At 50.5% G+C, this 140,854-nt stretch overlaps 4 protein-coding genes across 11 annotated transcripts in view; 1 reads left to right on the forward strand and 3 right to left on the reverse strand.

Annotated features, from left to right (window-relative positions):
* Positions 1-1,384: 1,384 nt before the first annotated feature.
* DPH1 (diphthamide biosynthesis 1) lies at positions 1,385-15,016 on the reverse strand. 6 transcript variants are annotated; one of them, XM_034641824.1, is made up of 16 exons: positions 14,933-15,016; positions 13,523-13,697; positions 9,618-9,770; positions 9,432-9,495; positions 7,683-7,804; positions 7,489-7,593; positions 7,108-7,265; positions 6,860-6,981; positions 5,128-5,196; positions 4,552-4,708; positions 4,319-4,419; positions 3,275-3,353; positions 2,864-3,004; positions 2,617-2,696; positions 1,654-1,897; positions 1,385-1,526 (listed from the first exon to the last, which is right to left on the reverse strand). In XM_034641824.1, exons 4-15 carry the CDS (start codon positions 9,482-9,484, stop codon positions 1,882-1,884), a joined length of 1,203 nt encoding a protein of 400 aa, XP_034497715.1. In that variant the 5' UTR covers positions 9,485-9,495; positions 9,618-9,770; positions 13,523-13,697; positions 14,933-15,016; the 3' UTR covers positions 1,385-1,526; positions 1,654-1,881. The 6 variants fall into 6 exon arrangements, with proteins under 6 accessions (XP_034497715.1, XP_034497711.1, XP_034497712.1 ...); XM_034641820.1 differs by lacking the exons at positions 13,523-13,697; positions 14,933-15,016 and adding an exon at positions 11,507-12,161; XM_034641821.1 differs by lacking the exons at positions 13,523-13,697; positions 14,933-15,016 and adding an exon at positions 11,507-12,158 and having other exon boundaries at positions 2,595-2,696.
* Positions 1,904-2,588, reverse strand: OVCA2 (OVCA2 serine hydrolase domain containing). The gene has a single exon (XM_034641825.1). It carries the CDS (start codon positions 2,548-2,550, stop codon positions 2,080-2,082), a length of 471 nt encoding a protein of 156 aa, XP_034497716.1. The 5' UTR covers positions 2,551-2,588; the 3' UTR covers positions 1,904-2,079.
* A 37-nt stretch (positions 15,017-15,053) lies between the features above and the next one.
* RTN4RL1 (reticulon 4 receptor like 1) lies at positions 15,054-82,757 on the forward strand. Of its 2 annotated transcripts, none has more exons than XR_004619920.1 (2): positions 15,054-15,168; positions 79,665-79,796. XR_004619920.1 is itself a non-coding variant. In XM_011223410.3 (2 exons), the coding sequence occupies exons 1-2, from the start codon at positions 16,039-16,041 to the stop codon at positions 80,987-80,989; spliced, it is 1,338 nt and encodes a 445-aa protein (XP_011221712.1). In that variant the 5' UTR covers positions 15,497-16,038; the 3' UTR covers positions 80,990-82,757. The 2 variants fall into 2 exon arrangements, 1 of the variants encoding a protein (XP_011221712.1); XM_011223410.3 differs by lacking the exon at positions 15,054-15,168 and adding an exon at positions 15,497-16,051 and having other exon boundaries at positions 79,665-82,757.
* Positions 82,758-108,239: 25,482 nt separating this feature from the next.
* RPA1 (replication protein A1) overlaps positions 108,240-140,854 on the reverse strand; it is a 66,298-nt gene continuing 33,683 nt past the window's right edge. Inside the window, exons 6-17 of one of the 2 annotated variants that reach the window (XM_002918029.4) lie at positions 128,578-128,670; positions 126,052-126,184; positions 124,804-124,906; positions 122,526-122,594; positions 122,183-122,375; positions 121,887-122,026; positions 121,329-121,477; positions 118,832-118,964; positions 116,589-116,765; positions 114,225-114,332; positions 110,719-110,805; positions 108,240-109,272 (exon numbers count right to left, since the gene is read on the reverse strand). In XM_002918029.4, coding sequence (XP_002918075.2) covers positions 109,168-109,272; positions 110,719-110,805; positions 114,225-114,332; positions 116,589-116,765; positions 118,832-118,964; positions 121,329-121,477; positions 121,887-122,026; positions 122,183-122,375; positions 122,526-122,594; positions 124,804-124,906; positions 126,052-126,184; positions 128,578-128,670 — 1,490 coding nt within the window. In that variant the 3' untranslated portion in view covers positions 108,240-109,167. The remainder of the gene's footprint in view (positions 109,273-110,718; positions 110,806-114,224; positions 114,333-116,588; positions 116,766-118,831; positions 118,965-121,328; positions 121,478-121,886; positions 122,027-122,182; positions 122,376-122,525; positions 122,595-124,803; positions 124,907-126,051; positions 126,185-128,577; positions 128,671-140,854) is intronic. The other variant, XM_034640353.1, reaches the window with a different exon arrangement.

A 140,854-nucleotide genomic window follows, 5' to 3' on the forward strand; every position in this document is an offset into this window, starting at 1 on the left:
TCTGTAGGAGTAATTCAGCCCATTTCTGAGTCCCCTCCTTTTGCAAAAGAAGGGATCCCTTTAAAACACCAAGTGCACGCAGAAGCAGACTATAGCAAGGGGGAACTATCCTCCCATCCCCACTTTCTGCTGTAAAGGTCCTAAAAGGTCTGTTGGGGGGAGGGTAACTCCAGTTTTTTCTTTTTTTTTTTTCTTAGACAACTACTATCTGTAGTGAAGAATTCAGGATTTGGGGTAATTTAAGGGATATTAGTCTGATTGTCTCAGGATGGGCTGGAGTATCTGTGCTATATGCCCTAACCCAATTTCCACTCAATTCCTAAACTCCCTTGGGGCAAGCTTGCTTGAGGGCTAGATCAGGACCTCCTGTGGTTTCCAGAAAAGGACCAAGGTGGCGATCCTGCAGAGGCACGGCTGAAATCAAGAGAGCAGGATGGGCCACAGGTGGGGGCACCAGAAGTAGGGCAAATAGCTAAAGTGGGCAGTCTTTAGAGTGCCTAAGAACAAATGCACTCTAAAACTGGAGGGGCTACTTAGGCCTTGGCTGGATCACTACAGAGTAGCATTAACCCCAGAAACTCTGTAGGTGAGGGCAGGTTTGTGAAAGGGTTTCTTCTCTGTGGTCTTGGGCCTCTACCCAAGGTCTAGCACCATTCCACCCTTCAAGTTTGTAGTTCAGAGGGGCTAAAGCAGTTCTGGAGGAGAAAGCAGAGAACCCAAGAAGCCAGAGTTCGACAGAAGCCCACACACAACCCTCAGGGATCAGGATGGAGGAAGCCTAACTCAGTGGAGCCCAGGCAGCACCTTGCCAGGTGATCTCTTCCCAGAACTTCTTAGCTGTAAATCCTTCCAACTCCGCCACCAAGGCCTCCTTTCCTTCTGCTTGGGACTTGAGACTTCTATAAAACGTGTGCACACACGAGCTTGTCCTGGGAGCTCATAACTGGAAACACTTCCCTCTTTGGAGCTGCTGTGGAGGCTGTGTGGATGGCCAGGTATCCAGACTTCTGTTACAAAATGGGTTTTTCTGTGTGTATGAGGAAAAAGATGCTCAAATTCACAATCACCATTTTATTATGTGGCAGTCACAGCAGCGTCAGCCCTTGCTTTTCCCATGTCACCCTCCACTCATCCAGGGGTCCACTGGCCTCTTCATGTTTGAGTATCAGATGCCAAGGTCCATTAAGGTCTCCTGATCTCTTTTTTCTAAAGGGTAGAGCTGTCCTTATAATAATTTGAGTCTTAAGAACTGATACTTGTCTCTTAATTGGTGATGGCGAAGAATACTAGCAGTTGAGCTCCCAGGGGAGGGCGAAGAGTGGGAGGACAGATTACAGAGGCTGCCCCGAGGTCATATGGGTGTGGGGGATGCAGGGGAAGAGCCATTTGTTGATTTTTCACCCTGCAAACTGGTCCAAAAACTTGAGGTAGGCCTGGCGCTGGGCCGCAGCCGCTGGAATGAAGTGGCCACCACAGTGGGTGAGGGTGATGGCTCCAATGAATCGGCTAGCCAGTTGCATACTTTCCTGAAAGGGGATGACGCAGTCAGTGTCCCCGAAAACATGAAGTGAAGGCAGTGACAAGGGGCCCTGCAGGATGGGTTCCTTGAGTCCAAGGCCCCGGGGACAGAAACCAGATATCAGGATGATAAACCTTGGCAAGGGGAAGCGGGGATCGCCGGCTTGGCCAAGGGCACACGCAAGAGCTGCTAGCGCAGCCCCCTGGCTGAAACCAAGGAGCCCATCAAAAGGCCCCAGTTTCTTCAGTGCCTGTGCCACGGATTCCAAGGCTTCCTCTAGACCTCTGCACGCTGTGGGCTGGCTCAGGGCGTTGAAAACGTCTGCCTCCTGTTCTGAAAACCACCAGCCTCGGGGCTGCTCCTCAGGAAGGCAGGGCTCTACAGCGATATAGGGGAAAGGATCGGGTTAGGGACAGCGTATCTAGCGGATGCGAAATGAAAAAGGGAAGGACGGAGGGTTTGGAAATGACAAAGAGCAAAGAGGCCGCCGAAGGAAGAGAAGAAAATCTAGGGGAAATGAGGTGGAGAGCACAGTGTCCTGACAAGACCGGGAAGACTGATCAAGGCGGAAGCCTGGGAGGCTGGGACGGAAGCAATGAGGAGTATGGGCAGGGGGAAGGGACGAGGCGAGGATTCAGCGTGAGGGTACGCTGAAGGGTGTTACGGAAACGAGGCCAGATAAAAGACTCGGAGTGCATTTCCCAGACAGGGCCCGTCTCACCGGAGTCCGGCCCGGCGTCCTCGGGGCCCGCGGCATCCGCGACCAGGTGCGGGCCGCTAAGGCACACGAGCTCGGCGCGGCCCCGCAGCGCCTTCCTCAGCGCTCCGGTCTTCTCACGGAAACCCCGCTCGCTCTGCCGGAAGCCGGCCAGGGCTAACACCCGCAGAGGATGCTGAGCCGCCATCTTGCCGGGCAACGCGGCAGGGAACGGAAGCAGGCTTTCCCCGAGCGGAAATCGAATATACGAGGGGCGGAACCAAACGCCGGCACCACCTAGAAGGCGGGCCTCAGAGCCAGCGGATATTCCCATAACAACGGGGAGGGGTAAGGCGCGGCTGGAGCAGGGGCGGATACCTGAGACCATGGAGTGTCTCACCGAGCGGGCGGCGCTCCCTTTTGGTCTCTGCAGCTGCAACCGCCGCATGGCGCGGCCGGAGAGGGGCGCGTGGACTCCTCCTGCATCAGAGGCGGCCGACTTTTGCTCAGGGTCGTTCTAAGACGTCCTCCACCCTGCTCCCCTGCATTTTCCGTAGCGGCCGCACGGCGGCGGCCTCGGCTCGCGTCGCTAGGGCGGCCAGGGCCAGGCCGCGGCTTTCTCTTCCCGGCTTGCAGTCCCTGCCTACCTTCTCCAGCGGGGGCCAGCTCAGGGCCTGGGGGGGCCGGTTCCGTCCGTGGTTCACAGTCCACGGCCCCAAGGAGCTGCCGGCGTAGAAGTCCATAGGGTAGGGCTGCTGCCAGGAAATGTCCCTCAGGGCCACCACTGCCTAGGGAAGGACAACTGGATGACGTTTGCCAACTCTTTCTGAGCAGGATTAATTAATTCAATTTACACGATGGCCTATGGAGTCCTATTATCTCCATACCACAGAAAAGAAATGTGAGGCTCAGACAGGTTAAGGGACTTGGCCAAGGCCACACAGCTAGGAAATGAGTCAGCTGTAACTAAGTGCTGCCCACCCCTCTGCAGATCCCTCCCCTGAGAGACCAGGTGCAAAGCCCACTCTCTCTCAGGTATTTTCAAAACTTGGTGTTACCTCATAGGGTGTCAGCAGCGGCTTGGGGAAGGCTGTGCCCCAGTCAATGGAAAGGCGCGGACATGCTACCTGCACCCACCTGGGAAGGGAAGTCAGGTCAGACCCAAGGGTGGGGGGGAGGGTCCTCCCCTTCTGGGCAGCATGCTGAAAAACATGACTGTGTCCCCAACACCCCCAGTGAATGTTTACTATTAATTCTAAAGTAAAGACGGGGCGCCTGGGTGGCGCAGCGGTTAAGCGTCTGCCTTCGGCTCAGGGCGTGATCCCAGCATTCTGGGATCAAGCCCCACATCAGGTTCCTCTGCTGAGTGCCTGCTTCTTTTTCTCCCACTGCCCCTGCTTGTGTTCCCTCTCTCGCTGGCTGTCTCTCTGTCAAATAAGTAAATAAAATCTTAAAAAAAAAAAAAAAAAAAAAAAAAGACAATCACCTACTCCTGTTTAGAATAACACCATAGCACTGTTTGTTTTCTCTTGTTTCCTCCATGAGGGCTCTCTGTGAGCTCTCTGAGGGCAGGGCTTAGGCAGCTCATCTGTGATCATATCCCCAGAATCAAATTTAGTTTAGTTCTGGTATACCGCAGGTGCCAACCACCCCTTAAACTCATCTCACACAGAATGACTATGATGTTGCAGTCACCTGTGAGCCCCCAAAACGAAATGGGTGTGACCCATAGCCAAGGGTAGCCCCTGCTGAAGGAGTGCTCTGTAAACATTAAAATTTCATGGAAGTTGGGGCGCCTGGGTGGCTCAGTCGTTAAGCGTCTGCCTTCAACTCAGGGCGTGATCCCGGCATTCTGGGATCAAGCCCTGCATTGGGCTCCTCTGCTGGGAGCCTGCTTCTTCCTCTCCCACTCCCCTTGCTTGTGTTCCCTCTCTCGCTGGCTGTCTGTCAAATAAATAAAATCTTTAAAAAATAAAAAAATTTTAAAAATTTCATGGAAGCAATTCCCATTGACTCCAGCCTTCAATATGTGCTGGGCAGGACTCAGATATAAACTTCCTTAGCCAGAGTCATAGCTAGAGAGGTAAGGTGAGAAAACTTACACATCCACTTCAGGAAGTAGGCTAAGCTTGCTGGGGAAGATTTCAGATAGGAGCAGCCTCAAGAAGGGAAGTCCCAAGGCTTGGAGTCGAGATTCCAGGTGCTGTTGGAAGAGGGAGGCCAAGCTCAGGTCACCATGATCAAGCAGCCAAGTCTAAGTCCCTTGGTCTACTGATTTTCCCAGTTCGGTTTCTAGTCAGTCCCCTCCTCCAGAGGCCATCCCAAGCCCTCTGACCTCCAGAATCTTGGGGCTGCCCTGGCGGCCCAAAGTGCCCAGGATAAGGCCCCAGGATCTAGCTGAACGGGCTGTGGCTATGGCTTCTTGACGGTTGGCCTGCATGCGCTGGTGATCATAGCGCTCTCTGGACAGGACTTTGCTGTATGGGTCATATCTGGAAAAGAAGCTATCAGGGTTACGGCAACAGCCATGCACAGTACCTGTCGTACACACGGCTCCCGGACCCAGCCCCTTGGGCTCCTAAATCTTTAAGCTCCATGCAGGTAATCAGGAACAGAGGCGAGAGCTGAGATCACTGTTGGAAAGCTCAGTCCCACAGCTGGAGCAGGCAAAAGTAGGAGGGGGGTTTAAGATTTCAGTGTGAATCCCAGGGGACAGGTGGGTACTGTGCAGCAGCAGCCCTGGGTCTGACGCCCGGATTCAGGACACAAGTACCTCAGATCCTTAGAGCTGTTGGCTGTCAAGGGGCCAGGGAATGAGGAAGTTTCAGCTAACTGAGGACTTCAGTGGCAAGAAACTCCACCCCCCCACACACAAGCTGGTCAGCCCAGCTCAGCCCAGCTCGGCCCATACCGGTAAGCAGGGACACCAGGGTTGGCGATCATGACAGCCTCCAAATGGAAACGGCCATCTCCCAGATATCTGCAGTGGGCAGAGAGGGGATGGTAAGTATGGGGTGGCGTGAGGCAGCAGAAAAGGCAGGCACTGGCTTGGAGGTCCGGACTAAATTCCTGGCTGCCTGTGCTGGGGGGTGGGGTGGGTGTGGGTGTGTGTGTGTGTGTGTGTGTGTGTGTGTGTGTGGGTGTGGGTGTGTGTGTGTACTGGCCTAAGTCACCATTCTACCTCCCAAGGCCCTGGTTTCCTCACATGCAAAATAAGGGCCTAAGTCACCATTCTACCTCCCAAGGCCCTGGTTTCCTCACATGCAAAATAAGGAGTTTGAACTGGAGGCGCGTAGGGCCTCTCTAGTTATGTAATGCAGCATCTGAGAACTGCTCCTCATCCCAGCCTTCAGAGGGAAGGGTAAAAAGGACAGCCAGGGCCATGGGAAGGCCGCTCGGGGCTCTAAAGACCCTAAGTTGGAGGTGGGGGACAGGTTCTCCCTCACCTAGCTCAACACAGCATGGCAAGTAGGGTTTAAGGTGTCCTCAGAGTTGTAAATGAAGTTTCGGGGTATCACCGGCTCACTCTCCCAAACTGGCTCTCAGGTCCTGTTACTGAGTTGTAACAACTGCTGTTTACTAGGTTTGCATCTTCTGTGCACCAAGGCCTGGACTAAGCACTTGTCATGTAGGATTTCACTCAGTCCTATCACACAGCCCTCCAAGGTACCTAGAGTAACCCCATTTTACAATAGCTACAACTGCTATTCAGGGATGTTAAGAAACTTGCCCAAAGTCACACAGCTATTAAGCAGTATATCTGGGACTTGACTCTAGGCTAATCAAGCCTGTCCCTAAAAGTAGCTTCCAGGCCATGGAGAAGGCAGAGCACAGAGGACAGTCTGCCACGGCAGCTCTTTCTTTCTTGGAGACCACACTGAATTGTGATGAATGGCCAACACTCAGGGTGTCTCTCCCTCCAACACACACCTTGAAATCCCCAACAGTAGACACCTATGGGTTCAGAATTATGCGGCGGCAGGCACAGGGAGAATGCCCTTTGGGGAGCAGGGCTGCCAGGTCTGGGCTGGGGAAGGCCCTGATCTGGGCCTGTCTTGGGGCAGGGGTGTCCTGTGTGGGAGCAGCAAGCCCTGTGGGACCAGCATCTACAGCCCCAGAGGTGGGGCTGAGTCAGGGGAGTGCCCCTGCCTCTTTCCCTGCCATAGCTAGGAATGGGGCTCCACTCCCTAGTCCCAGCCGGGGGAGCTGTCGGCTCTGAGGCTGGCTGCATTCACACAACATTAAGCATTTCCATTACCTAAAATAATTAGGCGGCAGGAGACATGCTGCTCCTGCTTGTTAGCTGTCCAGATGCTAAATTAATGGGGCTGCAGCCTGGGCGTGCCCATCCATCTTCTCCAATTATATTCCCACCATTTCTAGCCCACCCTCATCTTCACCCCCCCAACCCATGAGGCCCTCTTATTCCTGCCCCACCCTGGGCATAGCCTCCTACGTGGTGGACAGAGCACCTGAGAGGGAGACAGGAAACCTGAAACCCTATTTTGTCCCCGTTTTGCAGGGTGACCTTGAGCAAACAGTTAAAGAGCTCGAGACTCAGCTTCCTTTCCTATACAAGGAAACTCCAGCTCCCTTCTAGGGTAACTTATGTCTCTACAACTGGCCCCCCATTTTTCACTTACACAACAGCCTCCACTTCTTTGGGCAGATGGGGAGCCGTACAGCCCAAAATCTCCCCAGGGGACAGGGGCTTGCACTGGGGGACACTCACACAGTACTCAGCTTTCAGCTCCTGGGCAGCTGCCTGTAGGGATGAGGGAAGGGAAGCAAGTGACTGAGGAGGGAAGAGCCAGGGCCAGAAGACCAGCCTGGAGCACCTAACAGGGGCCCCAGGAACAGCCCAGAGGCTGGCTGCTATCTGTCCACTTACCTGCAAGGTTGACACAAACTGAATGGTGCTGACCAGGGCAAGGGAAGTGGCTGGGGAAAAGGTGAGGCGGATAGAATCCAGGAGGTGGGTAGTATCTATCCGGATGTCCACAAAGACGTACAATACCCGGAAGTCTTGGGCCGAGGTGTCCATGGGAACTGGGAGGAGGCAAGAGTTCAGGAGACTATTTTGGAAGGCCAGAGGGGCAGGGGGTCTGCCTGGGCCAAGGTCTCTGAGCAGCCAGGACCAGTGGCTTCAGCCTAGGGATACAAGGAGCGGGTAGGAGGCAGGGGGCAGTCATAGGTCCCTCAGAAACTCCTTTTCCGTCACTCAGCCGGGGACCCAGCCTGTTCCACCACCAACAGCCTTTCAAACACCCACATCTGGGATAGCAGCATTGTTTCCAAGGCAACCAAATCCAAAGGAAAGATCCACCTGCGAACAGGAAGGCCAAAGCCATCCCAGAAACTGGGAGGGACCTCCTGCCTGCAAATAGGACAAGAAGGCACCGTGATAGCGGATTAGCATGCAGTCCCGCCTCTCTGCCTCCCCACCAGGATCCTGGCCCGCCATACCCAGGCAGCTGTGGCCATAGTGAACCAGGAAGTCAGCTCCCAGGGCTCTTGCAGTAAAATCATCCACACAGCAAGCCCCATACGTCACATCGCCCATCACCATCACTTCGGCCTCCGTGAACCTGTGGGGGTGGGGGGAGACAATGAGACAGTGGCACAAGGGTGAGGTGGGAGAGAGACCTACCCCTGGGGGGGTATCTCAGGGCCCAGCTCCTCTCTCCCTACCCCCCACAATCACTTGGGCTGGCAGCTGCCACTTCTTCCCACAAAGAGTAGGAGGGGCCCAGCTGCCGCATCCCCCGGCCCTGGCACAGCTCCTGGAGATGGAGCTGTAGGGGATGGTCTCTGCAGCACCCTACTTCCTCTGTCCAAGCTCAGACCGCAAGAAGGACCCCCACCCCTCAGCCTGGCATACAGAGGGTCAAATACAGACCTCTGATGCTCTGACTCCTCCCACCCAGAGCAATGAGCACATACACACATGCGGAGGCACCCACTCCCAGGCCCTGACACTGTGGTGTGCGTGGGTATGCACGTATGGATACACACGGCCTCCCAGTCACCCAGACCCCCTGCTACCTCCCCACCCTTAGTTAGGGCCCTCTGTGCCCAGGGTGGGGGGACCCATGAACAGCTCTCCCACAGCACATGGCACCACCCACACACCTCGTGCGTCAGAAAGAGTGGGCTCTGGCCAACACATTGCCATAGGATCTGCTGCCAGGCCTGAATCACTGGGGGACAGGGGTGGGTGGGGAAGACCCCGCACTTCCCAAATTCATGACAGGAATGGAGTTAGAGGACCAGCTCTTCCTTGAGAGACTCGCCCCTGGGGCATGGGGCCTGGCTTGGTGCCTGGGGTCTCCCCATTTCTCTCCCGGGGGTATGGTGAGGAAAGCTGAGCTGCTGTCAGTCAGCAACCCCCCTCCTCCCCCTTCCCCAAATCAGCCTGTGCACAGAAGCAGATTATTCAACTCCTTAAAATGCAGCCCAGGCATCTGAGTCAGCCAGAGCACTTAATTTTTTATAGATTAAAATGTATGCAAATTGGCCTGAGCCCCAGAGAGCATCCCCAAGGGGCAAGAGGGTGGGAGCTGGGAAGTGAGTCTGTGGCAGTGGATGAGAAGCAGAGTGGGGGAGGGCACCAGCAGGGAAGTGGGAGGTTCCCATCACGAGATGACCTCCCCTTTCCCCATTCCCCCTCCCTGTTCCTGTGCTGGCTCCAGATGGCTGAGCACTCCCCACCCCCATCCCCCAGGATGGCTCATTGTAAAGAAGAAACTTAGAGAGGGGAGAGGACTGAATACCATCTCCTAGACAGTTCTCCCCCACCAAGCCCCTCCTTGCCCTACTCCCCCAAATGTGTCAGAGAAAAAGGTTTCCCTTGGCTAGACCTGATGCTGACAATTCAGCTCATTCTAGGTCAGCCCTGGGGATTAAGTTCCTCCTCAGGCCCCACCACCTGCACCTGCTCTAGGCCCAGCTTTGAAGAGCCTAGAACTGACTCATTCCCTCCCCCCCCACCCCCCGTTAATATTTTAGGGAAAGAGATTTATACAGACAAGCCGAGCTGCATAGGCTGGGATCTCAGCAGGCTAGGAGTTTAGTTTTGGCTTTTTCCCTTTGTGTGCGTACGGTTGTGGGAAGGGACAGAGTAAGACCAAGGTCCAGAAGGAAAACATTCAACAGGCAGAGCTATAATGGGCATGGGGAAGGTCTTGGCTTAGCTCCTTCTCCAGTGCTCCTCACCTTTCCAAGATATCCACAATAGTGCAGGCAAAGAGGAGAAGGCCCTCAGGCATTTGCAAGGCCACTGAAAAACAGAGCAGAAGACATGAGAGCAGAGGGATGGGAAAATGCTGGAATGGGGATACTGTCCCTGACTGAGCCAGGCAACCTCTCCACCCCACCCCATCTCAAAGCTTGGGGGCTCACCCTTCTTGGCCCGGGCCTGTTGAATCCTCCAGATGGTCTTGGGAATCTCAAAGTTATAGTTGGAAGGCAGGACTTGAATGGCTGCCTGCAGCTGGGGGTTGTTCAGGATCTCAGAGGGGATCTGATTGGCCAAGCGGCCCCTAGGGGCTCGACCTAGGACGACGCAAAGCTTGAGTTGGCACCTGGCCTAAAACAGAACCAGACCCAGTTAAGCCGTTAACACCACCCAAGTTTCAGGCTCAGATCCCAGATGCCAAGGGGGTTGGCCCAGCCTTCTTCCTCACTGAGTTCATTCTGAAGCTGGAAAGACAACCCAGAGCCAGGAAGAAATCTGCATAATTAGTTTCCATATTGCGAGATTACGGGAATCAAAGACTTGAGCCCATGAGTGGGATGTAGTTCACCCTTTACCTTTGGGAGAACAGAGGTGATACTAGGAGACTGAACTGAGGGGCAAACAGAAAAAAGTCCAAACGGCTCCTTGAAAAAGAACAACTCTGAGGAAAACCCAAAACCCAGCAGTCTGGGAAGATGTCCTCCCCCACCCCCGCCCCCAGGCCTTGAGAACACCTTGAAGTTCTGAGGTCCTAGATATGAGATCTATAAGCAAACTGTTGTAAGTACTAATTTAAAAGCCTGCTCTCTTTACTCAAGTCCCACTGACTCCGTCTACATTGGTGAATCTCTACACTCTTCCCTCTCCTTATTTAAAAGGGAAATAAACACCAAACATTTAACTGACTTAAAAGGTTCCTTAGTCCCACTGTTCCACTCCAGGGAAAATGAAAGAACACACTCTAGTTAGGACTGTGGGCAAACAGGTAAGGATAGAGAAGTGACGTCTCCCTTTAGGAGCTAGTAGTCTAGCAGGGGCAAATGTAGGTATACAAATTACAACCTGATTAAAGGAGAAAACACTGTAGCCCATTAGCAAAGCTGCAGCCCTTAATTTGCATCCTATTTCCCACAATTCAGCTTAGGTCAACCCCTATTATATCTTTAGGAACCAGAGTTTGGGAATGTGATAAGGAAACAAGAAATTAATTTATTGAACAAACATTTATTGAATGTACTTTGTGCCAGAACTTCTGCTAGGGCCCTTTACTACTACGGGAGGGATCCTCCCAGACATGACCCTTCACCCTCTGCCTGTGGGTGGGCTGACGGTAGTGATGATGGTGCAGTCGAGAATTCGCATTGGCAGGCTGGGATCCTGAGACGATATTTGAATGTTACCACTGCCATCATTTTTGTTCAGTTGTTTCAGAGGCCTTGGAACTACCAGCCCATAACCCTGGGCCCCTCACAGAAGCTCCTCAGATAGGGCAAGTCCCTTGTGGTCGTTAGGGTCCCCAGGACTAGTAGGCGCCTCCTCCTTTATCACGTGTCTGTGATCTGTTTACACCAGTATTCTCAGGTAGACGGAGATCCCTGAGGACAAGACTGTCGTGTAGTCCCTGCATCCAGCAGAGGCCTGGCAGTCGGTCAGCGCTCAGTAAGTGCGCCTGGTGAATGAAACCATGTGCCTCTTTCCTGAAGGCATTCCCCGAGGGCCCACTTGTGGAACGGCCGCTACAACGCGCCCGGCTCTCTTCTTTCTCAAGGGGTCCGCCTCATCCGTGAGTCCTCCTGTGCCAGGCGGGGGGGGCAGCGTTTCCGGGTTGAGGACTGCAAGCTCCCAGGAAGGGCTGCTCCCGATCGCGCCCTAAGGCTGCAAAAGGAAGACCGGTCCATCGGGCTCAGCGAAAGCCGCCGGAGCGAGTGACGGAGAGGCCTTCCGGTTCTGGCGCAGAAAGGCCGCCGCCATTAGAGGGGGGCGGTTCTGTCCCTGGCCTTGGGAACCTAACTCGCTATGCGAGGTCCGGAGGCCTCAGCGTGATAGCACCCACCTCTACCAGTGCCGTTTCGGCTGCCGGGCTCCGCCGCCACGGACTCCGCCAGCGCCGCCATCACTGGCCTGTCCACGTGGAGACCAGAAAGGCAGCGCTAGAAGAACACGGAGAACTCAGACATTGCGATCGACCGCCAATCGCTAGCTAGGGGCGGGGATTTGCTGGGCGGAGACCAGGAAGGAGACGATAGGGGCGGGGCTGTCGCGGGTACCCCTCAGCCCCGAAGGACGGGGCCCCCCCCGCCTCTAGCAGTCCAGTACCATCGCAGTTGCTCTCCCCCGACGACCCAGTCTTCATCTCCGCACCCGGTTTGCCAGACCTGGCACTCCCGGACCAGTGCTCCTCTGTTTGCTGACTCCCTGCCCGAATTCTGTGGGCCAAGTCTTGAGAATGGGACCCGCCCAGGTATCCCTTTTGCTCCGCTCCCAGTCTCCCCTCCTGGTAAGCAGTGGAGGGCTTGTAAGTAGGGCCACATTCTGTACCTCAGAGGTCCCCACTGCGCAAACAAGACAGAACTCAGCTCCCAACAGCCCAGCTCCAAGCTGAGTCTGGGGGTTGATTTCCAGAGCACCAGAGTGCCCTTACCTTTAGAACCAACAGTGCCGATGCAGAAGGGTCCCGTGTGGAAAACTGCTACCAAGGGAAGGCCCCAAGGCTGAGGGTGCTTTCCGGGGCGGGGGGGTAGGGGAGTGGGGGACACAGTCCAGGGAATCCAATCGCCTAAACCTATCCACCGTTTTCCCTGCCTTGGCTGCCCCTCAGGCCAAGTTAGCCTTTCTCTTGATCCGGCCTGGGCTCCTGGGATCCAGAGAGAAGGCAGAGCAGCCAGTGAGACAGCCTTGACCTTTGGTAGAGCTGAGTACCTGCAGGACTGACCCTTAGCAAGGTCTGCCCCATACAGCAATAGTCCCCCAGGGCTGTTTGCCCATCCAGGCCTCTGGCACCATCTTTCTCTCTCTGAGGTGGTGATATGAGCACAGCTGGCCCTTTAAGGTAGCTCTGTGGGCTGGGGCTCCCCTGGAGGCCCTCCTTGCTTGGAAACTCCTAATTAAGGTACATGGAGAAGTGAAAAACAAGCAGCCAGGGACAGGCCTGCCTGGGCGGCTGCCCAGAGAGGAGAGATGTATGGGCTGGCTGAGAGTGAGCAGCCAAGGGGAAGACCAAAAGGGGTCAGTGCTCTGGGTCTCAGGCCACCGACCGATACTCTTAGGATGGTCATAGCTTTGGGTGGGACTGTGGCCATCATGGGTCCCTGGAACACCCTTCTTGCCTTGATAAGAGCCCAGCCTGGACTTCCCATCTCCCCCAGGTTCTTTGGACTCCCAGGGTGCAAGATCTCAATTCCAGGGATCCCCTGAGTGCAGCCCTTCGGGACACTAAGGCCCAGCTATGGACAGTTTTCACTCTGGTTGCAGCTGTGAGTTCCGGTGGCGGCGGGGGGGGAAGATTGACTCCAGAGTAGTGGCTTTTCCCTAGCAGGCACCCCATTCTTTAAGGGCCTTTCCCTAGGCAGAAGTGGGGCCTGCTGATGATTGAAGGCCCTCATCTCTTACAATATTGCCCCACAGCCTTTTGTGCTGAATGAGCTGATCTAGCACCCATTAGGAAACCAGGTGATGTCTAGGGGAACTAGACATCAAGGACAGATGTGAGCATGTCTCCTAAGATACTTCAGTGAAGGACATTGGGGGCTGTCCTTCAACTTGGGCTGAGAACACCTCCATCTGTTTGTGGGGGGTCTCCCTGCCTGAGTTACTCAGCAGGCTGAGTAATTACTGCCTGACAAGAAGGCGGGCACAGTGCACCCCCACATTATACCACAACACCTGCTTAGAGTCACCCCCACCCCCTGGCTGGACTCCAAAGCAGCACCCAGCCCTCCTGAGATCCAAAATAACTCTGCTTCTCACACTCACACCCAGCCCCAGCCAACATCATCTGAGATGCTGGAGTTTGTGGGGCAGGGGGGTCATGGGGAGGGAGCTCAGGGAGTTGGAGGGGGGATTAGCATACCCTGATTCAGGCCTTCACTTTGTCACTGATCTGTTTTGTGACATGGAGCAAGTTGTTCAGCCTCCCCGGGCCTCAGTTCACTCACGGAGAGCTTCTGCAGCGGCCAGTGCCTTCAAGACCAGCTTTAATGTGTGGCAGGGTGTGGGCCCAAGTCCAGCCCTGCAGCTGGTCAAGGCTAAGAGAAAGAATACCTCAATTTCAGTTCCAACCCAAGATGGACCAATCTTCTTAATCTTCAGAACAAGTTTACTTTTTCACCTTCAAGCATTTGCACCTTGTCTCCTGCCTGGAATGCCCTTTTTCCTGCTCAGACTGATGAACTCAGCCCTCAAGGCCCGATCTAAATGGCATCTCTTTGATGAAGCCTTCCTTGATCATCCTTCACCCCCTCACAGAGCTAGCAGAGCCCCCTCCAACACTTTGTGTCTCCTCCTGTCACATTCTAAGATGGTTTGGGGGTCTTTCTTCCCCAACTATGCCCTAAGCTTTTGTAGTTACATGGCTATGTAGTTAGCTGAAACCCAGAGCCTCAGTGCCATCGAATGCATGTGTGAGTGATTGAATGATACTGGCCTTCTTTTCAAACTTCCTATCACACCAAGTTTTTCTCCAAGGGATTGCAACTCATTGTCTCACTTCAGTTAGCTTTCTTCGATGTCACCTGCTCAAAGCAGTGCTCCCTGACCCCCTCATATCAGCCCTGTACTATACCCTGTTTGCTCTTCTTCCATGCATTGCCTCATCTGGACTTTTTTTTTTTTTTTTNAAAGATTTTATTTATTTATTTGACAGAGATAGAGACAGCCAGCGAGAGAGGGAACACAAGCAGGGGGAGTGGGAGAGGAAGAAGCAGGCTCATAGCGGAGGAGCCTGATGTGGGGCTCGATCCCATAACGCCGGGATCACACCCTGAGCCGAAGGCAGACGCTTAACCGCTGTGCCGCCCCTCATCTGGACTTCTCTTATTTGGTGCCTATTAATTGTAAACTCCACAAAGGCAGGGACCTTGTCTTTTTCGTTGGCTGAATCCCTAGGAATAGTAATGCCCCACACGATTGACCCTCAATAAATGCGTGTTGAATGAGTGACTTAGCCCACTCTTTTTCCTTTCCTAGGACCCCTCTTAACCCAGGCCAGTAGGTGGTGCCGCCTCCACCCAGGATCTCGCCTGACCTGAACCTTCTCTGCTAAGCCCAACTGGCCCCCTGCGGGACCTGCTTTCTAGGCGGCGCCTCCTCCATTTTCCAGGAAGCCCCGGGCGGGGTCTGTGCAGACTGAAGGAGATCAGGGACCCCCCCCGCTAGGCGGGGATAGCCCACCCGAGCCCCACATCGGTCCTTCCCTTTCTCTTAAGATTTGCAACTGGGCCTCCCTGAATGCTAGACAAGCCTGGGGGCGCGCCACACCTACCCCCCAAAAGAATAGTATCCTGGGACGCGGGATGTGAGGCGGCTGGGTTTCCCGGAGCTGTCCTGGGCAGGGCGGAGCCGTCGAGCCTCCGAGAAGGAAGCGGAACCTGCTAGAGAGGATATGGGTAGGGGTGCAGACTTGTGATCGGGGTTTCTGGGCGGTAGTCCTCGCGTCCCAGCCGGTGGGCAGAGCGCACTCTTCCAGCAGCCTCTCTCAGTGACCTCCAGCCGCGAAGGGTGAGCGGGCGGGGGTTGGGCTGCGGGTGCGAGCTCCGGGAAGCCCGCGGGGCCCGGGAGGGGCTTTCGAGTGGCCGGACGGCCGCCGAAGGGCTGGGGCAAGTACTTGGACCGACGCGGGCCTAGGATCGTCCCCGGGGGCGGGCGCAGCGAAAACACCTTGGGAGGCGGCGCCGCGCGGCTGAGCGCCGCTGCCCTGGGAATAGGACGGCGCTCGGCACCGCGAGCTGAGAGCACTTTCATAAATTTTGTATGGGAGGCGCTCTGTGAGCGGGGGCGGGGAGCTGAGCTAGAGGGAGGGAGCTAGCGAGCGAGGGAGGGAGGGAGGAGGAAAGGTGGGGGAAACCGGGGAGTGGGGGGAGGAAGGGAGGCGCCCCGCTCCGCCGATCGCTGGGTCCTGCAAACGCGCGCCGGGCGCTTTCCCGGGAGCTCGGCGGTGCGTGCGAGTGCCCTTTTGCAGCAGCCGCGGCGGCTGCCGCCCGAGGGGGCGGAGAGGAGGGGCCCGCGGCCCGGCGGCCGGGCGGCCGGGCGGCCGGGGGGCGGTGTCCCCACTCAAAACCGCCTGCAAAGAGCTTGGGGCTGCAGAAGCAGGCCGCCAGCTCCGCGGAGCAAGCTGCTTGTCCTGAGGCTGAGCGAACGCGCCGGGCTGTCAGGCAGCGCCGCGGTTGCTAGTGGGCGCCGGTGCCCTCGGCGCGGGACTCGGGCTCACCATGCCCCTGAGGGGCCGGGCTGCCGGGCACAAACGGATCCCCGGCTTGCCCCCACCTGGACGAGCTCGGATTAGCTGCAACCGGCTCCCAAGGATTTGAATCCGGACTCCAGGAGGAAGCGCTCCTAGGCCGACCTCGGAGTGGCGGCCCCGCGGCCAACATGATTCGTAAAGGTGGGTTGGAGCCGAAGGGGCAAGTTGGAGTTGAGTGCGCACGCGGCAGAGCCTCGAGCCCGGGCGCCACCCGAGAGCTCCCCGGCGCCCGAGCTCTTGGCCCGGGAGGCAGCCGCTGGCGGGCTAGAAGGCTGGTGGGGTTTGCGGGGACGCACCTGCGGAGGGTTTGCTGCTGGAGCGCAGCGCCTGTCGGTGGCCGGTTGCGAGACAGGGGATTTGCACCATGGATCAAGCGGCCAGGCCTAGGGATCTGGCTCGGCGAGGTCATTTCAAGACAACTGTGAGCTACCCATGATGGAAGGGGAGCCGGCCTTCTGGGACCTTTGCTTTGCCATTATAAAGTTTTGCAATTGCAGGCTCCATCCCCCGCGTGGGCACATGCTGCCAGTTCTGCCGCCTTGGCGGGGCCGGGTGCAGCCCGCGCTCCAGGGCGGCCAGCGGTCAGTCACCGCGCCGCCCGGGCGCTCACTGCGAGCCCTCGCTTCTCAGCCGGGGCCGGGACGCGGGCACCTTCCCTGCAGTCCTGCTTTGGTCCTCAGGGACGGGCTCTGGGCACCCAGCTGCCCAGGGGAGGTGGCTAACGCCTGATGTCCGGTTCTTCAAACTTTCCTTACGCCTGGAGGAGAGATATGGGAAGGCGGGGGCCGTACCGGCTGCGTGCGCTGCAGGTGCCAGGCTCAACTTGAGGAGAGCTGGCCCCGCGACCATCTAATCACAACCCCCCTCCCCCCTGCAGCGCGGCTCATTGCAGAGCGTTGCAAAGTTGGCGCGGGCACTGGGGAAGTCCCGCCGCGCCCCCACGTGGCTGCCGCGCGGGGAGCTGTCCCCGGGGCCCAGGGAGGGCAGGTGACCACGCCGAGAGCCCGCAAGCCTGGTCTCCCGCTGCCCCGGCCTCTGCGTCTGCCTCCCTCCCCTCCCAGGTCGGGGCGAGCTGCGACGCTCCGTCGGGACCCTATCGTTCTGGGCTGGGCCGGGTGGCCGGCGAGCCGCGGCGGCTGCGTTTGGCTGCCCGCGCCCTGCGGGAGCCTGCTGAGGCGGGAGCTCAGGTAGCTGAGGGGCCTGATCCCTGCGCTCTGCGCTCCTGCCTTAATCCGCCCCTGTTTCCATGGCAACAGACCGAGGTGTCGTAAGCACAGGATTCTGACCTCACAGTAGGATGGGGAAGGAGAAAACGGGCAGGGGGAGGTGGTGGAGGAATGGGAAGCAAAGCCCCAAGATGGGCGGAGAGAAGCAGATGTGGGGGTCATGGAAGAGACCCCACAAGCAGGTGGGACAGGTGGGTGAAGAAACCACACTTTCACTGGAAGCAGTAAAGGCTGGGTGGTGGTCCTGGCTTGCTCAGGCCTACCAGGGAGCCTCGGTTGCCCCATCGTGTCAATAGTCACAAACTTGTGTGTGACTTGTGTCTTCCACGTGGATTGGGGCAGTGCGGGGGAAATGCTGACTGCCTTTTACTATAGTGTGGGAAAAGTCTCTGTGGCTGGTTGGAGAAACCTCTTCACTGATACACCCTGGTTCCTTTTCCCTGCACGAAGGGACTAAAAGTCGTTTCAGCAGCTAGTGGTGCTGGTCAGAGTGTCTGCACACAGAGGGTGACTTTTACAGAACTGAGCAGAAGCCCAGATCTGAGAAGCTTGGGCCTGGAGTGTGTACACTTGCCCTGGTGGGTAAGTCTTCCTTGGCAGTTTTAGGAGGCTACCATGTCTGGGTTGCTGGGTCTGTGATGGAGATAATTGAGGGGAACCGACATCTCATTTTCCTTTTGGTCTTTTGTCTTTTGGCAGTTTATGGTTAAAAATGAGCCACAAAGCAGCCCGTGTACTTTATTTACATGGCTTAAGTGCCCAGGGAGGCTTGAGCAGCCCACAGGAGCCTTTCTCTCCCATCCTTGCTAGCAAGAGACCCAACCCGGGATGAGCCCAGTGCATTCTGGGGGCCTCTCCCCGTAGAGGAGGCTCACTTACCCTGTTCAAGAGCTGGCCACTGGAGGCTTGGAAGTCATATGTGTTCACCACTTGGGCTATTTTTCCCTTCCTGCATGGCTTGGTTGGTGAGAGAGGTTCTACCAACAAAGAGGTTTCCACCTGGATTGGCCGGAGGAAAACAGAGAGAAAAGCCCTTTGCTGGGCTAGGCTCAGCTCCACTGGCCTGCAGCCTGCTGCTGGGACATTGTGTGGGCAAAGGACTTTCATTTTGGTCCTTTGCTGGACGATCTTCTCTCTCAGCCCCTGGTCCAGATCCGTAGGACTTGTTTCTTTTACACACATATACAGAACACTTAGATACTCTGTATGGCTTCTGGGTGTGTGCTCAAAGCCAAAGGTATGCCCGAGGCTAATGCCAAGGGAGGTGGCCATAGCAAAAATGTTATAGGTCGGCTTCAGACAGGGGCGCCTGGGTGGCTCAGTTGTTTGGGTGTCTGCCTTCGGCTCAGGTCATGATCTCAGGGTCCTGGGATTGATACCGGCATCAGGCTCCTTGCTCAGCGGGGAGCCTGCTTCTCCCTCTCCCTCTGCCCCTCCCCTGCTTGTGCTCTCTCTCTCTCTCTCTCTCTCTCTGTCAAATAAATATATAAAATGTTTCAAAAAGAGGGGGGATGGGTTCAGACAGTTGTTGCAGTGTCCCTGCCTGTCAGCTGCAGAGCCCTGCATGGAGTCCTGGACCTGAGGGGGTTTCATAGTCTCGATTTGGAAAAGGATTTGAAAAAGAGAGAGCAGCCATCCCTAGATCCTGGGGTAGGGTGGAAGAGAAAAACCCTCTTACACCCCTGTACAGGGTTGGGCTCATGGTCTTGACGATGGGGTGCTCTGTGGAGTTAGGGGGCTCAGTGGTCTGAAGAAGGCAGTGTAGGCATTGGATCGTGAGGGTCATTGCTCTGATTTCTGGTTGTCCTATTACAGCAAGCTGGGTGCTGTCCCCTGGCAGGACATTTTAGGATTTGGGAGGGTGCTGCCTTGTGTCTCTTAATGAAAGGGCCCTACTGGCCACAGCCGCACCTCTGTGAACCAGAACAGCCTGAGTTGCCAGTGGATTCTGCTGCTGACGGTGCTGGTAGCTGAAGGCTTCAGCAGCTGCCTGCCCTCTTTTCCGTCTCCTGGCCTACCCTGGCAGAACCAGGGATATAAAAAGCAAGCCTCTGGTCAGAGATGAGAGGCAGGCAGGGCGAGCCAGGCCCGGAGCCACCCAGCACCATCCAGGAAGAAAGGGCAGCCTGTGGGGGGTTTTGCTTTGCCAGAAGTGGCCTGCTTAAGGTCAGGATCTATGGTTTTCATTTTTAGAGCTATAAAAACAGAATGCAAATCAACAGCCTCTGGGCTAATACTGAACCTATCCTTAAAGTTTTTGTCTTGTTAAGCAAGGAGATAGAGTGCCAAATAGGCTTTGTTAAGTGGCAGCCTAATTAATAATTTAAAATCTTGTAGCTGTCTTTCATTAGAATTTATCTGTACATCAACCACAAAATCAGTCAAACACACCCATTTATAAGTTAATGCCATCCTTGAATAATTCAGCAAGAGCTAGATTAAGGCCTGCAATCCAGTAAGAAGCATTTTGTTCTTTTGGTTTCCACAGCCAGATGGGCTGGCCTGGTGGCTGGAGTGGGTCTCCTTTGTGTGAAGAAGGGGAGGCCATGGGAGGAAGGGACCGTGGGGTCATCAGTGCTTGGTGGGTTTGGATCCAGAGGTTCCCTAGGTGACCTGAGAGTCTTGAGGTGGCCAGGTGTCAGCAGGCTTCACCTCTTGGAGCTGTCCGTATCATGGTCCTCTTTAGCTCCAGTAGAGAAGAGAAGGGAGGAGTGTTTCATGGACAGCCAAGACATTCTTCTCTCGGCTACAGAAGAAGTGTATAGAGGGGAAGTACAAGAGCCCTGCTCGGGAGGGTTGAGATGTGAGGCTTTTTTATCCCCAGATCCTGGTGCAGATGAAATTTCAGTCTTCCCTGCCTAATTGTGTCCCACCCAGGGAATGCAGCCTGGTGGGACCAGTGTCACCAAAACAGCTTCTTTAATTGGGAGCCTCTGGGCTACTTCTTTCCTCAACACTCCTGGTCCTTATGCAGAAAAGAGAAGCCAAGAGGAGGAATTTTAGGGGAGCACCAGGACACACCAATAGAAGGAGAGAAGCAGAGGGAGTTGTTCAGTGAAGCCCCTGCATGCATTTTCTTACCAGACAGAAGAAAAGCACGGTGAGCAGTGCTCATTGTTTCCCTTGTGAGCTCAGACCATGTAGCAAACGTGTTTTGGTTCGATTCCTGTCATGCCAATATGTGGCCAAGTCCTCACTGCACTGCTCAGGCCCATTTTCTACAGAGAAACCATTCACGGCCTAGCGTGGGCACTGCCTGCCGCACGGCAGGAAGGTAGCCCGGAGTTACTGGTCTCTGTCTCAGGCCACTGGTCCCAAGCCCTCTGGAGGCTTCAAGGGCACTATTTGTGAAAACCAGGTAGATAACTGGGAGATGGTGGACCTGATGCTAGGAGAAGGTTCTTGGCCAAGTTTGAAAAGGGGAAGTGTCATTAGGAAGAGGAAAAGGCAGGGGAGAGGGTGGGTGTCTGTCCCTTGACCTGTGGCTGAGTTGATAGCAGATGGGACCGAGGAGGGAGGCTTGTGGGGTGAATCCAGCTCCAAGTTTTGGAGTCATAGCCTGAAAAAGGACAGAGCAGAAGTTCACTTGCTGGAGAGGAGAAGGAGGGGGCAGGCATCATGAAGGATGTCAAGAACGGATCTGTTTGGTACCATCTGCAGCAAAGTAGTGGTTAAGGTTAAAGCAGAGAGGAGATGACAGGGAGGGAACAGATGGCCAAGGAAGCAAAATAGCTGGCGAAACGGGAACAGAGCCTCCAGGGACGGCAGAAGGCAGGACCTCCACGCAGAATGCCGGAAGCAGCCCTTTCTTGGGGTGCGCTGGCCAGGCCACCCTGACTAGAAGTGAGTCAGAAAGAGGAGTGGGGCAGGGACCTCAGGGTGAGAGCTTCCTCAAGGCCTGGGACAACACCTCAGGAGACATCAGCTCCAAGGTTAAGGGGGCCCGGAACAGGGACCTCCTTGGATGCCTTTGAACTGGGGAGAGGAGGCACTCTGACTTGGTGTCCATCACTAGGGCAAAGCCAAGCCACGTCAGGTCTTAGAGCATGCCTGGTTGAGCCCTCTGTGAGGAGGTATGGATGCTAGCTGGAGACAGGGGCAGCAAGGACCCACTTGTGCCCGTTCCTGTCCATGCACTGCCAATACCTGCTTATAGTTAATTACTGATGGGCCAAGCTAAGTGTACTCCATACCTTATGTCATGTCATCTCCACAGTCACCCTTTGAGGTCAGTCTGTACTTGTCCCTGCTCTACAGATATGGAAACTGAGACACAGACACATGAAGTCCCTTGCTCTGGGTCACTTGGCCGGCACATTGTTGAGTCAGAATGCAATCCCAGATCCATCTGCCACCATACTCTTTCCCTTGCTTGCTCTCTTAACCCCTAAGCTCCACTGTCTCGCATACCCAGCTGCCTTGAATTTACGTGACATTTGTTTTGCGGGGTGCTGACTCATTTGTATCTTGTTACAGAGCTCCCTGGTAGTTCCCATGTGCTCCCCTTCTGCTGTACCTCCAGGGGCGTCTCTGGCTGGGATCTGGGGCTCTAGGACCCCGAGCCAGGCTCTCACCTGCCCTCTTCTTCCCACCATTCTCTGTGTCTGGGCAGACACACCCTCACCTACTGCGTCCTGCTCCTGCGTCCCGCTGTGGGTTCTTCATTACGGAGAAGGGCCGGTGGGCCAGCACCATCCTGCCTGCTTTCATGCCCTTGAGAAAGGCTGGGACAGGGTTTATTTGGGGCCTGGGGCTTCCCCATGTGTTGCTTTTCCTGGCTAGCCCGGTGGACTTGTTCACACAGCTACACCCAGACTGGTGGGTGCTTGTGTGGGGAGCAGTAGCCCCAGGATCTGGCCCAGGTGGGTGGTAGCTGGCAGGCTGGATGAAATGGGTCCCCCCACCTGTACCTGCCCCCCACCTCTGGAGTTCTCCCTCACTCCTGGGGTGGTGCTCCCATGGCTCAGTCCTAGTCTGTTAGCTGGGCTGTAACCGCAGAGTTCAGCCCTGTCCTCCAGAAGGGATTTCTGCCCTCTTCCGGCCATGGTTGAACTCCAGAGGCCAGTTTTCCCTGTGGTTTGGAAAAGAAAGAAGATGAGTTAAGGTCGAGAGTCTAGGTGGTCTTGAGAGGTGGAAGAGCAGACTCCCACCTCTCACCACGGTGAGGCAGGGGGTCTGATCTCACAGATAAGCCGCTCTTCTGAGCCTGTGATCATTGTCTAGTCAGTCAGTGAAGCTGGGATCCAAAACAGCAAACGGCCTCTGCTATCTGATTCAGAAGAGTTGCTCTGGAGGCCTCCATGCTGGCATGGCAAGAGGGTTGGCACAATATGGGGGGGGTGTGTGTGCGCGCACGCACGTGCATGTGCATGCGTTTGCAGAAACACAGCTGGCGAGCATGCAGCAAGGTGCCGGGAGTGTGCGTGTCCGAAATGTGCTGTTGCGGAGTGGAGCACCCCCGTGCATGTGCCCCGCCGACTGGTCCTGGAGCCTGTGTTGGCACCTGTACCTTGGGGCTGGTAGCAGGGCGTTGGTGCCCTTAGCAGGCTGGCGAGCTCATCGGTGGGGGGCCTCCAGGAGTGAGTGGGCCAATTCTGTGCACACCACGTGTCAGGAGCCAAGCCTGGGGAGCTGGTGTGTGGCTCCCCGGCAGGGGTGGGTTCTAGGGGACAGACCACAGGAGACCCTGGAGATGGGCCTCTTGGCAGTTTCCTGGGCCGATTCCAGAGGACTGTGGCAGCGTCGTCAGGGTGGGTCTACAGGAAATTGAGCAGAAGTCTTCCCCAAGTCAGGAGAAAAGCTGGGCTCCCAACTCGCAGCCCACAGAGATGGTGTGAAAGTTTGCTTCTGTCTCTAAAATTGCCCTAGCAGAGCTTGCCATCTCTCTCTGGGCACCTGTGCCGACACAGTGAAGGAGGCCTTTACATATGGTTATATAGAGAGATTCATGAGGCCCTGGGGGGGGGGAATTGGCATTCTTCTTACAATGATTTATTTATAGGGTTATTGGATGATGGGGATATGGAGGCTAAGGTGCCTCCATTAGTGAGAAGCACACGAGGCAGAAAGCCTTGCTCTGTATTTGACATTTAGTGGGGCGACTCATACCAGGGAGCTGCTTTTTCTTTTAGAAGGTTTTGCCTTTCATGTTCTATTCATGGGCTTGCCTGAGCAGGCAGCGAGAAGGAGGGAGAACGCAGTGCGGTGGGCTAGCTGGCTGAGGCCGGGCAGCCTAGGGGGGCAGGCAGGGCCCGGTGGGTCACTGTGTGGCTGGTGGGGGGCACCCGGGCAGCCCGAGGCTGGGGGAAAGCGGCTGCGTCCCTGCGCTGCGGCCGCCTCCTTGGCATCAGCGGCACGCAGCGTGCCCTTGCTTCCTCTCCTGCCTGTCTCTGTTTTCACTGGCCGCCAGGCTCTGCCTCTATTCGCAGCTCTGTGTGACCCTGGCTTCGGCTTGGCCATGGCCCTTTTCCTCCTAGGGACCGTGGGGTTTAGGAAGAATACCGAAGTTGTCCCAGGGCTGCGTTAGGTTCCATCTCTGCGGCTGTGTCTCTAGGACCTGAGGTACATTTCCTCCTCTCTGGGCCTCAGTTTCTCCATCGATAATAGGACTAGACTGATGGCTTTTCAGATGTTTTTTTGGAAGTAGAACAGTTTTTTTCCAATGATATCTACTGTCAGAGACCAAAATATAAAACAGAGAAGCCTAAATGGGCCTGGTCAGAACTGGGGAGAGGGGCATCCAACTCTGGCCTCACGGACACCCTGACAGCCCCTCAATTTGGAGACTGGCGAGTCTCCTGTGGCCCCTTTTGGCAAGACAGTGCCCACAGGAAGGCCACTGGGTGTGCTGTGTGTGGTGTGTCAACAAAGGACACAGCCCTGTCCGCAGGGCTTGAGGTGCGAGCTCGCTGTCTTGCAGTGGGAGCACGGTGTTTCCTCCTCGCCTTTTGGACCCCTGGTGGCCACTTAGCTCTCTGAGAGGAGCTGTCTAGCTTGGAGTCTCCTTGCCTTCCCCTCCCCTCTCACTCCTCAACCTAGACGTAAGGCTGTGTCCTCTGTCACTCGACTGTCACCGCTCTGGCCTGATGCTGACCCTACCAAACGTTTTCTTCTCGTCTCACCTGACCTTCTGGTGGCATCTGAGTGTTGGCCGTGGTTTCCCTGTGGCTCTCCTGATGGCAGCTCCCCTGGTCTTTCTCCTACTTCGCTCGCCCACAGAGCCGGCTGCTCCTTCTCAGTCTTCTTTGCCAACTCCACTACTTCTCGCCATCCTCAAACATGGCACCTCCCCAAGCATCGCCCTGGCGCTGTCTCAGCCCTCGCTCTCCTCTGGGGGGCTTCAGCACGCCCCCAGCTCCCACACATCCTTCTCCGTGGAGGTGTTGCCTCTGACGTCCAGGGCCATTGGTCCCGCTGCCCCCCTCCCTGCCCCCACTGCCTCTGCTGGCGGCCCCACAGGCCCCTTCAACTCAGCATGTCTGAAACTGTGCTCCTTCTCCCTGAGCTCGCAGCAGACCCACTCCCTCACCATTTCCCCCCATCTTGGTGTCTGGCACCATCAACTTCCCAGGCCCCCTCAGCTCAAGCTCTGGATCCACGATGAGCCCCTCACCCCACCCCTCCCCATTAGTCCATCTCCAAGTGCCGTCCTTCCCCCTCAGTAGCCTTCACACCTCCTTCGCCGCTGCCTGACCCAGCCCAGGCTGCCTTCTTCTCCCTGACCTTTTGGGCAGCTAGCTCCCTGCCACCTCTCTTGCCTTCACCCAGTCCAGGTTTTACACTGTGGCTACGTTATACAATGCCACCTGCTCTCATCCCCTCCCTTGCTTAAAACACCTGCAGGGATTTCTTTTTCTTCAGGGGATGGTCCAGACTTCCCAGCTGGACGGCCCATAATATTCTGTGCTTCCTGGTCATTGTATCCAACCTATTTCATTGCAATTACCTTTTTATTATCTGCCCTCCTCACTGGAAGGTAGGTTTCATGAGGAGGCCGGTTAGTCTCCCCACTCCCCCACCCCTCCAGATCTGCTCTCTGTCCCAGGAGGTTGGCCTGTCCAACGTCAACAATGAGCTCCCACATCCTCTTGCTTTCAGTTGGCTTCAACCAATGGTGAGTCACCATGAGTTCTCCGGCCCCTCCATCATCCCCCAAAGATTCTTCCAGAAGTGCAGCCTGAGATAAGGATTCAAGTGTAAGTTGTATATTTGTGATGCATCCTAGAAAATGCCAGTAGGTGAGCCGGGAAGTGAGACAGAGAAGGGAAGAAGCCAATAAGGGGCCCATGGTTGAACAAATGAACACAGTGGGCAGCCAGAACTTAATCCCGCCAGGGAATTTAGGGATATAGTTTAGAACGTGCACCTCAAAGTTATCTCACTGAAGGGAGGGAGCAGGGGTATTTATACTCAGCTCCTATCCATCATTGGCTGAGTGTTGTTCCTGGTGTAGAGATTAATTCCCCCCTCACTTTTGGCCTGCTCTGTGGTGAGCAACTGCCAGCTCCACTGCTAGAAAAAGCCCTCAGGCAAAGAAATGCAGGTTCTGCCAGTTGGAAGTCAGGCTGGTGCGTGCTAAAATGGTGAGAGCAAGGGATAGGCAGGCCTCCACAGCGTCTGCTGCACAGCTCCTGCCAGTGAGCTCCAGGTTCAAAAGAGCTCCCTCCCCTCAGCCCCAGGGTGGGGTGGAGGTGGGGGCAAATGACATTCTCTTCCCATTTCCCTACCCAGATTCCCTGAGTACTATGTACTTATCAAATTAACTACCAGGACCCGATTAAAACAGCATCCTGCACAAAAGAAATATAGCAGAGTGATGGGGTAGTGTTGAATCATAACTAATGTCATGCCTTCATGAATTGATTAGAAATGTTGATTCAGTGATCGTACACAATCACAATCACTGGTTTTGGAACCCCAAAAACGGAGTACCAAAACCTCATTTTGAAATTGTTCTGTGGGGCTCCTGGGTGGCTTAGTCGGTTAAACATTTGACTCTTGATTTCAACTCAGGTCATGATCTCAGGGTCCTGGGATCAAGCCCCAAGTCAGGCTTCGCGCTCAGCACGGAGTCTGCTTAGGATTCTCTCCCTCTCTTGGGGCGCCTGGGTGGCACAGCAGTTAAGCGTCTGCCTTTGGCTCAGGGCGTGATCCCGGCGATCTGGGATCGAGCCCCACATCAGGCTCCTCCACTATGAGCCTGCTTCTTCCTCTCCCACTCCCCCTGCTTGTGCTCCCTCTCTCTCTCGCTGGCTGTCTCTGTCTCTTTCGAATAAATAAATAAAATTAAAAAAAAAAAAGGATTCTCTCCCTCTCCCTTGGCCCCTCTCCCTCATTTTTTAAAATTAAATTGTTTTATAAGAAAAATGAAACCATGATAACCTAGGGCTTAAAAAAATAAAAAGGAAAGGGGCGCCTGGGTGGCTCAGTCGTTAAGCGTCTGCCTTTGACTCAGGGTGTGATCCCAGGGATCCTCTGCTATGAGCCTGCCTCTTCCTCTCCCACTCCCCCTGCTTGTGTTCCCTCTCTCGCTGGCTCTCTCTCTGTCAAATAAATAAATAAAATCTTAAAAAAAAAAAAAAGGAAAAAAAGAACAGAGGCTAAGTAAAGTATAAGAGGGCTCTCTGTAGCTATCCAGCTGCTTCTACTTGGGAAGAGCTCTCCAGGCCCAGGGAACAGCAAGTGCAAAGGCCCTGAGGCAGGAGTATTCTTGGTACAATACCTGGTTACCTCTGGGGCCAGGGCTTCNTTAGGAACAAGAAACAAAAAAAAACCCTTTTTTTTTTTTTTTTTTTTTTTTTTTTTTTTTTTTTTTAGATCTTACAGCTTTCCTGTGCAGTGCTTCATTAAAAGCAGAAAAGGCAGGTCTTATTGGCTCCAAGTTACAAATGAGGATACTGAGGCTTGGAGAGGCTACATGGCTCATCCAGGGCCCAGGGCTGCCGCCTCACCCCAGCCCAGCTCTGCTCCTCTGCAGACCCAGGAAGCTAGGAGGCATAGAACAACGGGCCATCTGGACCACAGAGCCCTTCTAGTGGGACGGGAGTTGTGTTGGGAGAAGAAACAGCACTCTTACTCTGAAAAGTTTAAGGTGTACTTGGCAGATTTTTATGGAACAAAATTTGCACTATTGATTCCGTGGCAAATAGTAACCTCTTGTGGACGCTCTGGGCTTCCAAGATCTGAAATGTTTGACTGAGACTGGCCCGAACATGAGATCAGCCAAGCTCGGGTGGTGCCTGGGGTGAGGAGACTGCCTGTTTTGTCTTCTCTGTGAACATGGCTTGTTACTTTGAACTGCTTCCTCTCCTCCCGACGAGGGAGGGCTCTTGGGTTGTTGCCCAGGCCCCAAGCCTGCAGCTAAAACAAAGTCTCTGAGCAGAGGGAGAGAGGCCAGGGTGGTTCACAGGACCACACTCAGGAGAATGCACCAGCCGAGGGGGACATTGTGCCACCAAACTGTGTGATGGCAGTTGGCCCTGGGGCTGCCTGGAGGCAGACGTGGCTCTCATCTTCCTGTAATTGACCCACCACCCCTGGTGGGATGCTATTTCTGCCTTCAGTGGACAAATCTGATTGCAGGGATTCAAGGTAGCTAATTGGAAATGGGGGATTATTGCAAGGAGATGAGTGACTGGGGCTCCAGAAGCCTCCAGAAAGGAGAGTAGCTCTAGGAAGCAGCATCCTTCCTGTGATGCCTCTCCTTCCACGCAACCCAGCTGCCCCTGCTTCTGCCCCACCATCTGTACCCATGACTTGTCACCTTGTACCAGGTCCAGGATGGTCACCCAGGGCTACTTGCTCTTCAGGATGGCCTTTCACCTCCTCCACTGCTAATTGCCTCACATTCTTAGTTCCCAGAAGGAAGACCTCAGTTGAGGCAGCCATGTTTTTCTATGTTATAGATCACAGGCACCTATGAATTGTCTATCCGTGGGTAAGGTGGCTGCTTTTTCTTCTGTCAGCCAAGAGGAGTATGGGAGGTGTGTCTCCATGTGACAACATTTAACAGCTATTGAGTGCCTGCCTACTGCTGCTTGGGCCTAAGGACGAAGCAATGAGTAAAAACCAAGTCCCCTGTTCTTATGCAGCTTGCATTCTAGTGGGGGGAGATAGACCATGAACGACGCACTATATTCTGTCAGGTAGGGATAGGTGCTTAGAAGAAAAGCCTGTTAGAGGGTGAATGAAGGAATGGTGGGTGACCAGAGAGGTGTTATTTTATTTTATTTTATTTATTATTATTATTATTATTTTTAAAGATTTTATTTATTTGAGAGAGAGAGCACAAGCAGGGAGAGTGGGAGGGGGAGAAGCAGGCTTCCCACCGAGCAGGGAGCCCGATGCAGAGCTTGATCCCACCTGGCATCGTGACCTGAGCTGAAGGCAGATGCTTAACCAACTGAGGCACCCAGGCGCCCCTAGAGAGGTGTTATTTTAGAAAAACTGGGAAGACTTTCTGGTAAGGTGACATTTAAATAGAGGCCTAAGGGAGGGAGGGCTCTCTGCAGCTATCTGAGCTGCTTCTGCTTGGAAAGAGCTCTCCAGGCAGAGAGAATAGCAAGTGCAAAGGCCCTGAGGTGGGAGTGTTCTTGCTAGAGTATCTGGCTGCCAAAGGCTGTAGGCAGGGCTGGCATTCTGAGGTATAGCCCATGAATTAGTATCAGGTTCCGTTGGAGGGGACTAGAGCTTGGTGTCAGTTCCAAGTTCATCAGCCACTTGGCTAGGGGGAGGAGCCAAATTACAAACCAAAGCAACATCATGGCGGGAGGAGGAGTGGTGGGTCTAGGGATCCACCTTCCCATTGGGGTCAGATGCTTCTCTTCGGTTAATGTGGCCCAGTCTGCAGCCTGAATACAAGGTCACAGATCACTGCCCATAAGCCTTTCCCTTTAATCTGAGCGTGAAACACAGAACTTAGTTCAGTGGATGGTCTTGTCTTTTTCATTTATACATTAGCCTTTTGTCCCCAATTAGACCATCATCTCTGACCAGGCCTGAGCCCCTGTGCTCCCTTGTTGTTATTTGCTAAATAACCAAACTCTCACTCTGGACCAGGTACCATGGGGAGTGAGCGATAGGCGGAACATCCATCCCCATTCGGGACACTTACCACCTGGTGGGAGAAAGAAGCCATAAGCCCAGGGTAGGGTGGTAAGGAAGGTGTTTTCAAGCCAGTGCGGCAGGTGGCAGGAGGGGAGGTCCCTCCTCAAAGGCTTTGTGGGTGGAGGAGGGCCTGGAAGGAACGGGCAGGGTGGAAAGGTTGCAGAGCAAGGGGACGAATATACATAGGCCATGATGGCTGTATGGGGTGGTGGCGCATGGGCTGTAGGGCAGATTGAGGGGAGCCCAGTTGTTTCAGAGCCCTAAGGACCAAGGAGGAGGAGGGTTGGTTGATTCATCAGCCACTGAGTAAAATTTTTGAACTTCCCAAATAATGCGTACACATGACAGAGAACATTGGATTGGCAAAAGGAAGAAAATCACAAAACCCAAAGAGTGAAGTACGGGGAAGCTAATCCCTCCGAGGCCATTTGGCGCATTTGGTATATCCCTCTGCGCTGCCTCCTGCATTCATGCGAATGAATGGGTTGAGTAGGTTGAGTAGTTTCTAGGTGGGTAATTCTTCTTTGTTTTTTAAGTTTTATTTATTTAAGTAATCTCTACACCCAACATGGGGCTCGAACTCCTGACCCCAAGATCAAGAGTCACATGCTCTACTGACTGAACCAGCCAGGTGCCTCTCTAGGTTGGTAATTCTAAACCTACCTTAATGGCTGCGGAATGTTCCATCGCACGACTACCTGTTCCCTCAGGTTGTGCATAGAGGCTGTTTCCAGCTCTTTGCTCTTAGACGGGTTAGCCAACACCTGTGCCACACGCCCATGTGCTGTCTGGGCTTCTGAGCAGGAGAAGGAAAAAAGTGTGAGATGTCGAGGTCTTCACAGGGAGCCAGGTGTGTGGAGGCCATCGTGGGATGTCAGTGACACCCCTTAGGTGGGCGGGCTGGAAGCTACCTCAAGTAGCAGCCAGCCAGACCTGAAGCCTTCTGGGGATTTGGAGAGGAGGCAGGGCCAAGCGCGCGCATGCGTTGTGGCCGCAAACATGGTCTAAGTCTCCAGTGAAGCAGGCTGTGGGCGAACCAAAGAGAAAGATGTCCAGAGGCAGTAGTTTTCCTTGGGGTTGGGTGGCACCAAAAACTCCTGAGGATGGAGCATGAGGAAGAGCATGCCCCTTGCTTTGTAGTTTGGACCAGGGGATTTGTGTGATTTTGACAGTTTTGTGGCTCTTTTAAAAATTTTTTTATTTTTAAAGATTTTATTTATTTATTTGAGAGAGAGAGTGAGTGAGAGCACAGAGAGAGATGGAGAAGCAGAGTCCCCACTGAGCAGGGAGCCCGATGCGGGACTCAATCCCAGGACCCTGAGATCATGACCTGAGCCGAAGACAGACGCTTAACCCACTGAGCCACCCGGGCACCCCAGCTCTTTCATATTTGGTGCTCGAAGGGACCTTGTAGCTCAGCTGAGAAAACCAAAGCACAGACAACTGCTATGGCTTGCCCAACATCACAGAGCGTTAGGAGTGGTTGGCTGATGTGCCCTCTAGAACGTCCAAAGCATGCTGCATGCTGGCTGGTAACATTGGTAACTGCCCCTTATCTGTCCAGGACCCCATCCCCAGACTCTTCTTGCACCTCTAACCCAGCAGAGCACACAGTGGTAGTGGCTGTCCGTGCTCAGTGGAGGCTGCTAGGGAGGGCTCATTCCAGGGGTCAGTGGACAAGCCCTTCATCTCCAAGTGGGTTGCTTAAACACACAGGATCTGGCCAGACCCAGGTTCAACTCCTGGGAATGACCTGATTTCCCTGAACTTAAGTTTTTCCATCTGTAAAATGGGGCTACTGATGAGAATACCTGACTTGTAAGATTGTAAAGATTAAACAAGACAATCCTGATAAAGTTCTTGGTGCTTGACTGTGCCAGGAGCTCTGAGAATGCTGCCCTCAATGTTAGCAGTAACAGTGAGAACGTCCTTGCATCTTCCTTCCCACAGGCCAGGCCTGACTATCCTGGGAAGTTTTGCCTCTTTGTGACCAGGGTCTGAGTGAGTGGCCAGGCTGACACGGGCCAGCCCTAGCCAGGAGCAGGAGTCTTAGGGCTAGTAGGGATGGGTCAGGTCACCTTGGGCAGAGGGGGCCACCCTGTCTGGGGAGGACTGACCCTGTCCTGAGCTCCCTGCGCCCTCTGCCCAGGGTCAGGGAGATGTCCCCTAAGACGATGCAGGGGGAACAGTGGGGAAGCATTCTCAAGTGGTTTTCACTGGCTTAGAAAGGTGAGATGAGGTTGGAGGCTTCCCCAGAAAGCCGGTCTGTCATCAGCAGCCTCCTGCTTAGGCCCTGACCTCTACTCAGCTGCCTCGGCCCGCTCTTCAAAACAAGGTCTTGATCTCTTGATCTGTGAAAACGTCACTGGTTTTTGCCTGGTTCCTCTCAAACTTATTTCTGGTCTTCTCAGGTTTTCTCTCTGTATCTGCAGTGGAGCGGGTGAGAGTAAGGGCGGTGGAGTAGGACAGGCGGGAACCAGGGCCCCGCTCCGCCACTTACCAGCTGCTTGACCTTGGGCAAAAGCGTTTAATTCTCTGGGCCTCAGTTTCATCTTCTGAAATATGGGACTAATGCCACCTGCCTCTTGGGGTTCTGAGACTTTTTTTTAAGGGATTCTGAGAATTCTTGACCAAATGGATATAAAGTGACTTCCTGGCATGTAGCAAGGCCTCAGTGAGTCACTGCTGCTGCTCTGTCTTCATCACACAAGCCTGTTACTCAAGAGCCATGTGCCAAGGCCTACTGTGTGCAGGCTCTGTGGAGACTCTGAGAATCAAAATGAAGCCATAATCCTCTCCTCAGTGGCCTTGCCTCCCCTGCCTTTTTCCACATGGTAGATCCCTCTTGTCTTTGTTCTAGGCCCCACCTTACCCTCTTGTAGGAGAGACTGGGGGTGTTAACCTCTTATGTGTCAGGCCTCAGGGGGCCTCGGTGTCTTTGCACTAGGCTGACCACCTGCCCCCTTTTTAACAGGCTGACCCATCATAGGAGGAGAAGGGTGAGTCTGGGGAGCTGGCCCTGGGTGCAGTGCTCCGAAGCTCTGGGGCGAGCTGTGTCACCTCCCCTAGGGAGGAATCCAGAATGGATTTCTCTCTCTGGCCACTTCCTTGAAAAGTAGGAGCCCTGAGAGAACAGCGGAGGGAGAAAGAGCTGAGGATGCCTGCCTGCCGGGGGTACAGGCTGTGTAGTCCCAAATGGGACCCAGACCCCTTCCCCTCACCCCCTGGGCTCTTCCCACTACCTGCCACAGGCCGCCCTGCTCACCTGTCCAGTACCCCAGCCTTCCTCCACCTGCTGGAAACTGGCCAGGGCAGTTTTCCTAACAGGCTAGCCACAATACAATCTCAACAGAATTAACAAAAAAAAAAAAAGAGAGAGAAAGGAAAAGAAAACAGTCCTTGCGCAAAAGCCGCTGCATGTCTGCCAGGACCTAAGATCTGGTACTATCTATTTTTTAATAATTGAGGGTAATAAATATGTATTTCTTTCTCCTCACCACCCCCCATCCTCCGCAGCTTGTCAGCTCCCTGCGTCTCTCCTCTGATCAGACCAAGTCTTCCCCAAGCAAAAAAAAAAAAAAATCCTTTAAGCAAAAAGGATTAAAGCCTTGAAAGTAGGTCTGCCTGAGCTCTCCCCCCCTTCCCCTTCCCTGGGGTTGGTGGAGAAGGGCCCCTCGGGGAGCTAGAGATGGGGGAGGGGGAGCTGTGGGCGGTGGCAGTGAGTCTTGAGTCCTGATGGGGGGCTCTGGGATGGAGGGCCACACCACGCTCCCTCTCTGGGGCCCATCCAGTTCCAGTCCCAGGCTAGCCTGGGGGAAGCAGCCCAACCCAGCCCTCCCCTGGCTCCTGAGGACGGGTTTGCCTGAGGACCAGGGTCCCCCAGGCCGCCAGAGTACAGGACATAGGAAAGAGGGTTTTGGTTTCAGAAGCCCCAGCTGAGCTTTGCAAGCTGGCTTTGTGTTTCAGCGGCCTGTGTGACCTTGGAGCAGGCAGCTGAACCTCAGTGGCTCAATCTATAAAATGGAAATATAAACTATCTCACAGAGAATCAAGTAAGGCAGCCCAGTGCCTAGTGAGTGGTAAATACAAAATAAACTAAATAAATTCTTATGGTTATCTTGATCCAAGTCTTCTCAGACCCAGAGAGCAGTCTGTAAGCTCCCCCACCGCATGGTGCTCCACAGTTCCCTAGGGCCTGCCAGGCATACCTGTTTTTCATGCAGCCTTGCCAACACCATGTGGGGCGGGGGTGGAACCCAAGGCTGGGTGGTGTGGTTAGAAGCCTTGCTCAAGGCTCAGTAGGTGACAGCACTGGAACTTCAAAGTGGGACTTGTATCCCCTCTTCCGATTCCTGCCCTGATCCCTGCTCTCCTCTACCCTCTAAGGCTTCCTGACCTGGCACCCAGTATCCACAACCCAGGGAAGGCCTGGCCTGGCTGGGAAGACAGCATGCAGGGCAGGCGTGGCTGATGCTTGGCAGGCCCACCTTCCTTTCCCTGCAGCTCACAGCCTTTGCTGCCCTGCTGAGGCAGCAGGCCTGGCCCAAGTGGGCCTCCCTCCCTCTGAGCTAGGCACATGCTCACAGGGCTGGCTGCAGATGGGGGCCCCAGAGTCCCTGGCCTGCTTCGGTGGTCGGTGCCTGGCCACGTGGCCTCTGGGGCTCCCTTGCCAGACCTGGGGGACAGCCCTGCCCTGGCTGCTGTGGGCCTGAGCTGAGAGAGGAGAGGCCGGGCCTTGAGGCCGGAGGGCAAGAAAAGCTGGGAGGGAGGTGGCTATTTATAGTCGGCTTTGCTTTTGTTCCTTTTTCAGCAATGCTTCTCTTTAAATAGGAGCAGGGCTGAAGGCTGCAGCTCTTCCCCAGCCGCCTGTAGTCAGCGTGCATGCGTGTGTGCCTGTGTGTGTGTGTGTGTGTGTGTGTGTGTGTGTAGGGGTGTCACACAAGTATAGGGACGGAGTGGGGATGGACACTTTGGCGCATTTGTGTGAGTGTGTGCAGGGATGGGCTGAGGGGATAGTCAGCACTCTGTGCATGTGTATGCAAACATGTACAAAGGTGAAGATGGGTGTTCTTTGTGTGTAAATGTGTGTGTGCCAGCTTGTACACACCCATGTATAGGGATGGGACAGCTCTTAGTATGTATGTATGTGTGCATGTTTATATTAGTGGGCACACACATGATGGGGCGGTGTGCATGTATGTGGGCATATGTACAAACATGTATAGATGGGGCAGTGTGGACACGTGTGTATCTCCATGTGTAGTGTGATGTGAGAAGCTCTTTAGGGTGAGTGTACATGCATGTGATAGGACTGTTGGAGAGTGGTCATGCCTGCGTGTGTGCATGTGAGCATGTGTCATAGCGCACATGGGAGCAGAGGGACTGGAAGGGGGTGGCCACTCTCACTGTGTGTCTACCCGCCTGCTCTGGGTGGGGCAGAGGCTCTGTTCTCCACCCCCCGTGGGGCCTCTTCCATGTGTGGAATAGTAAATGCGTGACTGGAGGTGTGCGTGTGCCCATGTACAGGGACTCCGGGGTCCTAGCTAGCTGCCCCCAGCGCGCAGTTTCAGAGCACTCCCAGAACCGCCCATCCGGTCCCTGCGAGGCGAGGCGAGACCACTGGCTGTCGCTCTCTCTGCTCCCAAGCCCGCCAGGCCGGTGGGCAGAGGGCGGAGTGAGCCAGGTGAGGAAGCCACCAGGCTTTGGGGCTCCGCACCCATCCTTCTCTGCCTCGATTTCACATCTGTAAAATGGGAGCGTGGAGCCCGCGCACGGCTGCTGGTGGACCAGAAGACACGGCACCAGTGGTGCGGTTTAGCATAGACTGGGCGCTGGGTCGCGTCCGGCCGAGTCCGGGTTCCGGAGTCTGCGGGCAGGACCTTCGGGCGGGAGGCGGCGGGGTTAGAAGAGCGCGGGGCATAGTTCGCAGCCCCCCGCCCGGCCTTGGCGCCCGAGAGGTGGGAATTGTTTCCAGCGCTGGCTGCTGCTCCCCGCGCGGTAACCCAGATCTGTCAGCGCGGCGGGTCGGCTCGGCAGGGAGAGATCCTCGCCCCGGGGAGGGGTCGGGCCCGGGGGCGCGCTCGACCCGGGCCACCGCGGGGAGGCTCGGGGCCGGGGGCCTGGGCGCCGCCCTCGCCGCCTGCCGGGCCGGGACTCGCCGGCAGCTCGGGATCGATGCGACCGCCCTCCCCGCCCCTCCCTCAAAGGCCAAACAAAACATAGTAAATATTTAATCCGGGCCAGGGAGCCAAGGAGGCTTCCCCACCCCCTCCGCAGCCGTCTGGCTCCTCCGCCAGCCCCGGCAGCTCTCCTCGGTAATGAGGTCGGGGCAGGGATCGATCGCGTCCCGGGCGGGTGGGGGTGGGGGGGCCTGTGCCCTCGGGTGGCGTCCCTGTCCACCCCGGGCCGGGCCCCAGACCCGGGAGGCCGAAGCAGACCACAGTGCCCGCGCTCTTCCAAGAAGGCCTTAGGAGGGCGTAGGGATCCAGCTTCCCCACCGCCTCGCCCCTGCTCAGCCGATCTTAGAATACTTGTTTGAGCTCGCTGGTTGTCGTGGGGCCTGGGGGGACAGCCCGAGGGAAGGGAGCAGTCAAAGTGCTTTGACATCCCAGTTCCTAGGCCAAACCTGGCCTCCAAGGCCTGGAAGCCCAAAGCCTGCAGGGGCCTTGGGTAAGGCCGCAGTGGGGCAGCCAGGGAGGCCAAATAGAGAGGCTGGCGAGATACTTCTATGGTGTTGTACCTGGGCCTCCTGGGTATTGCCCTGGAGGATACCTAGAGAGGTCACCACATCTTTGCTGTTCATTCGGCAGCAGGTAATTATTGAGCACCTACTATATGCCAGTCATCAGCTTCACCCAAGGAGACGTACAAGTCTGGGTCTGCAGAGAGTTTTACATTCTGAAGGAGGAAACAGTAAGTGAACACATAAGGTGATTTCAGCTAGTGGCTGAACTTAGAGTAGACAGTCAACTGTAATGTGAGAATGCGTTTGGCTAGGGAATGGAGCTGCACTAGCCAGGGCGGTCAGGGAGCTGAACCCTGGCAATGCGCTGAGGCAAAAGCATCCCAGGGCATTCTCGGGGAGTACAAAGGCCCAGGGCAGAAAAGAGACCAGTGTTCCGGGTCTGGGCAGAAGGCTGGGGAGGCTGGAGCCTCGTGAGTGGGGGAGCAGGCAGTGGCATATCCCGGAGGATTTTGTAGGCCAGGGGAGGAGTTCGGATTTTATTCTAAGTGCAGTGAGAAGGCATTAGAGGTTTTAAGCAAAGGAATGGCATGATCTGATTTACATTTTTAAAAGCTTCCGCTGGCTGGGTGTGGAGAATAGAAGGTAGGGAGTTAAGGGTAGATAGAGGCAGACGAGCCAGGTTTGGGGTGGGGGGGGAGCAGTGGTGTATGAGAAGGGAGAGTGGTGCCCTGCCCGGCCGGCTGTGGCAGTGACTATTAAGTGGCCCTATAAGCTTCTACTGATGAGAGGGCCCCCCAGCAGCGACAGCAGCCAGCTGCTGAGATCCTGGGCTCCTGCCTTGGAAAGTCCCACGGGACCTGAGCAGAGGCCGAGACCCAGCTTGCCCCCATCCTATCTCCCCGACCCAGACTCCACAGTGGGCAGCCCAGGAAGTTTTTTTTAGGAGCATTAGAAAATGTTGACATGTTTTTTGAAACAATTTCAGATCTGATATCTCCACCAGATTGAGTTTGTAACCAGCTTTATTGTTTAAGCCTGCTGGGATTTCATCAAAGGCGGCTGCTGTTTACCCAGAACCATTTCATTGGAGAAAACAGCAAACAGACCTGCATTTCTATCTGATTTCACTTTTTCCCTTTTCTCATGAATTTAAGTGCTTGTGAAAAGCAAGGCTGATAAGGCAAAGCGGTGTGGATCAAAACCCAAGGAGGGGGGCTCAGAAGGAACTCAGCTGAGGTTTATTAATAGAGCAGAAAGTTAGGGGTGGCTGGTTGCCCCTCGGGGGGCTGAGAGGCACTCCTGGCCAGCAGCTGGCCCTCCACAGGGCGGCCCTGGGGAGTGAGGGCAGGTGGGAGGGCCACAGTCCACCCCCACCGCGGCCAAGGCTTCTAGGCCATCTCCTGGTGGCTTTTGTCTTTACCAGTTTCCAGACCATTTCAGACACTGGCAACACAGAAAGCTGAGCAGCAGCTCCCACCTGGAAAGCAGCGATGACCCAGCCTCAGAGATGGCCTCAGTGAGACAGAGCAGAGCTTTGGGGGGGGGGTGGGGAGGCCGAGGGAGGAAACAGATCAAAAGCCACGTGATGAGAGTGCCAGGAACGCTGCCTCCCTGCGCCTCCTGTGCTAGCACTTGGGACGCAGTCCCTTTCCCTGCCAGGAGGCCTGAAGCAGGGCCGGGCCAGGTCTAGGGACTCCTGTCACAGGCTGGGGGCTCCCTCCGCCTCCCCGAGGCATCCACACTAGTATTACCCCCTGCCTAATAGGATTCGATGCCTTTACGCAGGCCTGTTGGCCCAGCAAATGTTTTAGCCCGGTAGGGGAAACGCCGTTGCTGCGGCCTATCAGGAGGTGTTCTGAGAAATTTGGGTTAATGTGCCTTGTTTAGTTGCTTGAGTGACAGCTAGTTAAGTGCACGGGTTGCTCGGCGTACAGGCCATCTTTTACCAGTTGTACATTAGACCCACTTATAAGGTCAATCGATTTGAACCAATTAGCAGGAGGGTGAGGACTTGTTTATCTTTAACCGACTATAGATCTTGCAGCGATGCATCTAAGAGGGAGGATACGGGTCCAGAGGTGTGTTTTCAGTGCTGAGTACCAGGCAAAAGGAAAAACCATGCGAGGCGGGCTTCCACCCACAGCCAGAGTCAGCCCCCTCATCTCTGGGATAAGCCTACAAGGAGGTGAACTGGGGGAAGGCCAAAGGTCTTGTCCTCAAGAGCCAGTTCTAACTAGGCCCTCCTTCTTGTGGAGGCTCCCCTCCCCGGCCTCCTTTCCCAGAGCTGGGTGGGCCGCTGGGGCCTCAGTGGCTTGTTTTGTCCCTGTCAGCTCAGGACAGGGTCCCAGGCTTCCTGTGAGAGCAGAGAAGCCACACTTTCCAGGCACGGGGCCCGAGCCCCACCCCATCTGTGGAGGGCCTGCATGGCCTCACTTAATCTTTATAGGCCCTCTTCCTGACTACCACCCCACAGCCCACGTACGTATTATCCCTTTTCCTAGACAAGAAAACTGACGCTTGGAGGTGGAGGCAGCAGGGGCTGCTTGTGCCGTCTCAGCGGTTTGCATGTGGACCTGGCTGCTCTGGAGTCGGGTGTCTTTTCACTTGGCTAGACGGTCTGCAGCCTTCTTATAGGTCCTCTAGGAGCAGGGGCTTTTTCCACCTTGTGGGTTGGGGAGGAACAAGTCCACAACGAGCTGGCAATGAGAGGATGCAGGGGGCCCTTTGGCATTTTCTGGCCTGAGACCCTCTGGGGACAAGGCTGAGGAAATTCAGAATGAGGGCAATGTTTGCCCTGCTTTTGCCCCAGGAGGGGCCAAGTGGGTCTCCAGCTGGGAGAGTTGATGGGTCCATTGTAACAAAGTGGGTGTGGGCACAAGGGAGATGCTGTTCTCTGTTCCCTGAATCATCCCATCTCTGATGCAGAGTCCCTGGCTCCTTTGTCAGTATCCCCTCAAAGATGGAGGAGAGGCCACTCCATCCCCTCAAACTCTTGCCATCACTCTCCTCTCAGTGCCTTTATCCTGACACCCAGTGTCTCACGCTGCCACCTGAGCACACACTTCACAGAGGCAGTAACCTGCTTTTACCCCAGAGACAGGGGCATGTGGACCACACAGTGGGACCAGGGAGCAGTGAACTGCATTTTCCTGAAAAGAGGTTTTGATTGTAAGTGTCCCAAGGAATGGGCCCGTTCAAAGTAGTCAGAGAGTGGGGAGTGGGGGGGCTGGGAGGAGGGGAGTGCTGGGGTGGTGGCTTTGCTCTTATCCCAGGTCTGCTGCACCAGCTCAAAAGAGTAGATGAGTCTTTCCTGGGAAATTGCTTCAGATCTCACAGCATCTTCCTCTTAATAGCCTCGGAGGTGGCGAATCCTTGACCTTTGAGGGTCAGTTTGATTTTTTGGAAAAGGCCAAAAGTAATTTGAAGCTGTGTGTTGTGAATAAAGGGAATGAGCAATTTGCAGAATGTGGTTTGTTTTGTTGTTGGGATTTTTTTTTTTAAGGTTAAAACCAAGATGGGACTCAAGAATTTAGCCAGTTTTCTCACAAGGAAGTTCCAGGAGTGTTTCAAGTGATGGCAGCACCCTGAAATAGGGGGGCCTGGATCCGAAGGTGACCACTTGGCTAGAAGCTCAGGGAAAGGGAACGATGCCTTATTGAGCTTCTGCTATGTGCCAGACACTTTACATACATTATCTCAACTGCCTGAAATCATTTTTGGAATAAGGCCAGTCTATAAAAAAAATTCATAAATAATCCATTACCTTGCTTACTCTTCAGAGTAATCTATTAGAACAAGCCCTGGGCCCATTTCACAGGTAAGGAAATTAAGGCTCAAGGAAGTTAAACAGCTTCCCGAGGTCACAGAGCTCATAAGTGCCAGAGCTGGAATTTGAACCCAGATCTGACTGGCCACAAACAAGGCTGATTCTTTTTTGGGTGTGTATATTCTGGTGTATTGACCCCACTCATGCTTGCCCTCAATAACACACAAATTTAGTTTCATGATGTCACGGTGGCATCATTAAGACTGCATCCGCCACTTAAAAAAGAAAGCAGGTCATAAAGGAGCCAAGTGCCAAGGCGAAATGCTGACTGTGTGCGGCCGCAGACGTCAGCAGGCGTCAGGGGATGCGTGGGTGACAATGGCAAGGCATGAAGCATGGTGTTCATTAGGTACTGGCAAAGGCCTGGGAATTCCAGATGCCACGCAGTGATGAATGGGAACGGCCTGTCTCAGCTCCCACCCAGCCCCAGATCCTGAGCAGGTCCCAGTTTGGGGCCTTTGAATCAACTGGACTGTTGAAAGGACTGACTCTGGGAGCTTTCCTGGCCATGACCAGAGAGGGATCCCTCTGGATGACGACGACGACGATGACGATGATTGTACCAGTGAGAGCTCATGCTGATGGAGCTTTGTGTTAAATGCCTTAGCATGAAGCTTTGATCCATTGATACACTTTTAGCCCCTGACTGGAGGGGATCTGTACTCTCTTAGCTCCCACGGGATCCCCAGCCACATAGTTGGTTCTCTCTGAATCCAGAGAGGGGCTCTTTCCCTGCACGCCATGGCCACATGTCAGTGAGGGAACTGGGGGCTTGTGCGGACTAGAAGGATGGTGGTTTGAGACGCTACACGCGGTCTCCTCTCCTGGAGACATAGCTCCAACAGGACTTCTCAGCCACAGTCCCAGTCCCAGTTGTCTACACTTAGCAAGTCCAGTTCAGGAATTAATTTTACTGCTATCCTTGCACCTGCGGGCAGAAATGTACATACAGGAGCATGCGTGTTGTCTTTGCTTGTACTAGCAGAAAGTGGCAACAACCTAAATGTCCATCAGTGGAGGAGCGATTGGGATTACAACACCCCCATACGATGGGATTCTGTGCTCTGAGGAACGGATGCCTTGTATGCACTGATATGGGATGGATGCCAACTTGTATTGCTAAATGAAAAAGCAGTGGTAATATACTGCACTACCATTTGGTTTTAAAAGTAAGATATACTCGTACGTGATAGAAATTTTCTGGAAAGATACAAAAGAAACTGTTAACAGTGGGATGCCTCTGAAGAAAGATACTGGGGACTGGAGGTCTGGGAGAGGAAAGGAGACTTATTTTTCATTGTATAAACTTCTGTGTTCTTTGAAAAAAAAAATTTTTTTACTATGTGCATGCATTATCTTTTCGATTAAAAAGGTAGTAGGGGGAGGTTTAGAAAAAACAAATCCCCAGGCTTTATCGGCTTCCCTGTCTGCAGCCAGGTCCTGTCACCCTGACTTAGTGGCCATTTCTCAGCTCTTTTCCCTTGGCCCCAGACCATGCCCCCCTCTCCCCAAGGCATCCATTACTGCCTCTTATAGGTACTTAAAACCTACCCTTTTGCCTTGAAATACAAATAACTCTAATCTGGAGAGAAGGCTGAGCTCCATTGCATTTATAGAACAGACAGAAATCTGTTGGCGCTGAGATGTTCGATAAATGTTTGCCGAGTTGAATTGGATCTGTGACTCGGTTGGTTACACCGAGTAAGGTGCTAATTGGCCAAGGTCACATGTCCAAATCCCCCATAGCTTGGCTCTTTTTGAATCCTTGCTCCCTCAGGCACAGTCATGGGACAGCGGGGGCCTCCATGTGCAAGGATGGAGGGTGAGTGCTGGGAAGGGTGGGGACACCCTCTCATCTCCTGGAGACACAACTCAGAGCCACCTTAGGAGGTGGGACAAATACGGTGTGATAGGCAGGAAGGCCCGGCTCTGGAAAGATTCTGACTCAGGAGAGCATCTGTAGTGGGGTCCAAAAGCTCCATGATGACTTTTTTTTCCTTAATATTAGCCAGTTTATTTGAAGAACTTTCTCATAGAGGTATAAAAGATGGACGTCTCTCAGCATGGTAGCGAATTGTCTGTAGCTGTGTGGGCTCCACCACGGCTGGGAGACAGCCAGCTAGCAGGCATTTTGTAGAGATGAAAGCATGAGGGAGTTGGTTATTTCAATGGACTATAAGATACTTTTTTTATTATTTACTGTGTTATATATAACACAAAATTTACCATTTAAGCCATTTTTAAGCGTTCAGTTCTGTGGCATTAAGTACAGTCACATTGGTGTGCAACCCGCGATGATGGTTTATAACGGTACCACTAGAACAGTTGTTAAAAGGTGGGGAAAGCCTGAGAAACGCCTCTCCATGGCCTTTGATTTCTGCCTAAGGAGGGTACCCTTGCTCAGAGTGGGCCCGAGTTCCACTTACATCTTCCATACCCTGGCTTCTGCAGCCTCCACCTCGATGGACTCCTTCTCTGGTCTCGGAAGTCATGTCCGGCATTGGCAATCCAGTAAAACGTGGGTAATGGTCATGGAAGCCTCTAAAAGCAGAGATCCAGGTAGTACAGTGTGGTGACATTTTTCCTCCAGTTGCTTTTTTCTTGTTTCAAAAATGCACGAGCTTGGAGGAAGGAGAGTGTATCTCTTGCCCAGGAATGAAAACATTCCCAAAATGAGATTCTCCCAGCAGTTCTCCAGCCTGAGCCATTGTGTGATGCCCTGGCATTGGTCTCCAGGCTGTGATCCAGCAGCCGGCCTTGGGCCCCGGGACCCATCCAGCCCGCTCGCAGTAGAGACTTCTTGTCCCTGTAAGGGTGATTATGATGAGAAAGCGTTTGTCCACAGGCAGTGAGTCAGAAAGTTTGATGTGCCTTCCAAAAACAACAACAACAAAAACCCCCAAAAAGCATCTATAATCTTTGGCCATATTAATAGAAGTGTCCAAATCTAGGATGGCGACAGACCTGCTTCGCTCTCTGTGAGCACTCACTGAGTCATCTTCTCTCGTCATCTTCCACCGATCCAGCCCATCAGCAGCATGCTGCTTAAATTCATCCCCGTCTCTCCATCGCCCCTGCCGCTACGGCCTTAAACCAGGCTGCTCATCTCTTGCTTAGACCATCCCAGTAGCCTCCTGATGGTGCGCTAGCTTCTTGTCTTCAGGCTCCGTGCGGCAGATGGGTCATGCTAGGGAACACAATCTGATCATATCCCTCTGATTGCTTAAAATCCTTCAGGCTTCTCACAGCTCTGGGAATAGAGGCCCCTTTTTTTCTCTTTTTATCTTTTCTTTTTTTAAAGTAATCTCTCCACCAAACGTGGGGCTTGAACTCACAACCCTGAGATCAAGGGTCGCATGGTCTTCTGACTGAGCCAGCCAGGCACCCCTAGAGGCCTGATTTTTAACAGGACTTTCTTTCAAGGCTTCATGTAAGCTGGCCCCTGTCTCCCCCTTTGCCATCCCCTCACACCACTTGTTCTCATGGAGCTCACAGTCCTGCAGCAGGTTGGGGTGTGGGGAGGGGGGCTCGTGGATAAGAAGGCCATGGCAGGGCTGATGAGGACTGGGGAGGTAAGGGCACAGAAAGCGAGGGGCGGGAGTCTGGGATAAGGTGCTCAAGGAAGCCTTGTGAGATGACATGGATCAGGGACCTGGAGAGATGAAGGAAGGAGCCCGTGGATGCTGGGCCAAGAGAGGAGCCGGGCTCAGGAAATAACCAGTACAGAGCCCCTGCGAGTGAGGGGCTGTGTGCTCGGGGCATTCCAGCAGCAAGGGTGGGGGCTCCGGGCCAGGGCTGGGGGCAGCGGCAGGTGGGCAGTGTGTCAGTGTATGCTCAGTGTGACGGGGAACCATAGGAAGGGCTGGTGTACATGGTCAAGGGCTTCCTATTTTTGGTAATCCACCCTGACTGCCAAGTGGGAAGAAGACTCGGGGGAAGGAGAAGGGAAGAGACCAGAGAAGTTAGGAGACATGGCGGTTCCCCTGAGGAGAGTGGTCACTTGGACTAGCTGCCACTTGGTGGTACGGAAGGGCTGAATGGTTGTCAATCACCTAGTGCTCTACTGACTCACGCACACCCTCTGGACTGGGAGCTCTGTGAGGACGGGCGTTGTGTTGCTCGTTTGCTCCATATCCCTAGCTCTCACCTGTGCCTGGCACGTATTAAGTGCTCAGTAAATACCCGTTGAATGAAATAGTGAAGATACTAAAAACTGGGTTATGTTAGGAACTCCCGAAGGGGCCACGTGAGTGCTTGTCCTGAAGAAGAGATACGGGGGGCCTCCGTCTTCTGAGGCATAAAGGAGCTAGACTCAGGGGCACCTGGCTGGCTCAGTAGATCATGTGACTCTTAATCTCAAGGTTGTGAGTTCAAGTCCCATGTTGGGTGTAGAGCTTACTTAAAAAACAAAACAAAACAAAGCAAAAAAAACAAAGCACAAAAAACTTCAATAAACTTAAAAACAAAAAAAAAGGGAGCTAGACTCAGAGGCTCCAGGGTGTTACCTGGAAGAGTCCAGGAAGGATTTGGGGAGGCTTGGTCTGGACCCCAGTAGACCCGTGGCCTCCTAAGGGAACTACCGAGCAGTGCAGGCTTCACGAGCTCCCGTCAGAGATGGTGGGAGGATCCCGTGTGGAAAGGACCTTGTGCATGTGTGCCCGTGAGCTCACACACGTATGCGTTGCCCACCACATGCTGTGGATTTTCTGGCCCTGAAATCACACTGCTTCACAGGCAGAAAGACCCTTGGAAGTGGGCATGACTGGTAGCCTGAGGTTTGGCGGTCTCTGGTTACAAATGACAGAAACCCGAACTCTTGGGACAAAAACAGGATCTTACAAGCTCATGAACTAAGATTCATCTTCAGGTTCAGCCTGGTCACAGTGTCACGAGGACTTGGTTTCTTCTTCTCAGCTTCTTGGCATGGCTTCCCCTGTCTTGGTGTCACACACAGAAGGTTCCAGCAGCTCTAGGCTCACATCTCTCCTCCCGTCAGAAAGACAGAGCTTCTCTTCCTGAACACTTTGGACAGATTTGTGGGCCTGTTGTCATCGGCCCGGATTCCAGCTCACACCAGTCACTGAGGCCGGGGAGCAGGTGCTGACTGGGTATGTGCCCGCCCTGAAGGTGGCGGCTGGGGTCAGCTCATGGCTAGAGAGTCAAGGAGGACCAGTTTTCCCAAAGTAAAATTGGGGTGCTATGTCCGGAAGGAAGGGAACATATTGCAGGTGAACAGATACCCACAGAAATTGTAGGCTACAGGTGGTTTGCTAAGTGTTTCTTCCTTTTTGTACCTGTCTTCCTCAGAACTCCATTTGTCCTGTTGCTGTGGCAGCTCCTGAGGCACCCCGCTTATGTCATCCAGGCCCGCCATTTTGTGGATGAGTAGACTGAGGTCCCACAGCTCCATCACAGTGGCTCCCAGGCTGGCACCCAGACCTGGGGGCCTGGCAGCGTCGCTTGCTGGGCCGAGCCCGAGTCTGCCTCAGCCTGCCAGATCTGAATCTGGGCTTTGCCATTTCTTAGCTGTGGGACTGTGTTCATTTCCTACGGCTGCCATAACAAACTGCTACAAATTTAGGGGCTTACAACAGCAGAAATTTATATCCTCACAGTTCCGGAGGCCAGAAATCCGAAGTCCAGGTGCTGGCGAGCTCCCATCGAAGGCTCTGCTCCTTGCTGTTCCCAGCTTCTGGTGGTGGTTGGCACTTCCTGTGGCCACATCACTCACCTCTCTGCCTCTGTCTTCTCTTTCTCTCAAAAGGACATTTGTCATTAAAGTTAGGGCTCATCTCCGTAATCCAGGATGATCTCATCTCAAGATCCTTAGCTTAATTGCATTTGCAAAGACCCTTTTCCCAAATAAGCTAGCATTCACGGGTTCCAGTGGCCATGTTTTAGGAGGCCACCATTCAATACATTCCAGGGACCTTAGGCAGGTCACTTAGCCTCTTCAAAACTCAGTTTGTCACCTGTAATGTGGGGATGATAACAGTGCCTATTTCATAAGGTTGTCATGTGAGATAATCCTTGCCGAGCCATTCACTGAGGGCCGGGCACTAAGGAAGTGCTCAGGAAATGTTAGCTAGTGTTAGCGTTCAGACCCCACAGCCAGCCTGCTGTTCCTTCTCTGAGGTGGCTTTCATCAAAGGCAGGCTGAGCTCCCCTCAGCTAGCAGTGGTGGAGACGAAGACAGGGAGTAGACATCTTGGTGAAGACAGAGCTGTCAAGGTTAGGCCGGTGTCCTCCCAAATGCTCCTCAGCTGGGGCCTACGGTCTGGGCAGGCCCTGATGGGGCTGGGAGGCAGGGCAGCCTGAGGAAGCCTCCTGCCAATCACCCTCTCACCCTGGCTCTGGGAGGCCAGGGGTGGGGCGGGGGTGGGGGATACCCCTAGGATTTAGAGTGATGAAATGTAAATTGCAGAGATCCCATGCTTCTGTGGCTTCTGTGGGGCCGAGATCCCATCGAGATCTCATTCTCAGTACCTGGGGTTCCTCCAGGTCTCATTTGGCAGATTGTGTCGGCAGAACACCTCCTTGGCGACCACAACGGCTCACTACCTACATCTGTCACACCTGCACTGTGACAATGTAATTTTTATCTCTGGTTGTTTATTTCTTAGATGGAACTACTTGTAAATTCCAAGAAGAAAATATATCCCTGTGTGTGACAGAACCAGCCCAGGGCGATTAATCTGGGCTTTTAAGCTGGGGCTGCAGACCTGGTTGACACTGCTCCGTGCCCAAGAGTCCAGTACTCAGCCACAGCCGGTAATTGTGCCCCAGCGAAGCAGTGGCCCTGGAGGGGTCAGGCTCAGTCGAATCTGATCCAGCTGGATGGGAATGGGGTCCTTATTTCCCATCTGTCAGGGAGCTAGCAGGCCCTGGGGACAGAGAGTGGGAGGCAGGTGGCTCGAGGCCGAGAAGTGCAAGAGGTGGAGGGAAAGCCCCATATTTCAAGGCAGAGTTGAAAGTGGTGTGAGAGGCAAGGGGCCAAGGGTGTTGGCTGTGGCCGTAGGTAAAGGCACAGGCTTGTGCCATGCCACGGACACAGGTGCACAACCGAGCCCCACCACGCACTACGCACCTCCGGGGAGTTCCTTTACCCCTCTTCCTGACAGAGGGATTTCTTGATCTGCAAAATGGAGCAAAGAATATTTGTTCCACAGGGTAACTGAGAGAATTAAATGAGCAATGCGTGAAAAATGCTTGTTGCATGTATCACAGAAATCGGAATTCTAGAATTGGAAGGAATTTAGGGAACACTTAATGCAAAGCCCTGAGGAGGGCTGGGGAAGTGAAGAGACTTAGAAACCAGAATGGAACCCAGTTCTTCAGCTGTCACCCATGGTTCATTGTTTCATCGTGCTGCCTCCATAGCAGCCGCCTGGCCTGGGCTTCTCCAAGTCCTACGGGACTGACCAAGGGGCCTCGGGCATCCATAACCCCCTAAAATGCTAAGTACTGCTCCTTGTGTGGACACAGTTTAGAGCATCCAGACCTTTCATTCTCAAGAAGGCTCCCCCACTCAAAATGATTAAGACCCTTTTGGACTCTGTGATAATGTGACTAAATGGGGGTAAAGGGAGGGGTCCCACCTACCCCTCTCACCTGTATTTGGTGTACACAAGGCCTCAATTATGATCAAGATCGGATTGTCACTGGGGTTTCCCTGGCCTCAGGGCCCCCACCGACGCTTGTCAGTGCGGCCTGGTTCCCACCTTTCTTCCCGGGGAAGACCGAGTGCCAGCACGTTGCAGGGTGTGGGCCCATTACAGGCAGAGGGAGTTTCCAGGTTTGGGCATTCTGAGCCAGATCCAGATTTCATGGAGCCTGGAGCTTATACAAGTTGGGGACCCCTTCTGTGAAAAAGCATAACAAGTCATGAATGCAGAATTAGGTGCAGGGCCTTGGGAGGGGCTGTGGATGTTTCGTTAGCATCGCTGTAAATCGGCCCCCACTGATGCTGTTTCATCTCCTGGACAAGTGTCCTCAGGAGAATGTGAGGTGTCAGCATAGCTCACCCACCAAATGGCCCCCTGTAACCTCTGAGAGACATTCGCCCAGTTTTTTGGTGGCTGCCCTATTGGTACTTGGGATTGAATTGTGAGCGGACCAGCCCTGCCCTCAAGAAGTTCCTAGTAAAGGCGGATGCAGCTCACCAGTAAACAAGGACTTGTCTGCCATCGCCATCGCCCCTCCCCTGCTTTCACTTTGCTGCCTGCCGAGCCTCGTCTTCCTTATTCCCCCAGCTCAGCAAGTTGCCTGGCCCCCCTCACGCTCCTCTCAGCAGCCTGGCGATTTAGGGGAGCCCTGGCAATCTACCTCTGCTCAGGAAGAGGTGAGGGGCTCCTGCGGGACATCCAAGGAAGGGTCTCAGTGTTTGTGATGAGCCCCTTCCCTTTGTTTCTGTTGGGATGTGCAGAGCACGCCTCTTTGTCCAAGCCCAGGCTTTGGGCAGGTCCACGGGAAGATGGAAGGTTGGGGTCTAGAAGGGGGCTCCCTCCATCCCTGCCTTATTCAGTCTACTAGCATCTGTTGGGTCCCTGCTGTGTGCCAGGCACTGCACTGAGGATTTATGGTGAGAAAGATGCTGCCATGAGCAAGAGGGTGACCACAGGGGAGCTGGCTCTGGCTCTGGCTCTGCCACTTTCTACACGTGGGTATTATGGCAGCCTCTGAGTCTCCCTGAGCTTCGAGTTTGTCATCTAGAAAACAAATAATCACACCCACCTTGCTGGGGTGTTGAAGAAGAAAAGGATTTCACACACGTAGGGCTGAGTCCAGTGCCTGTCCTACAGTAACTATTCAGGAAGAGCCAATCCTGCCCCGTGGAGCTGACACCCTTTTCTCTCTAGCATCCTGGTAAGTCTCCTTTCCTGTTGGGTCTGGAGCTTCCTGGGAGGAGAGTTGGCCAGGCTGAAAGCTCCTGGGGCAGGGCCTCGGGCAGTATTAGACTAGCCGCATCAGGCTGGAGGCAGGCTGAGCTGGTCGGGAGCAGAGACATATATGGGGTGGCTCAGGACAGGCAGGTGAGGCAGCTTCAGGGGGGAGAGAGGGTTACCCCCAGCTGCAGCCCATCTCCCTAATGTCCCTGGAGGGACAGAGCCAAGCAAAAGGAAATAGCAGGCTGGAGTCAGCTTCATTTCTAGGCCTCTTAAGAGGGCAGTTTGTGGCTGGTGCCCTGGGCAGGTGACTCCCAGGGAACTGTTGGCCTCTTGCTGCCCACTGTGACCACAGCCATTCCCTGTTAGGGTCAGACGGGGTCATCTGGAGCACTTTGTCCTATCAGGGCCTCCCTACCCTTCCTGCCCCATGTGGTTCTGGGACACATCCCAGAGCCAGGAACAGGGACCCGTTCTGGCCCCCTGGAAAAACCTGCTACATTTCCGATAAGGATTTAAACAGGTTGCTCGGCAGGCCCAGTAATAAATCTTTTGTTTTTGTTTATTTATTTTTACTAGAAAAGTAAAACATGCCATCTGGGGAAATTTTGAGAAGTACAGAAAACTATAAAGAGGCAGGGAGGAAAAGCCCACACACCAAAGCAGAGTCAAGCACAACTGTTAACATGTTAATATATTGGCTTTCCACTGAAAAGCAGAAGCTTTTAAAAACCCCATGTAAACGGCAATGTCAAAGGCTGCCTGGGATTCTATGGATTGATCTTTTTAAGAAAACACCATCTGAGGGGCGCATGGGTGGCTTAGTCGGTTAAGCAAATGCTTTCGGCTCAGGTCATGATCCCAGGGTCCTAGGATCAAGCCCCATCTCTTAGGGCTCCCTGCTCAGGGGGCAGTCTGCTTTTCCCTCTGCCCCTTACCCCACTCATGCTGTCTCTCAAATAAATAAATAATCTTAAAAAAAAAAAAAAGAAAGAAAGAAAACACATCTGAGCCAAGCGGATTTGGAGTGCAGGGATTTGGAAGCACCCCTAGGCAGGGCAGTGTGGGACAAAGTCTGGGGCTTCAGCCCCAAGGGGTCCAGCAAGGCTTCCCAGGAGCCTCCCAGAAGGTTGGATGAGGCTGGCCTCAGTCACTGATTTCTTTCTCCACACACTTCCCGGCTTTCACGTGGCCTGCCTGCTTCCATGCCTGTCAGCAAGTGGAAGGCTGGAAAGGGTAGAAGCTGGAAGAACAAAGTGCGGGAGGTGCTCTCCAAAGAGAGAATTGCCCCACCTGGCAAAGGATGGTTGGGGGCCAGCTTGTGTCCCTTTTTCTTTTCCTGAAGGGGTGTGTATGTGTGTGTGTATGTGTTGGGGGGAAGTGGCCAGTCGTGCTGAATTGCATGTGAGCAGCCTCGGCCGTGGGAAGGCAAATCATTAATGCAGGCCGATGAGGACCCCATGGAGAATGCCACTGTAGAGGGAGAGAGACAAAGCAGGGCCAGGAGAGGGTGGAGTGAGCCCGGCAGAAATCTTGCGGGGCCCACATCAGCTGCCCCTTCATTTAGCATTTCTTTAGGGTGATTATAAATGGTGCCAGGAGGCAGCAAATGCAGGGGCCCTGCCTTCTGCGGCCTGGGCTCAGCCCCTGCATGGGGAGCAGAGTAACCCACTCTCCTTCACTGGGCCCCACCTCTGAGGAGCCACCTGCACAGGTTACTGGAAGTGGGGGCTGGAACGCTGTCCTCTGGGTGGAAGTCTGCCCAGCAACTCCATGACTTGTTCCTGATGGCGGTGGCTTCCAGGCCCTAATGGAACAATTGGTCTTTCTGAAACTGAGGACTAAGAGTTTGCCCAGCACTGTGCGAAACGTTCTGTATGTATTACTTAATCTGCACAGCAGCCCAATACAGTGGGTCTGTTTTTTCCCTCATTTGACAGGTGAGCAAACAGAGGTTACATGACTTGCTTAAGGTTCCACAGCCAGTCAGTGCCCAGGTGGAATCCAAATGCAGGCTTTGAAATCAAGCCAGCCCTCTTGGCCACTATATCTAGCTGTTGGTGCTGGGAAGCTGGCTGCAGAACCACCTGGATGCTTCTAGTGGGATGACTATTGTGGGAGTCCACTAGATCCCTCCACTGAAGGTTTCTGCTCCATTAGCACTTTCTCTGGGGATGGAAGGAAGTGTATCTACGTGCCAACGGAGAGCCCAGACCCCAGAGAGGAAGGTGTTGCCCGGNGGTTGGGGTAATGGGGGGGTGGGCAGGAGCCCGACCAGGTCAGGGCTCTCTTGGCTTTTGATTCCAGTGACCCAACACCGGCTACAGGCAGCAGCGGAGGCAAGAGCACGGGTGCGTGGGCCTGGCAGACGCCCAAAGCTCGACCCCCAGAGGCGATGGCGGTTCTTCCCCTCGGAGGGGGCAGGAGGCGGGGGCAGCAGCAGGGTGCTGGGAGTCCGTGTGCGGCTGCGGCTGCGGGCCCCACCCCCCCGCAGCCCCAACCTGGGCGGGCGCGGCCGGCGCTGGTTGGCTCCCGGGGACCGCTGCTCGCCCTATCACACACCTGCGCGGTTGCCAGGCAACTGGGACTGAGTTGTAACACCTCGGTGGCGAGAGCCAGGATGATGTTTTATTTCCTAGCTGCTCCGAGTCTCTCCTTAGAAGTTGTAGAAGGATGGCATTTGGTTCCCCTCCTCAGAGGGACCACACCCCACTCACTCCCCTTGTCCCCAGTCCCCAGCCCAGCGGCCTCTGCTCCGTGATTCACTCCCGGGGCTCGGGGCCCTCCGCGAGGCAGGCAGGCAAGGGGCCTCTGCCAGCTCTTCACGGTGCCCTCATTTTGGGAAAGTCATCCTCAGGGAAGCTGGGGACTTCGCCTGGACAAGATGGTGGACCCAAGGGAAGACCTTGAAGGTGAGGCAGGGCGGGCTTCAGGGTCCCTGGCCTCTGGACAACGGGGCACGGGGCCCGGCTTGGGCCCAGCTTCTGGCTTTACACGTAGGTTTTGGTGTTTCCCAGACTTCAGTCTCTGCCTCACATCTTCCCAGTGGCTCACCCATCTGTGCACCATCCGCACTATTTGTTCACTCTCTTCCTTCTGTATGTTGACCCAGATTAGCTTAAATAAATGCATTTAAAAAGGAAACGATAGCACTTCTCTAAATGGAAACTCTATCACTTGCCATAAATAGAAAGTAACTACAGAAATAAATACTGAGAAACAATGTTATTAAATTTTAGCACGTGGAGTCTGATCTGGGAGGGCCATAATGATAACAAAATAACTGCTTATTAAGCATTTATGCTGTGCCAGGCACTAGCTGAGCACTTCCCATGGATTAGCTCATTTGATCTGGTACTACGTGTTAACATTCCCATTTCAGAGATGGGGAAACTGAGTGTCAGAGAAGATAAGGGCTTTGGCCAAGGGGCACATAGACACTAAATGATGAGCTGAGATTCAAAGCTGAGTCCCATCCAAAAGCTGGGCTTTTAGCTATGGCCTGTGCTATTATTTCTCTGCATATTGGCACCTTTGGCTCTCTGTCCTGGTAACTGGGTGGTGGTCCTTTCCAGGACTGGGACAATGATTTGAGCCCCAGCTGCACTGGTGTTTGCCTGTCCTCAGGGAATATAGCCCATTAGGTGCTCTTACAGATAAATCACACTTTCTCCCAACAGCCCTGTCAAGTATCTCATTCTATGGCTTCGGTGACCAAGGCTCAGGGAGGCCAAGCCACCTGCCCCAAATCATACTGTTGCTGAGTGGCAAGTTTGGGATGTATGTCCTGTCTCCCTCTGCAGCACTGACTGTGTTTTGCACCTCTTTCTAGCTAATTCAGCCTCCTGTGGAAAGAGGAGTCTTCTATTCTCAGCAAATCTTATAGCAGGGCGAGACTTCTCCTCACAGGGGATCAGATCTCCACCTAGGGAAGGAAGGTGGGCATTCGTTGGACCCAGCTTTGGCTGGATAATAGATACCTCCTCATGAGCCAGGTCTGCCCTCTGGCACTGTGGCCTTCCATGGGTAGGTGAAGACCCCTGGAGCCAGCCCCCAGGCCCTGGATCTCCCCACACCCAGCAAGACTCCTGCACCAGTGGGCAGGGATGCTTGTTTGGCTTTCTTATCTGCCTTCTTGGGAACGTAGTCCATCATCCCCTATCAAAACAAGCGACTGCAGTTCTCACTCCAGTGCTGGCTCATTCTTACCTGGAAGAGAAAGAACAAGGGAGCCTTTGGAGAGGGAAGAAAATCATATGTTATTTTTAAAAGGCATTTTGAGTGAGTGCTGAATAGAGTTCAAGAAAATTGCCTTAAAGACCTGCTCTCCACAGGGATGGTGTTTCTCTTGGCTCCCAAGTATTTGGAAACTTAATTGCACATTTGCACGGGCTACTGTTTTTATTTCTTTCTGGTCTCAGAGGTGGGCTTTGAAGACTGTGCTCTCTCTCTGTAATGGTTTTCTTTATCTCAAATCAATGTTGCACACCTGCAAGGCGGAAGTGCTTGAAAGAAACTGTCAGAATCGGCTCTCGATTTAATAAATCTGCAAATGGAGTGGGGTTCGGTGAGATGATGTGACGTTAGCTCACCCTGAGCTCCCTGTCGCAGAGGTGCAGCCTAACCCTGTCCCCAGAGGGGCTGGGCTATGTGCTGATTCTCTGAACTGCAGGGCGTCAGCCCACACCTTTGCCAAAACCCTTTCTCTACCCCAAGCTGGAAGCTGGTCACCGTGGGGGAGACCCATTGCTGTGTGCGTGTTTGGGCCCTTTTAGGCCAAGATGCTAATAAAAGGCTTTTAGGTTAATGGTAGAAGCACAGCTCCCCTCTGCTGGGGACTTCCTCAAACCTCCCACACCATATCTTTTCAAAGAACTACAAAGTCCATTTTGGGGTCAGAACTGCATAGTAAGCAAGATAGGGGTTAGGCCATAATGCTTGGGGTTGACAGGGGTGCCAAAACCCAGGGCAGTGAGGCACCCAGACTTGTCTGCACCCCCCTTGGGCCTCTCCGGCTTTCACCCCAGGGAAGTACAGTAGTGGAAGGTCAGGCAAGTCTGAGTGGCCACCCCTGCCATTCTCCAGGGGGTGAAGGTGCTAGAGGGTTCCACTTGCCCCTTCCCTGTGGCCAGAGGCTGCTCTGTATATGAACACCTGTGGGCTCTTGCCCTCCGACTCCAGGTTTGGGGGTGCCGGCGGGTGAGCAGAGGGAGGAAGGAGAGGAGTCGCTTGCTCTTTACCCCCCTTCCTGCAGGCTGGTCTCCGTCTTGTCAAAGGGTGCTCCCCACACAGCTTCTCTCTTCTGGGTTCTGATTTCCAGTCCCTTCCCTCCCCACTCCAGGCCAAGGGGTGGTGACACTGGTGGTTTCTTGCCTGTTACGTGCTATCACTGTGGATTCCCTAGGCCCTACCTACACCTTCGTCAATTGTCTCTATTAAACTGTCCTCAAAAGACCTAATGACACCTGACTAAAACAGCAGTCCTGGGCAAGTCCTGGAGATTTGTCTCCCTCACCTATAAAATGAATTTTACTGTTAAACAGTTTGCTGTTGTGGTTGCAGTGAGTCCAAAGAGGAGGACAGTAACCTTACCCCTTGGGCTGGTCACGAAGGGCAGGGCCAGCCGGCAAGGACAGAATTGATGTGTATAGGTGCAGAAATAGTGTGTGGGGGAGTGACAGTTGCCTCTGGCCTTGGGCCTGTGGTAGTCTTCCATCCCGCTGTCTGCTTTCCACCCGTGAGCTGGGCACTGCTGACCGTCCAGGTGGAGAGCACCACAAGAACAGAATCTCACGGGATTCAGGAAATTGGTATTTCTTTTGTCTTGTGATCTCCCATAGAAGCCGTCTATCGAACCAATATATGTACACATTCTTTCCCGTCTTCACTCATTGTTATCAGGAAACAAAGCAGCTACAGATTTCATGCAACACGGTGTCCCCTGAGAATACAAAAGAAAGAAACAGGTGCCACCAGATATCCCTGCTGGAGTGACCGAGTGGGGTGGGAGCCTGGCTTGGCTCCGAATCTGCATTTCAGCTGTTGCTTCCCTGCCTAAGGAGACACGTCCAGTTCCAGCCAGCCCCTCTCTGGCCTGGTCCACTCTGGAGTCTCATGCAGTTTATGGGTTGGAGGGTCCAGAAACCAAAAAGAGCAGAGGGAATAGGCCTGGGAGGAGTCTGTGAACAGTTTGTGTTTACAGGAGTGTCTGTCTAGGAAGGCGAGGAAGACAGGAGGATGGGTCTCTGATCTCAAGGGGATCGCAGCCAAGTTGGGAAGTTAGCACTTACTCAGGAAATGATGAGAGCCCCCAAGCAGATGGGGGAATAAGTCTGGGGCAGACAATCAGGGAAAGCTCCAGAAGAAGAGAGCGCATTTCAAGGGAGAGACCATGTCGGGACAAGGGTCAGGGGGCTAGACGAAGGCAGCAATAGGTATGGTCTCAGACTAATGGGATCTCCACTGGGGAGCACAGGGTGGGTTTGGCTAACTTAGGCCTTGAAGCCGGTGAGGGTACTTAAATCAGGAAGTGAGACTTTGGGAGCCCTTTGAGAGGAATTCTTTTTTTTTTTTTTTAAAGATTTTATTTATTTATTTGACAGAGATAGAGACAGCCAGCGAGAGAGGGAACACAAGCAGGGGTAGTGGGAGAGGAAGAAGCAGGCTCATAGTGGAAGAGCCTGACGTGGGGCTCGATCCCAGAACGCCGGGATCACGCCCTGAGCTGAAGGCAGACGCTTAACCGCTGTGCCACCCAGTCGCCCCCCTTTGAGAGGGGTTCTTAATTCCTCTTCAGAGCCAGACTTCAGAGCACCCTGGAGCCTCCCTCAGCAGTGTGGTGCGGTGGCGGGGAGTGCATGGGCGTCGCGGTCAGAGCTGCCTACTCTGAGTTCCTCTGCCAGTTGCTAGTTATTGTTTAATCTTTAATCTTTTTGAGCCTCAGCTCTCTCATCTATAAAATGGAACTAAAGGGTGGTCTGTAGCTTGCAAGGGTGCTTGGGCGGTAAGCGCAGCTGGCTGGCCGTGCTGTGCTGCACAGCGTCCCGGGCATGCGGGAGAGAGCTCGGGAACGGGCAGCCGTCATTAGTGTGCCACAGAACCGTGAGCGATTATACAGAGGCGCTCTTCTCTAGGGAGAGGGTCTCCTGCAGCTTTCATGAGATTCCCTAAGGGGTCCTGATGCAAAAAATGTTAAGCACCACTCACTGCTTGAGAGGTTTAAAAATAGAGGAGTGTTAAGCAGCAGAGAGCAGTATTTATGAGAATGGAGCATGGTGGTGTGGGCCTGGGGGCAGGGAAGCCAGTGTGGAGCCTTTCTGTCATCTGTTGGGCCCACCGTCCTTCCATCCACTCACTAGATCATTAAGCCTTGCTGAGCACGGACTCAGTCTGGCACCCTGCTAGCTGCTGAGGGCCCAGAGACCAAGTGTCAGTGGGAAGGAAGATGTGCTGCAGCCAGTCCCCAGAGATGGACCCCGACAAGCTCCCACGATCGTGTCCTTGTGAGGGTCCCTCCCCACAAGGAACTGGGCTGGCCTGCTATTTGACTCAGCCAGTGGGGTGTAGGGAAAGTGTCCAGTCCCAAGCCTGAAGCAAGCCAGCAGCCTCATTTTTGTGGCTTTGGGAGATTGAGCTGCCCTGTAGAAAGTGGGGCTACTCTGCTAGAGAGGTCATGTGTGCAGGGAGCGCAGTGAGAGAAGCCTCAGGACCACACGGAGAGGCGGAGAGGCTCAGGTGTTCCAGCATCTTACTTCACGGAACCATATGAGAAAGCCCAAGTGAGAACCTTAGAAGAACCAACCCTTGGAATCCACTTGGCCCACAGAGCCATGAGGTCATGAAGTGGTTTTGTTTTAAGCCCTCAAATCTAGAACGGTTTGTTACACATATAGAAATAAATGGACACCAACCAAATGAGAACAGGTAAAGTCTATTTATTCAGAGCATGCTATTCCAAAGGAGTCAGCCACTGTCACATACATTTTGGCAGAGGTCCAAGTCAGGCAGAGGAGTGGAAGAGTTTTGGTCAAGAAAAGAAAAGTCTTCAGGTGTGCCCTGGTTGGAGACTGTTATGATGGGGAAACTGGACCCAGGCTTGCAAGGAGTGGGACATCCTCTGGTACTGGATAGGGGAGCACGTTTGGTTTTCTCTGCTTGGTCCTAAGTTGGAAATGGGGACAAAAATTAGGGAAGCTCATCAAGTCCTGTCCATTTGGGGTTGATTGTCACAGGAGTGACTGTGGTCCAGTTAGAGATGTGGTCCAATGTCCTACAAATCTGACTTCCTACAAGAAGCAGGCTGGCTTCTTGGGCTGGTTATGATAGATAATAGTATGGTTTCTGGGGCTTGTTACTGTAGATTGGGGGTCAGAGTTCTGCTTATATATGTGGTCTGGCACTGCCGTTTTTATATTCAGTCCTTCACACAACGGTAGATACCTACATGCACACTGACAATTATGAGGCCCTGGTATATGAACACAGTGATCTAGGGAAGCACAAAGTGGGGAGAATCCCCCCTGGCCTGTGCCAAGTTTGAAGAACAGGTGAGAATTAGCAGGCCAGAGAAGGAAGGAGGGACATACCAGGCAGAGGGACCCAAGCATGACCAAGGCCTACAGATGGAAGAGGACATTGCGTGTGCAAGGGACTGCAGCAGGGGCGCCTGGGTGGCTCAGTCGGTTCAGCGTCCGACTCTGATTTTGGCTCAGGTCATGATCTCAGGGTCATGAGATCGAGCCCCCCGTCAGGCTCCCCTTAAGATTCTCTGTCTTCCTCTGCCCCTCCCTGCCATCTCTCTCCCTCTCTAAAAAGAGAGAGAGAGAGACTGCATCAGGCTGACATGGCTGGGCTCATGATGGCGGGGCACGCGGGCTTAGGACCCAGGGCATGAGGCAATGAGTTAGTTAGACATCTTCCTGAAAGAAGGGTCACAAACTTTCAGAGTGTAGAGTCAGAGCCAAGTTTAAGAAAAACTCTTCAGGTGGAGAAGACAGAGCAGGGCAAGGGTGTGAAGACAGATTAGCCAGAGGCAGCGGTACCATCAGGAGAGAGTGGCGGAGGCAGACGGAGGCCGTAAGACCTGGTGAACAGGACCCAAGGGAGAAGGAGCATGCAGAGTCCGGGTGATTTGCAAACTGAGAAGGTAGTGATCTCCAAGAGGGTGACCTAGGAGGAGGTGAGGAGGCTTGGAGGGTGATGTTTGTTTCATGAATGGTAAGTTGGAAGAGTCTGGGAGATCTGGGGAACGTGTCCAGGGAAGCATGGGAGATTCAGAGTTGGAGCCCAGAGAGAGCCAAGCGTGGATTTAAGTTGCCGGGGTCATAGTGGCCCCTGGGACAGTAGGTCAAATGAAAAAGGGATGAAGTGCCCATGACAGGGGCTGAGAAGGAATGTCCACAGTAGACCCAAGTTGGGGTGCACCCAGGAGAGAGCTGTGTCGAGGAAATCCGGTGGGAGGAGATTTGAAGGGCTGCTCTGTGCCCAGGGTCAGTAGAGGCAAGCCAGGGCTGGAAACTGTTGGATTTGGGCACACAGTGGGAGCTGGACTGTGAGAAGGGATGGAATCCCAGGTGTGGGGGCTTGAAGAGAGAGGCAGGAGAGGAAGGGGGCGCACTGCACTGAGGCAGACCTTTCAAGGCTCTTGCCTGGGACGAAGGAGGCGGTAGCTGCAGGAGATTGGGGTTGGGCAAGTGTTTGTTGTTTCAGTGGGAGAGAGCTGAGCAGGTGTGTAGGCAGAGAGGGAGCAGAAGGGGTGGGGACCGAAGATTCCGGGATTGGGGGCACACCACCCAGGGAGGCAGCTGTCAGAAAGCCTGTCTGAGATCAGGCTGCAGGAATTGTGTTGGCCCACACAGTGTTTTCTCTTTGTTTGTTTTGTTTGCTGCCAATCAGTGCATGCAAAAATCCTGATTTCCAGCGTCTGGCAAAATCAGAAGACCTGATAACCTAGGGCCTCCCTTCTCCGGGGGCAACAGTGGCTAGAGCCTGGGGCCCTCTGGGTGGGCTGGCTTCTAGGTTGCCACCTGCCCATCTCTGCCCTTTTCTGTTTCCTGCTTGGCCCCTGTGGGCATTTGAATTGAAACCTTGGCATGGAGAAAGGTAAGAGGGCTGGGCCAGAGCCAGGCTCAGGCAGAAGGCCCCAGGCCTTTAGCTCTGAGGCTGGATGTGTGAGGGTGCTGTGAAGGTGAGGCATCAGGCCCAGAGACCAAGGGTAGGGATTCAAGGAGCGAGGGGAAGGTTTGGAATGGCCATGTTGGGGATCAGGACAGGAAGCTGTGAAGGCCACGTGCATGATGCTGAGGCGGCCACAGAGCTGAGACCAGCTAAGATTGTGAGCCGGGGACCTGCAGAGGCTCTGACTCACATCCTGAGTGATGGAACAGGGGCTGGGAGCCTGCTCGGTCCTTCAGGAGCTTCCATACCCAATTCAGTGTCCCATGCCTCTGGTAGTGGGTGTGGACAGTCCCTGAAGCTCAGGGCCACACATGGCCCCAGAAGACAGCCTGTCCTCCCTCATCTTAGGGACTCTCCCAGGCTGGGAACACGCTGAGAGGCTCTATTTGGCATGGGGAAGGAATCAATCCAAGGGAGCCATGCATTAAGTTGGAATGCTCCTGGGATTCCTTATCAGAACCGCATTCCATCCCTTTTGCAGACCCTCAGGAAACACACATCCCTCCCCCAAGCTGTCATCCCTTTGAAGTCTCTCCTCCCTGGCCCTCTGTGGCCTCAGGGCTAGTTCTATCAGTCACCCAGGCCTGGCCATGCTCTTGACCCAGAGGAGGGTGTCATTCGGGGGCCTTCCCAGGTAAGGGCTCTCAGTGCACACTTTGGGATTAAAACATCGCCGTTCACACTCTCCGCAGGAACACTCCTCTCCCAGTCTTATTGGGAATTGTGTGTGTGCCTGGGACACATGTCACTGTATCACATAGAGCTGGAATGTAATTAGGCAATGTTGGGGAAAATTCTGCCTGTCTCCTGGGAATACTGGCACAATGAGCCATCACAGAGGGCCAGGGAAGCTGGTGGGGGACTGCGGACCTGGGCCGAGGGCTCAGATCGTTCATTAGCTCTGGAGATGCTTCTGATTTGTTCCTCCTGCTGGCTGTGGGAACCGAGCCTGTTCTGTTCTGGAGCAGGAAGCGGGAGCTTTAGTGGAGAGCCTAAAAGGGTACTGTGGGCTTTGAAGCCGGAAAGCAAGCAAGTCGTCCCTTTCTGGGGTCGGGGGAAGAGAGAAGCCACCGTCCTCCACAGTGGCACGTGTTAATGAGGCCCGGGGCTAGGGGCACAGAGCGGCCAGGGGTCTTCGCCAGGAGAGGCCCCAGGCCAGCCCTGCCCTGAGTAATTGGGAGGGTCAGCTAGACCTCCTCTGAAGTGCTCCCAACCTGTCTCCCTCCTCCATGGTGACCACAGCGGTAGCGTCAGAGGGCCCCTGGAGGGCGTGGAGGAGAAACCACCCAGAGACCAGTCTCCCCAGCCCAGCCTGACCAGCAGTCCCATCACAGCCCCTCCTTCTCTATCAAGCCCCCGGCTTATCCCCACGTGGTGCCACCCACAGCTCCCAGTTTTAGCAAGAACGTGTTACCCTGGGCAGCCTCCTACCCCCCCCCCCAACCTTCCCCGTTCCCATGCAGAAAGCTCCAGTCAGCTTCTTCGGCCCCGTTCTGGGCATCCTTTCACCACCACTCACACCTTCCCTCGCAGCCTCATCAGTTCTTGGCACCCGAGCCTCGCCCTCCAGGGGCACCAGGCTGTCTCTCTCGATTCTCCTTTCTTCCATCTTCCTTTATTTTTTCTTCCTCTTCTCACTTTCTCCCTCCTCTTTCCCTTCTCAGGTCTGCGGCATTCCAGCTTGGGGATCGGCAGTGCCAAACTTCCCAGAGAGTTCTGTTTGCTCTCTGCTCAGAGCCACCTCCTGGGGCTCTCGGATTCCTGGGTACACCCCTGCTTCTCCTCCTGGGGGGCACAGGGACCTGCTGTGGGCCTGCTGCCCCGTGACAGCGTGAGCCACCCCAAGGTAGCCACTGGGTCTGTCCTGTCCACAGCTGCGTTTAGCAGTGGCCCCAGCTAGTTGCTCAAGCTGTGCTGTGATAGAGGGACCGTGAATGCCTGCAAAGGCCATCCCTGCTTTCTGCCCTAGGCCACGCCCCTTCCTGGGGCCTCCCTCCGGGACCTCTCCAGCCAGACTACACTGGGGCACCAGCTGTGCTCGCTTAGGGGACCCCTTTGAATGGGTATCAGGACTGGTTTCCTCCAAGCAGGACCACCCATTGGAGGATCCTGCTCTGGCCCTGTTCCTGTTTCTCCCCTCCCCTAAGGGCAAGGAGTTCAGGGAGCCAAGGAGATGTGCCCACCCAGAGCCCGTGTCCACCACTTGAGAGCAGTTCTGTCCAGTAGAAATGGGAGTGACAGGTACTTTAAATTTTCTAGTAGCTACATGAAAAAAGTAAAAAGCAACAAGTGAAATTCATTAAAATATTTTTATTTATTTAAGCCAATATAGTCAAAGTATTATAATTTCAACATGTAATCAACATAGCAAGCATCCTTTCTTGTACTAGGCCTTTGAGATAGCCACATTCCAAGCGCTCGGAAGCCACACGTGGGTAGCAGCTGGTGCTTGGGACAGCACAGCTCTCTACCACACCGAGACCTTAGCGGTCTCTGCTCAGATGGCCCCGCCTGCTTCCAGGGCCTCTTCCCCATTTAGGACTTTTCAGGGCAGATTGCACCCAGAAGTTGAGGGATTGGAAGGGCCCAGAGCCTGGCTTGCCTCTGAGGAGGGCAAATTCCGCATGGACTCGCTTTCCTCCTCAGCTCAAAATCCACTCTGACCCTAGAGGCAGAGCGATGAGAACTCTGGGGCACTGAAGGACAGAGGAAGCTGGAACAGCCCAGGGGCAGCAGGGGGCCCTTGGGATGGTGGGAGGCTGGAATCTGGCAGAAGGGGAGGGGGTGGGGCACTGAAGTCCGCAGACAGGTTAATGGCTCCTGCCTTGCACAAGACTGAATTTACCCTCCTGACCCTCCTGGCTTTGGGGAAGGGCCTCTCCTCCTGGGAGCTCAGCTGGACTCCCAGAGCCACAGGGCCTGGGTCAGCCAGGCCTGATTCGATCAGGAGAAATAAAAGACACAGGGCTTACAGACAGCCCAGGAGCCAGAGGGGCAGGTGGCTTGGTCCCAGAAGGTGAGGCCAGTGACGAGGGCCGGGGTGGGGGCTGCAGGTCCATCCGAGCTCCTCCTCCCTCCTGAGAGGTCCCCCGCCCTCAAAGCACAGCTGACAGTTGTCTGTACCCTACCCCATTATGCTGTCCCGCCTTCCCATCTCTCGCTCTCTCTTTTAAAAAGAATATTTAGGGGCGCCTGGGTGGCACAGCGGTTAAGCGTCTGCCTTCGGCTCAGGGCGTGNAAATAAATAAATAAATAAATAAATAAATAAATAAAAAGAATATTTATTTTTAAGGAATCTCTACAATCAGAGCGTGGCTCAGACTCACAACCCCAAGATTAAGCGTCACATGCTCTCCTGACTGAGCCAGCCGGGGGCCCCTTTGCATCTCTCTTAATGATGACCCCAAAATCGGAAAACTTGGAACAAGCCTGTTTTCCTTTGTGTCCCTAGGGATGTGCAACACATGCTGGAACCAGGGTGGGAGAAACCAATGAAAAAGACTCTGTCCTTTCTCTCCTTTGCCAGTCCCTCGCATTGTGTATGGGAACCGGTGCCCAGCCCCACGCTCTGTCCTCTCTGTGGGAGGCTGGGGAACAATGGGGACACATCACAAACTAGAGGAGACACCACACTGGACACGCTCTCCCGTGCCTCCAGGCCTTTGAGCATGCAGTTCCTCCCCCCAGAATGTCTGCCCTTTCCCCCTTGAATGCCCTTGGAGGTTGCGTCCAGCTGGGACTCCACTCCAGGCAGTGCGCCTTGCTTTCTTCCTCCTCCATGTTTCCATAGTATCGTGGACGCGCCATCCCAGCACTGGGAGCACGCGTGTTCACTCAGTTCACCAGTCATCGCCCGGTGAGCCAGCGCCTCCTGGGTGCCGGGCACCATCCTGGAGGCTGTGGACATCCTAGGGAATAAGCAGACAAGGGGGAAGAAAATAAACATGTAAACAATTAAACAAGATACTCTTAGTGCTAAGAGGGAACTAGAGCAGGGTACTTATGTAATCAAGAGTGACTAGGGCTGGTTGGGGCAGCTGCTTTAGACAGAGAGGCGATGCTTGAGCTGAGGCCTGAATGCTGAGAAGGAGGTGGTCCTGCAAGGGCCGGGGGCAGAGTGTTCAGTCAGTGCGAAAACTCCCAGACAGACACATTGTATCACTCCGTCCGTATGGAATATCCAGCATGCGTAAATCCACAGGGACAGAAAGCAGATTAATGGTTGCCAGGGGCCGGGGGGAAGAATGGGGAATGACTGCTAATGGGTATGGGATTTCTCTTTGGGATGATGCAAATGTTCTAGAACTCGATAGTGGTGATGTTTGCACAACATTGTGAATGTACTAAATGCCACAGAATTGTACCTTTAAAATGGTGAAGACAGTACATTTTAGGGTGCGTGTATTTTACCATAAAACAACAAAACAAAAGACTGAGCTTGCCGGGGTCTAGGAACAGGAAGGCTAGTGCAGCCAGGGATGGGGGGAATTGTGCAGGGTGGGGTTGGAGAGGTGGCGGGGGCCGGTCAGGAGGAACACTGTGGGTTGGTAAGGAGTTTGCATTCTTTTTGGTGCAATGGAAAGCCACTGGGAGATTTCAAGCAGGAAAGTAACCTGATAGCTCTTTCTGTTTTAGAAGATCCTCGTGGCTGTGGTGTGGGCCGTGGGTGGTGACGGAGCTGAAGCAAAAGCAGGGAGACCAGTTAGCGAGACCACTGCAGTGGTCCCGGCGGGGGGCGGGGGAGGACGGCGGCTTGGGACGGGGTGCCTGCAGTGGGGGCAGAGTGATGTGGACAGATCTGGGATCTATTTAAAGGGTAGAGCCCACAGGACTTGATGGATTAAAGGGAAAGCGAACAGGGGAAAAGGAGGAATAGGGAATGCTGTCTATATCTTCACCTTGAGCAACAGATAGTATGGAGTTGTCAGTTACTAAGATGGGGAAGCCTTTGCTCGAGAAACGTCTTTAGGGCACGTCGAGTGGGGCTGCTGGTCAGATAGCCACGTGGCAGTGTCGGGTGGGCTGGTCTGGAGTTCAGGAATGAGACCCATATCTGGTCTTCTGCCCCATGGAGATTGTACTGAAAACCTGAGCATCCCTGATAGATGCTAGGGACAGGTGTGGCTGTGGAAGATGGATGGTCCAAGTGCTGAGCCCCGGGGCATCGGGATATGCAGAGGTCAGGTAGAGGAGGAACGGCCAGCAGAGCCGCCCAAGGAGAGCAGCCAGGCAGGTAGAAGAAAAGGCAGAGCGCTGTCTCTGAAGTAAAGAGAAGGAAGGGTTTCCCGAAGGGAGGGCCAACTGTGTCCAGTGCTGCTAAAAGGGTGAATGCATGAGGGAGTGACAACGAAGTCACTGTTGGATTTGGCAATATGAATGCAGAACGGCCTCCCCGGTACACCTGTGCTCCCAGCACATGGCTGGCGCTTCTTAAAGGTTGGAGGACTTGAGACGATGATGTTGTGCATCAGGCAGCATAGACAGCCCAGAGCCGAGGGCTTTGAACAAGAAGCAAGGTTCCACAGGGAAGTGGCTGAGGGGCTGGGACCACCCAGCACCCATTGCTGAGGGAAGGCTGGAGCCCGAAGCAGCACTGGATTGCAGTTCCCCCACCGGCACATTTTCAAAGAGCCTTCCCTCTGCTGCTTTTCCCTTTTTCCTCTCAGGAGAGGTGATTCATATTTCAGTACACTCCAGCTGAAAAAGATCAGATTTTGAGCAGGTGGTAAGTCAGTACACGGAAATTTGATATATTTTGACTAATGCAGTTTGAAATTTGAAAACTGCAGACAATTTTGTTCAAGATCCATTTTTATACCAACTCATTATTGGGGGAAAAAGGCAAGATTTCAGGTTTCCGGAGGAGGACGTGTGAAACCAAGCCTGTCACCACCAAGCCCTGTTAAGCAGGCTTGACCTGGCCGGCTGGCCAGCATGCTGCCCGCTGCTCGCATTCCTGCCGGAAACACTTTCTTTAGCAACCTCTTTCAAGTATCCCCCTGGGGTTACTAGTCCAATTTAATCTGACCTTCAGCCCCACCTCTGTCGCACCAACTCCAGCAAATCCCTGGGGCTGGCACTTAAGACAAGTTTTGTGATACAGACGATGGTATTACACAGAATTTCCACTTCCTTCCCCAGCTGCCTTGTCCATTTCCCCTGCCTCATGAGTGTGAGGCACCAGGAGAGAAAATAAATAAGGAAGACAGGGGCAGGAATGAAATTATTGGCAAGGGAGCAAGGACACAGTTCGTGGGAGGTAGGGGAGATGCCTGTTGGGGGGCCGGAGGGGGAAAGGCTTGGGGAGGGCCTGTGAGAGAGCTGTGGCCTCAAAAGAGAGGTCTAGGGGCGTCTGGGTGGCTCAGTCGGTTAAGCACCTGACTCTTGATTTTGGCTCAGGTCATGATCTCAGGTGGGATACAGCTCACACTGGGCTCCATGCTCAGTAGGGAGTCTGCTTCTCCTTCTCCCTCTGTCCCTCCCCCTGCTCCTGCCCCCTCTCTCAGATAAATAAATAAATAAATCTTTTTTAAAAAAAAGAGAGAGCGAGGTCTTGGTTTGAATCCTGGCTCCCCCATCTTGGGTGAATCTCTACCTTTTATTGAGCCTCATTTTTCTCAACCATAAAATGGGGATAGTAATACTTCCGTAATACTTTTTTTTTTGGAACATTCAATGAGTGTTATATGATACCCCCGGTTATGGATGGGTCTGACACATGGGAGGGATTTGACACACATTCATCGCCTTTGCTTCCCCGCCCCAGAGATCTCTCCATATGACACACACAGCCCTTGGCTCTTTTGAGTAGCTCAGTCTAGTTGGGAAGGCAGACGGGGAAGAGTGGGGTCTCTGAAAAGTCCCTATGGCTGGTGATCTTCTGGGTATTGAACTTAAGGCTCTGTGAGCTAAACTTTCTGGAAGGTGATTTGTCATCTTGCATCAGGGGGACTTTGACTCAATGAATCTGATTTAGGGAAAGGCCAAGAAATTCGGACAAAGCTTTATGCACAAAGATGTTCATTCCAACATTGTTTCGTTTAGCTGACGCTGTCTTTTTTTTTTTTTTTTTTGGAAAACTTTATTTATTTATTTGAGAGAGAGAGAGACAGAGATAACTCAGCTCCCGCTGAGCAGGGAGCCCGACATGGGGCTCGATTCCAGGACCCTGGGATCATGACCTGAGCCCAAAACAGACGCTTAACTGAGCCACTCAGGTGCCCCGCTGACTCTTGAAAGAATCCATAAGAACATTTACGTGGCAATAAACCACACGTATGATGTCAGGTATGCAGTGACGTTCCCCTCTCCCTAGTCCCTGAGCTTCTCATAGTCCTCCCGGGGTCGGGGGGAGCTAATATTACCAATTTTGCCGTGATAATCTATAACAGTGAAAAATGAGAAACCATCAAAATATTCCAGAGATTATGGTCTGTCCCTACAGAAGGACACTCTGCAGTCTCTACACCGTTACCACACTGCTCTGTTACTTCACTGTGTGTTTCCTCTGGCCCAGGCCCTCAGCACATGCTGTTCTCTCTGCCTGGAACCCCACCCCCCCACCCTCCTAATGGAGTTCTTCTCAGGCTTCAAACTCTCCCAGCCTTCGCACTCCCACTGCCAAGGGGAGCCCCCACATTCCTCATAGCTACTCGGATCTCTTTCTATGGGCTCCTCTTTTCAGGGTGTGATTATATCTGGATGTGACCATTTGACGAGTATGTGTTTCAGACTGCACTCTCCAGGGGGTGGGGTCACTCTGCCTGCCGAGCCGCCTTACTGTAGGGCCTCAAAGAGAAGGCACCTGGAGGGCTGCTGAATGGATAGATGGTCTAAGTTAAGCAGAAGACACAGGATACAGAGCTCATATACAGCACGATCCTAATTTTATTGCTTTAAATAAAATTTTTATTTAAATTTTATATATCCCTACATAAATGAAGGAAGTACAGAGAGAAAGCACAGCAAGACACTGTCGGTGGTTGTCAAGGGTAATGGGATTGTGATGATTTTTCTTCCTTTTCACTTCTCTACTATCCATGTTTTCCACAATTGGCAACTATTATTTCAGAATTAAAATAAATGATGACGGGGGCGCCTGGGTGGCACAGCGGTTAAGCGTCTGCCTTCGGCCCAGGGCGTGATCCGGGCATTCTGGGATCGAGCCCCACATCAGGCTCTTCCGCTATGAGCCTGCTTCTTCCTCTCCCACTCCCCCTGCTTGTGTTCCCTCTCTCGCTGGCTGTCTCTATCTCTGTCGAATAAATAAATAAAATCTTTAAAAAAAAAATAAATGATGACGAGTGACTTTAAAGAAAAACCTTACGGGGGAACATAGGGTTTGGGGACCACACGGGGAAAACCCATGCCACTCGTGCCAGGGTGAAAGCCCCCGGGCCTGGGGTCAGAGCCTGGCATGTGTTGCTGGCTGGCCCCTGGGGAAAGTGCAGGGCTCAGGGCAGCAGGGAGGAGGAGGCAAGTCAAGGCCTGGGACCTGAGATTCTTAGCTAGACTCTGCAAGATGTCTTTTTTTTCCTCCATGATTTATTTCCCTTATTAAATATTAAATGCATGTATCAAAATATAGTATGTTTAAGGTATGGAGAATAATAAAACTAACATCCCCGAGCCCACTGCTCAGATTAAGGCACAGAACACCACAAATACATTTGAAGCATTCCCTGTAGGCATCTTAAGTGGCCCGTCAGGACTCTGCCAAGGGGCCGAAAGAGAAAGACCTGTGCGGCAGGGCCTAAAATGCCTCATAAACTCATTTATCCTCTTAGGCGTGAGGTGCCTGGTGGCCTTTGCTGCTGAAACCTATTATATCTCTACATCCACGCACAATGAAGCCGACTCAGCTAAGGAAAGCACCTGCTTTCTTTGCTTTGGGCTCAAGTTACATCAGCGAAATCATCCGTTCATTACTTCACTTTCCAGACAGGTATAGATGAGCTCTGTGCGCCAGCTGGGCGCCCCAGCAGTTCCACAACTCTGGTGTGGGAGGCAGGTGACTTTAGGAGAGCCGTGAGTGCTTGGAGAGGAGGCAGGACTGAGGAGGGTGAGGGGGTCTAACCCAGAGGGAAAGGGTCTGGGGAGGCTTCCTGGGACAGGTCCTGTCTGAGCAAAGTCCTGCACGTACATAAATTGGACTTCTTTGGTTGTAAGCAAGAGAAATCCATTCTGACTGACTAAGCAAAAGGGGAACCCACTGGAAGGTGTGTTTGGGGCTGTAATTGAAAACCCACTTCGGGGATGCCTGGGTGGCTCAGTTGCTTAAGCGTCTGCCTCGGGCTCAGGTCATGACCCCAGAGTCCTGGGATCGAGCCCTATATCCAGCTCCTTGCTTACTGGGGAGCCTGCAGCTCCTCCTGTGTGTGCCCCCCCCTTTCTGACAATAAATAAATAAATAAAATATTTAAAAAAACCAAAACTTAAAATAAGCCCAAATAAAAAATGGCTATAACAAGAATTATTATGTCCTATAAGTAGTTTGGAGATCCCAGGATTGGTTGACCCCTCGGCTTAATAAGGTCATTATGATCCAGGTTCTCTCCATCTTTTCAGTTTATGGTAAAGTGGCTTTGGCCTTTAGGCCTTTAGGTCCCCTCAACACCAAACGGTAGTGTGGGCACCAGGCAGGTCATCCTCCCCCAGCCACACTCTGAGGCAGGAAAAGAGAACATCCCTTCCTTGTGTCCCTTTTCAAAGAAAGGAAGAAGAGCATTGCACCGCCCCCAACTCCTCCAGGTGACTTTCTTTGTGTGTCATTGGTCAGAATGGAGTCACGTGCTCCTATCTAAACCAATCAGTGGCAATGGAGGAGGTTATTAATCTGCCGGAGAGGTGTCGAGCTCCTCTAGGGCATATGGCTACCTGGTAGCTGAAAGAAATCTGGATCTTGATAGCCAAGAAGCGGGGTGTCAGGTGGGCCGCTGCAGAAAGCAAATGGAACCCAAAGAAGAAGCTGAACAACCCAGGTCTGGGAAGAGCAAGAACCAGGGTGGCTCTGGGGGTGTGGGTGGAAAGAATTATTAGGCAGTGTCCTCAGGATGGCCCCACCATCGGCTCAAGCCGAGTCACTGGGCTTCAGGTTCAGGTTGAAATTCCTAGGAGACGGTCTAACTGGTTGTGCCTGGCCACTTGATTGATAGCCCTGCCTCCCGAATCACCTGCAATGGGAAAGGGGTGATCCTTCCCGGGGAACTTGGAGAACTGCTTCCCCAAGAAGACAGAGAGAGGGGAGCAGGAAGCCCCTGAGCTGAGATGAGGGGGAAGAGCGGAAATGAGGGGAGCAGAGCCAGACCACGGATGGGCTTGCAAGCTGTGCCCCGCTGGAGGGACCTCACATCAGTGAGCTTTCTTATTTGCAAGCAACAGACACACCAGCCTTGACTGATTTAAATAAAAAGCAGATCTGTTTAAAGGTAACCCACATAATCTCCCAAAGGGTTGGGGGCTCCACAGACAGGAACGATGCCCCAAACAAAGACAAAGGCACTTCCAGCTTGTACCTCCAATGTTCCTGTCACAGCTTAATTGCACCATTAAGTCCTAGTTCAAAGTCTGGGTTACCTGCCTTGCCTGGTCTTCAAGGAAGGATGGGAAAGTGAGGGCTTGACCTTTTCAGCTTCCACAGGGAGGGAAGGACTCATTTACATAAATTGGGAGATCTCCCAAATACAGGAAGAGGGTTTAGCAGCTAGGTGGCCAAGAGGAGTGACACATGTCCACAGCATACTATCCCGAAGGCATCTGGGGAAGACTGTGAGCTCGTGGAAGCCAGGAACTGGGTCTTTTGTCCCCAGAGCCCTCCTGGCATGGTCCCCGGCCCAGAGGAAGGGGTGGAGCAAATGTTTGCTGAGCTAATGCACGCTCTGTCAGCAGGGGAGTGATGCGAGCAGACTTCATCATAGGGGCCGGAGAGCCGCACAGTCCAGCGGGCGGTGAGGAGGACTTGGGCAGGGCTCGGGCAGTGGGCACTGGAAACCTGTGTTTGCAAACACCTACCTCCTTGTCCCCCACAAACCTCTCATGTGACTGGGGTAGTTTGATTTCCCACCAAATGGAATGCCGGCTTCATTCTGTCTTCTTTCTCTTCAAACTCCCACCCTCCTCCCTACGTCTGCTCTCAGCTACTGACCCCCTTTTACTCCAGGGAGACAAGAAGACCCGGGAGGCTAAGTCCCTCATCTTGTCATTCGCACAGACCTGAGTCCCTCCTGTTCCTTCAGAGCTCTGGGGTCCCTGTTCCTTTGGCCCTCCCACTCCTACTGCTTCAGTTTCTTTCCCTCTCCCTCCTCCCAAATCATGCCTACAAGCGTGCAAACAAGGTCTAGTTTCTTCCATCTTTAAAAAGCAAACAACCTCCCAGGACTCCACGCCCCTCCAGGGGCTGCCCTGTTTCTCTGCCTCCTTCACAGCAAAGTTCTGAATGAGCGGCCTCCGGGTGCTCACAGACACTGCTCCCTCATACCAGCACCCCACCCTGGATTCTTCCCTGTTCGGTTGAGGACAGTCTGGGCCATGGGACTGACTTTGACCAATGAAACACAAGCAGGAGTGCTGTGTGCTGCTTGAAACAAAAGCCGGTATTGGCCATGGCCTCCGCCGTGAGTCAGGTAGGGTTCTGGGTGGAGGATGTGTTCTCCACCCAGATCCCTGAGCAAGAAACCAGCTCTGTCGTGAGCCACTGAGACCCTGGGGCCACTTGTTACGTTAGCATGCCCTAACTTGTCCTGACTGACCCAGTGCTGTCTCCCCATTCACTCTTCCTCCCCTTCTGGTATGCATTCTGCCGCCACCTTTCTCCCAGAAATGAATTTTCTGGCATCACCATTTACCTTCATGTTGCCAAACAACAGCACTTCTCCATCCTCATGTGAACTCTCTCAGCCCTCATCATGGCCGAGTCCACCTTCCTTTTTGAAACACTCTTGGCTTTGGTCACACCACACCCCATGGTTTTCCTTTGACATCACTGGCCATTCCTTCTCCTTTACATTCCAGAACTTTGTTGCTGGAGGCCTCGATCCTGTATCCCCTCTCTTCACAGGTAACCGCATCAATTCCCACAGTTTTAAATACCATCTCTATGCCCACGACCCCCAAGTGTGCTTTTCATATCCAGCTTGGTACATCCAGCTGCCACTAGTCAAACATCCCTGTAAGGCTCTGCAGACTTCGTGTGTCCTAGATGGCGCTCCTGTTGGCCGCCATGCCTGCTTTCCCATGCTCCTCCAGTCTCACTGTACCTTTCTTCCGGAACCACCCCATGTCCCTCCCACCCCCATCCCTCACAGTGGTCCACCTCTATATCCTGCCAGTTCTACATGCTAAACAGTTCTCATTCTGTCCACTGCTCTCTGACTCCATAGCCCTGCCCCTCCTTTAGCTTCCCCCCAATCTATGCTCTAGTAGCAGCCCCCCAAATCCCTTCATATTGCTCCCACTTCAGGCTTTTCCGTGGCTGCTCACCATACCCAGAATTAGATCGAAACTCTTCAACTGAGGCTTTCAAATCCCTACAAAGCCTGCCTCCTGCCTTCCTGACTGCATCTCCTGCCCTTCCCTTCTTCCCTCATCTATACTAAGTTTGGTCCTGTCCCAGGGCCTTTGCACCTGCTGTTCCTTCTGTTCTTTGGCTCCTTCCTTTCCTTTAGGTTTCAACTCGGGTGTCGCTGCTCAGGGAGGCCCTTCACGAGCACACAGACTAATGTCAGTCCCCTCCCCCCATTTGTCTCAGTCTTTTTTTTTTTTTTTTGAAGATTTTATTTATTTATTTGCTAGGGAGAAATAGCAAGAAAGAGAATGAGTGGGGAGGAAAGAGGGAAGCAGGCTTCCTGTGAGCAGGGAGCCCAACATGGGGCCTGACTGAGCCCCCCAGGCGCTCCCATTTGTCCCAGTCTTAACTCCCTATTGTATCCCCAGTGTCAACTAGATGGAGCTGGATTTTAGTGTGGCAGCAGCAAGCACAGAGTGAACTCTCATGAATGAAGGAGGTGGGGGACAGATTCAGAATGGGGTGATCGACGCCCCGGGTGTGAGTTCTGGACACCTTTCACTGACAACAAGGAAAGGGTGGCTGTACCAGGAACTAGGAACAAGGGCTCCTGGAAGAGAGTTGTGCACCTGTTTCTCACAGGCTGGGTCCCCTCTCCTGTTTTGTGTCCTCCAATGCCAGGGCCTTCGGGATTTGGTAGATCCCCACCCCTACTCTGTCTCCCTCACATCCCCTCAGTGACCCCAGGCAGGCAATAGACACTTGCCCCTGGGGACTGTCCCATGCCCACAGAGGTTTACCTGCCCCACCAAACGCACCTGAGATACCCCTCCAGCCTCAGCAGCCCTGTCTGTGTGCAGCTGGACCCACAGTTTGCTGTGGCTCTGAGGGAGGAGTCGTAGGCTCCAGGGTTTAGAGGGAGGAGGCAAGATGCAGAGTCTTCTCAAAAGCTCCTGGGAAGGACTGGCTCCCAGAGGCCCTCGGCCCTCAGCCTGGGGCTGCCACAGCCCAGATTCTGGGGCTGCAAATCGAGGAGCAAATTTGAGTAACATGGGACGCATTTTCTGAGCCCCAGAGAGGCTTCCCGAGGTGAGGATAGAGCCCAAGTACCTGGGGCATTCTGCAGGGAGCTGGCAGCTCCGGAGGGAGATGGATGGGCTGGGAGGAAGGGCAAAGTAGAGAGGTCAAGACCCCATCCCCACCTGCTGTGTCCTGGGGGCAGCCAAGGCCTGGTAGAGAAAGAACTTGAACCTGGGTCTGAGCCCCGCCTCAGTGTCTGACCTGTCAGATCCCTGTGCCAGGCCTCTGGGGTCTGGGGGCACCAGAGTGGGTGGGGTGAAAGCCAGGGTATGGGGGTGGGGAGAGCCCTGAGGGGGCGAGCAGCAGCTCCTTTGATAACAGGACCAGTAACACCATCATCACCCTTGGGAATGCCTCTTCTTCGGCTTGCCCTGGGCTACAGTTCAGGGGCACAGCCTCACTGAGGGCTTCCAACACCCAGTAAAGCAGGCGCTCTGCCTCCCAGTTCCTGGACTAAAAAACTGAGACCCTGGAGGTTTAGTGAGCTGCCTGGATTGCCCAGCTGAAATGTGCTCCCAGTGGGGCTGGTCCCAAAGCCTGGCAGTCCGGAGGTATAGAGCTGCTCGCACCAGCCTCCAGCATCCCACCCCCCCAGAGGGCACCCCACAGTGAGGAGGTGGCAGACTCAGCTAGGCAAGGAGCCTGCGGTTGCTCCAGTGAGGAGCCCCCCCGAGAGCTCGGCAGCTCAGTCAGCACAACATCCAGGCCAGGCCTGTGCAGGGGGCTCGCCATGGCAGGTAAAAGCAAAGGGCTCTTCCGGTAAGAGGCCACCTGCTTCCCAGCTGAGAGTGACCCTGGAGTAGGTAGATAATTGAGCGTGTCAGGAGGAGAGCAGGAGCTAAAGACAAAGCCAGAGTGAGTGCCCAGATAAGATGGGGATATCACAGACCCAGGCCCCCTCTCTGGGCTGGAGTTCAGGGATGCTGCAGGATGAAAGGGCCCAGGATGCCAGCCCCATTGGTGGCCTCCAGAGACAAGCACGAGCTTGCATACATGGGTGCGCACTCAGAGACTGCATACACATGTCTGCGTAGCCACGTATACACACACGGCTAAACACACACAGTAGCACGCGTGCATAGACATGTATGCAGATCCATGCACGCACGCACACGCACAGGCTCCGTGTAGGCCGGGCCTGCCTCCCGGGCTGCAGGATGTAGACCCGCGGCATGGGTGTCTGGAGAACCCTCATGCTTCGTGCCTGCCTGTGTGTCCCCTCCCCTTCCTGGGCCCAGAGATTTTGGTTTTTGGAAGGGAGGCACAGTTTGGGCCTCAGACAGGGTGATTGACTGGTCCTGGTTTGTTTGGGACTTACCGGTTTTAGTTCTGAAAGTCCCAAGTCCTGGGAAAGCCCCGAGTCCCAGGCAAAGCTATGTTGGTCACCTGCCCCTTGGACAGGGCTGGTGTATATCTTCCCTTGCAGAGCTCTCCCCACCATCTGTCACCTCTGGGATGGCCCAGGGGCCCTTGGGAGAGAGCCAAAGCCGAGGCTGATCTTCCAGAGGCCTCAGTACTAACAAGAGCCACTAGGTTTATTGAGCACCTACTATGTTCCAGGCACCGTTCTAGGCCCCAGAGGCATAGCAGGAAACGCACCAGACAAGATCACTGTCCTTGTGGAGCTGACACTCAGTGGGAGGGGACAGAAAAGGAACAAGATAAATAGATAAATGAAATAATTTATTTAGAAGAGGATGAGTGTTAAGGGGGAAAGTAAAAGAGGGAAGGAGCCCATTTAAAATAGGCTGCTGGAGAAGGCCTGACTGAGAAGATGACCCTGGGAGAGACCCGAATGCTGGGGCGAGGGCAGGGCAGGTATCCTGGGCAGTGCTCCAGGAGGAGGGGGCAGCCAAAGGCTGGAGGCAGGACACACCCAGCATGTGAAGAAGAGGTGGAAGAGGCAGGGGGAGGGAAGGCAGGGGAAGGGGGCCGTGGCCAGGGCCCCGGTGAAGACTGGAGGGTCTTACCGAGCACAATGGGGCCGAGGATGTTTTGAGCAAAGGGGTCACGTGCTCTGACTCCGACTTGCGCGGCTGTGTTAGTAGACATGTAGAGGCAAGGGGGGGGGCCTGGGGACCCCCTCAGGAGACTATGGCAATTGCCAGGTGAGAGATGCTGGGGGCCCAGGCTGGGGTGGTGGCAGGGAGACATGGGGGGATTCTGGGTGCATTCTGAAGTTGAGCCCACAGGACTCCCAGCAGATTGGGTATGAGGTGAGAGAGAGGGGCTGGCGTGACTCTGAGGGTCTCGCTTGAGCATCCAGAATGAAGGCGCCGCCTTCACCTGAGACGGAAGATGCGAAGATGCATGGGGAGGAGGCTTGGGGAATGGGGGAGCTGCAGTTCACCCTCGGACAGTCTGTGTGACAGGTGGACACCCAGAGGAGGCAGGTGGATCCCAGGCATCTGCAGTGGGGGCCGTGGAGGGAAGCCCAGCCTCTCCGGGCTGGGCCAGGCTGCGGTGGGGGAATGCTACAGGAAACGGCCTGCGCTTGGGTGTGGCATGGAGGGACGGTGCCAAGTGGCCTGGGGCGCCAGTAGCTCTGTGAGCGCAGCAGGCCTGGCCCAAGGCTGTTATCTTACTGGCAGAACCTTTTGGTTAGCATTGATTGGCTCAGAGAATAGCCGCTGGCGAGGCTGGGGCAGGAGGGTGGGGGAGCCCGCCCTGTGCAGAGGGAGGGTGGGCTGCAGAGCCAGAAGGACTGGCCACATGAGTCTCTGAGGCTCACAGAGCCTCACGGACCTGCCTGGGGGCCTTCAGGGGATTCCAGTCCCTGGGGCTGTCCCTGTGCAGGCGTAGGGAGAGGTGGTCAGGGGGAGGTCTGAGACGTTGGGGCCAGGGAGGGCTGAGCAGCCCTCCCTCCCATGAGGATGCCCTGCCTGCCCCAGGCAACTTGGAGCTCCTGGATTTGAAGTCAGGGAGTGAGGTCTGTTCCATCAGCCTCTTCACCAGTCGTGTGGCCTCGCCAGCCTCTTCCCCGCCGTGTGCCTCATTTCAGCTCTGCGATGGCACGGTGGTGTGAAGGTTCCATGTAAAGAGCTCGGAGTGTCTTTAGGACTGAGTCCCCCTTAGTTAGCTCCCTCCCGATTCCATGGTGGGCAAGCTGCAGGACCCCTGCTGCTCTGTCTGGCCTGGGACTGGAACAGAGGTCCTGTCAGCGCTGGTTCCGCTCGTGGCCTCTCCGGCCTTCCCAGGCCTGGGTCTCCCCAGCCTCGCAGAGCTGGTGTTACAGCTTTTTGGGGGACTCTAGCTACTCAGAGGCTGAAAGAGGAGGGGGTCTGGGGTAAGATGGGGGCACACTGCCTGTTTCCCCATCTCGGTGCCTTGCATATGTTGTACCTTCTGCCTGTTATGCCCTTCCCACCCATCCGGCCAGGTCCAGTCCCACTGGGGCTGCTGAGTAGACGGGGTGAGGCGCTGCCCGTGCTCCAGCCACTCACCCCCTCTGCCACAGTTTCCTGCCCTGCAGGTGAAGGGTTTTGGGATTTGCAGGAAGGAGGACACGTAAACAACACAATCTCTACCGTGTATTCTCTGTGCTAACAGGGGAGCGGGAGGCTTCCTGGAGGAGGTGGCCCAGGGGTGGCAGGGACCTTCCCTGAGCTTCCCTTTACACACACACCCTTGGGTGCCTACTCTGGGCCCCAGCAGCTGACCAGACTGCCTGGGATTGGGGGCCCCCCTATCTGCAAATGAACCCGTGAGGGCTTGCCCGGTTCATCCCCGGGCTCCGCCCTACCTAGCGCATTGGACACTGCAAGACTCAGGGCAAGTGCTGAATGGAGGGAGGAAGGAATGAATGAGGCTGGGAGCCTCAGGTGAGCTCAGATGTGTGGGAAGCCAGGAGGTTTGGGAGTAGCCAAGCATCAGCCGGGTGCATGCCCCTGGAGGAGAGGAGGAGAGCCTGAGGAAGAGGGGGACGAGACCCAGCCTTGCTGTCTTCAGCCCCCTCAGGCAGAGCAAGCCCTGCCCCACCCAGGAGAGGGCTGAGGAGGCAGATGGAGGGGGTGCAAGGCTCCTCCATGGAGCAGGGCTGCTAACTCGAGGTCATAAAGCCCACGGCAAAGACACCCGCTTCACTGTTAGTACATTAATCAGGCAATCAGTGGGTCGGGGCTCCCACTGGCACACAGAGGGGCACAGGAGAAACTGCAGCAACCAAGTGCCAGCCTCCCTGGGAAGAAACCCCAGCAGGGTGACATCCAGGACCAGGGTACCCACTGGCTTGGGCAGGGGTGCCAGAGGCAGGTGAGTTTGGGTGGGAGGGCTGGTCCAGGGCCTTGGAGATGGGGCCAGCTTCCAGGGTGGAGAAGCAGATGCAGCCAAGACCCACTCCAGTGCCCAGTGGAAGGAGACAGGGTTGGTGTAAGGGCAGCTTCCCTGGCCTGGATCCCCGGCATCTGGGCAGCACTGAAGGATGGAGAGCAGCTCCAAGCGGTTGGCTGGGGTCCCTGCCTCCTTCTGGGCCCCTCTCCTAGGAAGGACATGGGGGGCTCCTGCCCTAGGTCCTGCCTTTACCCCGCACACCTGCCGAAGTGTGTTCACATGCTGGCTGCTCAGCCCCTGCCTAGATTGTTGGGCATTTGGTTTTTTCACCCAAGCTGGGGTCTCTGCCTGGTTTCCCTATGCCCCGACATTCCCTGGGGCACCTGTCTGAGGAAGATTAGGGCTCTCCTTGGGGCCCCCAGCTTCTCTGGGGACACTTCAGAGAAGCGCAGCCCGGGGCCTCAGGGAGACACAGCACAATAGCAGGCGGAAGGGTTGTGTGCCCCGATCCAGGTCAGGGGGCAGGAGAACCCCCTGCCACCGCCAGTAATGCTGAGGATCAGAGGAGCGCACGCGGAAGTGCTTTGTAAACTTCGGAAGCTGCACAAATGTCGAGCGGTATTAGTGCTGAGCCTGCCACAGCTTACCCCTGCCCCCACGGTCAGTGTCTCTCCCCTGCCAGACATTAAGGACAGGGAAAGCCTTGTTCTTTGCAGCACCCACCCCCCAGGGTCTGGTGTGGCACCGTGGGTCCCACAAGCACCGGTTCATGGCCATGGCCTGGTCCGCTTCAGCACAGTGAGCACTGTGAATGCCCTTGAGCTGGGAGGGGCACCCTGGGCTCCCCCAAGATGGCAAGGGGAGGGCTGCTGCCCTGAGGCGAGCTTCCTGGGAGACAGCAGCCCGGGCAGGGGTGAGGAGTGCCAGCCGAGAGAGGGGAAAGGGATATCAGTCTCTGTGGAAGCTACAGCCAGTGTGGGTTGGGCCCTCCTCCCACCCCTGGCTTTTGGAGGCTCAAGGCACCTGGCAGGCTCCCTGAGAGTCACCTGGGGCTTGGGGGTCCAGGCTTCTAGCCCCTCACACTCTTGCTTCCCCCTGTACAGGTTGGACCCCCTGCCAGACTGAGGTGGGCAGTGGGGGCCTGGAGGTCAGACCCGAGCCTCCCCGTGGGGCACGCTGGCAAAGCGATCATCTCCTACCCACGTTACAGAAAGGGAAATGGAGGCTGAGGGGGCACCAGCCTTGGGCTTAGCCTGCAGGCTGTCCAGTGGTTGAGATGGCTCAAGACACTGCAGGAACCACATGGAGCGTGGCCCGGCCCGGAAAGGGTCCTCACAGCTGCACCGTCACCACCACCCCCGCCGCCGCCACCGAGGTCATAATTGCTCTGAAATCGCAACCGAACCCAATTATGCAAAAACGAAATTATATGCGATGATTTTTATGTTGGAAACGTTTGGTGGAAGCCGGGTGATTACAGGGGGACGGGAAGCAGCTGCCACTCTCTGGGAGCCCATAACTCCCAACAGCTGGGAACTGTCACTTATTTACGATGCCGTTTCTGCCAGGAATGAGGGGGTGGCAGTGGTGGCTAGGCCTGCCCGAGACTGGCCAGGAGGCTAGGCGGGCCACAGGCCTGGGAGCAGGGCCTAGTGGCCTGGGTGAGGCTGGGAGCAGGCTGGTCTGAGAGTGGCCGGGAGTCTTGGTCCTTTCTACATGCTTTGGGCAGAGCTGACAGCAGGTATCAGCTGAGCTGCCCCAGGCCCCGGCTTCTCCCGAGAGGCCCGGCTGGCCAAGCTGGAAGGGACGGGCAAGAGGCCAACGCCGGGCAGGGACGAGATGGCTGCCCGGCCCTGTGGGGTGGGGGTCTACCGGCCTGGAGCCTGTCCTTGCACACCGGCGCCTGCCAGGCAGCCTGGGGCAGCTGCGACCCTGGAAAAAGGCAGGTAATGATGATCGCCTATAATGAGGCCGCTCCGATAATGAGCATAGGGCTATTATCTGACCACTGGCTGGACACATCCGAAAATAAATTATTTTAAGGATCCATTAACGAATGCCTAATTAATGCCCAATTAGAGGGAAGCTACAGAGGAAATGCTTCGGACAGTCGAGAGGCAAGGCCTGGTCTGGAACCATGGCCTGGGAGCACACAGCCTGGGAGTGAGGTGCAGAGACTGGAGGGGCCAGAAGCCGGACCCGATGGGAGGGGCTGCCAGCCTCACTCTGGCAGTGCCTCGGGGCCCCAAAGCCAGGCAGCCCTGGTGTCTCCCCCAGGCCTTCACACACAGGGCCCCTTAGCACATCCTCACAGCTCCGCAGGGAAAAACTACTACTATTTAGAAATGAGGAAACTGAGGCACAGAGCGCTGTGACATATTTGAGGACACAGAAGGCACCATAAATGAGACATCTTTTGAGATGAACTTTGGTGTCTTGCATGCATGCTTTGTTATTAAGAATACATAAAAGGACTCTTCAGGCCTCCATATATGTACTTTGTTAGGCCAGGAGTGTGAATCACTACCTGTCCATGTGGTGTTATGGGAGGAAGTGACAGAGCTGAGACAGGAACCGGAGCCTGGGCACCGCATCCATGGGTTGTGACCCCCACCCCAGCACGGCCGACCGAGCCTGGGGGCGGGGCTAGGGTTTAGGGGCGGGACTGAGCGTACGGCGCGTTCCCGGAGGGCGTCCCCGAGCTCTCCCCGGAGCGCGCCCCCGAGCTCTCCTCGCAGCCCCGGCGGGGGGATAGAACCCTCCGCAGGGGTGGAGAGCCAGAGTGTTATCTCACGCCGGGTGGGGGCCCCGTTTGGGCCCGACCCCAGCCTTCCTCCCTTCAGGAGCCTCTCCCAAGGGGCTGCCATCCCAGACCGAGTTGGGCACAGCCCAGGACAGAGCCCGGCCGAGGCGGGTGGCGCGCCCACCGTTCCGGCAGCCCGTCCGTCCCCGCCTCCCCTGGCCGACCCTGACCTGGCTGTGCTCTCTCTCCCCTGCCAGGGTGCTGTGTGCAACTGTTGCTGCTGCTGCTGGCCGGGGAGCTGCCCCTGGGCGGCGGCTGCCCGCGGGACTGCGTGTGCTACCCGGCACCCATGACGGTCAGCTGCCAGGCGCACAACTTCGCCGCCATCCCCGAGGGCATCCCGGAGGACAGCGAACGCATCTTCCTGCAGAACAACCGCATCACCCTCCTCCAGCAGGGCCACTTCAGCCCCGCTATGGTCACCCTGTGGATCTACTCCAACAACATCACCTTCATCGACCCCAACACCTTCGAGGGCTTCGTGCACCTGGAGGAGCTGGACCTTGGCGACAACCGGCAGCTGCGGACGCTGGCGCCGGAGACCTTCCAGGGCCTGGTGAAGCTCCACGCCCTCTACCTCTACAAGTGCGGGCTGAGCGCGCTGCCGGCAGGCATCTTCAGCGGGCTGCACAGCCTGCAGTACCTCTACCTGCAGGACAATCACATCGAGTTCCTCCAGGACGACATCTTTGTGGACCTGGTCAACCTCAGCCACCTGTTTCTCCATGGCAACAAGCTCTGGAGCCTGGGCCAGGACACATTCCGGGGGCTGGTGAACTTGGACCGGCTGCTGCTGCACGAGAACCAGCTGCAGTGGGTCCACCACAAGGCTTTCCACGACCTCCGCAGGCTGACCACCCTCTTTCTCTTCAACAACAGTCTCTCAGAGCTGCAGGGCAACTGCCTGGCACCCCTGGGAGCCCTGGAGTTCCTCCGCCTCAACGGGAATGCTTGGGACTGTGGCTGCCGGGCGCACTCCCTGTGGGAATGGCTGCGGAGGTTCCGCGGCTCCAGCTCTGCCGTCCCCTGCGTGTCCCCCGAGGCGCGGCAAGGCCAGGACCTGAAGCTGCTGAGGGCCGAGGACTTCCGGAACTGCACGGGGCCAGCCTCCCCGCACCAGATCAAGTCACACACGCTCACCACCACCGACAGGGCCGCCCGCAAGGAGCACTACCCGCCCCGTGGCCCTGCCAGGGACAAGGGCCACCCGCATGGCCACCTGCCCGGCTCCCGCCCAGGCTACAGGAAGCCAGGCAAGAACTGCACCAGCCACAGGAATCGCAACCAGGTGTCCAAGGCGGGCACCGGGAAGCAGGCCCACGAGCTGCAGGACTACGCCCCTGACTACCAGCACAAGTTCAGCTTTGACATCATGCCCACGGCGCGGCCCAAAAGGAAGGGCAAGTGTGCCCGCAGGACCCCCATCCGTGCCCCCAGCGGGGTGCAACAGGCCTCCTCGGGCAGTTCCCTGGGAGCCTCCCTCCTGGCCTGGATACTGGGGCTGGTGGTCACTCTCCGCTGAGGACTTGGGGAGCCTGCGCCCAGCACTACCACGTGTCCACCAAGGAACAGAATCTCTTTTCTTTTTTTTAACAAGTGGAGGATCTGCTGGGTTTCAGGCAGAGGCTGGTAAAGTCTTCGGCTGCTGTCTGAGCCCTGCCCGGTGGATTATAAACCCAAAGTGTACAGCCCCAAAGTGGGACGGGATTAGCGCATCACACCCAGCTGTCCCAGCCAGGCCCTGCGAGCGCCCGCGGACAGCATCCATCCAGCAAGGCGGTTAAAGCACGCAAAATGAATCCTTCATTGGCCACATGGGACAGCGCACCACAGGAGCTGGGCTCTGTGGAATCCCGGTCATTGGAGAGGTCTGAAGGGCCCCTGCCATTCCTGGAGGAAGCAGGACTCAGAGGAGAACAGACGAGACTCACCCAAGAGGCTGGGTGGCCCAGCCATCTGGGAGCCCAGGAGCAGGTGGCATTTTGGCTCTTGCCTGAGGCCACAGAGTCAACCTGCCCTCACTCCAGTCCTCAGTCCCTCCCTCGGGGGTAACGCCTCTCATTCCTGATGTCTCAGGCAACCCTGGCAGACCCAGGCCCAGCTGCTGGGCTCCAAGAACCAGTTACCAAAGGAAAGATCATCAGAGGCTGACATTCAGAAATGCATCAAGTGCAGTGAGGTTCTGACACGAGGTGCAGTTTTATAGCTCTGTCCACTTATATATATACACACTCTCCATATATATACACACAAATGCACAGGCCCCGCCCCACTCCCCTACCAAACTGTATGTCTTCTCACGTTTATAAACTATATGGAAAACTATATCTGTTGAACTAAGGATTGTATTGGTAATTTCTAGCAAGAAAAGAGTCATAGGGTTTTTGTCTAGAATCCCAACCTGGCAACAGTAGTCCTGGTTGTAACCTGGGCTTGCCAGGGCCACGGCAAAGGGTCAGTGGGAAGGGCGAGGGAGAAGAAGGGCAGGCAGCAAGAATCACTTCAGGGGACCAATCTTCTTCAATGTTCAGAGCATCACCTTGTTTTTATATGCAACACAAATCTGGCTGCCGCCCCAGAGCACCCCGTCACCCCCACTGTACTAGGTGTCATCAGGGCGAGAAGTGGCTCATTGGACATCAGGGAGCCGGGCCCTGGGGACGGGTTTGATGGAGAAGAGGACGGAAGGGGCTCTGGGTCTTTTTTGCCGACGGGCAGGCAGCATCCACAGTGTTAGCCCAACAGGCTGGGCAGTGTCGTCAGCCTAGCGTTTTTGCCAGCAACGGTCTGGACAGGCCAGGGAGACTCCGAGCATGAGCCCAGGCCTCCAGCATGGCTCAGCTGCTGAATTTTTCCTTGAGGCTCTTTGATGGCCATCCCAGCAAGGGTCCTGTGTAGGTGGCAGGAGGGAAAGCATCAGGTGGCCTTAGCAGAAGGGGAACAAAGAGGGCATTTCAAGAACCATCTCAGGCACTTCTGCATTATGGAGGCCCCCCTCCCTCCTGGCCCTTCTGAAGATGCCCAGGGACAGGCAGAGGTGGGGAAGGGGGCCAGACTCAGGGGTCAGGAGTGGGGACGTGCAGGGCATGGAACAGGCAAGCCCAGATAGGGGACAATGGCTCCGGTCGAGGTTGGCCATGCTGTCGGCCAGGGCCTCGGCAGGCACAGTCTCCTCTGAGCTTTGCACAAACCTGAATTCCCCACCAGAGAGGATGTGTGTGAGGAGCAAGAAACACCGAATTCAATTAAGAGAGAAAAATAATAATAAAAACATTTCTCTTGGACAAGAACCCTGTTTCTCATTTCCTAACCCTGCATTCCCGAAGTGGTGACAGATCGCAGGCTTTTGTGGGGTGGGCGAGCCTGGCCGGGCACAGCACGTTTGTTGGCGGGAGGAGCCATATGGGGCAGGGGCACACTGACTCACTGGGATGCATGTGTGCACACGCGTGCGAACACACACACGCACACTTGTTCTCTGTTCTGTGGTTCTTCCCTCACCCTCACAAAACATGACTCACTTCCCACACCCTGGCTGTGCGGGGTCGGCCCAATCTCCGTGGCTCTCCCTGGAGCAGGCTGGTCCTGGATCCCTCCTGGCCTGTTCCCAAGAGCCTTTTCCGCAGCAGCCGAGCTGTTGATTCTTAGGGGGCTCAGGAGTGACTGGAAGGAAGCTGCCGGTTCCTGGGGCCCAGAGGGGTTTCTAGGAGGCCAGGGACCCACCCAGAGGGCAGCAGAGAGGGTCTGGAGGCTACACCTGTCTCTCCTGCTTCAGAGAAACGAGGCAGTTCTCCAGATAGAGGGGAGGGCTGGGTTTGCAGACGCAACTGAACAAATCTTCCTCAGTACGAGGCTTGAAACCCACACTAACGGAGTTCAGGAATGGCAGAGCAAAGCATGCGCTCTCTGGTGACCTGCCTGCTCTCCCCCAGGCCAGTGCCAGGGCCCAGCTGTCACTGAGAACCCAAGGATGTTGTCCTGTTGTTGATTTCATTTCCAACGTTAGACAGTAAAGCCCTCAGTGGGAAAATCAAGAGTCCAAGCACTTTATTAAATTTTTTTTAGAAGACTCAGTAAGTCCTGTAATGTGAAAGTGAAATGTCAGGACGAGAAATGCTAATGTTTTATAAATGATGCGCTTCCGTCAAGTGCAGCACCGTCTCTGGAGCCGACTGTTACTGGAGGCGAGGCAGAGGGGCCCAGGACGGCAGGTGTATTTTTAGCAGCTTTTTCCTCTAAGAGGTAGAGGGAATGAAAACGGCTCTATTGTGGATGACATCACTTGCCACTCAGCAAGTCCCATGCTACACAGGAATGATGACAGCGTTGCCCAAAGCACCAGAGCAAGTTCACAAGCCAGCGACTAGACATCTCTGGTCACCAGACACAGCGTCCCTTCTGGGTGGGTCAGGGCCCGGAGACGTGGGTTCTTGTCCCTGGGAATCCTGTCCCCCTCCCCAGTTCCTTTGTTCCAAACGGGGCCAGCCCCTCTGCCATCTTTGCTGGCTCTTCTCCTGCGCCCTGGGAGAGAGCCATCTCCTCCTCTCCCTCTATCCCCTCCTGCCACCCAGCGGTCCACTCTGGGGGGCGGGGGTTGGCCTGTGGGAGGGATTGGGTGGCCCCTGAAGCTCTCCACAGAAGCTCTTCCCTTGACCCCAGAGCTTAGTTGCCTCCTTACCCTTCGTTCAACAAGTCCTGATCAAAGGCCTACATGTGCCAGCCACTGGCACAGGCTCTGAGGACATAAAAGTGGGAAGATGTGACCCTCCTATAAGGAGCACAAGGCCTAGATGCGGAAACAGGTATGGGATTGGTGCCCCTGTTAGTGCTCCCCTCATTATGAGAAAGTCAGCTGGGGTGAGGACAGTCCAGGAGGACTTCCAGCAGGAGGTGACACCCAATGGCTCTAACAAGATGAGGAGGTAGCCAAAAAAGAGTGTGGGGAGTATTCAAGGCAGAAGGCTGGAGGGTTACAGCAGCACCATGCTGGTTTGGGGTACCAGCAAAGAGCTGTGAATTGAGGACTGGGAATCCTGTCGGGGGAGGCGTGGGAGGCAAGCCTGGCAAGGGGAAGGTTGAGGGGAATCCTCCTCAGGCACTGGGACTTGACTCTGCAGTGGAGGTATGGCCCCATCTGCAGTCCTCTTCCCCACCCCACACCCCCAGCATCTCTCTGAGCACGTGTCCCCCACTCGTGGTGTGCTTGCCAATGTTCCTCAACAGTGGGTTTCATCATCCTAACTTGTCTCTTCTGCTCAGCCAGATCCTTCCCTCGTGCCAGCATGCTGGAGCGCTCCCTGGAAATCTGCCTGGGCCACAGTCCCATTCCCAGACACCTGCTGCTTCCAAGCCCGGAAAGTACCCCATAGCCGTTTTGTCTCCTGTGCTTCCTCCTTTCCCATCCACACAGGGCTCAGCCCTCAGCCCCTCCCCTGCTTCTGGGCATGGCCACCTCTACCTGTGCCCACTTCGGCTGACCATCAGCAATCCTTAGAACCCTCCAGATAGCATCTCCCCCTTTTTTCTCCTGCTAGGGGCTGTTCATTACCAGGGAGCCAAGAATCCCATTTAGCAAATGTTTACTTGTCACCTAACTAATCACCCAGCATTCTGCCACTGTGGCGAATGTAGTTCCAGAAGGCCTGTTGGCAAGTTTGAGAGAGCCGGGGGGTGGGGGGCAGGAAAGCTTCTTGGAAGACAAGAGGCAGGGCCCAGGGGTCAGAGAGACGAGTTTGCTGGGAGAGCTCCCTGGAGCAGGCAGCTAATCTTCCCTCATAGTCCCACCAACGCCCCAGGCTGTCCCCTCCAGTCCCCAGCCAGGTCCCGTCTGGAGACCCAGCTCCTCAGGGCCCTACTCCACACCAACCCAGAAGATGCCAGCGTTTCTTTGCGCACGTCCTTTGATTGGCTGAGATGTGTGTACATTCTGGTGGGGTCCGGGCCAACACGTGTTGCTGAGCCTGCTGACCCGGCCGTGGTGACAGCCTGGCTCGTCTCCCCCCAGGCTGGCTTTCTTTTTTTTTTTTTTTTTTTTAAGATTTTATTTATTTATTCAACAGAAATAGAGACAGCCAGCGAGAGAGGGAACACAAGCAGGGGGAATGGGAGAGGAAGAAGCAGGCTCATAGTGGAGGAGCCTGATGTGGGGCTCGATCCCGTAACGCCGGGATCACGCTCTGAGCCGAAGGCAGACGCTCAACCGCTGTGCCACCCAGGCGCCCCCAGTCTGGCTTTCTGGATTCACCTTCCTCAAGTAGGAGTTTAGGACGTCAGCCGTTACTCCGCCCCGTGTCACCAATCCCCCACTATCAGCTTGTAATGGGCCAATTTTCTTATACCTTCTGTCTACTTGGAAAATATCTCAAGAACCCTTTGTGCATTAAAATATCCTTTACAGCTCCATGCTCGATATCTCTTTCTGCTCCCCTAATTGTCCCTTTTAACTCACTGCGCTTTCGGAATAAATCTCTCGGTCTCCCCTTTGCAGGCTCTTCATAAATACAAGCTCTAAAAAATATACGTAAACATCTATTGTTGGCTAAATAACTCACCACACAATCAGAAAGGCAGGGGAAAAAAAAGGGAGGCTCAGCACAAGGCGTGCCCACCTGTACCTTGCCCCTCAGACTGTCCTCGCCGGTCTCATTCAAAGGGCCGCTGGACTCAGGGAGGTTTCTGGCCCTAAACTGTCCCCCGGGGGGAAGGGACCGAGGATGCCCCCGGGGAAAGCCAAGCAAGTAGCTAAGGTGCTGTGTTGAGAGTAACAAGGGAGAGAGGAGGACAAAGGGGACCCCTATGTAGGTAGCAGTGGCTAATTCAAGCGGCATTTCAGTGGGCTGGTCCACAAGGCCCCTTACCTCCAAAAGAAGTGGGTCAGCCTCCTCCAAGATACGGCTCCAGCCTGCACTGATGTGGCCTGCCCCCCATTTCTCTCCTTTCAGCTCCCATTTCTCATTAGAGCCAGGAGTTTCTAAGCACCGGCGGGGTGGGGAAGGCTGTGCCTTTTGTGTCATGGATTTCTGTGTGTGCACACTAATGGCACGCCTGAATGGCAGAACTTGACACGGCCGCTGCAAAATCTGCTTGGGTCACAGTGCTTTTCAAATTGGCTGAGCTCCATGCCGCCCCTCCTCTTTCGCCCAGGGGTCTCATGGGGGCCCTGCCAGCCACAGCTTCTGCCACTCCCTCTCAGGGCCTCAGGAAAGAGAGAGGAATCGCGAGATGTAAGAAACACTTCCATCCCTGTGAGTACCATTTCCTCAGGAGGCAGGCTCTAAGGAAGAAGGAAAGGCAAGTGCCCGGGGCCTAACCAGCTGGGAGGCCTCCCGGGCAACCGGCTCCATAGCCCAAGCCCTCCACGGCCCGGGTTCAGGGACGGCCACTGGCAGGACGGTGATGCCCTCCGCACGGCTGCTGACAAATCGAGATGTGGTGCTCCAGCCAGAGAGAGATGCAAGGGATCATCTTCAAGTAAGACGTCCTCAGTGAGGAGGGGCCGGCAGGACAAACCCAGTAAGGGACTCCTGGCCGGGGCTGGGGTCATGGACTGGGTGGGCAAGGGAAGGTGAAGTCCGAGTGAGACCCCAAAAGGTGCACATGTGCAGTGTCTCTGGGAGACGGGGAGCACAACCCTATGGGGCTGCCAGGTCACCAAAGAGTCAGAGGCAGGGAAAGATGCAGACGGACAGACAGGAGGGTGCAACAGGGAAAGAGACATTTTGCACTTGCAGGCACACACACACGCTGCTCAGCCACCACCTCCTGTCACTGTCCCTCATGTAACTGAGCGTGCGACATGCATGCTGTCCACAGATCTGATCACCAAGCTCACGCAAGGCCCAGCCAGGCCCTGGGATGCCATGGAACAAGCGTGCCCATCCACGAGGGGCTTACCTGCCAGCCCATAGCAGCCCCTTTTTGTTGATTACAAGGGAGGTGGTCAGGAGAGGGGCAGAGGGCCCACTCTCCCCACACGCTGGTGACCATCCATCAGGGACACCGGCAGATACGTGATGAGGGGCCGACTGTAGCCTGAGCCCTGAGCCTCGGTGTTTCCCACGGAGCCTTGACCCTGGAGGGGTTTGTCTGGCTCCCTGCACCGTGGAGGTCCGGAAGCGGCCACTAGCCCTTAGTCTGCAGATTCTGTGCCTGTCCACACAGGCCTCAGCCCGCAGCTCCGGCCGGCTGAGCTGCATTGCCATTCTCCCCCCACGCTCAGGGTCACAGGGTCTCCAAGGCATTTTTATTCTTTATCCTGGCATCCGAGCCTCAGAGGCCCCAGGTCCCTGACCTCTCGTCTCGCGGGCCACCTGGAGAGTCTCTCACTTTTTATCTGTGGCATTTCAAGTGCCCCCGAGCGTCTGGCACTTCGTGAGCCTAAGATACAGGCTTTTCTGAATTTCCACACCAGCCCTCTTTCCAGAAGTCACTGCAGGCTTGCCTCCTCACCTGTGTCCCTGACGGCTGTGACCTGAGTTCACGGGAAAGGGGCTCACACCCACCCCGGTGGGCCCCACTTGGCTCTCAGCTCCACACCCACGGAGGGGANCCCCCGCCCGGAGCCCAGATCGGTCCCTCTGGCCTTCCCGGTCTCTGCTCCAGCACCCCACAGAGCGGCCCTCCTGGCCTCACAGGTGATGCATGCCTGCCGGGCACCGGGTTACTGGCCCCTCTCTCCTCTCCTGCCAGCCCCACGCTGGGCCCAGCACTGGCGTTGGCCTTCCCAGGGCTGGGTCAGGAGCTGCCTCCGCTGGCCCACGCCCCCTTGGCCTTCTCACTCAGAGACGCTTTATCCGTCGCCGTCGCCGCAGTCTCACTTCAGCAGCTGACGTGGCTCCCGCCAGGCCACAGCCCGTCTTCTTGCAGAGGTTTCCTCCTCCTCTACTCCCTGTCCTAAGTCCAGGGAATTGGGTAGTAGTTCTGATTTTTTTTTTTTAAGCCCCCTGGGAGACACAGCCGCATAACTAATTGGAAGTGTCACGTCTGAGGAGATTTGACTGTAACCCCCATGTTAAGACGTAGAAATGGGCCTATGCTTCTAAGTCCAGGGCAGGGGCTCTTCCCCAACTCAGCCCTGTGCTGCCTTCTACTGAGTGGAAGACCCCATCCCACATGACCCTTGGTGAAGAGTGGGATCAACCTTGGGGGGCCCATCACTTCCTTTCCACCCCCAGGAACTTCAGGCTCAGAAGAACTGATTTGCAAAAGACCCAGAGAGGAAGTCAGAACTTTTTCCTAGCAGTTCTCTGCTCTCCTGACCCCTTAAACTTTCCCAAAATAGGTCACTGGGATCACCAACCTGGTGAGTGAAGGAGCTGGCAGAGCCCCTGCTCTCTGCCTTCCTTTCCACCAAGAACAGGGGTGCAGTGGCAGGAAACTCCCATGATGGCCGGCGTGGTTTCAGCAGTTTCCCTCCCTCCCTCCCTCCCTCCCTTTCTTATTTTACTTTTAAGTAATCTCTACACTCAACGTGGGGCTCGAACTCACAACCCCGAGATCAAGATTCAGGTGCTCCACTGACTGAGCCAGCCAGATGCCCTCAACAGTTTCTTCACAGCTGTAGCTGGNTTCCTTCCTTCCTTCCTTCCTTCCTTCCTTCCCTCCTTCCCTCCTTCCTTCTTCCTTCCTTCCTTCTTTCCTTCCTTTTCTCTCTTTCTTATTTTACTTTTAAGTAATCTCTACACTCAACGTGGGGCTCGAACTCACAACCCCGAGATCAAGATTCAGGTGCTCCACTGACTGAGCCAGCCAGATGCCCTCAACAGTTTCTTCACAGCTGTAGCTGGGTCTCTGTTTCTGAAAGGACCCCACACAAAGTGAGAGCAGAGAAAGGAGACCCTGCCCCGCAGTCCTTCTCCCTGCAGGTGCTAAGAGGGGGTTTCTTCCCATCATGGGAAAGGAAGACAGTGGGACTGGGGCTACTGGAAGCTGATGATCTTCCCACGTGGGGGTTTCTATGTATAAACATAAAGCAGATAACTTCCTGGCTGTCCCCCTCAAGTGGCTGCCTTTTTGACAACTCTTTGTGCTTTAAGCATCTTTGATCATTGATTTTCAGCCTCGATTCAGAGTTTTTTGTGAACCTTGAGTTTGTTCTGGGAATTTGTGTTTTCTTTTCATTGTTTTCGTTCATTTGGAAAATTAACTTAAAATCATCATAATAATTTTCAGTCAAATATGTCTGCTTTGCTTGTTTGGAATATTTTCATGAATTTTTAAACTTTGTATCCAATTTTAAATTGGCTAATATCAAATTGCTTAAAAAATGAGCAGCCACTATTCATATATTAATCTATCCATAATAACTTTTTACAATTTGTCTTAGTAAAACTCTTCCTTTTTTTTTTTTAGTAGGCTCCACGCCCCACGTAGGACTTGAACTCACAATGCTGAGATCAAGAGTGGCATGCTCTGTGGACTGAGCCAGCCAATCACCCTAACTCATTTCAATTTTAAAAAAAGTTTTTTATTTGGAAATAATTCTAGGTTCATAAGAAGTTGTTCCCCCACCAAAAAAAAAAAAAAAAAAAGGTGCAGGGAGGTCCCATGTGTCTTCACCCAGTTTTCTGCATAACATCATGTTATTTTGCCTTTTCCATTCGAAATTTATTCTTGGCTAATGATATTTACTTTATCTATTTAGCTAGCGTTTTCTTATATTTAAACAACATCGATGAGGAAAAAAAGAAAGCTTCTGACAGAGACGGAGATATGAATGGTCACATTTTTTGCCTGGATATTTCCGAGTGAAATATTACAATTTTAACTGTAAATGTATCATTGGACTGAGAAATGACAGATGAGAAATGTTTGCCCAGATTCAGGGCTCTTAACCAGAGTCCGTGCTGGGGTTGGGGGGATGAGGGAGGAGTGTGTCCAAAAACCTCTTGGAATTTGTTGCAAGTCCTTCGGGTGTGTGCTGGGTTCTAGAGAGAGCTTTCCATCAGACCTTGGGAAAGGTTACAGACTTGGGGTGGAGGCACGCCCTAAGCAAACCTTCAGGTAACCCCAAGCGTCGCTGCAGCTCTCCACCCTCTCCCACAGGTGGCGCTCGGCCATTGGGATGACGTCACTGGCTGCTAGGGCAACCCGGGCTGGAAAAGCCACAAAGGTGGGGCTGGAAATAGACTTTTTTGACCAATTTGTCCTTTCCACCCATTTGGCTTTGACCAGACTGTCTACTTCTCCACTCTCTCACACAAGGGAAAGGAGGTGAAACAAGGACGGAGAAGAAGACAGCAGCAGCGTTTTAAAGCCAGGCTCTCTGCTTCTTCATTATTCCAGGAAGGGGCGGCCCTGGTCCGAAGCAAAGCTGGGGGAGCGGAGGTTTGCAATCGCCAGGTCGAAGACCAGGGGAGCCTGTGATTGCAATTCTACAGATTTGCAATGAAATATTAATGTAGAGAGCTTTTCATTAAGCCAAATTTATTCAATCTAAGGATAATCCTTTATTCTAGAACTGTGTCCCTGATTTTGGTTGGGAGAAGGAGGGGGTGGCCTAAAAAGATCTTTTACCAACTAATGGTATTGGGTCAGCCTGTCGCTTCTCAAGGTCTCCAGTTGGCCAAATAAACATTGGCTACCCCAGGTAGGCCCTCCAGATTCTTTCTGCACTTTCACTGCTCTGGGGAATCCTGAACTCAGGGAAGGGCGGTTCTGGGTTCTGAGGGCTGGGGGCATGGGGCGGTGCACCCTCGAGGCCCCAGCCTCACCCCACTCAGGCCTGGGGGCCTCCAGCCCCTTGGAACAGCCCCGTTTCTCTTTATTACCTGCCTCTCCATTATTTGCAGACAATTATCTGCAATAATTAACCAATTACCCTTAAAGACAGTTACACTTTTCCATCAGCAAACATTGATGTTCTTTTCTTGGGTCTTTTAATGAAGGCAATATTAAGGAGACACTTACTTACATAAAGCCAAATGGTCCCCTTTGAGTAGGGTTTGGGTCCAACCTTAAAGTTTTAAAATCTTGCGGCGCCTGGGTGGTTCAGTTGGCTGAGTGTCTGACTTCGGCTCATGATCTCAGACCTGGGATTGACCGGCATGTGGGGCTCCTCTCTGAGCTGGCAGTCTCCTTGTCCCCCTGCCCCTTCCCCTGCTCATGCTCTCTCTTTTTCAAATAAAATAAATACAATCTTAAAAAAATAAAAGTAAAGTTTTAAAATCTTAACTGGGGGCTGGGAACTGGGGTGATGGTCCGGAAAGGAGTTGACGGGCTTTTTCCCACTTGAAACAAGAGGTGCTGCTTTAAAAGGCAAGATGCCCAGGGGGCCTAGTACAGTGTGGCCTGCCCCCGCCCAAGCTAATGAGATCTAAAAGTGTCAATGTGATGAGCTCACCCCTGCAAGTGAAATCATTCAGAAGTGCGGGCCTCGCCTATGTGCCTGCCTCTTACTGACCACAGCTTAACCCCCCTACCCTCCCCCAGCCACCTCTGGGGACCTCCAGAGCTAATCGCTTCAGGGAGCTTGACTGAAATGTGCTCCTCACCCCCAGCTGCTCATAAAAGCTTTATCCCAGGCAAAGTCTGACCCAGAATGAATGGAGGCATCTCCTAAGTCAGGAGGCCAGAGGTGCTGGCCAAGGCAGGATCCGGGCTTACAGGGATAACTCCTTTATGGTTGTCGTATTAAAGGGTTTGGGGCACAATTTTATCTCTTCACAAGTGCCCCTCTCTTTATGGTTCAGACCATACCTGGTGGCTATTCGCACTTGACTCGTTGGTGGGCAAAACAATAGCAAGAAGCAGTTTCTTTCAAGGCTAGGAAAAAACCAACCTTACAGCCTGCTCCTGCTGGGTTTATAAAGAGCTGTTTTCTTCCTGAGCTCTAAGGCATGGTGGCTCTAATCTGAAATTTCTTTTTAATCATAGCAGGAGTCCCAATTAGCATGTTGGGTAATCTTTCAAGTAGAACTGGGAGTTCCATGACCAGAGAGAGCAGAGGAAATATTGTGTGTGAAGCCCCCGAGGAACAAGGCAGAGAAGGCAGAGCTGTTGGGCCTGTGCACATACGTGTGTGGAGACAAACGTGTGCATCTGCAGGCTGGCCTCCCACTCACGAGACCAGGTGTGTGTACCCCGGGTCCCTTGAATCCCAACACTGAACGTGTGCAGCGCTGCCCTCAGTTCAGGAACCCCACCCTTGCCCTGTCCGTGAGCCAGGGCGCAAACACCCAGGACGGGTGTGCATACTGACCCCTGTCTGTGAGCCAGGGCGCAGATGCCCAGGACGCGTGTGCATACTGACCCTTCCGCCCAAGAATACAGGGCGGGCCAACTCCATCCGCAAGGCGGCAGCACAGTTTGGGGCGTCCCTCTCCTCTGCCCATGAGACGGGCGGAACCCCTGACTCAGCTGACACTGGGGCGCAGCTCCGACCTGGAACTGCCAGTGACCTACTTTCCTTTGTTGTTGTTTTTGGAAGTGCTGATGTCAATGCAGAATTCAGCAGAGAGGCTGAGTGAGAAAAAAAAGAGAGAGAAGATGGGGAGGAGAAGGGAGAGAATGAAGGGGAGGCATGGAAAGGGGGGGAGCAGCTGCCCATCAGATAGCTCTCACGGTGGCCAGGACCTGCACCAGTGCTAAACACGGATCCTTGCATCCCCACAGGGCCTGCCCGACATAGCTGGGCTCGCTCTGGGCCCTGCTGCTTTGGGCTGAGTGAACAGGGACACAGGGCTTGCTTCGGCTTCCTCTCCCCATTGTGGACTCACAAGGGCTGGAAGTGATGCCCGCTGGGCATGCCTGGATGTGTCTTCCTTCAGGTGCCTGGAGGCGCTGGTTGGCATCCATCTGCCGTGCAAGGGTTGAGACACCGGGCCACAGCCCCCCTGACGCGTGGGACTTGGTGCCGGCTCTGCACTTGTGCTGATGCTGGAGGAAATTGGCCTTTGGGGACGTGGCAGGCAGTTTCCTCTGTTCGGCTGCTCCTTGGTAACGCGAATGACAGAGCTCCGCCAGCAACTCGGCTGCTCTCACCTCCCGTTCTCAGGCACCCGGGGAGGGCTGCGGGGCTGGGGAGAGTCCTGGACAGCCCAGCGCATGGCCGCAGAACTGCGGAGACTTGTTCCAAGGCGATGCCCCTCCCGTGTCTGAATCACCTCCCTTCCTTGCTTCCCTGGCTGTCCCAGCCTACAGTCAGGGTTGAGCTCCAGGCCGGGGTGACAAAGACTCCTGCACTTCCCACCCATTTGCAAACCCCAGCTGCTGTCCCATTGCCTCAGCACGGCTCTGGAGCAGAACCCACTGCTGAAGCATCTGGCTACTTCTCCCAGGCACGGCCCTTCCTCGTGACACCTGGTCAACCTATTCCTAATGAGAAAATAATTTCGGGTCCACATTTTCATGAAACCTCGGGCCATAAGCCTCAGGATTCCACACATACAATGCATTTCCCCTTGCAGGTGTTCATCCACGTGCTGAATGGAATCCATTCAGGCGGGGCTGGGGGCTGGGGGCAGGCTGGGTCAGATCCTCCTGCTCTCTCTCTCTCTCTCTTTCTCTCTCTCTCTTTCGCTTGAACCCCCGTTCCCCAGACAAGCGTGGTGCGTGGTTACCATCATCCTTTCCTGCTCCATAAACTCATACATTTTTCAGGCAAAGAAATATACAGAGGAGACAAAGTCCTCGTATGCTGAAATTAGCCCTCGAAAAATAGGTTACCTGACAATTACTTGCTTCTAAGTGGAGCATGATCTAGTGGCAGAGACACGCAACGCGCTGCTGGGACCGCCGTCTTCCACTCCCGGCTCCCCGCCTCTTAGCCTCGCTCGGCCCCTTGCTTTAGAGACGGGATAATAACTCTCCCACCTCCGCCCTCCGTGGGCGCTGGACGGCGTCATGAATCAACGTCTGAAGCGCTCTGAAGAGGCCAGGCTCGGAACGCTGTGTAAGTACACAGCACCGGCAGCCACCTCTCGAATCTACATGCGGCTGATTTATTTACTTCCCGTGAAAGAGACAACAATCATCATATTTACACTTCCTGCTGCAGCTTCTGCCTCTCCCTCCAGCGCCCCTCCCTCTGCCACCGCCGATGACTCCATTACAGGTGCCACCTTCCAGTGGAGGAGACCTCCTTTCCGCCAGCATCTCTCCTGCCCTGGGGATCACCACCCTCGCCCCCAAATCACAATCTGTTGCCATACAACGTGCCACCCCACTGTCTACGGGAGGCCATGGCATGTGCACGGGAGGAGGGAGGAACGGGTAACTTGGGCAAGAGAGGCTTTCTTGGAAGTCAAACGCTGCCCATAATTAAGAAGAGAAACAGAGGTGCGTGCAAGGTGTGTGTCTGGAAGCAGTTGAAATGTTGCATCATCCGGGGAGTGCCGTGGTGCCTGCGCTCCCCGCCACTGCACAGGGCCGCAGACTGGCGCACTCTGGCTGGCACAGGTTCTCCGTCCCACTGAGGAGTGGGGACGGGTCACGATGCGCTTTTCAGCTGTTGCCTCTGGGGGTGACTTTGATTTTTCCCTTCCCTTCTGACTTTTGACAGCTCCCTTCATTTTTAGCAGCATTCAGTCCTGGGTGCTTTCACACAGACAGAAAAGAATATGAAAAGGAAGAAAAAAAAAAAAAAAGAAGAGCAAAAGGTTTGAAAGGTTCATATTAGTCCCAAGAATTAGAAAGGCCGCTGCTCCTCAGACATCAGAGCCTGGCTGGGAGAATCCACAACGACCAGAATGTTTGACATTCTGTAGCGACAGGGTCCAGCGCAAGAGCGCCTTGGGTACCACCTGCCAGGAGACAGGATAAATGTATCCTCTCTCCTCAGAGCACAGCCCAGGGACTGATTCCCCAATACTGATGTGTGAAGGAGATGTCAACAGAGGTCCCCTAAAGAATGATGTCTCTATTTCCATGCTAATCCTGGGCTGCCCATAGAAGAAACGTGTCTTCTGGAAAAGCGGGATGGGCCACCATAGCTCAGAGAAGCACACCCCGTGGTTTTGGGATTCTCTCCGGGAGAAGGCAGGATCGAGGGTGGGGGTGGCTGTGGGTGGGCTGGAAGGGCCCAGCATGCCCACCGCTCCTGCGGGATCTGCCTCCAGACCCCTTTCGGGCAGATCTGCAGCTCCTGGAAAACGGCGTTGGCTCATGCTGGCTTCCAAAGAGTGGCACCCCGGGCCTTCCAGCCTATCTCCCTAGTGCTTTCGAGATCAAAAACCCCAAACTCGTTAGCTAAAAACTTTGCTGAGGGAACAATGCCCACCGAGGTGTAGGATGCGGTGCCAACTCTCTCATTAAAGTGTCTTTCAACATGAAAACTCACTGCCAATGACAATGGGCACTTGGCTGCTGCCAGTTGAGAATAAGATGCTGAAGAAAAGAGGGGGAAACAGTTGTGTCCAGGTCAGAACAGATTAAATTTATGGCTGGCGGACTGTGGCTGAGAGCTGTTTATGGCATGCTCGGTGCTACTTTTTTTTTTTGCCAGGTGATTTTCAGAAATGTTCTTTCAGTTGGTGATGTACCTTTTCTGCATGGGGCCCAGGCCTCATGCTAATGGCCCCGTGTTCCGTCATGCTGCGGCTTAGACCTCATTAAGCAAGAAAACCCTAGCCACTAAGAATACAGCAGCATTGTACTGACGTGGGAGAGACCAGATGCCAGGAGGCAGTTGGGGGTAGAGACGGGGGAGTACTGAGCTGAGGAGCCTAGCAGCACAGCCCCGGAACGAGGGATCACAGTTGGTCCCAGAATACAGTGGGAATGAGTGACCCCCTGGCCCCCCTCACTGACCCAGCTGAAAGAGTGCGAGGGAATTCAAGATGGCAGAGCAATCACTCTCGGAGTTCCCTAGGGCTGCCCAACAAACGAGCAGGAACTGGCGGCTGAAAACAACAGCAGTTTGTTCTGTCCAGTCTGGAGGTCGGAAGTCTGAGATCGCGGTGTCAACAGGGTTGTTTCCTTCTGGAGGCTCTGAGGCCTCTCTCCTAGAGGGCATGGTGGCTGCCAGCAATCCGCAGTGTCCTTGGCTTGTAGAAGCATAGCTCCAATCTCTGTCTTCACATCACCTCCTCTGCGTATCTTCTCTCCGTTTCTAAGGACACTTGTCACTGGAGTTCAGGACCACCCACATTCAGGATAATCTCACCTGGAGACCCTTTTTCCAATCAGGCCCCATTCATAGTTTCCTTTAGACATTTCTTTTGGGGAGCTGCCTTTCGGCCCACGATGACAGCCGAAGCCATCTGGAGAACTGCTCCCAGGACAGAACCTTCTTTCTAGGACTGGCCCACCTCCACCTGGACCCTCTGCCTGCCCTTGGGACACCTGCGACCATGGCTCTCTAACAAAGCCACAGGGACACCAAGCCTTTCCTCAAACCAGGCCACTCTTTTCAAAATCCTTTCCGGGTCTCAGAGTGCCACTCAGCCCGGAAAGCCTTGTCTCCCAGGCAGCCTCTAAGATGGCAGACCACAGCCGTGCATCTTGCCCACAGGGCATCCCAGGGAACCAGAAGTAGAGTGTAGCCGGGACGTACCTGCCCACTGACTAGTCTCACCTGTAGCTCCGGGTTGCAAGGGCCAAGCACAGGGCACCTCTCCTATAGGGGCTTTAAAATGTTTACCAGCCTTTTCTTAATTGAAAAGGGATGGAAACTCATTATATCCTAAAGTGACCTATTATGTTATTGGTCGGTTCTAATAATTAGAAAACACTTTCTTCAGTTGAGTCAAAACTGACCTACCTATAATGCCATCCACACCCACTGTCCCAGATTTGCCTTCAGGAACTCTAGAGATGAAGGTCACCACCAGGCTCTCTGAAGCTGTCTCATTTCAATCAGTTGAGGGGATGAAAATATCTCCCCAGAGGTCACAGGGCGCTGGCAGGTGGGCCAGACGACCGGAGGAGCTTCCGTGCTTCCACAAACTCGGGTAGCAACCAGCACTGCAGCCTGTGACTTTAGACCACTGTCTGCTAGGTGCTTTAAGTGTATTATTTCTAATCCTCATGACAGGTCCGAAAGACATGCATTATTATCAACTGCGCTTTGTACGCGAGGGAATGAGTTGTGAGGTCAGCAAAGTAGGACATGTGGGATCTGAACCCAGATCTGGCAGACCACAGAGCCCTCCCCACCACCTGCCTGCCGCTTGCCCTCAAGCGTGAAGGAACAGTCTGTTTGCTCTGCCTGGGGGCTGGAAGGTGGGGAAAGGATGAAAGTCCTCCAAAGAGGGTTAGGATGAAGCAGAATATCCAGTCTCACGTCGAAACCAAGCAATAATGTTTTATTTCAATTTCCCTGAACACAGAGTTCAGTTACCCTTAGTTTAAAAAAAAAAAAAGCACACTGGTGCTTGAGAAATGTCAGGTATTACATTTCAGTGGACGTGTGCGGAGCAGTCCGCGCGTCGAACATCCCCAACTGGATGCGAAGCTTCACCGAGGTGCGTCACTGAAGTCTGAAAAGAGCAGCTCATGTTGCCAGCCCAGCTGATTCTGGGTATCAGAGTATGAGCTCCACACCTCCAAAGGCTGGATCCCCCAGAGGAGAAAACAGAATAATAATTAATATTATACCATGATGGAATGTTTTATGCTTTCTCTTTCCCATAAATCTTTGCATTTGGTCATCCCTTCTGCCCTATGAGGCAGGGCTGGGGGTGGGGGTCGGTGTTTCCCTCACTGCAAAGGTGGGGACACCAGGAGTCTGCCGAACAGGGAATCCCAGGGGAAGGCTGGCTAGTAAGCACCTCTTTCTCTACCGTCCTCTTTGCAGGTGCCCCACGGGCCCCTTGCAAGCTTCAGAGTCCCAGAGAAATGTGACAATTTGAGATCCAACCAAAGAGTTGGGGTGAGAAGAGATGGGAGAGAGAAAGAAGGTCCAAGACAAGACCCAGGAAGAGGAGCAGTGGTCACTAAAGCTGGGGTGGGGTCAAGTCAGAAACCTGATTGCAGCTTCCACCAGGGGAGATGAGCGCCAAGCCCCTTCAAGGAGATGGGACCATAAGTCTTTTGAAATTAAGTGCTCTGCCCATTTGTAAGACCCTTTCCCTGGGATCATAGGCTTGCCCTCAGTAATGACAACGTCTGCACCAGAGAGATCTCAAAGGCTGGCAGCAATTAGTTCTGTCTGGTGTGTCTGTGGCCAGAAGAGATCTTAGATGCAGGTGCTTATCTGAGGTCATATTGTCTAATGAATTAAGGTTAACAGCTGAACAGCAAAAGAAAGGGCACTGAACTTTATTCTGCTACCACTTTGCTTCTAAGTAAACACTTTAGGGATTGCCTCACTTAGTCATCAAATGCCAGTACTTTCACCGAACAAGCTGACGGCAGCCAACGAGGCCTCCAGAATACATGAGCAGACCCATCCCTTCTTCAGAGGGTCAGGCCGGTCTTTGCCTTGTGCAAAACCCCCAGGACACAGAAAAGGTGACTAGTCACACTAACAAAATTCTGTTGACTTAATAATTTCCACGAAGAAGGGCACTGGCTCCTGCAGCAATGGACCCCTAGCCCTTGGCCCCTTTCCCTGGTGGCCAGGAGAGCCTCCCCTGCAGAAGAATTCCCTGTAGCCCACACTTCTATTTTGGGGGGCCACTCTGCTCCAGTACATGGAAAAAGGAAGGGTTGAGGTTTACATGGTCATTTTTGTTCCAGTAATGAAAGCCTTGAAATGATCACAAAAGGAAAATAGGAAAATATGCCTCCTAAAAAGAGCTGAGGCAAATTATTATAGCAACTGAATCCTAAAAGGAATTTTCAAGTAAAAATATGGCTCATGTGAAGTTGTTATGGCAACTGACATTTAAAAGTAACTGGATTTGGGCAAGTTTCTTCCTCCACCTTCTCTGCAAAGTCTTGCAGGAACTTCATGCTAAAATTATGCTTTAATTTTAATTAGCCAAATAGGTCATAAATATAGCTTATTCCCAAATCCTTACAATTTCTACCCTGCAAGCAGCTGATCTACTAATGAGAAAATATTTCTACAAAACCCCACTTACCATTAAAACATCCTATCCAATATTTTTCTAATACAATTTATCAATTTACACACATTGCATAATGTGATATTCTGTAGCATTCCATTAAAATGACAAAGAGCGGGGTGTGTGGGGGAACCAAGAGATTAAACATATTGCAAGCCGTGTGATAACCATATTTAAATAACCTGGACCATAGCAAGAAAAACACACTGCTCTCATCCTCAAACACAGTCTAAACTCAGCCGCAGACTCCTGACTGTAAGGGTATTAATAGGACAGAAGAAGGGGGGCAATAAGAAATGACAAGCAACTTCAGAAGAAATAAAATTTCTATTAGGCTTTGTTATAAGATTACATCAAAGCAATTCATATGTTTTAATCTGGGGAGAGAAAAAGCAAGTACTTGGGGTTTGTGCCTGGGGGCTGCCGCTGTGTGTTGAACCAGACAGTTTGCATAATGAACAATTTTCATTCAATCAGGATCTCAGCAGAGATAGCTCCCACTCAAAGGTCCTAGGCACTGGCTCATAGTTTCTATTCTCCCAGCTCCCCCTGCTGGAGAAACAACGCTTAACCGGGAGAAAAGGATGCAGGGCGGCGTTTCCAAGGCGCTTCCCTACATTAAGGCCCATGAAGTTAGCTGACTTTAAACGTCTCCTCCCAGAGCCCAAAGGGTCTCGAAGGAGCCTCTGTTTAGGATTCCGGAGGGCGCCCCCTTTAACAATTCCTGTGGGAGGAGGGAGGCTCCAGGGCTGCGGCATGAAAACCTTTGCCTTTGCTACTCTCTACTGATTTAGGGATTTTAGAAATTGCTGTTTACGTTGGCAGCCCAACGTCGGGGAGACTGGAGTTGCTGGAAGGCAGTTTGCCCGGGATGTCTGGTGGACACGGTCGCCGGTTTAAAATACCACATGTGGTTCTTACCCGGCTAGTCATCTTTCAAGCCTCCCCGCTGCCCAGTCTTCATAAAATGAAAAAGGAAAAAAAAAAAAAAAAACCGACGAAACCCCGACCCAAATGGCATTGCCTTTTCATGCACAATGGAAAACTTAAAAGCTGAACAAATCGTTTTGAAAAACTGGCACAGACCACGTTGGCTTGGAGGAAGGAGAGTCCTGGGCAAGCTGGCTGAGCCAGGACCCGGGGCTGCGGCCTAATCCCCCTTTATCCGAGGGTTTAGCGCGCCCCCGCCGCCTCCCGCCCGCGCTGAAGCCGCAGAGCGCTCGGCTCCACCCGGCTCCACCGACCGAGTGCGGCCGCCCGGCTGCCGTCCCGGGGGGTGGGGGCGCCCCTCGAATTCGTGTGAAACTGTTTTCGAAAACCTGGGATGATCATTTAAATATTTAAAATATGCACATGGTAATTCAAAACTCATTACCCTGAGCACATCTGAAACATTTATGCTCTCATCTCTGGATCCTGCGCACTGATTGTGCGCCGCGGCTCACGCCGGTGTTTTTATAAACTGCTCCAGCGATTTTAACTTCCAGGCTAAATCCGGCAGCCGCAGGCCCTGCCTCGCACCCCTGGGGGGTGGAGAGACCCCCCTCCTGGACTTGCAGGAGAGGAGGCTGAGCCCTGTTCCCGGGAGAGCCGTTTGTCAGGGTCTTGGGAGTTCCGGCAGCCCAATCATTGCCCTCGTTGCTGTTCATAACTGTCATTCCATGATTTAATTTAGGTTAAAATGACCTCTTCCCGCCTATGCCTTTTCTCCCAGTCCCTCCCCATTTCCCCGCCCTCTGCCTCGGCATGTGGCCTCCGCTTCCTAATTCGCACCAAAAAGTTGCCTTGACATTGACCTGGCTACTTCTCCATTTGGGGGTGCGTATGAGACGTTTTCAGGAAGGCAAAAGGGTTGTAAGGTGGCCACACCCCCCAGCTCTTTCGAGCGCGGGACTGAGGTCGGCCAACGTATGGAACAGCCGCCATTGCTGAGCACGTCTTACTGTAGCCAAGGGCACACGCGTTCACATGCCACACGCACATGCACACACACACCATACACGTGCACACAAGCCTCGGACACGGAGCAAGCCCTGCTCACAGGCTGGACTAATTAGACCTGGGCAGGTCCTGAAGCAAATTCATTTCCCCATTTTCCAGAATAAAATGAGTTCTCTTCCATTGGGGGCATTAAACCAGCATGCCAGCAGCTGAGAGACTGCCAAGAGGGATGCTATAGCCGAAATTACTTCGACTTCCCAAGTTTATCCAAGGAGGCTGACCTTGGGCTGGGGAGCTGGCATGGGAAGAGGCACAAGTCTAGAGTCAAGAAACGAGTGCTGGCTTATGTATATGCTCCAGGAAACAGACAAGCGAGGGCCAGCTCCCTTTCAGCGCTTTGAAGATGCCAGTGGCAGGTTTTAGACATTTAGGAATGCGAATCTGGGTTAGATTCCCACAGCCGGCTGAAGGTTGATGGAGTGATATTACCAGGTTTAACTAGAGCCATTAAGAGACACTTCATTATCCCCACACCACTGCCACCAAAGTTATCACATGAGCCATAATGCAAGAGAGAATTTTCATTTCATCAACAAGAGAGGGAGCCAGTCTATCTTTGTCCAGAGAAAATGAGCAGCCCAGCACGAAGCCTGTGAGGAATCAAGTGTACAACACTCCAGTAACATCCCTGCAGGATCCCCTCAGCTCTTTAGTTGGCTAAGCAGAGCAGACAGAGCTGGAGCAATCCTCCCCCAGCCCTGGCTGGCCAGAGCCCCACTCTAGGAGCGCCTGAAAGGTCAATTAAAGACAAAGGACACTCACTGAGACCATCATTCCGCAGGGCTTAAGCCTTGAGCTCCCAGAAAATCACAGTCCAGGCTGCACTCCTGATGTTCCGCAATCTCGCAATCTCCTTTATTATTTCTCTACAAAAGGCTACCATTCGAACCAAACTCGTTTCCTTGGTATCACCTGCACCTGGCCCACTTTCTCCTCCTCCCGTGCCCGTGCAGCGGGCTGGTCCTTCACCTGGACACGTACCTCTCTTTTCTCCCTGCCAGTCCCCTGCTCTCACCTTCACGGTGACCACTCGCCTCTGCTGGACTGTTTCCTCCTCTCTGCCCCTGTGTCCTCGGTCTGCTCTGGGTTACTTTACTAGTTCCTAACAAGTGTGCTTCCATTTTGTGGATTCCCATCATGGATTAAAATTGAGAGAGAGGCGACCAAGCCTTCTATTTCCTTTGCGTTTCTTGTGGCATCCCAAATGTAGGGTGTTCATGTTAGAGACACCACGCTAGATACACACTGACCTAGGAGTTTTATGGCTAGAGTTAGATGGCCCGTAAGATGACCCAGCACACCCTCACACACCCAGCAAAAATCGCGCCCCTCATTCAGATGTTCTCAGCATCCTATAACTTGCCCAAAGCCAGATTTATTGCTCCCGCTGTAAAGTGTATCTTCTCTAAGCCTCACTTAAAAGCTACCACTTGGCAGAAGATCAAGTTAGAAGTGCAGGATAGCAGGTGATGGTGAGGGGAGGAGGTGGGGGGAATAATTGAAGCTCTGAGAACTACCAGCTCAATATTTAACCTAACTGGTAATTTGCTGTGACAATGATGCCACGAACGGAACACAACTACTACGCAAGAGTGTCGCTCTCTAATTAAGAGGGCTCTGCTTTTCCTAGCCACCCGCGATTTAATCACACACATAAGATGAGACTTGGCTCCAGGAGCTAAAGGTTCTATTAGAAGGTACGGGTGGCACGGCCGCGGCCGTGAGCGGTGCAGCCCGGGGAAGCCTGCTAGCACCTTCGATTCTGCCGCAGACCGAGGGGGAGAACCGCTCAGGCCTCCCACCACCGAGACCCAGCTGACTGACAGGCATCTTCCCTGAAAGCCTGCGCGTGCCACTACTGCAAATCGACGCGCTTTCCCACAGCACCGCTCGCTTTCCAACCAGGAAGGCTCGGCCCGGGTTTGATCCTGAAAGAGTAACTTTAATAAGGATTTTCATAAAAATCAAAGTCCATGGAAACAGATCTTCCTTTTAAAGATGGAGAGCCAGAGAGGAACAGAGACACCCCGGCCCCCCAACCGTAGGCAGAAAGACAGGGGAATATTATTAAAATCAGCTATAAAGAAGGATGTTGCCATCTTCTAAATTGACTGCTGGATTCATGGAACGTGGCTAAGCAAGACAAACTGTTTTCTGCTTAATTAGTGGCTCCTTTACGGAAGGTTTGCTGCCTGGAGAGAGCCCATTACAGGAGGAAAGCTCATTTACAGGGTTGCACCTTCTAAAGCTATTCGAATTTTAAATAAATAGTGGAGAAGGAAATCGTGGTGGTGGTGGGAGAAGGGGTGCTATGGAGACGGAGAAGCTTCTACAAAAGACAGGCTTCACATTTCGAGCCTGAGAGCTGGGGAGATCAGCTTTCCTAGGCAAACACATAAGCCTCTAAAATTTTAGGCCAATAGAAATGACCTCTGCACCATGGCTGACTGAAGATATAAATAAACTTCAACACGAACAGCAGTGTCAACTGTGAGAGAGATGAGAGTCCAATTGGGGCTTATTTTTAAAAAGTCCTGGTTGTTCTGACTCCGTTTCAGGGCAGGGCATTCAGGAGCACAAAGCTGCCGCTCCCTGCCGTGAGCTCCCCTGCGCTCCCAGGCACTGGCCCTGGTTACCTAACGCCGGAAGGAAGCCACACCGCACACGCACACGTTATATATAGGCCGAGTTATCTGCATTTTACAAGCACCGAGCATGTTATCTGAGGAAGCTGTCATTTTTAATGACAGCACAAACTTCCAATTACCAACTGGGTAATACACTGGGGAGCAGGGACAGTTTTATAAGAATAGCTCACAATTATTAACAGTTTACATGATAACTTCTGAGTTGGATAAGAAGTACTTCTCACAAGGCAGGTGGGGTTCAGTTTTTCACATGGTCTGTAGTCAAGGCTGGGAAAAGGACGACTGTTTTCTTGAAAATTATACGTTTTTGAGACTTATCAACAGCTCAGAAGTAGGGGGTGCAAGGGGACAGCGATTAAGAGCCTGGCAAAGCTGAGAGGCTGTAAAGATGGCCAGGTTCAAGGCTCAAGCACACGCACATGTTACTGGCCAATTACAAACTCTTAGGACAGGCCCAGTGCAAGAGCTGGGGATCTGGCAATAGAAGATGGAAGTCCCCTTTCCGCACCGTGGTCCGACATTATTCACAGAGGGAATTCAGTTCCCTTTGGTGCCGTCTACACAGCTTCATCCGCAGCGACACGAAACGAACGGCTGTCACAGCTGTTGCAAGTGTCCTTCCACGTAGATCAGACGGCCCCTGATCGAAATGAAGGCTACAATTTGTGAGTCTCAAATCACTCAATTCTTCGTGAAATCTTTTCTGAAAACTCCAGTTTTCAGGGATCTCTCCATTTACTGGTATCTATCTATCTTTCTATCTATATCAGTAATATATACATATATTTTATTTCCTTAAGTTAAATACCCCCGCCAACATAGTGCTTGAACCCACAGCCCCGAAGTCAAGAGTCACATGCTCCTCTGACTGAGCCAGCCGGGCGCCCATCCGTTTACTGAATTTTAGTTTGACGTGTGATATTACTACTTAGTCCCAAGCCTTGCTCCAGATAGACCACAGTTCTTGGGGACAAGGTATCTTACTTCAAATCACTTACAAGGAGGGCAGCACAGGCAATCAAAGGAGAGAAGTGCTCCATACTCTTCTCGACAACAAAGCCGCCATCACAGATATAATTTAAAGCTTTAGTCATTCACTAATAGCTTTGGATGAAGAATCATTGGCATATACTGATTTATAAAGCAAGTCAAATGTGTTCTCAAGAGGCCATTGCTGCCACACAAGCAGAAAACTGGAGGATCTCGGCCTCTTCAGAGCCATGGCCCCATCGGTGTGGCAGGTAGGGTGAGCCATCTATGGCTTCGGGGCCTTCCTTTCCCCTCTCCTCCCTACATTCATCTACCTGCTTTTGCTCCAGAGGATTCCAGGACCTGCTCACATCACCTGCCGGCCTTTGATGGCACACGGGGTTAGAGGAGTGGCACACTGGACTAAGGCACGGAGAAAGCCTGCAGAAAAGCTAACACAGCAGGTCAAGAAGGCAGACATTTTCACAGTGCCACAAAGGATATATGTTCCTACCCATCAAATACTGGGTTTATGATAACAATTAGGAAGTATGTTTAACTCTAAAACGAACACCATGTTATATGCCAATTATAACTTAACAAAAATAAAATTTAAAAATAATTGAAGAGTATAAACATCCAGCAAGTGAATTGGCTCAATGTATACATCCATATAGCCAAATACCAATTAAAATTATGCAGATCTACTTTTACTGAAAAAGAAAAGATGTCCATCCTAGAGTGCTAAAAGAAAAGTGTTACAGAATAGTGTGCATAGTATAATCCTATTTCAATCAAAACTGCATTAATATGCATGCATGCACAGAAAATTCAGCTCTACAAGTGGTTATTGCTGATTTGTGGGATTATGGATAACTCTGTTTTTTTTTTTTTTTTAAGATTTTATTTATTTATTCGACAGAGATAGAGACAGCCAGCGAGAGAGGGAACACAAGCAGGGGGAGTGGGAGAGGAAGAAGCAGGCTCATAGCAGAGGAGCCTGATGTGGGGCTCGATCCCATAACGCCGGGATCACGCCCTGAGCCGAAGGCAGACGCTTAACCGCTGTGCCACCCAGGCGCCCCAATTCTGTTTTTTCTTATCTGTAGGTTTTTTACAACAAACATGGATTACTTATGTTAAGAGATAATCAATGGGCCAAAGAGACCCTATTCCTTTCCTTTTCAACAGACATTAACAATACTTATCAGCTTAATAACAAATACACTTAGTTGAGGTTTTTTTCAACAAATGAAAATAAAATATCTAAATTCTATCCTTTTTGAGAAAAGCTGGTTATTTCCAAAAGTGTTTATAAAAGCCAGAACTCTACCAAGAGTGGATCATAAGACTAAGAGCTAACAAACCACATTTTATGGGGGTGGGGATGGGGGGGTAGAAATCCTCTGAGATAAGGAAACAATCAATTTACTAGGGGAGCAGTGAGTGGCCTTCTAACAAGTGAAAAGGAAAGGAGACTGGACAACCTGTTTCACTTTCTATAAATAAAACCTTAGAAGGCATATTGCCAAAGAAACACAAGTCAATATAAACCTTTATACACTGGGCTGCCAAACTTCACTTTTAGACAGTATATTAATTATGTAGTCAATAACCATGGGTTTCATTAGTGTATTAAATACCACGATCAATATTATTTATACTTTTCCAAGACAGGCCAATCAGGAAAAAAAAAAAAAGTGGGGGAGGGGGAAATTTTTGACCCTGAAGTTCAAAAAAGAACAGCACACTAGAGATTAGCAAGGCTTTTATGGAAAGCATAAAACACTGAAAATATGGACAGAAATCAGATTACTGCCCTTTTATTTTTTTTTTTCTTGCCTCTTTCACAATGACACTGGAGGAACTCCAAGAACCATTTAAAATGAAGGCAAAATGATTAGACTTTTTTCCTAATTGCTTAACGCTGATGTCATGGCGTATGCAAAATAAACACTGATCTCAAAGTGAAAGATGAGAAATAGAACATGAACAGCCTTTCGAGGTAAACCATATCCAAGAGAATTCCAAGAACTGTGGGCCAGAATCTATTTAGGCAATCCTCAGGGACCCAAATCTCTTAAAAGCCAAACAGTGGAGCCAATTTCTGATGCTCCTCTACTGGTGATCTGATTTTTAGGAGGGAAATCTGCTAAACATCCTCCCTCCAGGGAGCCGCCCTCCCCCAGAACAGCCCCATGGATTTGCTGGTTTCATCACGGGGTCACCGAAAACGCACGGCACCCGGTCCAGTGGTCCCGAGATGTGTCAGGGCAACACGCTCTCCACGAGGTAGAGCCGTTGTGAATGCGAACGGAGAGAATGCCGGGAGTAGGAGATGTGAGACTGGTTACCGGGCTGAAAGCTAGATCACCATGTCCAACCCTCAATTTGTCAATCCAGAATTGTGCTGAAGACTGTAATTTTCTAGTCAGTGCTTGATAAGCAAGGTCAGACAGAAAAGAGCTTCCATAAAAATGGCTGAGGCCTCAGTCCAAGAGGCAAGTGCAGCCCGATGACCATCTTCTGAGACTCGAATGTGTCTGAACAATCAGCCGGCCTGAGAAAGACCCTTTCTGTCTGTTGTGAGGAACGGGAGTCATCCGGCCAAGAGCTGGCTGCTTCCCTCCTGACAGAGGACAGGTAAGGACGAACAGCCAGGCCATCATTGCTTTCCAGCTCCACAAAGGGCCGCCATATGCCACACCTGCACAGACTAAAACCCGGCTCCTTCCGCTGCAGGCTGACTGCAACTCTGCCTGGATGCTCGGGGAGAGATGTGCAGCAAATGCCAAGTGGTGGGTCGCGGCAACTGGATAGATAATTAATATGATTAGGAACACACAGAGCAAGCACGCTCTTGCTGACTGAAAAGCCCAGTAGCATAATTACTGTTTTCTTACTAGCTCACTGTCTGTACACATTTCAAAGCCTGGTTGGTGTTAGACTGCTGTGTAAACATCAATAAAATCCCAAAGTGCCAGATCATCAGCATTCTTGAGCACAACGGCTTTTTGTCTTTAGTGTTTTCATTCTTCTAAAAGATGCATTTTAGGGTTGCAAACATTAGGATGAATGATCTCTATGCCTTGGACTAATCTTTGAGTCTGTAATGAGTTAACATCTCCCCCAAGTGAACATTTATTATGAAGGCTAATTAATTGCTTTCCAGTTACAAGAACCTTTACATTCAAAGAAAGTAGGATTCACACGCAGAGAATATTCTGTTTATTAAAACAAAGCAGGGGAAACAAAGGGCTTCTTCCTTCAAAATCCCTTCTATTTAACATAGCTTTAATCAAGAAATGAAACATACAAGTGCAAGAAATATGTACAGGTAGAAAAGTGTGCATTCACCAGCCAAAACGCAACATTGATTGAAGTGAAAACTAAAGCAATGCTTTGTAGTTGCTTGGATGTCCCTGGGGGACAGCAAGTCCATGCTTATCAGCCTTCCTCAGAAGAGACAATTTTGATTAATATCAGACCATCTGACTCAGTCTATTAAACCCTGAAGGAGGGATATTCTTCAGATATAAAAGATATGTCTTTGATTAATAATTCTACCCCATTGCCATTCCAAGCATTAACAACTACATGGCACCTCTAGAAAGAGAGAGCCTTTGAATTCCAGAAAGACACACTCACTAAAGTACAGGTTCCGCACGAACACTTTTCAGCTCCCCCTCCTGAGAGGGAACCCCAGTCGAAAAGGTGTCACCACAGGAGAGGCGGAAACCCTAGTTACATAATTTATTTCACGTCTGCAAAGTTAGGGTCAATTACTACTTGTGACATAATTCCTGCCTGAAGACAATGAAATCTTAATAAAACTGACAAAAGCCTGAAGACAGAAGGAGTGACTGGCACTACACTACCCGCCAGCTGACCCACTAGGACGGACACAGTTTACACCACAGCCGTCGGAGCACATTTCCCTTTGCCTATCAGCGGACACCGATGGGCTCCAAGACGCGCCCTAAGGGAGGAAAGCGCTTCGTCCACCGCAGAGAGGCCCTCGGCACACAGGAGCTAATGTGGAAATGTCACACAGGGCGGGGCGGGGGGGGGATCAGTTTCATCTCAGCTCTGCTTTTGCAAACTGCCCAATCAGCCCTTCAGCCCTGCTCTTCTCACATTAGCGCGTTTCTCCTGATGTTCATGATCAGCCTTCTGCCATATTCTCTGTAGTCCACGGGCTTCACGTCCATCACAGTGGCCTTAATTCGAGACTCATCCTTTGAGAAGAGAAAAGCGGTCTGTGAGTGGCGGAAAGCCTGTGGCATGGAGCAGTGGTGATAACTCCCTTTGCTTCAGAGGTTTCAATGATCTCAGCGGGAGAAAACACAAAGGCATGCTGGCCTTAGTGTTCAGTCATTCCAATACAGAAAAAAATCACCCGTGAGAGCCATGTTTGGAACTTCTGGAGCTGGGAGGGTGGACAGAAGCCCCCTTCATCCTTCCCTTGTGCTCCCAAGCTCTCTGAAACCTAGATTCCAAATGGGATGGACCTTAGCGGGCTGATGTAGGTCAATTTATTTTCTCTGCAGAGGGGGACACAGGAGCCCAGAGAAGGGACTTGCCTGAAGCCACACAGCTGGTTCTGAGCCGTGCGAGAGCAAAAGCGCCCTTGGCAGAGGAGGAAGAGCTGGTCTGGGGCCACCTAAGCTCTGCGACTCACCTTCCCTGTCCGCACCATAAGAGCACCGCGCGACCCTTCCAATCGTGTCCGGGCCCACCTCACTGACACCCTATCACAGACATTTGACTCCCCACCTCATTCAGGGCTTACAGAAACAAACACCCCTACTTACAGTGGCTAGGGTGAGGGTGTGATAATAAAACAGAGTGAGGAAACCCTGAAACAAGCGAGAGAACTCTCCCTCCTCGCTCGTTCATCAGGACTCAACAGTGCCTTTAGAGGCAGGATGACGTGATGCCGAGAAAGGGCACACGGTCTGGTTCAGGGACTCATGCATTTTTGTGTGCATGCGCTCCGTAATGACGACATCATCCTCTTTATAAGAATGGTGAAGAGCAAAGCTCTGAAGCTGGGGGCCGGAATCTTAGGTTCTGCCATTCGCTGGCATGCGACCTATGCAAATTACTTATTCTCTGCATGCCTCCACTTTTTCAGTGGTAAAATGAGGTAATAGTAGTTCCTACATCTGGGTTACTGCCAGGATCAAGTGAGATACTAGATGAAAAGTCAAGGGTGTAGCAGAGTAACTGGCAGACAGTAAGTGCTCAATCACTGCTGTTACAGTAGGACTATCCAATTCTACAATGTTATAGGCAACTTAAAGGAATTTTCAAGGTAATGTTCACTATGTGCGGCCTTTGTTTCATATGCCAACCTTAGGGCCTAAACCTCATGGAAGTGAGTCCACTGAACACCTTACCATATTCTTCGTCAGCACACCAACAGAACACCGCAGGTTGTAACTGAAGAGACCGCACAGCATTTCCCCCTAGGTGCTCGACACTAGACAGAACACTCAAGCACTCTAAGTTCCCTTCCTCGGTGCTGGGAAGATTCAATGAGTAATAAGTGTAGGGTGCTTAGCCCAGGGTCTGTCACACAGTATGCAATTAAGTGACAGCTGCCACTGTACTGTTGCTGTGGGTGACAGAGAGCAGCTTCCCACTGCTAACCCTTCTGCACCCCAGGTGACTCCACTTACATTGTAGGTCTCTAGTTTCACCCTGATCCTGAATGTGAAAGATCGGAAGTTGGCATTCTGGAAAATTTCCTCAAATGCTTGCTCATTCTGCAAAAACAAACGTAAAACTTTAGGCATGGAAGCTACCAGACCATTTGAAAATATCCATCAAGACTTTTGAAGGGGCTCCTGGCTGGCTCAGTCAGAAGAGCATGTGACTCTGGATCTTGGGGTTATAGGTTTGAGCCCCACGTTGGGTGTAGGAATTACTTAAAAATAAAAATCTTTATTTATTTTTATTTATTATTATTATTATTATTTGTTGACAGAGAGAGAGTGAGAGAGGGAACACAAGCAGGGAGAGCAGCAGAGGCAGAGGGAGAAGCAGGCTTCCCACTGAACAGGGAGCCCGATGTAGGGCTTGATCCCAGAACCCTGGGATCATGACCTGAGCCAAAGGCAGACGCTTAACTGACTGAGCCACCCAGGCGCCCCCAAAATAAAATCTTTAGAAAAAAGATTTTTGAAGACTTTTGATAAAAACCTCTTTCAAAAATATATTACCCCCAGTGGTTTAAATTACTTAGGAATAACTAATCTACAGGTGACATTTCATTACATAAAACTGTTTAGGTAGAATTTTATTAAAAAACTAAAATACTCTACCTAAATAAAATAAGATTTTATTTATTTATTTGACAGAGAGAGACAGCCAGCAAGAGAGGGAACACAAGCAGGGGGAGTGGGAGAGGAAGAAGCAGGCTCCCAGCAGAGGATCCCAGAACGCTGGGATCACGCCCTGAGCCGAAGGCAGACGCTTAACGACTGTGCCACCCAGGCGCCCCAGAAAACACATTTCTAAACTTCAAAAGTTTGTGATGGAATCTCAGGGTTGTGAGTTCGAGTTCCACGTTGGATGCAGAGATTTACTTAAAAATAAAATCTTAAAGGGACGCCTGGGTGGCTCAGTTGGTTAAGCGTCTGCCTTCAGCTCAGGTCATGATCTCAGGGTCCTGGGATCGAGCCCCGCATCAAGCTCCTTGCTCAGCAGGGACCTGCCGCTGCCCCTGCTTGTGCTCTCACTCTCTCTGACAAATAAACAAAATCTTTAAAGAAAAAACCAAAAAAACCCTTAAAAAAATAAAAATAAAATCTTAAAAAAAGTTCAAGTTGTCATACTGTTTTAGTCTCTGCATTTATAGTGATTTGTGAGCAAGTGAAGACATGTGAAGTGGGTGAAGATGAGGGAAAGTCTGAAAAACACAGTTCTCTCCCTCTTTCTCTTGTCCCTCAAACACCACGTAAGCTTTTTTTACCTTTTTTAAAAAAAGTAATCTCTACACCCAACGTGGGGCTCGAACACATGACCCTGATAACGAAGTCACACGTTCAACTGACTGAGCCAGCCAGGTGCCCCACTAATTCAGTTTTATTAAAAAAAAAAAAAAGTACGGTAACAGAAAGGAATCAGAGAAAGCATTTTATATAAATACGCATAAAATAAATTTGCGGTAACTTTATATAAAATTAACAGTTCATATCAGTCAATATTATCTTTTCAAGCCACATGGAACATGAAAATGGCTTTGCTACACAGAACTCCTGTGTAAAAGTTACTTCACATATACACACAAAGTCCTCTGGGCTTTCAGATATGTAAATAAAACAATGCGTTAAACCTTAAGAAAAGTATACCAACTGCCACTATTCTTCAAGATTTGAGAAAGCATGGAGTGTGTACTCCAAGAATATTTCATGGTTCCTGAGGGAAGAGTTTCTATACATCCTTATTCACCAGCAGTAAAAACAGTCAAATGTAATAAGCTCATAAAAAAACCCTGAAAAGCTGCCTCGAGCCTTAAAATCTGATATGAAAATAAAGAACCAGGCAAAACAGATGAAAGATACCATCATACTTTAAAGTCAATTCCAGTTATTTCTACAAAAGGGCTTGTTGGCGTTATTTTCAGAGATCTCACAAGCAATTTTTAAAAGATGTGTGTCAGGGGAGGCAGGGGAGTTGAATGGACACAATGAAGGCAGGAAAGAATAAGAAAAACACACCAAACAAACGACAAATCTTTTTTTCTTAGTGGTGTATGTGTGTGTTTTTTTTCCCCATAGTGGTTTATTTATAAGTTTTCTAACCAATTTGGAGGAAAAAATCTATAGATAGATGCTAACTTGTGTGGCCCAGAAAACACAGCTTTCATTGGTCATCTTCACACATTTTTTTTTTTTAAGATTTTATTTATTCATTAGACAGAGAGAGAGACAGCCAGCGAGAGAGGGAACATGAGCAGGGGGAGTGGGAGAGGAAGAAGCAGGCTCCCAGCGGAGGAGCCTGATGTGGGGCTCGATCCCAGAATGCCAGGATCATGCCCTGAGCTGAAGGTAGACGTTTAACGACTGAGCCACCCGGGAGCCCCAACTTTACACATTTTTAACGATTTTTTAAATTTATTTGAGAGACAGAGCATGAGTGGGGAGAGGGCAGAGGGAGAGGGAGAAGCAGACTCTCCACTGATCAGGGAGCCTGATGCGGGACTTGATCCCAGGACCCTGAGACCATGACCTGAGCCAAAGGCAGACGCTTAACCAACTGAGCCACCCAGGCGTCCCCATCTTTACACATTTTATCTGAGATTCTTGCCTACATTTAGCATAATTAGTAATCTATTCCCTACATTAAATAAACCTAATATATAAAAATACATATTTATAAAAATGAAATGGATAAAGTTATCTTACGAAAGAAAGTTACTTCCTAAGAACTGCATCTCAAGACCTAGAGTAGCAAGTACCTTATATGTGGATTTAAACCAGGATTTGACTCAACTTTTCAGGAAGGTTTATTATGTTAAAAGAGTACATCTGTACTTCAGATTACTTGAGAAGATACCTTCTAGATCTCAAGTGATTATAGGCACACAACTTTAGTGTGCTAACAGGAATAGGAGAAATAAGTGGTTTATACTTCTACAGTGCTGTTTTTAGGGGCGCTTGGGTGGCTCAGTTGTTAAGCGTCTGCCTTTGGCTCAGGGCGTGATCCAAGGATGCTGGGATTGAGCCCACATCAGGCTCCCTGCTCAGTGGGAAGCCTGCTTCTCCCTCTCCCCCTCCCTCTGCTTCTGTTCCCTCTCTTGCTCTCTCTCTGTCAAATAAATAAATAAATAAAATCTTAAAAAAAAAATTAAGTACTGTTTTTAAAGCACTTTTTTTTTTTTTTTAAAGTAGTCTCCACACCTGACGTGGAGCTTAAATTCAACCCTGAGATCAAGCGTTGTGTGCTCTACCGACTGAGCCAGCCAGGAGCCCATAAAGCACTTTTTTATACATTACTTGATTACTCATTGTTAGCATACCCAAGGTGCACAAAGTTCGACAGAATCAGATGAGCTCTTAAATAATCGTCAGACTGAGAAACTATACACAACATCCAAAAGAAATAAAAAAAAAAAAAATTGAAGGGCAAAAAAAGGGGGTTACTGGCAAGTGTTACAGCAATAATAGAAGATGAGGCCAACCTTGTCCTTTAGCTCCCCAAGATAAGAAGTGCTTTGTCCAATGATGGCCTCTGCAGACTCTTGGAAACAAGTGACCCACTGATTCTCCTGAAAATCAGCAATATTTACCTAAAAAACATATATTAATATTAATTTAGCCAAGAAATAATAAAAGAAAGACACACTCAGGAGACTGGAGGATTAACTTTTTCCATTCATTAAAATAATTAAAATAATACCACTATATATGCTATATTCTTTCAAAAGAATGTGAAAACTATGGGAGAAAGAAGTTTAAAATGTAAGTCCGGATCACAGCAGGAACACAATATGCTGTGGATATGTGATTTCAGACTTCACTGGAGATAACAACCCAACTAAACTCTCCTTCAAACACACAACCCAGGTACACCAAACTAGGTTCCCCTCTAGCTGCAAAGCCCTTTGGACTCCAGGTTTTGAATGAGCCTCCAAAGAGTAAGGGCAGGTCCTCTGCATTTTAAACTGTACATCTTTAAGTCACTAGTTCTGTAAGACTAGTTCCAGTCACTGCTGAACCTCCCGGACTATTTAGAAGCCTGAGCTTAACACCCTTCATCCAGCCGCCACTAGCAACAGAAATAAGTGATCAAATGCCTCCAATTAGACCACAGTAAAATTAAACAGAGGAGAGTCAGGGAAGAAAGTGGATCACATAGAATCCAGTTGCTAAAGTAAAAGTCTTAGTACAAACAAGAAAGCAAAGGGTTTTTTTTTTTTTTAAGGTATCAATTTGATGATTCTACATATTTGCTTAGCATATACATGGAGGTTTAATATCAAAAGTTATGATGAAAAAATAGGGGACAAGAGAAGATAAAAACACTCACATATATGAGAAAATATATCATACACTAGGGTTCACACCTACAGTTTGTTTACCTCATGCTATCCCTAGAGGCAAAGAGCACCGCTCAACAGGGCTGAGGAGGGTGACAATGGAGACACCATGTCGTGAAACCAGTGTGCTGGGATTCCTATTTACGAGTTTCCCAGAAAGGCTGATAAACAATCTAAAACAATTTTCTCCATCCTAGTTCGATGAAGTTAGGTTCATGTTTATTTTCTGTAAAAATACCGAGCTTAAATGTAGAACTTTCCTGCTGAACTACCACTGTATGCAGCAATTAGAATATAGAAAGGATAAGTAAAATCCTTTCTTTTTTAATCTAAAAAGATTTTTTTTTTAAATTTCCTATTACAAGAAAAAAAAAAAAAAAGGAAAATGCAGAAGAAACTAGAAATCAACCAGAAATAACCTCAATCAACACTGTGGTATTCGTCCTCTCAGTCTGTTTTCTATGTGTATACATACTTCAAGACTATATCAAACATACCATTTAAAATTTGCCATTTTAATTAATAAACCTGAACATATGTCATTTTCAAGTATTTTAACTGTAGAAAACTGTCAAATAATTGGCAAATTCTGATGCCTTCATGGTATTGCACACTACAGATATATAATAAAGGAATTAACCAATATAATATTTTTTAATAATATATTTTTATTAAATTGTTAGTCACCATACAGTACATCCCTAGTTTTTGATGTAAAGTTCCATGATTCATTACTTACATATAACCAATATAACATTAAGGAAGTTTAAGTTGTATCGAAGTTTTCAAAATACCACAGTAACAAATAATTTACACAGCTGTAACATCTCTGATGATTTCTTAGACGAAATTCCCTCCAAGTGTTTAATGTGCCAGAAAATATAAACATTTTTAAGGCTCCTGATATATTACTGCCAAATCACCTTCTAGAAAAATGCAAGAACACCTATTTTCTTATACCGTTATTATCATTTAGTATTATAATTTTTTTTAAAGGTTTTTAAAACAGAAACAATTCTTACAATGCAAAAAAGCCACACTCCCACATCAGCATGCAGTCACATTCCTGAGAAGTCAGCTCTATGAAGGCTAAGAGGAACAGATTATCTACAAGAAAAATTACTAAATATAGGCATTGGCGGTATAAGTATAATTACTGCTCTCCAGAAATGCCAATTCAAATTAATTTATCTTCAGAACAGTTAGCAGGAGAGTGTCACCAATTCTGCAATTGTACTACACACACAGCAACCGAAATCAGCTGGGTATCTAAATGCAACTTTCTGGTATGAAAAAAAGCTTTTAGTAGGAGAACAGACTATTATTCAGTTGAGCGAAAGGCCCCTTACTTGCCGTTCTTATAGAACAATAAGAAACCCTTTAGCACTCACGCATCTGGAGGCTTCCTACCCCAAGCAATCTTATTTTTGCTGTTGTCTCTACAGGGCCTAGCATTTGGTAGGGACTCGAGCACCACAGTACTTCCCATCTACCCATTCTACTTACTGACAGGATCATGCGGTACTTGAAGTTGGGAAATTCACTGTCGCACTTCTCACAGCGGTATAATCCATTCTGTTGATCAATCACTTTCTTATTGCAGTCCTGAGTTGGGCAGGCCTGATACATACAGTTCTCTTTGCGAAGATAGACTACTGTCGCCACAGAGCTAAAATAGTCGGCCTTCGGGAGGAAAGAATGACATGAGACCTAGAACACATTCGTTCCTCCTGTTCCTCTGACTCTCCAAAGGTAACAGATGGAGGAAATACAGGGGAATGCAGGCGAACCTAGTGTAGCTACGTCCAACCATCCTCCCGCAGGAAAAACAGCAGCAGTGATTTCCGGGGCCTACATTCACCTTCATCCTTCTCTAGGCCACGGTGGCAAACTTTGTAGAAAGTCAGACAGGACATATTTTAGGCTTTGGAGCCATCCAGTCACCGGCTCTGTCGCAGCTGCTCTCTCTGCGGCTGCGGTGCGGGAGCAGCCCCACACGACGTGCGCACGCACACATGCAGCTGTGTGCCAACCCTGGTCTGAGGTGACTCGGGGAGATCACGGAGAAGTCAATGTAGCAAGGACTAAGTCATGTGCTCTGGCTTTCCATTGACCCTATTTGTTTTGCTTTTTAACTCTCACAGAGAGGATACAGAGTGAATAATTTTGGGGGGTGAACGGCTCCCTCTGGGTGTACTCCAAAGTTAGAGCCAGGTCAGCAACCTCTGGGGCTTCCCAATGTCTCAGACCAAAAAAGGCTCTAAGAAAGTAAGGCTCAGGGCGCCTGGCCGGCTCAGTCAGGAGAGCATGCGACTCTTGATCTTGGGGTTGTGTGTTTGAGCCCCATAGTGGGTATATAGAGATTACACCCTAGGAGAAAGTCTCCTAGGAGAATGCCTATTGAGTTTTTCTGTATTTCCAGGTAAGATCCAGACTCAATGCATGACTTTAAAGTTTGGATGCAAACAGGTGCTCTCCAGGCCTGCTTTCTTTTCTTTTCTTTTTTTTTTTAAACATTTATTTACTTATTTTTAAGTAATCTCTACAACCAATGAGGGTGGCTCGAAATCATCACAACCCTGAGATCCAAGAATCACACACTCTTTCAACTGAGCCAGCCAGGTGCCCCCAGGCCTGATTTCTCTTTCTTTTCTTTTTTCTTTTCTTTCTCTCTCTTTCCCTCCCTCTTTCTTTCTTTCCTTCCTTCCTTTCTGATTTTATTTATTTGAGAGAGAAACAGCACAGCAGGGAGAGCCGCAGAGGGAGAGGGAGAAGCAGGCTCCCCACCGAGCAGGGAGCCCAATGCCGGGCTTGATCCCAGGACCCCATGATCAAGACCTGAGCCGAAGGCAGATGCTTAACCGACTGAGCCACCCTAGCGCCTCGCAGGCCTGATTTCTTAGATCTAAGAAGGAAACTGGGTGTCAAAAGAACCTGAAGACTAGCTGTTCCCCTGACAGGACAACATAGATCTGTCTAATGTTTAATTCTCAAGATGCTGTATGACAGCATCACAAGGTGCCGTTGATGACAATGATGGATAAGGGAGTATGGTGAAATGAGACAGTAAGGAATAAAAACTATATTATATAATATGAAAATAAGAAAAGTAGGAATTATGTTTTGGGGAGCATAAAGGAGAAATAAATGACTTAAATATTGAACTGCTGGCAGAACACAGGTTTAGATCAAGACAGCAAGAGCGTCATTACATACAAACATTGAAAGGAAGCTGCAACTAAAGTCAAATACGAGAGCCAATTCCTGCCAGAGAATAGTGGCAAACACTCGGCCCATGAGAGGTTAGAGTCGTGCAGCCAGCGAAGGCCCATGTGAACTGCCTGATGTCTGACATGGAGCCTCACTAATGCTCAGTGTTGGCTCTAAACTCAAAACGCATCTTCTTGGTATGTGGGCATTTCGATTTGCAGGAACAATTAGCAAAAATAAATACAGACCCGAAATCATTACCGCTTCATTGAGATCCCTCTAAGAATTAAACAACTCTCTAAGTCAGAACTCTTAACATTTTTTTGGCCTCAAGATATGTGAGAGATACAACATGCAGGCACAGCCCCCTCACTCTGGCAGTGCTTCTCAACCGTCACGCCATGCTCTGGTCAGAGCTCCAGTTAAGAACCATAGCTCTGAATGGATGTCTGATAGCTAGGACGAGAAATCAGGTTTGAAAACTCATCCTTTTGCACACTTTATGTGCTTTTGTGAAGAAAGTTAGGAATGTGGGATACCTTGTCACCATGGCCCAAGTTCTCGGATTTAACCTCATATAAAGTTTTCCAGTTGGTGTTGCTCCCTCCCGTTCCTCCACTCTTTAGATCAGAGATGGAAACACCATCTAAGGCTTGTCCTTCCGAGTCAAACCTGAAAAAAAAAACCAAAGAACAACAGGCACTTTATATAATTATTGAATATGCTACTTGTTTCTAGATGCCAGATACAGGCTATCCACACCCCCAACGCCCTACTCGTCCAACTTTCATAGGTCATGGTCATGTGGCCTGAAATTAGTATCTTCCTCCTTGTACCTGAAACCAACTGCAGGAAGGGAATGACCTCTTTTCATCTCAATTGCTTTGATGCCCCCCAGTGGTCAAGAAAGACAGTGCCAAAATACAACCACCTTTTCTTAAATTAGCATCTGGTACATAGTACTTTAGGCTACTGACTGACGCTCATTCTCAATCAACAGCTGCATTTTTATCATTACTGAAATATACCAGCATAGAAAGTGACAGTCCCCACATAATGGTGGCAAAAAAATGTTCCCAGGGTAAAAGATCTTATAAGCCTGGGGCACCTGGGTGGCTCAGTTGGTTTAAGTGTCTGACTTCTAAGCGTCTGACTTCGGCTCAGGTCATAACCTCAGGGTCCTGGGAGTGAGCCCTGCCTTGGGCTCCACGTTCAGCAGGGAGTCTGCTTGTCCCTCTCCCTTTGCCCCTCCCCCAGCTTGTGCTCTCTCTCAAATAAAATCATAAAAAATTTTTTTTATAAGCCTGATATAGAGTTTAAAGGATTATATAACCCAAAGTAATTTAACAGAAGATATTATCTATTTTCTTGTAGATTAACTTCTTAGTGAGATTTTACCTATGCCAATATAAAAATTAACATTAATTTATGCTATATTATTAAAACTGATTATACTTCTTGATCACGTATCAGCTGGTATGAAGGAAAGTGGCTCAGAAACATACTTGTGGCAGGGAAGAGTCAGTATGAGATTAAAACATGCCAGTGTCATCTAAAAGGAGGATAACTAAAAGCTAACCACATATAGAACAGGCTTTTTAAAAAGAGACCATCTAACAGAATGGGTGCTGCCCTAAGCTGCAGACAATTGCCTTCACATTCTGTCAGGTAAGTGGCTAAATCCATCACAGAAGCACAGCAAGGTCCATAAATCTGTTTCACCACTACTAGCTACACCAATTTATGGTTTCAAAAACTCCAAGGAGACATTTGCCACCAAAGATAGCTCATCAGGAATCAAAAGAGGAAGGACAGAGGTAGCCCTTCTTACAACAAAAAAATCCCACCTTGTTATAACCAAGATCTAACATCTCCAATCCTTGCCGAGGTGGGGTGTGTGCATTGAACTTCTCTTTGATCAATGCCAAGTTATTTTATTCTGGAGACAGCCATGTCTTTTTATGTTGACCAGGATCACTGTTATTGACAAGTAAAATATGAAGACCTTAATGTGGGCATGCAATTAACCTGGGGTTGAGCTCTAGAGCCCGAAAGAAAATCAAGCATAAGGACACACCCAAGCTGTGGTTATTTCTGGTCAGACTACAAAGAGGCCCTAACTAAGGCAATGCCAGCTACCAGGACTTTTACACAGAGATGCGTGTGGATACTCAGGAGGCTGGCTTGAGTGACATGAACTCTCGTAGCTGTTTCATGAAATTACTCAAATACTAGTGCTACTAGTGGTTCACATTACACTCAAAATAAAAGTGAAAAGTATGTCATAGGAGCTAATTCTTTAAGTACTAAAACCCTAGGACATAGGTGGAAACTGACACAACTCCCCCGGGACTACAGCTACAGAAATTATTAAAGCTTGAGCTACTTAAAGTGTTTTCCCGGACCACATCACTTCTTGCATACCGTGTTTCAGTTTGAAGTGCTCCTTAAAGGCAGAGTTTTAACACCCTACAAAGCTAGATATAGTGAGGAGATTTTAATAGGCTCTCCTCAGCCCCTGAGTGCTTGGGGAATAACAACAGAATGCCAACAAAAGCCCATTGTTCCCAGCACACTTTATCAGAGTCCAGTGAACACACACTAGAAGATGTGATCAGCACCTACAACTGGACACAACAAGGACGCACACTCTTCCCCCACCCCACAGAAGCCCACAGCTTTAAACCTAGGAAACAAAGTTGCCTCCAGCTCACAGTCCTTCAGCACACAGTCGTGAGAGCCTGGGCTCCCCTTATTTTGGCAGGATCGAGATCAGCAGCAGCTCTTCCATTCTGCCTGCCTCCTCGGAATCTCTGGGTTTGTCATGGGATTACAGGTTTGTCAGTTTAAGGGCTTTAAAGCCATCCTCTCAGAAGGCATAATGCTTCCAAGAAATATAGGAACTGATCCATTCAGTAACAAAGCCCTCTGCTCTGCAGACAGTTCACATACTGATCATAAGAGCCAAAAGAGCTCGCTCTCCTCACTCAAAGTCCAGGCTCAAATAACCCCTTTGTTTAGCCCCATAAAACCTACCATCCACGAAGCTTATAGGCCTCTGGGATGTCAGGATTCACAATGACCGTGCTTGAAGATAGTACAGAGAGGCTCCGTCCACCAAAATCAGAAACTCTGGCTCCTTTGATAGCCATCACGGGTTGTCTAGAACCATCAAATCTATCAGCCTGAGTAACAACAAAAACACCAAACAAATACAGTGAACAGGTGTCACTAGCAGCAAGAACACACAGAACATTTTTATAGAAAACAAGGAAAAGAGTCAATAGCAGACTAAATGCAATAAATGGTACATGGAATCTATCCCACTTAACCTCACACACCAGAATCTGTTCAAAGACACAGCAAATCTAATCTAGAGTTAAAGGGAAGATTTCACTGTGTAAAACTAAGATCACAGCATATTTCACCAAAGTAAATCAAATAAAGGATTTCAGATATTCCCTGGCCAGCTCAATCCTTCTTTAGGAAGGGCCTACACGGCCAACGCTCCACAACTCTAAGAAAAGACAGCCGCCCAGCTCTCTACGTCTCTGCCTTCCGCACATGCTCTGACTGCTCAAGGCAAATACTTACATCTTCTCCCCACAGCGTAGCGGTCACCACTTTCCCTGACATGTCCATCAAATAGATATTTCTCTTAGAAACTTCTCTGTTGTTAGACTTCACTGTGATTTTGGTGGCATCTTCATAGCTCTTGCAGATCCCAATTATGTCTAAAATACGGGCACAATGTGTTAGCAAAAATGGTCAAGGCACCCATTACAGCATGATCAAAGGTTGAATGGCAAACACTTAAGTCTTACACTTCCCTTATTATGTTGCAAGCAAAACTAGTTATCACAACTCTTTGCTCTCATACGCAGACTTACCTATAAGTGAGTCTTTAGGCTTGTTCTCCAGGTCACCAATCCCTGTGAAATCAAACTGAACTGTAGGTAAATGATGACCATCTTCACAGGGCATGACAGAAGTCTCATTATTGAAGGTCATCTCATAGTCATTTTTAACAGCTGTGAACTGTTTGTTAGCAATCTTCAGGATGCCTTTAGAGATATAATAGACCTGCAAAAGAGGCAAGCCATGGACTGTGGGTAGTCTATCAGATTAAACAAACAACTCCTTATCACCACGCAGCTCTTCAATGGACGAGAGTCCCCTCACTCCTCCTGGTACCACTCAACGGTTTCGGTTCTCAACAAAACACTACCCTACCTTGTTCATGTCGATAAGGGGAAAGAACTTGTCCACTTGCTCATTGAAAGCAGTAGCTCTGATTTCACCCTGCAGAAGCATGCAACAGCAGGTTAGAATTGTGTTTATCAAGTTTTACCCCTGAAAAAGAGGACACTTTAGTGTCAAAATGACATCTTTAAGGAAGTAACACAAGCACAAATAGGATGTGTGAGAGCTACAGATACCCCCAGAAACACACATTTTATAGTCACATACTCAAGTTATTCACCACAATGGAACAAGCTAGGTTTAACTGGCTGATCCAGCTATGGTGCTTTATTAACTTCAAGTTAGAGACCTAAAAAAAAAAGCAAAATAAAAAAACACAAGAAACCTAGTGATTTGAATATTCTGACAACAAAAATAAAAATAAATTATGAACACTGAGTGACACAAATGAAGCCCACAAGGAAGTTTGATGAGCCAAATGATTCACCAGCTTCCCTCACGCACGTACAAAGCAAGGAATTACATCATATTTCAGAGTCATTGCCAAAATGTTATAATACACCATGTTTTCAAGTTGCCTGTGATTTGATTTTCACTTTTACTTTTCCATCAGTCAAAATACTATAGATGGGGGCGCCTGGCTGGCTCAGTCAGGGGAGCATGCGGCTCTTGATCTCAGGGTTGTAAGTTCAAGCCCCACGTTGGGTGCAGAGATTACTTAAAACAAACAAAAAAAACTACAGATGGATAAGAAACTTAAAGAAAGGGCTAAATTTTAGCCATCTGACAGATTAAACTGATAATCTGGTAAAAAATTAGGTTCTGATATTGATTCTACCATCATACAGTCAATACATTTGGGGTATTAGTCCATCTTCCAAAAACAAACAACAAAAACAAACCACCTATTTTTTTTTGCCTTCTCAGAAGTCTGAACCAATAGAAAATACGCAGCAGATTGAAAACAATGTGTCAAGTACATATTAGGAATTATACACAAAATTAACAGAGAAACAGCTAACAAGACGGTCAAGACTCCACAACTTGGATTTTTTGTCTCTTCATCATGGTTTTGTTTTGTTTAAGTAAAGCATAGAGTCTACACAAGCAGAATCCATCTCCCACAAAACCATTCACTTTTCAAGGTGGCTGGTGCATGCTTTCCGCTGTGGCCCAAAGCAACACTTTGCTCATAAGCAGACATCATTTCTTTGGGCTTCAATTTACCCTGCAAACAGGCCAGACGGAGTGTCTCTGGTTTCTCTTGCTCGTGAGGCTGTTCAAACATTAGAAAACTAATTTCTACTGCTACAAATGCTTTTTTAAAATCAAGGATTTCAGGGGCACCTGACTGGCTCAGTTGGTAGAGTGTGTGACTGTCGATCTTGGGGAAGTGAACTCAAGTCCCAGGTGGGTGTGTAGAGATTACTTAAAATAAAATCATTAACATCCAGTATTTTAGGGGCGCCTGGCTGGCTCAGTTGACAGAGTATGAGACTCTTTTTTTGTTGTTGTTAAAGATTTTGTTTTAAGTAATCCCCACACCCAACATGGGGCTCGAACTCACAACCCTGAGATCAAGAGTCCCAGGCTTTAGCGGTGCCTGGGTGATTCAGCTGAGTGTCTGATTCTTGGTTTCGACTCAGTTTATGATCTCAGGATCATGATCTCAGGGCTGTGAGACCAAGCCCTGAGTCAGACTCTGCACTCAGTGGGGAGTCTGCTCGAAATTCTCTCCCTCTGCCCCTCCCCACCCACTCATGCACTCCTTCTCTCAAATAAATAGACAAATCTTAAAAAAAAGAAAAAAAAAAAAAAGAGTCAAGAGAGTCGCACGCTCTACCTACTGGGCCAGCCAGGTGCCCTGAGCATGTGACTGTTGATCTCAGGGTCCTCAGTCCAAGCCCCACGTTTTTTAAGTAAATAAAAATAAAATAAAAGAATTTTTAAAAGACTTTTAACCCTTTGGGGCACCTAGCAAGCTCAGCTGGTTAGGCGTCCGACTCTTGATTTTGGCTCAGGTCACGACCTGAGGGATGAGGGACTGAGCCCCGTGTCGGGCTCCAAGCTGGGCGTGGAGCCTGCTTAAGATTCTCTCTCCTCCTCCCCCAACACAATCCCCTCTAGAAAAAAAAAAAGACCTTTAACCCTTTGCCCCAGACAGCATCAAAAGATTATAAAAGAGGAAAAACAACAATAACAATCATGTTTATTTTTGGCCTACTACTGTTTTTCATCACATAGGCTTGCACAGAGATGAGCCCTGTTTCTCAGACTACTCCTATTTCCCCACTTGACAAATACTCACACTTTCATCAACTAGTTCTATGGAGAAAAGCTTCCCTTCCCCTCGGGAATTGCTCCAGGTGCGGATCTGACTTTTATTGGTAACTCGAGCACAGATAGTCCACCTAAAAACCAAATAGATTATATTAGTGCTCAGAGTCTTAACCTGGGAAAGATCTAAAAGGTTCCCTATCATCTTCCTATAGCCTTCCTTATCTTATGCATATTCCATTTTTCAATTTAAGCTGCATTTTAATCCAGCTATTTAAAACCCCAAGATAACATACAGGTTTGACAGTTTATAGAATAAGCAAGTAGTAAAACATACAAGATGATTTAACACTAACTCATTCTCCTGTCAAATTAGTAAATTTATAAACTCTCTCCCTTCTCCAAAAAGCATCACCAAGGCAACAGTATCCCCTTAATGAAAGGTTCTAAGCTAGAGATGCAGTAATACCAGCAATTATATTTTGCCACTATTTTCAATTATGGGAACTGATAAAACTGGTGTCAAACTTCTGTCTCCATTCTAACACACCCTGAATATAAATACAAAATTATGGAACATGGTGTTGGTAAGCCACCAAAAGAAAAACACACTAAAGCAGTATGACCTCAGACAGAGGCCACTAAAAAAAAGGAGGTACAAGATCCAAAACCCAGTCCTGGGGCCCATACTGAACGCAAGTGTTGGACACATCAGTTACCTTACTCATTTTCCCTGCACTGCAAAGAACTGAAGAGTAGATAAAAACGTATCTGAAATAATTCTGAAAAGAGAATTCCCTAATTTTTAACTGTTAAAATTAACTTTTAATGGAAAATATCTGTTCAGGGTGTATTAATGTGGCTATAGAAATAGTACAATTCTCTTAGTCAGCTAAATCGTAATAACAATTTTTAGACTAAAAGGCACTTATTTATATCATGAGAAGATGAAATGCCTTCTGAATTACAACAAATATTTATTTTTACTCGTAAGACGATAAATGGATTCTTTAAGCATTGTGTATTTTTCAATTCAAATTCTTTCAAAACAAAACTCCACAGGCTATAGCGGATTGCTTTTCTTGCCATTCTTTTATGGTAAGAGAGTTAAAGTTCGCCACAATTTGTACCGTTCTCTCCCTTTGCAGGAAAAAAAAAGAGATGAAACTTACTTTATGTATGGTAACTCTGAAGTTCACAAAAATAACTCAAGAGCCCGTAATAACCTCTAACATCATATCGTGGGTACATTCTGAACTTACTCTATGGAATAACTCACTTGGATTGGTAAGGGGTGAGGCTGGCAATGGGTACCACTTTGACCTGTGTTCCTCCAGCACTGTTCGCGAGGCTGGTACCTCCAGCTTTTCCAAACGTCTTTGAGGCACCATAAGTCTTAGATGTAGTGGAACCTTTAAAAACAAACACAAAGGAGGACCATCATTATTCTATGTAAATATTATATACATTTTATACTAACTCTCAATGACTGAGGTGTCCCTGGTGAAATTATACAAAATGAGAGGCAAAGTTTTTCCTTTTTAGTAATCAAGAGATATCAAAACAGGAGGCTAGAAAAGCGATTGAGAATGAAGGCTGGGCAGACAAGTTTTCTACTATATTTGCTAATTGAAGCTCTGACTGAGGTCAAGGTAATAATTGTATTGAGTCCAGACACTGCTCGTTCTGAGGCCCATCCTTCTTAAACTGTCCTTTGTATTAATGGGCAAGATAATGCATCAGAGAAAGAAAATCGACCAAACTTCTTGACTGTAAAACTGATAGCAAGTCACTAGTTGCATAAGAAAAAAAAGCAAAAGGGAAGGCTAGAAGATAAGGGACATAGTGAATGAACTATCTGAGGTGAAGGATACTTATCACAAATATTTTACCTCAAAACATCCTTAGAAAACTCACAGTGTTCAACAGGTCTACAGGACTGAAAAGTCTAGAATGAAGTCTATGGGACTGGGTTTAGTTGGGACCAGAGGACAAGAATCAGTTTTTGGTTCAAGACAACTAGGCGGCTGGGCACCAGGATCCCTTCTGCTTCTTTATCCAAGCCCAAGCAGCTACCACGTACTTGGAAAGAGAGGGTAACTAAAGCCTTTAAAACATGAGTTCCTTTATACGCAGTTGCTATAAAGTGTCAACCTCCAAATTCAGAAAATACAATTTCGTCCAATTACTTCATATCTTCTCTACCAAAGCATTTCTTTAGGATGGAATTTGGCTGGAAATGTAAATTTACCATTATTCAGCATTTCTTTATTGAGTTTCCAGAGTCTGTAAGACATTATTCTAGGTATTTGTAGCACTTAGTAAAAACTATACATAGACTGTCCTGGATCTTAACATTTTCTATTCTAACTGGGGAGTCAAGAGAGAACTACATGCACAACAGTAATAATTGCCTCAAGATTATGCAAGGAAGCACATGAACTTAGAAGAACATATGCATGTGTAGACATACCTAATACTCTCTATAAGATACAGTTATATAACACACATACATGCTTCCCCTCGATACACAGCCAGTCTTTTTTTCTTTGGCCACCCAGTTGATGTGTGTTTGGACAACATTAACTGATTTTTAAAAATAAATGTTAACTTAAGCCAAAGATAGGAAAATAGATTGGGAAAATAAATCTGTAGGAGGAGGGAGAAGAATAACATACTATTTGTAGTTCGACTTAAAGAAGTCACTATGAGATTATTTACCATCTTAGATACTAAATCTATTCCATGACCTCCTTCAACAGTACTTGATTTTCTAGTTGCATATAAATAGATCCACTTATGGGGCTTCTGGGTGGCTCAGTCAGTTAAGCGTCTGCCTTCAGCTCAGGTCATGATCCCAGGGTCCTGGGACTCAGCCTTGCATCAGACTCCCTGCTCAGTAGGGAGCCTGCTTCTCCCTCACCCTCTCCCCCTGCTCGTGTTCTCTCTCAATATCGCGCTCTCTCTCTCCCTCAAATAAATAAAATCTTTAAAGAAATAAAATAAATAGATTCACTTACAAAGGGAGAAAGTAGACTGACAGATATTGCAAGGTAGACAAAAATATCGAAGACCAATGGGGAAAAAGTCCCATGTCCTGATAGTTTCACAGCAACATCAGTGATGTCTTAACCTTGCTTTTCTTAAAATCTCACCATTGCTAAATTGATAAATTAATGGTTGAGGGGAGGGGAGGAGGTGGTGTATAAGAAGCTGTGCAGAAAAAAGAACCTCTAAAAATAAATCCAACCAAAATCATCATTTTCAATAGTAGTTCCTAGAGTGAAAGCCAGAAAGTAAACAAAATGATTCCATTATAGCCTCTCAGGACCTACTGCAGAGAGAGCTAAAGGAAAAAACTATTTCCCATTTGTAAGACTATGACCAATATAAATGATACCATTTTCACGTTAAGATAAATACCCATGAGAACCCCAAATGGGAAACTTGGAGAGAGACAAGTGGATTCCAAATAGTTAAAAGGCAAGAATTTAAAAGATATGTAAATTCGCAAAGTCAAGAGAGTGTAAAATGAAAGATGTGAGAAAGTACCAGATAAACTATTATCAACAGAGAACAGTATATAATCCTGATAAAAATAAGCATATTAAGTATCTTTAAAAGACTATCTTTGATGATTTGTTCCATCACACACTTTTACAGTAAGAACTGGACTTCTCCTTTCCAAGAAGTAACGATCATGAACGACATTTTGAAAATTCTCTTTAGTCCCAGATTACATTTCAAAACATGATTCAGAAGCCTGATACGTATAATTAGCACATGTCCTTATGTGGCCATTTACCCATTGCTGAGCTCCCATTCTGCTGCTGGGGCTTGTTGGCTGGTGCACTGGCCGCTGAGACGGGGGAAGGAACTACCTGCTGCTGCCCATGTCCTGAGGATCAAAAGAAAAGACAATTTTGTGCAAATAATGCAGGTCAAAAGATTTAAACTCAAGTAGAAGAAATACTCCGAGAAAGTGTAAATTTTTTATTTTGTCAAAGACTCTCGTGGGTCAGAATTCATGCTGGGGTATTCAACTGCATGCTGTCAATGTGCTAGGGGTTTGCTTCTGTTTTCATTATATAAAAGGTTGGCTCCATTTACCTTTCACCTGCTTATAATTGATAGCTTTCAGTTTTAATGAGGTTCTCCCCTAAAGCCTTGCCCATTTCTCCTGCATGAACCTGAAGTAAAGTCACTGGGCTGAATCTGAGACATTACCACTATTTCCATAGCAACAAATCGATGTCATCAACAGAACTGTGTTCACGGCAGGATCTATCAGAAGAAAAAGCTGGGTGGTAAGAAAAACCTAAAAGCAGTTCAATTGTCTCTGAAGTGCTCCTGCTTCAAAGGAAAAGGAGACATTCAGAAAGGATTCTACCCTTTCCCTCCCAAACAAAGCAACCTTATTTCGCAACCGACAGCTGGTGGAAAATAAGAGTTGAAAGAGCCCAAGGTACCGTGAAGTGCTAGTGAACTGTCACAGCAGGGAGAGATGAAATGGAGTGCAGAAGCAGGTGTGTCAAGGAAACAGGAAGATTAAAAGGAAAGGAGGGGAAAGGAAAATGTCTCTCAAGCAGAAAGTAAGAAATGCCATACCACAAGACTATTTATTTGCCCCTCACCCTTTCTACAAATGTTTATGAGTTGGAAGAATGTTAAAATTGCAAAATACACCTAATTAAAAAAAGAACAGATTTCTTGAATTTGATTTTGCCTTTGTGAGGGGCACTAAAAGTCAACCTAATCTAGGCTGATCACCAAGAGTGCCTGCAGCACACAAGTACAGCTCAAAGATTTCCTAGGAAGTCCTACAGACAAAAACGGTGAGCACCGCTGAAAAGGCTCTTTGCCTACCACCTTGTCTCTGCCTTCTCCAATCACGAGGCTTATTCCTGCTGGGTTTCCCAAGGCCCTCACTCAAATGGGCCTATTATACACTGACTTCATTTCCTTCTGCCAATATTTCTCTTAACTAATACAACAAAATGAGAATTAACTGTGCTATTAGAGTACAATAAATTTAGCATAAAATTAAGAAGCTTAAAACAGAATTTGCTTATTCTTTAGTTCTTCCTATGAGGAGAAAAATTAGGACCTTAATTTTATTTTCTTTAATGCCCAATTTCACCCATCCCCCCTTCCCACCTCCCTTCTGGTCACCATCAGTTTGTTCTCTAGAGTTAAGAGTCTGTTTCTTGGCTTCTCTCTTTTTCCTTTGTTCATTTGTTTTCTTTCTTAAATTTCACATATGAATGAAGTCATATGGTATTTGTCTTTCTCTGATTCATTTATTTCACTTAGCATAATACTCTCTAGTTCCATCCGTGTTGTTGCAAACGGCAAGATTTCAATTTTTATTTATGGCTGAATAATACTACATTGCATATATATGCCATATCTTCCTTACCCACTCATCCATCAATGGACCCTTGGACTGCTTCCATAATTCTATTGTAAATAATGCTGCAATAAACATTGCATATACATACCATATCTTCCTTATCCACTCATCTATCAATGGACACTTGGACTGCTTCTATAATTTGCTTCTATAATTCTACTGTAAATAATGCTGCAATAAACATGGGGTGCAATTCTTTTGAATTCAAGTTTTTGTATTTTTTGACTTAAATACCCAGTAATGCTACTATTGGATCCTAAGGTTGTCCTATTTTTAACTTTTTGAGGAACCTCCATACTGTTTTCCACAGTGGCTGCAGCAGTTTGCATTCCCACCCACAGGGTAACCTCACCAACACTTGTTATTTCATGTGTTGTTGGTTTTAGCCATTCTGAAAGGTGTGAGGTGATATCTCATTGTAGTTTTGAGTTGCATTTCCCTGATGATGAGCAATCTTTCATTGTGTCTGTTGGCCATTTGTATATATTCTTTAGAGATATCTTCATATCTTCTGCCCATTTTTAACTGGGCTGTTTTTTGGGTATTGAATTATATGTATTAGTTCTTTATATATTTTGGATGCTAAGCCTTTATTAGATATGTCAGTTGCAAATATCTTCTCCCATTCTGTAGGCTGCCTTTTAGTTTTGTTGACTGTTTCCTCTACTGTGCATAAGCTTTTTATTTTCATGTAATCCCAGTAGTTTATTTTTGCTTTTCTTTCCCTTGCTTTCCTTTGCTTTTCTTTCCCTTGCCTCAGGAGACACATCTAGAAAGATGTTGCTATGGCCAATGTCAAAGAAATTACTACCTATGCTATCTTCTAGGATTTTTATGGTTTCAAGTCTCACATTTAGATTTTAAATCAATTTGGAGTTTACTTTTGTGTATGCTGTAAGAAAGTAGTCCAGTTTCATTCTGTTGCATGGAGCTGTCCAGCTTCCCCAACTCCATTTGCTGAAGAGACTTTTTCCCATTGTATATTCTTTCCTCCTTTGTTAAAGATTAATTGATCATATAATTGTGGGTTTATTCCTGGGTTTTCTACCTGTTCCATTGATCTATGTGTCTATTTTTGTACCAGTACCATACTTCCTTGATTACTATGATTTGTAATATAACTTGAAGTCTGGAATTGTGATACTTCCACAGTTTTGTCTTTCTTTTCAAGACTGCTCTAACTATTCAGGGTCTTTTGTAAACAGTCCATACAAATTTTAGGATTATCTGTTCTAGCTCTATGAAAAATGCTGTTGGTTTTGTATTTTTTTAAGATTTATTTATTTGAGAGAGAGAGAGAGAGAGCAAGGACACGCACAGGCAGGAGGGACCGAGGGAGAGGGAGAGGGAGAGAGAATCCCAAGCAGATTCCACACTAAGTGTGGAGCCCAGTGCGGGGCTCGGTCCCAGGACCCCAGGATCATGACCTGAGCTGAAGGCAGATGCTTAACGACTGAGCCACCCAGGCGCCCCTAATGCTAATCTTCTATTTTGTGCCACCTGCAAATGAAACCATTTCAGTAAGATGAATCAAGGTCATAATTCTTAGACTCTTTTGCTCTACGCTAGCTTCCTATTACTGTCTCTGAACCAGGGGGAAATAAGACATTTAAAAACGGACTCTAAGGGCACCTGGGTGGCTCAGTCGGTTGAGTGTATGACTCTTGGTTTCAGCTAGGGTCATGATCTCAGGTTGGTGAGATGGAGTCCTGCATCAGGGAGCCCAATGTGGGGCTCGATCTCAGGACCCTGAGATCATGACCCAAGCCAAAGGCAGCTGCTTAACCAACTGAGCCACCCAGGAGCCACTACATACTTTAAAAAAATTTTTTTAAAGATTTTATTTATTTATTTGTCAGAGAGAGAGCGAAATCTAGACAGTGCGAGCACATGCAGGGGGAGCGGCAGGCAGAGGGAGAAGCAGGCTCCCCACTGAGCAAGGAGCCCAATGCAGGACTCAACCCCAGGACCCTGGGATCATGACCCAAGCCAAAGGCAGACACTTAACCGCTTAACTGATGGACCCACCCAGGTGTCCCTATATTTTTAATTTTTTTAAAAGTAATCTCTACACCCCAATATGGGGATCGAGCTCACAACCCTGAGATCAAGAGTGGCATGCTCCACTGACTGAGCCAGACTCACTTACCATTATACCGATAGCAGGAATGACAGGTGTGAATGCAGGTGACTTGAGGAGTTGGAGTCTGTTTTTTTGTTTTTTTTTTAAGATTTATTTATTTATTTGAAAGAAAGAGCTCGATGGGAGGCAGGGGGAGGGGCAGAAGGAGAAGGGAAGCAGACTCCCCACTGAGGTTCTCCCTGCTTGTGCTCTTGCTTATGCGCATTCTCTCTCAAATAAATAAAATCTTTAAAAAAAACATACACACACACACACACACATAAAATGGTAAGTGAGCCACCAGCTGATAAAAATTAGCTAACAGACATGGAGAATACAGAGTAACAAAAACTCAATTTCTACCAGCAAGTACTTCTTAACAAAAACTACCAAAAAAAAAAAAAAAAGTCAACCCAATAATTAAAAATTCCCGTTGGCAGAAAATGATCAGCATCAGGCTGAAAAAAATTCCAACTATTACCTCTCAATAATGAATAATACTTATAACTAAATATTGCATGAGAAATTTAAGTCTAATTAAAATATTGTTGGAAATAATGTAGGTACACAGCAATGATATATATACTGACAAAAATATATAGTGGTAGGGGCACCTGGGTGGCTCAGTCATTAAGCGTCTGCCTTTGGCTCAGGTCATGATCCCAGGGTCTTGGCTTTGAGTCCCTGCTCAGCAGGAAGCCTGCTTCTCCCTCTCCCACTCCCCCTCTGCCTATGCTTCCTCTCTCACTGTCTCTTTCTCCGTCAAATAAACAAAAAAAATCTTAAAAGTGTATATATATATACACATACACACACACACACACACACACATAGTGGTAGATATGGGAGTTTAAAATCATCCAATCCAATATTATATGAAACATGAAATGTGTTTGAAGTTTTATTTCTCACATTTGGAAAATTCTGTAAGTATCTGTATTTAATGTCGTACTAGTGCCAAACAATTTCAGTGCACATTTTGGAATTCCTCTGCCTATTTCCCGGCTGGGTTTAGTCAATTAATTTTACCACTCACCTGATATGTCACAGGTTCTGGGTTAAGTGCTGGGAGGATACAAATCTAACTTTACTTCTCTCCTCACTAATAACAGTTTCCTTGCCTTCACTAATAACAGTTTCCTTGCCTTCACGATAGACAATTAGAAACCATTTCTGTGAAATACACCGTAAGGTAATAGCCACTGTAACAAAGCTATTTCCATGATGGCCCAAGTAACAAAGTGTTATTGATCTGGTTACAATGAAATTCAATAGCAAATAATCCTGAACAGCAAAATCTTCTCTCATCCCTCTGCACTTTAACAGACCCTGAAGAAACGGAAGAGCAAGTGGAATGGAGTATTGAGACAAAGGAGTTTTTTCCTTAGTGCTATAGTTCTGACCCCAAGGGATAATTACCTTTCAACCCTTTCAACTCCATCTTTATCTCAAATACTTTTGCACCTGAAACACAAAAGGTCCAAAGCAACCACTCAATCAAATACAACATAAAAAACATCAGATGGGGCGCCTGGGTGGCACAGCGGTTAAGCGTCTGCCTTCGGCTCAGGGCGTGATCCTGGCGTTATGGGATCGAGCCCCACATCAGGCTCTTCGGCTATGAGCCTGCTTCTTCCTCTCCCACTCCCCCTGCTTGTGTTCCCTCTCTCGCTGGCTGTCTCTATCTCTGTTGAATAAATAAAATAAAATCTTTAAAAAAAAAAAACATCAGAAATCTGGCCAAAGGTGATAAAGTTGAGCACAATCATCTCTCCCTCAACCTTACTGCATCCAAAGAGTTCAGAGATGCTAACCACTGCTTGTCCTGAAAGCTTAACCAATGTGCCCCTTTTGACAAAAATTTACTACTGCAAAACAAATGTAATATTCCAATTTAAGATTTTAGAACTTTACCTAATAGGCTCCAGCTTTTCCTCTCCAATTTAAGCACCAAATTACTATGTTTTGTGTAGGCAGACATTAAAATCTAAAAGGTTCCATTTCTGGAGGAAGAACGATGACCAAGTCTTCCCACTTCTAAAACTCATATAGAACAATAAGAATGAATATCCACTCTATACACAAACATCCCACATACAGACTACATCTTCAGTGAATTGAGGGGGGGCAGAAAACCCACAAATTCCAAATGAAGTGAAAAGTGAAGCTCAAAACACCACAAACCAAGAAACCAACTATAAGACAGAAGTGACATAGGTGATCTAAATATAAAAACGAAACCATGTAAGTACTAGAATAAAAATGGGTGAATGCCCTAATAACTTTAGAGCCTTCATAACTCAGAGACGAAGGACTAATGTCCCTACAATTTTTTTTTTTAAAGATTTATTTATTTGACAGAGAGACAGCCAGGGAGAGATGGAACACCAGCACGAGGAGTGGGAGAGGAAGAAGCAGGCTCCCAGCAGAGCAGGGAGCCCGAAGTAGGGCTTGATCCCAGAACCCCGGGATCACGCCCTGAGCTGAAGGCAGACGCTTAACGACTGAGCCACCCAGGTGCCCCTATCTCTAACATTCTGTGAGTGTGCTGACTACCATGTGAGAGTTCAGGTGTGACCTTCTCACATTTTCCTTTCCATTGACTCCACTGAGGTGATGACTAGAACTGAGTCCCAGATAGGAAAACGAAGACAGGATGCAGTTTGCTTCTAGCACAAAAATTATTTGGGGGGGCGCCTGGGTGGCACAGCAGTTAAGCGTCTGCCTTCGGCTCAGGGCGTGATCCCGGCGTTCTGGGATCGAGCCCCACAACAGGCTCCTGTGCTATGAGCCTGCTTCTTCCTCTCCCACTTCCCCTGCTTGTGTTCCCTCTCTCGCTGGCTGTCTCTATCTCTGTCAAATAAATAAATAAAATCTTTTTTTAAAAAAAAATTATTGGGGGGCGCCTGGGTGGCACAGCGGTTAAGCGTCTGCCTTCGGCTCAGGGCGTGATCTCAGCGTTATGGGATCGAGCCCCACATCAGGCTCTTCGGCTATGAGCCTGCTTCTTCCTCTCCCACTCCCCCTGCTTGTGTTCCCTCTCTCGCTGGCTGTCTCTATCTCTGTCGAATAAATAAATAAAATCTTAAAAAAAAAAAATTATTGGGACCAAATCTATTTATTCTTAGGCAAAAACCTAATAATTTTTTATTAATGATAAACTAAAGAATTATGTTTGGTAAATTTAAATTAAGATGGTGAATTAGTATCCTTCAGCAGAAACAACCTAAGTGTTTTTATTAGGAGCAACAGAATTTCATTTTAACTGGAACCTTTATTTCTCTAAGTCGACAAAACCCAAAACCACCTATTTAATTTCCTACCGTGAAATCAACTGGGAAAGAAAGAGAGATACATAGTGGAAAACTTTAAGTGAGTGAAGTCATATACACAACTTTTGGCATCTTAATACTGAACAGTTGAAAAGTCATTTTTAATTTTTTAGATGTCATGTTTATAATTAAAATAGCTAACATAAGCTATTAATTTAATAAATTATACAGACTCTTAGATTATTCAATACATTTCCTTAAACATATGTGTTTCTCATAAACTGTGTCAGAAATTATTTTCCAAATATCCATTGACTGACCATTATCTCTTCAGATTTAGTTAAAAAATTAATGGATAATGAAAAACAAATAATCCAATTAAAAAATGGGCAGAAGACATGAACAGACATTTTCCCAAAGACATACAGATGGCAAACAGACGTGAAAGGATATTCAACATCACTCATTATTCAGGAAATGCAAATTGTAACTACAACTATAATGAGATATCACCTCACACCTGTCAGAATGGCTAAAATAAAAAACACAAGAAACAACAAGTGTCGGCGAGAATGTGGAGAAAAAGGAACCCTCGTGCACTGTTGGTGGGAATGCAAACTGGTGCAGCCACTCTGGAAAACAGTATGGAGGTTCCTCAAGAAGTTAACTACCAGGACACACACGGAAAGGAGAGCTGGGAGGTGACCAAAGCCACATAATGTCAGTCGTTCGTTCATATGCCCATGCCAAATGGATCGTGTGTGTGTGTGTGTGTGTGTGTGTGTGTGTGTGTGTGTGTGTGTGGAAGGTGACTGGAACAGCAAGGCAAAAAACAGCTAAAGTGAGAGTGACCAGGCTTATTTTGGATACCTATTTACTAAAGTATTTTAATAAGTGAAAAGCCTACTTCGTTCATGATGCTCTTCAGCAGTGCACAGTTGGGGATATTGTGCTTCTCAAAGCTCTGTCTCATGAATGAAAAACATGAAACATGAATGGGCCAAGACCATTTTCAAAGGTGGATAAGTCATAGGTCCAGTGACCAGAACACCTGGTACAGGAAGCTACCTGGAAAGCCCAGTCAGCTTGGAAACCACCTGCTAGCCAAAAATCTGGAAGAATTCAATAGCTCTTCAGCACAGTGAAGGAGGATTGGAAGAAGGAGCCAAAGGGAAAGATGGATGATTACTTTATGGAAAAGACATTTTTCTAAGTTTCATTACAAAATATTTAATTTCTCTTCTGGTATTTATGGAATACTTAAAAGTAAATGAAGTAAAGGCTTTGTTAAAATTTTTCATAAAAGTTTAAGGTCATGTTTTAAATTTCCTTTTCACTGAACACACTTTCTTCTTACAGTAAGTGTGCCTAGCAATCCCCTACATTGTTTTGTAAGCTCACTGCCTTAGAAGGTATAATCTTTTCTCACTCAAGTGAATCTTGACTTATCTTAGAATCTTTAGGGAGGAAAAAACCTTTTGATATCATAAAACAGATAAAACCACCTTAAGTGAATATTTATTTTTGATGATATACATTTGAAATTAATTTAAATTTTTCTTTGATTAAATCAATTACAGATGGAAATAATCAATAGTCTGATTGGGGGCAGACTTTATCAGATTAAAGTCTGCATTAATACAAATGTTTACACATAGAAAATGAAAATTAAAAAAAAAAAAAAAACCAGAACTACGATATGATCCAGTAATTCCCCTACTGGATATGTACTCCAAGAATATGAAAACACAAATTTGAAAAGATATATACATTCCCATGCTTACTACAGCATTATTTACAATAGCCAAATTATGGAAACAGCCCAAGTGTCCACTGATAGATGAATGGATAAAGAAAATGTGACATTATTCAGCCAAAAGAAAAAGAAAGAAAGAAAGAAAGAAAGAAAGAAAGAAAGAAAGAAAGAAAGAAAGAAAAAAGAAAGAAAAAAAGAAGTCTTGCCATTAGCAACATGGATGGAGCTTGAAAATATAATGCTAAGTGAAGTAAGTCAATCAGAGAAAGACAAATATCATATGATGTCACTCATCCGTGGAATTTAAGAAACAAAACAAATGAATAAAGAAAGAAAAGGACAAACCAAAGAACAGACTCTTAGCTATAGAGAACAAACAAGGTTACCAGAGGGAAGTGGATGGGTGGATGGAGGAAATAGGTGAAGGGGATTAAAAGTACACTTATCATGATAAGCACTTGAAAATGTACAGAATTGTTGAATCACTATATTGTACACCTGAAACTAATAAAACACTGTATGTTAACTATACTTGAATTAAAATTTTAAAAAATTAACTGAAAATTACAATGACTGAGAAAAAGAACATACCAGCTAGGATTAATACTAGATGAGACAAGATTATGAAAAGATTAATGAGCCTGAATGTCCAGCAATAGAAACAATCCAAAATGAAACAGAAAAAAACCAAAACCAAAAACAAACAAAAAACCCAGGACCCATGAACTATGAGACAACTTCAAGCAGCCTATATATATATGTAATATATAATACATACATTATATATATAATATATAATACAATTGGAGACTCAAAGGGTGGATGGAGAAGATATTTAAGAAATAATGGCCAAAAATCTTCAAAATTTGAGAAAACTATACACGCAGATTCAAGAAGCTCAATGAACATCAAGACAAAAGACACAAAATTACACCAAGGTACATCACAATCAAATTGCTCAAAACTAATGACACAAAATTGTAAAGTGGTCAGAGAAAAAGTCATGTTAAGAACAAAGAACAAAAATAGGGATGATCACAGATTCTCTTGGGGTAACACACAAACAAGAGGACATCTTCAAAATATACAGAAAGAAAAAAACTATCTAGGAGCACCTGGGAGGCTCAGTCGGTTAAGCGGCCAGTTAAGCACGGACTTTTGATTTCAACTCAGGTCATGATCTCAGGGTCCTGGGAATGAGCCCTGCATTGGGCTCTGCAGTCAGCGGGGAGTCTGCTTCAGGATTCTCTCTCCCTCTGCCCCTCCCCCTCTCTAAAATAAACAAACAAATCTTAAAATAAAACAAACAAAAAAAAAAAGAAAGAGAAACTATCTACTTGGAATTCTATGGCTAGCAAAAATATCTTTCAGAGTCAAAGGCGAAATATTTTTCAGACCTACAAAAGTGCAGATCTCCACTACAAGAAACACTAAATAACAGTGAAAAATATCAATCTAGACAAAGGAATAAAGAGCACCAGAAATGGCAACTACATAAGTAAATACGTAAGATATTATTAAGTAAATCTCTTTAAAAGATAATTATTTAAACAAAAATAATAACAATGTACCAAGAGGCTTATAACATAGGTAAGATGTGTGACAACCATAGTACAAAGCCTGGGAGGGGAGAAAAAGAAGTAAGATTCTTACACTTTAAGCGAAGTGATGTAGCATCAAAGGCAGACCCTGATAAGTTAAAGTGCATACTGTAAACCTTAAACCAACTACTAGGAATAGCAAAATACAGGCAATAGTTAATAAGTCCACAAAGGAGATAAAAAGAATCACAAAAGATATTCAACCCAAAAGAAGGCAGAAAGGAAAAGTGGGGGGGGGACCCCAGATGGGACAAATAAAAAACAAATAGTAAGATGACCGACTTAAACCTAACCATATCAATAACTATATTAAATGTAAATGGTCTAAATACCCCAGTTAAAAGGTAGAAATTATCAAAGTGGATAAAAGAGCAAGACCCATCTATATACTCCTTACAAGAAATACACAGTTAATATAAAGATGTAAATAGGTGAAAAATTAAATGATGAAAAAAGATATACCAAGCTAAACTAATTAACATGAAGTGGATATATATATATTTTTTCAAACTTGATTCTCTAAGATTTTTATTATCAAAAACGAAGTGGTTATATTAATAGCAGACAAAGATTTCAAAGCATAGAATTTTGTCAATGATAAAGTCATTTCATAATGATAAAGAAGTCAGTTCATAAAGAGAACATAACAATACTAAATGTTTAATGCACTTACTAACAGAGCTTCAGAATACATGAAGCAAAACCTAATACAACCTCAAGGAAAAATAGAGAAATCCATAATTACAGTCAGAGATTTCAATATCCCTCTCAATAACTGATAGAACAAGTCAACAGAAAATCAGTACTTGAACAACTACTATCAACCAACTTGACTTAACTGACATTTATTTTATAGGACACTGTACCCAACAACAGAAAACACATTCTTCTCAAGTACATACAAAATCTACCACGAGAGATCACAACTTGGGACAATAAAATAACAGGATTCAGGTCACATAACATATGGAATTTATCCACATTCAAACTAAATTATATATCAATAACAGAAAGATCTCTGGAAAATGTCTAAATATATGAAACCAAATACACGTCAAAGTAATATAATGTCAAAGAAGAAATTAAAACAGACTAAAACTTGCAACACCAGAACTTGCTTGATGCTGTTAAAGCAGTGCTTGGGGTAAATTTTTAACACTAAACACCTCTAATTTTAGAAAAGAAGAAAGGTCTCAAGTCAATGAACCCAGCATTCACCTAAAGAAACGGAGAGAAAGAACATACTAAGCGCAAGGTAAAGAGAGGAAAGGAAACATTACAGATCAAGGGATAAATCAGTACAGAAAATATAAAAAGAGGGAAAAAATCAATGAAACCAAAAGCTGGTTCTCTGAAAAGATCAGTAAGACTGACAAACTATCTAGCTAGACTGATCAAGGAAAAAAAAAAAGAACACAAATTATCAATATCAGGTAAGAGAGTGACATCACCACAGATTCTACAGACACTAAAAGGCTAATAAGGGACTACTGTATTTATATTATCCAATATGATAATTTCTGCCACTTAATTGGGGTTTTACTTTTATTTATTTACTTTTTAAAGATTTTATTTTTAAGTAATCTCTATACCCAATGCAGGGCTTGAATTTACAAACCTGAGATCAAGAGTCACACTTTCTACCAACTGAGCCAGCCAGGCACCTCTAAACTGTTTACTTTTATGCAGGCCAATAAATCCAACAACTTAAGTGACATGGTCAAATTCCTTAAAACACAATCTACTACAGCTCATTCAAAAAGAAACAGATTATCTGGATAACCCTATATATATCTGTTAAAGAAACTGCATTTGTAGTTTAAAACCTTTCTAAAAAAAATATATCAGCCCCAGATAGCTCCACTGGTAAACTCTACTAAACATTTTAAGTAAGAAGTAATAATTACTTCTTTCTAAA

Source organism: Ailuropoda melanoleuca, chromosome 13 (assembly GCF_002007445.2).
Source record: "Ailuropoda melanoleuca isolate Jingjing chromosome 13, ASM200744v2, whole genome shotgun sequence".
NCBI classification, from domain to species: domain Eukaryota; kingdom Metazoa; phylum Chordata; class Mammalia; order Carnivora; family Ursidae; genus Ailuropoda; species Ailuropoda melanoleuca.

What these genes read in the sequence shown, in the direction of transcription:
- OVCA2 (XM_034641825.1), bottom strand. Translation starts at nt 2,550, where the DNA reads ATGGGAATATCCGCTGGCTCTGAGGCCCGCCTTCTAGGTGGTGCCGGC.
- DPH1 (XM_034641820.1), bottom strand. Translation starts at nt 11,567, where the DNA reads ATGGCGGCGCTGGCGGAGTCCGTGGCGGCGGAGCCCGGCAGCCGAAAC. An exon ending in ATTGTGGATATCTTGGAAAG is followed by an intron (nt 7,805 to 9,431) that starts GTGAGGAGCACT and finishes CCACCCCCACAG; the next exon opens with GTTCACGGAGGCCGAAGTGA. An exon ending in CCTGGTGTCCCTGCTTACCG is followed by an intron (nt 4,709 to 5,127) that starts GTATGGGCCGAG and finishes CTTCTTTTCCAG; the next exon opens with ATATGACCCATACAGCAAAG.